Below are 119,647 nucleotides of genomic sequence, written 5' to 3' on the forward strand. Positions count from 1 at the left end.
TCAGCACTCCTGTAGACCTGTTTTCTTTTAGCCAGATCTGGGTACAGAGAGCTAGGGACTACGACTGTTCCTGGCTCAGACAGAAACCAGAAGGGTGCTGTCTCAGAATGCTTCTGGGTTTGTGTTTCCTGAAGCCTCCAGACAGGTTGCTTGGAGCAGAAGTGTTGGTCTTACCTCTGCTCTCAGGTGTGTTGGCGTTCCTGGCAACTGTCTTTCAGCTCAAGGAGCAGGCAGAAAGGAAGGATCCTGTCCCTGACTGCTCCTAGGTTCCTATATCCAGAGGGCACTATGCAGGTTCCTCTTGGGCCTGGAATGTGAACAGAAGTGGTGGTCTCCCCTGAGTTCTCAAGATTGTCCACACTTGTGAGAGTCGAGCTGTTTTCCCCACAGGATTCAGGTACAGAAATCAGTCTTATTCTTTACACTGTTGCTTCTTTCTCTCACGTTGAAACAGCACGATGAAAGCTGTGCTGTTTTGGCTTCTGGATAGCTTTAGCTATTTAGAGCTCCAGAAGAGGAACCAACAGAACGCAGATCAGATGAAGCTTTTCTGTGTTATTGACATTGGAACTCATATAATTAACAACTTCTCTAATTGTACTCTCTCTGTGTTATGAACCAGTTTTGAAGGACACAGCATTGTGCATCACAGTTGTTTCAAAGTCCTGTGCATCATTTGTGCACTGATGTCTAGTGTTTTTCAATTTGTAACAATTACATCTAAACTGAATGTGGGTTCTTTCTTGGTGTGTGTGAGTGTAGAGACTCTGATCCCTAGTTGGTGTTATTTCTCCAGGAATCCTGGGACTTATTCAGTGACTACTAATTCTACTCACTCTCAGCTGCACAGAGACACAGTATCTTCAGCCTTGATCTTGTACCTCACTCCCTGAGTGTGCTCACCATATCTTGATGACTTCAGCAATCACACACAATAAGTTGTTTGCTTGGTTTCTGCATCATAAATCCTAGACAATCAATGCCCTAAAAAGGCTTGTATTTTTAGCAGTGACCCACATTGGCAGGGACCATAGTATCAAGAATCCTAAATGTTAATGCCAGGAGTCTCTGTGGGCTCTGATGATGTGGAATCTTACCTGTTTCTCCTGAAGTCATTTTTATAGACAAGTATTAGTTGTTTTGCCAAACACTATTTTTGTTATCAATATTTAATCACCATGTGCTTGCTGCTCCTGAAGTTGTTTGGTGAAAATACAGACTAGGAGACATGCTGATAGCCATACCTTTGATTGGCCAGCAGTTATCCTGAAGGTTTGACCTACAGGTGTTTATCCAATTTTACTTTAGTAGTGTTTTCTGCACCCATTCTGTATTTGTCAAATTCAGAAGTGAACAGTAGAGAGTTTTGGCTATACTATTAAAGTGAAGAGTTACAATGCTGCCAATCTGTATAATTTCTCTACTGGAATGGTAGCTTCATGGTGGATGAAGAAAGAAACTGAAGATCTGAGAAGATGGAAAGACCTCCCATGCTCATGGATTGGCAGGGTTAATATAGTAAAAATGACCATTTTGTCAAAACAATCTACAAATTCAATGCAATCCACATCAAAACTCCATCTCAATTTTTCATAGAGTTAGAAAGAGCAATTTGCAAATTCATTTGGAATAACAAAAACCCAGGATAGTGAAAACTACACTCGACAACAAAAGAACTTCTGGGGGAATCACCATCCCGGATCTCAAGCAGTATTACAGTGCAATAGTGATAAAAAAAACTGTATGGTATTGGTACAGAGACAGGCAAGTAGATCAGTGGAATAGAATTGCAGACCCAGAAATGAACCCACACACTTATGGTCACTTGATCTTTGACAAAGAAGCTAAAACCATCCAATGGAAAAAAAAGATAGTATTTTCAACAAATGGTGCTGGTTCAACTGAAAGTGTGCATGTAGAAGATTGCAATTGATCCATTCTTATTGCTCTGTACAAAGCTTAAGTCCAAGTGGATCGAGGACCTCCACATCAAAACAGATACATTCAAAGCGATAGAAGAAAAAGTGGGGAAGAGCTTCGAACACATGGGCGCTAGGGAAAATTTCCTGAACAAAACACCAATGGTATATGCTCTAAGATCAAGAACCAACAAATGGGACCTCATAAAACTGCAAAGCTTCTGTAAGGCAAAGGACACTGTCATTAGGACAAAATGGCAACCAACAAATTGGGAAAAGATCTTTACCAATACTACATCTGATAGAGGGCTAATATCCAAAATATACAAAGAACTCAAGAAGTTAGACTCTAGAGAGCCAAATAACTGTATTAAAATGGGGTACAGAGCTAAACAAAGAATTCTCAGCTGAGGAATATTGAATGGCTGAAAAGTACCCAAAGAAATGCTCAACATCCTTAGTCATCAGAAAAATGCAAACCAAAACAAACCTGATATTCCACCTCACATCAGTCAGAATGACTAAAATCAAAAACTCAAGTGACAACACATGCTGGTGAGGATGTGGAGAAAGAGGAACACTCCTCCATTGTTAGTGGGATTGCAAACTGGTACGATCACTCTACAGATCAGTCTCGATGTTCCTCAGAAAATTGGACATTCCACTACCTGATTACCCAGCTAGATGTCTCCTGGGCATAGATCCCAAAGATGCTCCAACATACACCAAAGATACATGCTTCACTATGTTCATAGCAGCCTTATTTATAATACCCAGGAGCTGGAAAGAACCTAGACGACCTTCAACAGAGGAATGGATACAGAAAATGTGGTACATCTACACAATGGAATACTACTCAGCTATCAAAAACAATGACTTCATGAAATTTACAGGCAAATGGTTTGAGCTAGAAAATATCATCCTGAGTGAGGTAACCCAATCATAGAAAAACATACATAGTATTCACTCACTGATAAGTGGATATTAGCCCAGAAGCTCAAATTACCCAAGATACAGTACACAGACCACATGACGCTCAAGAAGAAGGATGACCAAAATTCAGATGCTTCACTCCTTCTTAAAAGGGGGAACAAAAATATTCATAGGAGGAGATATGGAGGCAAAGTTTGGAGCAGAGACTGAAGGAACAGCCATTCAGAGCCTGCCCCACATGTGGCCCATATATATACAGCCACCAAAACTAGTTAAGATTGATGAAGCTTAGAATGTATGCTGACAGGAATTTGATATAGATGTCTCCTGAGAGACACAGCCAGAGCATGTCAAATACATAGGCGAATGCAGGCAGCAAACCATGGAACTGAGAAAAGGACCCCTGCTGGAGGAATTAGAGAAAGGATTGAAAGAGCTGGAGGAGCTTGCAACCTCATAAGAACAGCAATGCCAACCATTCAGAGCTCCCAAGAACTAAACCACCACCCAAAGACTATATATGGACTGACCCATGGCTCCAGCTGTATATGTAGCAGAAAATGGCCTTGTTGGGCACCAACGGAAGGAGAATGTTGGGGGGCGAGAAGGGGGGTTGATGGGAAGGGAAAACCTTATAGAAGAAAGGGAGGGGGATGGATTAGGAGGCTTTTGTCTGGGAAACTGGGAAAGGGAATCACATTTAAAATGTAAATAAAAAATAAACAAGAAAAAAACTGAACTTTACATTTCAGATGCTTGGATTCTAAAATCCTATGCCTATGTGAACTACTAAAATCATATGAAATTTTATTCATTTTGATCAGACTAAAATGCTTATAATTACAAATGGGGTATTGTAGTATGTGTCAGTACCATTACAATGTTTACATCAAATCACAATATAAGTAGTTCTAACTTCTCAACAGTTACTCATAGCAGCTAGAGTTCTATATATTCACCTCTGTGTGTTTTCAGACTTCAAAGGCTTTTTACCCCTTTTGCAAATTATGAATTAATTTATTTTAACTAATGGCAACAAAGAATTTTTAAATTTTTTTAAATTATATTGAAAGTTCTGTATAGTAGAACATTAGAGTCACTATTGTTCTTGCCTCCAAACTGTCAAATTGGAAGCTTTGCTTTTCTCCCATTGACAATTTTAGTTCTTTCTACTTTGAGAGTATGCACTGTTGTGAGGCACTTTGCAAAACTCTTCCCTCATCTGTCTATGTCCACTAGTCCTGGAGATTGTTTCCTTGGTTATGGAAACTGTTCTTAGTGCCCTTGTATCCACTCTGTCTCTGTGACCTTCTGATTCGTCTGCCTTAGAATCCTTATATATGAAATTTGCTTTTCTGTCTTTTCTGTGGAACAACATAGGTGACAAACATGTCAATTTCAAATGTTTAGGAATGCAAAAAAATGTTTCACAATCTGTTAAGCATCTTTCCAGAGCTGGAGTACAGATAGCAGATACTTTTAGCTTGTGTTTCTATCTGAAAAAAAAATCCATCACTCATCCATTACTATAACATTGCTTTGCACAAGTCCACATAATTACACACACACACACACACACACACACACACACACACACACATAACCACACACAACCATCACCAACATGAAAATATCAGGAATTAACAATTGTTGGTCTTTAATATCTCTCAAAATCAATGGACTCGATTCCCCAATAAAAGGACACAGGCTGACATAATGGATCCCAAACAGTATCTGCCTTTGGCTGCATTCAAGAAACACTACTCAATATCAAAGATAGACATTACCTCATCGTGAAGATGAAGATTTTTTCCAAGCAAATTCACAAATAACAAGGCACAGCACAGCCAAACACATAGGATTCAATGAAAGCAGTGCGAATAGGAAAGTTCATAACACAGAGTGCTTTCATAATTAGTGAGATCTCACACTAGTAACCTAGCAGCAGCATTCCTGAAAGGTCTAGAACAAAAGAAACAAGCATACTGAAGAAGAGAAGATGGCAGGAAATAATCAAACTGAGGGTTGAAATCAATAAAATATGATCAAAGAGAACAATGTACAGAATCAGTGGTTCTTTGAGAAAATCAACAAAGATAGACATACTTTTAGCCAAACTAACTAAATGTCAGAGACAGAATATCCAGATTAACAAAATTAAAATGAAAAGGGGAGACATATTATCAGAAACTGAGGAAATACAAAGAAATATTAGGATTTCCTTCAAAACCTGTTTTCATAAAATTGAAAAAAAATCTAAAAAGAAATGGACAATTTTCTGGATAGATGCCACTTACCAAAGTTAAATAAAGATCAGATAAACAATTCAAATAGACCCATAGTCCCTAAGGAAATAGAGGTAATCATTAAATGTCTCCCAACAAGAAAAAGCCCAAGGCCAGACAGTCTTTTATTATTATTATTATTATTATTATTATTATTATTATTATTATTATTATCTTGAGTATTTTTTATTTACATTTTGAGTGTTATTCCCTTTCCCAGTTTCTGGGCAAACATCCCCCTAATCCCTACCTCCTCCCCTTCTTTATGGGTGTTCCCCGCCCCATCCTCCCCCCATTGCCGCCCTCCCCCCAACAATCTAGTTCACTGGGGACTCAGTCTTAGCAGGACCCAGGGCTTTCCCTTCCACTGTTGCTCTTTCTAGGATATTCATTGCTTCCTATGAGGTCAGAGTCCAGGGTCAGTCCATGTATAGTCCTTAGGTAGTGGTTTAGTCCCTGGAAGCTCTGGTTGCTTGGCATTGTTGTTCATAAGGGGTCTCGAGCCCCTTCAAGCTCTCCCAGTTCTTTCTCTGATTCCTTCAATGGGGTCCTATTCTCAGTTCAGTGGTTTGCTGCTGGCATTCGTCTCTGTATTTGCTGTATTCTGGCTGTGTCTCTAAGGAGAGATCTACATCCGGTTCCTGTCAGCCTGCCCTTCTTTGCTTCATCCATCTTGTCTAATTGGATGGCTGTATATGTATGGGCCACATGTGGGGCAGGCTCTGAATGGGTGTTCCTTCTGTGTCTCTTTTAATCTTTTCCTCTCTATTCCCTGCCAAGGGTATTCTTGTTCCCCTTTTAAAGAAGGAGTGAAGCATTCATATTTTGATCATCCATCTTGAGTTTCATTTGTTCTAGGCATCTAGGGTAATTCAAGCATTTGGGTAATAGCCATTATCAATGAGTGCATACCATGTCTGTTTTTCTGTGATTGGGTTACCTCACTCAGGATGATATTTTCCAGTTCCAACCATTTGCCTACGAATTTCATAAAGTCATTGTTTTTGATAGCTGAGTAATATTCCATTGTGTAGATGTACCACATTTTCTGTATCCATTCCTCTGTTGAAGGGCATCTGGGTTCTTTCCAGCTTCTGAAGGCCAGACAGTCTTAGCATGTAATTCCTCCACACATTTAAAAAAAAGAGTAATACGAGGCTGGAGACATGACTCAGGGGTTAAGAACACTGACTGCTCTTCCAGAGGTCCTGAGTTCAAATCCCAGCAACCACATGGTGACTCACAACCATCTGTAATGGGATTCGATGCCCTCTTCTGGTGTGTCTGAAGACAGCTACAGTTTACTCATATTCATAAAATAAAAATATCTTAAAAAAACAAAAACAAAAAGCCAGCCAAATAGTTTTAAAAAAAAGAGTAATACCAATACTTCTCAAATTACTCCACAGAATAGTAACAGAAGCAAAATTTCCAATTGTGAGGCCACAATCACCTTGATACTAAAACCACACAAAGATCCAACAAAGTAAGAAAGTCACAAACCAATTTCCCTCATAAACATTGATGCAAGAATACTCAATAAAATAATAGCAAACCAAATTCTAGAGCATATCAAAAAGATCATCCAGAGTTATTAAGTAAGCTTCCCCCTGAGATGCAGAGATGGTTTGAAATATAAAAATCTTTCAATGTAATCCACCATATAGACCTACAAAACAAAAACCCACATGATCATCTCATTACGTGATGAAAAACCTTCAAAAACAATCCAACATGCCCTCATGGTAAGAGTCTTGGAGAAATCTCATACAAAAGAGACATACCTAAAGAAAATAAGGGCAATTCACATCAAGTCTATAGCCAACAGCTAACTAAATGGAGAGAAACTAAAACTAAAAAATAAAAATAAACAAATCAGGAACAAGACAAGGTTATCCACTCTTTCTATTCAATCCAATATTTGAAAGTCTGGTTACAGCAATAAGACAACTAAAAGAGATTGATGGGACAGAAATTGGAGTGGAAGAAATCAAAGTATTGCTGTATGCAGATTATGTGATGGTACACAAAAGCAACCCCCAAAATTTTACCATGGAACTCATATAGCTGATCATCACCTCAGAGAAGTGGCTGGATACAAAATAAAACAATATTTCTCCTGTATACAAATGATAAACAGGCTGAAGAAGAAATCAGGAAAACAGCACCGTTCACAATAGCCACAAATATAGAAAATATCTTAGGATAATTCTGACTAAGGAAGTGAAGACCTGTATGACAAGAATGTCAGGTCTTTGAACAAAAGAACTAAAGATTGACATCCATGACAAACATGGAAAGATCTCTCAGACTTGTGGATAGGTAATATTAACATAGCAAAAATGGCCTGAGATCTTACCAAAAGAATTCTACAGATTCAGCGGGATCTTCATTAAAATTTCAACACAATTTTTTACAGAGCTTGAATGAACAATATCCATCTTCATATGGAAAAGCAAAAGACCAAGGATAGCTAAAACTGACTTGTACAGTAATAGAACTTCTGGAGCTATCATTATCCCTGATTTCAAGACATACTATAGACCTATAGCAATAAAAAAAAACAAATGATATTGGCATAAAAACATGACAGGTTTGTTGCATTAAATAATAAAAAAGGATGTACTGTCCTACCCTAACACCTGCTCCTCTCTGGCCCCAGCGGTCTCGCTGCCTCCATGGCTAGTCCAAGCAGTGACTGCCCATCTTGCGGTTAGCTGTCACAAATCCTATCAAATCAAAACTCCAGAGTCTTGTAATATATCAGTCAGATTTATATCCATAAATTCTTAACCCACAAAATGCTCAAAGAACTCAGTCAATTGATATTGATATAATCTGCCCATTTAGATTGGACACATTGTCTTGTAATAATACCTCGTATAATATTCATAGCTATCTGTGGCTATTTAAATCCACACGGATCTGGGTCATCCTTTTCTTCCTCCATCTTTCTTCCTTCCTTCTCCTTTGTCTCCTATCTCTCCTGGCTCCCCAAACCTCCCAGCCTGCCCTCCTTTTCTGCTATACAATCTCAGGCTCCAGCCTTGTCTTTCACCTACCCTCACCTGGTTACAGACAGCAATCTACACATTTCCAGATAAATAATAGTCAAGCAAATCAAAGACCCAAATGTAAACACACACATCTATGAACACCTGATTTTTGATGATGAAAACAGAAATATACAATGGAAAAAATAAAGCATCTTCAAGATATAGTGCTGGTCTAACAGGATGTTGACATATAGAAGAATACAAATAGATACATAGCTATTGCCCTGCACAAAACTCAAGTCTAGGTTGATCAACGACTACAACATAAAACCAGATACACAAAGCCTGATCTAAGAAAAACTGGGGAATAGCTTGAACGCCTTGACAAAGGACGCCGATTTCTAAACACAACCCAGAAGCACTAAGACCAACATTTAATAAATGGGACCTCGTGGAACTGAAAGTATTCTGTAAAGCCAAGAAAACTGTCAATAGGAAAAAAGAGAAGCCTACAGAATAGGAAATTACTTTTCACCAACCCCACATCTGACAGTGTGGCTAATTTCCAAAATGTATAAAGAATTCAAGAAACTGGACAACTCTTACTGGAAGTTATATCCTCATGCTTTCAGTTTCACAAATCCTAGATTACTGTCTCATCTCTAGTGATACATGTGACATGATTTTGTTTTCAGCTGTGATCCACAAGATTGGATATCAAAGTGTCAAGAATTCCTAGTTGTTAATAGCAAAACCCTGGATTGTCTAAACTGATGGGGACATTTTATAATTTTTCTTAATATCATCTTAGCTGATAAGTATTTGGTGTTTAACTAAATACTATTTTATGATCAACATTTAATCAATGAGTTCTTGATAGGCCTGAAATTATCAGGTGAACATACAGCACGTTGTCACAGAAGTACTGTTGCTTGACTATTATTTATCTGGAAATCTCTCTGGCAGGTGACTATCCACTTGTATTTTAGTAATGCTCCCATGCTTTCTTCTTTTTCTAACTGCAAAAGGGAATGGTAGTCAGATCCATCCTACTCTGTCAGAAAGAAGAGCTTTCCGTTCTTCAACTGTGCCTGAGTTTTCCCTTAACTTCTCTATTGCAGTGGTAGGCTAACAGTGGGTGCCCGCACATTGGTCCTTTCTTTACAGTAACTTCATGGCGAAGAAAGATAAGGGGAGTGAAACAACCAAGCACAAGAATGTAACGTCCTTCCTATATAAATTTTCTTTGCTTCCCACATCTTATTTCTCTTTTATACTTTCCTGAAATCAAATCTTAATGTTGGTTTGTGGCAGTGAACTAAAAACTGTGACTCCACTTGAAATGAAACCAAAAAGAGGAACCTGTCATCACAATGGGGAAACAATAGCAATGATGATAGCAATGCTTCATTTAGAAACCCTATAGTCATTAGAAAATAATCAATATTCTATGAAAATGATTATATATTTGAAGTCAATTACAGCATCAATGTGATGGCAGTCAACATTTCAGTAATGCGACTCCAACAACAACAATATTAAAACACACACAGAACAGAAAGTTGTAAATAGCAAAAACACTATGGAAAGAAATGAGCCACAGTGGAGGTGTCTTAACACCTGGTTTCTGATCACAGCTGTACTGGAGATGGATTATTGCACCTCTCTACCCTAACCAGAGAAGCTTACTTTTGCATTAGGTGGCTAGTTAAAGAGACACCAAAACGGTCACCATGCAGAAATGAACATTGGAGGAGTTATTGGTCCTAAATAGGACGTATCTATTACACAGTCCCTTCCCAAGGCTCAGAACTTAGAAGATGTAGTGGAGAGCTTGTAAGAATCAGGAGAGAATGACAACAGCAATAATCTGTTCACAGTACAATGGGACACTTGGAGACAAGAATCAATAGTGGCTGTGACTACAGACTGGAAGACCTACCTACGTCAAGACACACAATCCCTTCTTCTAGCTGAGAGGAAGTCAAGTAGTTCTCCTCCAAGATGAGTTCAAATCAGCAATTGTGGTCTCTTGTCAGAGGGAATGATTCAGCCTTGGGCATTGAGTCATTAAGAGGCTACCCATGCTCTGTTAAACGGCCCTGTACGCATGTCATAACCTTCTCTGGGAAGAACTAGCATAACCATATCCATTGCTATGTCAAGAGTCATGGGGCCAGCACAGCTGTTTGACACAGTTCCAGTGAGCTGAGCCTGATGCTGCAATGACTGCCATTGTATCTTTCAGTTTCCGTTTTTGGTCTCTGTGTGCTGTTATGGGGACTTTCACTTTATGCCTTTCCCTGAGAAAATTATAGTGAGTCTTTTTAAGTAAATCTACAGTTAATTTTATCTGGCTCTATTTGGAAGTCTTCTTTATGCCCTAGTGTTCATTAAGCATAAATAAACATATAGCTAAATGAGGCCACCACTCCAGGAATCTTTTGGGGTATCTACCTCTGAACAAACTCAAACCATACAATTGGTGCAGGATAAACAGAGACAATTGACAAACTCTGACTGACTAGGAGAATAGGTTATATGATCAAGGCTACCATGTACAGTACTCTAAAAGTTCTCTGAAATGTCGTTGCAAGATAGGTACTCATACCAGGGGTGGTAAACTCTTGGGTTAATAGAACCCAGTAAATATTAATGAGCGAATAAAATAACCTTTTCCTACTTTATAGTGTAGATGATGAAATATATAGTAAAATAAGTTAAGTATTTATCTTTGCTAATCATTAAAAGACCAATTCAGGTATTTTGTTTGTCTGGAGTGCTTCCAAACTGCACACACTGCTGGTCTAAAGGCAGATTGTCATATAATAAATGAGTTTGTTTTGGAAGTGATATTCTTCAGATCCTTTAGATTGGAGTTATAGGGATGATAATAAAAATAAAATCTGTTTGGTTGTATTTTCTAATAGGGACTAAACTTGTAACCCTGGAGATGTAATGAAAAATCAAACCCATAATCTGTATTTCTTAGATAATCATGAGTCCATTTTTGTTCTGGGAAACCTGCGTAAATAAGGAACAATATGGGTTCTAGTCAGTCAGACCTTCAGAAGTGATCTGATTACTAGTTAGTCAGAGCTAAGAAATTCCCTGGACCATCAGGCTTGACTTCCTTATTTCCTCTGAGTACTGCTCTGTCAACAATGCTCAGGAGAGAGTCCTCTACAGAGCATCCAATTGCTCTACTATTCAAGTACAGGATGAGAGGATCAGTGCAACTCATAGATCAATACAATTGAACGAGAATCAATACAAATGTTTGAGGATCAGTACAGATGACTGATTATCAGTACAGATGACTGAGGATCAGTACAGATGCCTGAGGATCAGTACAGATGACTGAGGATCAGTATAGATGACTGAGGATCAGTACAGATGACTGGGAATCAGTACAGATGACTGAGGATCAGTACAGATGACTGAGGATCAGTACAGATGACTGAGGATCAGTACAGATGCCTGAGGATCAGTACAGATGACTGAGGATCAGTACAGATGACTGAGGATCAGTACAGATGACTGGGAATCAGTACAGATGACTGAGGATCAGTACAGATGACTGAGGATCAGTACAGATGACTGGGGATCAGTAAAGATGACTGAGGATCAGTACAGATGACTGAGGATCAATACAGATGACTGGGGATCAGTACAGATGACTGAGGATCAGTACAGATGACTGGGGATCAGTACAGATGACTGAGGATCAGTACAGATGACTGAGGATCAGTAAAGATGACTGGGGATCAGTACAGATGACTGAGGATCAATACAGATGACTGGGGATCAGTACAGATGACTGGGGATCAGTACAGATGACTGGGGATCAGTACAGATGACTGAGGATCAATACAGATGACTGGGGATCAGTACAGATGACTGGGGATCAGTACAGATGACTGGGGATCAGTACAGATGACTGAGGATCAATACAGATGACTGGGGATCAGTACAGATGACTGAGGATCAGTACAGATGACTGAGAATTAGTACAGATGACTGGGGATCAGTACAGATGACTGAGGATCAATACAGATGACTGGGGATCAGTACAGATGACTGAGGATCAGTACAGATGACTGAGAATCAGTACAGATGACTGAGGATCAGTACAGATGACTGGGAATCAGTACAGATGACTAGGGATCAGTACAGAAGACTAGGAATCAGTACAGATGACTGGGGATCAGTACAGATGACTGAGAATAAGTACAGATGACTGAGAATCAGTACAGATGACTGGGGATCAGTACAGAAGACTAGGAATCAGTAGAGATGACCTGGGATCAGTACAGATGACTGGGGATCAGTACAGATGACTGAGAATAAGTACAGATGACTGGGAATCAGTACAGATGACTGAGAATAAGTACAGATGCCTGAGGATCAGTACAAATGAATGAAGATGTCTATTTCATCAGTCCCATGAGAGCCAACACTCAGAGGCTGAAAGGCAAATACATCCTGAGGTTAACATGATGTCTGTCTCACTGAAAGAAAAGGCAGTGGGATTTTCATGTCAGGGCTCTGCCCCTGAGACTGGTTCAGGTTCTGAACATTTTGATGTGGCATTTCACCTTGTCTGCACAAACCAGTTTTGTTGTGAAAACATTATACTGTAAGGAGAACTTTACTTTAAGCAGAAAAAATAGATTTTTCTTTAAACGACTCAAATCTCAAGTGGAAAAATACTTGTAGCCTACTTTCTCCAATATTTCACATGTGGAAAGCATGTTGCTGGACTATAATTGATGTGTCCTGAATGATAAAATCAAACCATCTATGATTCTCTCCCCAACTAGGTAAATGGGGACTGAAAGAATGTTCAGAAATGGAGAAGTCAATAGTGTCACTGCATTTTAAAATTCATTTGGGGAAGAGTTTTACACGTGTTTCACAGTACATCATACATAGCAATTGTGCACTCACTCACTATAAAAAATAATTTTTAAAAAGAAGGCAACACATGAAATTGGGAGGAAATACTGGAGTCTTAAAGGATACATTATATATATCAAATCCATGATTAGGTTTGCCCCAAAAGATATTTCTTGAGGCCCTTATGACCGGGATGACAACATATTTCTTCTCAGGATATATGTCATCTGTCACTGTATAGGCAGGATAGTTGATACAGTATGCTGTATTTCCATACTGTGTATATGACTTCACTGATATTTGCTCTTCTGAGAAGTTGAAAGTTGACAGAGTCAGGGAACACAGAGGCTGCTAAAGTCCGGGGAATACTTTTCAAAGTACACTACGTCACGACGAAGGAATTCTAGCCGGTCGGAGTATGGCACACAGGGCTCTGGCAGACCATCCCTTCTACTTTAATCCCTCTGCTTTGCTACAAAGCATTACATGAGAATTGTAAAGCTGCCCATCAAGGGCTATTCCCTGATTTGCCTACTTCATTCACCTAAGCATGATTACCAAGGTCCAGCTATCAAAGCACTGAAAACCAGCAAACAAAGGTCCCCTTGTGGCTTCCCAGTTAAGCTGTACAATCAGTTTTAACAATTTACCCTAACGGGGGTTTCCCCCTTTTACTTTTATAAACTGCCATTTGCCTATGGGTCACATTGTTTTTTCTCTATCCAGAGGCAGTCCTTTGTCCCCCCCCACCCCTAGGACAAGTATCTCCTCTGCTTCTCCCTAGTCCTCTATCACCTGTCTTTATCTCTTACTCTTGGTCCTTGTCTTTCTAGGTCAAATAAATCACCTTTGTGCTGAGAACTTGGTTGGGGAGTGTCTTGTACAAATACCAGTCACTTTACATAATTTGATAGGTGCAAGATATTATGCCTGAACCCTGCACAGTATGCTGTGTATTCAAAGAATATGATACACAGGAGAAAAGGAAAGACCTAGAAATTAACCATGAATGGATGAAAAGCAAGAGACAGGTATATCTAATTGCCTGAACATGATACAATGTCATATGCATCTACAATAAGTGACAGCTTGATTATGTATATAATTTCATTACAGAAAAATATCAGTGTAAACAATAAATTGTTTTAAATAAAAAAGAATGAACAAATAAAACAAGTTACATTTATCTATTATGAATAATTTATGGAAAATGTATCTATACAAAATTATGCTGCAATATATGTTACATCATATAAATAGTTAAATAAGTGAATAAATAAACACATAAAAAATAAATGGTTATATACGTACATACATACATACATACATACATACATACATACATACATACATACACACAACTGAATGGAAAGAGAACAAATACGTTTACAGAAACATTGAGACAAATTGTTTGAGTTCCTGCCAAAATCAATGACAGTTTTGAGTAGGTTGAATCTGAGCAATGAGGTACAGTGCTCTAGTCCAGCAGAGTCCTCTCCAATGTGGCTCAGGACTCATTTCTTTCTTCTCTCAGTCTTCCCAGCAAGTTGGCTGAGGAAGACAGGGCTCTCCAGACTTCTGCTCTGACCACCTCCCAGGCACAGGGGCTGTGTTTCTTCTCTCTCAGGTACACAGTGATCCTGTGGAAGTATTCCCTCACAGCCAGTAGGGAGTCTTCCTGGGTCAGGGGAGATTCCTGCACCCCTACCTGCTGCATCAGACAGGCTTGCAGACCACTCAGCTGCTGCTGGAGGTCATTACAGAATGAGTCTAGCAGGGATGCATCCCAAGCAGTAGATGACTCCTTTGATGTGAAGAGGCTGAGGATCTGCTGGGTCAGCTCATGCAGGACAGGGATAGCTTGAGCCTTCTGGATCTGCTGGCCATCCACCTTCTCCAAAGGGAACCCAAAGTCCTTTCTGTCCTTCAGGCATGAGACAGGGGAGAGTCTCCTCATTTGTGCCAGGAGTGTGAAGGCTCTCTTGTTCCTGAGGTTATGAGTGTGAGGCAGGTCACATCCTAGACAGCAGGCTGACCAGTAGCTCATCACCACCAGGGACATCAAGAAAGCACAGAGCCGAGCCATGGCAAATGTGGCCAATGCTTGTGGTCCTTGGGTCTGTTTGGTCCTAATCCTTCCACTCTAGGTGCTCTGGAGACCATCCTGTGTGGATGTGTCTTAAATAGGGTTTACAGTATTTTTGCTTTCTGAATGCCCTCCCATAACTTTCCAATTGACTTTTCACTTTCTTTAACTCACTCTCTGCTTGGGTCTTTGTATTTTTGTAAACCATTGTGGTTTTCACTATTGCTTCCTCTTTTACTGTTGCCCAACCAAAAGATGTTTTCCAAATTTTCTTTTTCTAACTTGAATTTTCATTAACTTTCAACTGTCTTTGCTTGAAATTTACATATTTATTGTAAATCAAATTTTTCTGTAAGATAAACTTTAACTAAATTGATTTTTCAATTACAGAGTATAATATAAGGCATGGTTGTAAATTTCTGTCAATTAACATACACTGAACTAAAGGTATACTTTCAAATGATTAATGTCCTAAAATTTGGTTCTTAATGTTACCTTCATTAAATGTAAGATAAATTTATATAAAACTTAATTTAGTAATTACTATATGTTAGATATTTATCTGATAATTTAGTGCTATCAGAAGAATGCAGGGTGCAAAAAGGCTTACTGTTAAACTTGATGAGCTGAGTGTAATTCCTGGAACCGACAGCTGCAGTAGAGAACCAATGCATGTGCAGGAGCCCTCATCAAAACATTCACAACATCTCAGGTGTGTGTATGCTCTGTCTGTCTGTCTGTCTGTCTATCTATCTATCTATCTATCTATCTATCTATCTATCTATCTATCTATCATCTATCATCGATCTATCATCTATCCATCTTTTTCTCTTACACACACACACACACACACACACACACACACACACACAGTCACACATTTCCAATCCCAAATTCACACAATCCCTCATTTATGACAAGTCACCTCATGTGTGCTGTGAACCTTTATCTGCATTTTTTTTGACATACTGAATTCTTCAAGTCTAAGATTTCTTCTCCATGTCCATAACAACTTTTCCGTGATTATCTCTTTCATTGCATGGAATGTTGTTCTGATTTTATTTGTTTTATTTGTACATGATTTTGTAGCTTCCTGTAACTCTGACTATCACTTTTAAATCATTTTTAAAGCAATTCAGCACTTTGCTTTTCCTCTGAGAAATCTACCAGGCTCGTGTACATTCTTGACTCCAAAGCACCTAACAAAAGAAATCCTGGTTGATTCAGATTCCCAACAAACCAATATGCACACCACAGTGTCTGCTTGAAGACCCTAATTTTCCTTCTTTTCACTTTGTGTCATTTCACAGAGTTGAAAATCTAGCATGACTAGTTCATCTCAATAAACTGAAGAATCAGAAACTCTGCTTTATTTCTTTCATTTCCTGAGGCAAACACCACAATCTCACTTTTACAAGTTAAATACCAGTGTCATCATTTGTCACCTATTTTTTTTTCTGATTGGCACTGTGGCAAGTAGTTTTTAAAACACAAATAAAAATTTTTGGAGACTTAATAATTAAAATATGCAGTGGGGAAATAGCTGAGTCAGGAACTTTCTTGCAGTAAATGAGGAAATAATTTATTGGTTTCTCAGAATCCATGTCAAGGCCTGGAGAGGAGCACATGCCTGTAATTCTGACCCTGAAGAGGAGACACAGACATGTACCTGGAATACTGTACTAGTCAGTGATTTCAAGAGAAGTTGATTTATAGAAAGAATTTATCTTTTTTACTCTCTCTCTCTCTGTCTCTCTCTCTCTCTGTCTCTCTCTCTCTCTCTCTCTCTCTCTCTTTCTCTCTCTCCATACACACACACACACACACACACACACACACACACACACACACACGTGTGTATCTGTGGAATTAAAATGGCTTACAGATTGAGGTCCAACCAATTTAGAAAATGTCTGCCTATGAGTGTAAGTTCAAAGAATCCAGCAATTGTTGACTAGTGTAGTTGTTTAGCTGGTATTTACTATGTGTCAAATTGAAATAAAATTAGGCTCTACCAGGGACTAAGCCACTACCCAAAGACTGACCCTGGGCTCCAACTGTATAGGTAGCAATAAATAGCCTACTAAGGGCACCAGTGAAAGGGGAAGCCCTTGGTCCTGCCAAGGCTGGACCCCCAGTGAACGGGATTCTTGGGGGGAGGGTGGTAATGGGGGGAGGATGGGGAGGAGAACACCCATATAGAACGGGAGGGGGAAGGGTTAGGGGAATGTTGACCTGGAAACCGGGAAAGGGAATAACATTTGAAATGTAAATAAGAAATACCCAATTTAATAAAGATGGGGGAAAAAAGGAAAAAAAAATAGGCTCTAATGTCAGTGTAGGAATGAATAGCTACCAAGGAAAAGGCATGCAAGCAAACAGTCAAAGCATCTTTCTTGTGCTGGCATAGGCTTTCAGCAAAAGGGCTGGCTCATAATAGAGGTGAGTCTTCACACCTCAAAGATCTTGACTAAAGCCTGTCTTCCCAATATAGAGACCCTGATTAGAAGTGGATTTTCTTACTCCAAGTTAAGCAAAACTAGATCACAGTGTGTGCCTACCTTTCACTTAATTCTACATTTAGTCAAGATAAACAAAAATCACCATGCCCATTAGCCAGTCAGTCTGGCAGCAATGGTATAAGCCCTGACTTAAGGGAGATAGATCCTGTCAAAGAAAATGAGGTAGGTACCTGACATTGATTGACATCTGGTCCCAGTGTATACACATAAAATGTGAATACACAGCATGTATATACACTAGGAACTGAATAATCTAAAACATGTAACAACTATATGTTGTAGTTAATTAAAATTAACTATTTATTATTCGTAAAGTGAGTAAAAGGTCTGTACCAACAAAACAACATAAAAGAACTAGTACAGGTCTCACCAGCCTTGAACGGGTGTACTACAGACCTATAATGATAAATAGAGCATGGTTTTGGGATATAAACAAATGGTTGATCTATGGAATTAATAGAAAACCCAGCCACAATTCCTTACATTAACTGAAATCTCATTTGTAAGAAAGAATACAAAAGTACACACTGGAAATAAGACACCATCTTCAACAAACAGTGCTTCTCTAATTTGATGGTTGCCTCTAAAAGAATGAAAATAGATCTATATTCAAAATCTTGTAAAAAAAACTGAACTCCCTAGTGCTACGCCCACCTCAGCCGGCAAGGAAGACGCAACACGGTTGGATTCTTCTCAACAGCCTTTACTGCAGGACACCTTCATTCTTGATACAGGGAGGCGGCGGCAGCCAGCCCTAAGTGTTACAGCTCCAAAAGTGTTACAGCTCCAAGTGTTACAGCTCCAAGTGTTACAGCTTCAAATGTTACCCCGCCGAGCGGCAAAGCCACTCGCCTTATATACACAACAGTATGCTAATATTCTTTCAGGGATTGGTGGGGCACGAGTCACCCCACTGTCATCCCTGCTACTTGTCCTCCAGAGATTGGTGCGGCATGAACTTCCATTAGCATAGTACCGCCCCAGCCAGACTGAAGTCAGGTGCAAAACCCCACGCATGCGCAGTACTGTTGTTCACCACAGGAGGGCGCCAGATTCACCTCATTATCATACAGCTGCCCGGACACGGGACAAGCCTGCGCAAGCGCAGTAAGTTATTCACATTCGGACTGGGCTGGCTGTCTGCGCCATCTTTACTTCGCCACGCCGCTCCCTACACCCTGGCATCAAGGACCTTGAGATATGACTTGATACACTTCATCTGATATAGGAGAAAGTAGTGAATAGGCTTCAACTCATTGGCAAATGCAAAGAGTTTTAGGTGTGCTGGCCTGAGAATTCACATGTGTATATGGAAGACAGAGATGGGTGTCAAGTAAGCTCATCACTCTCTTCTTCATGCTTTCCTCACAGTGCCTCACACTGACCTGGAAGCTCACTAATTTAGCTAGGATGTTGGCTAGATCATTAGGATGGACATCCTTCATTAATTAAGATGTTTCTGTGTCCTGCTCTACATCAGTGGGTACTGGTCATTGCAATTCAGGAATATCTGACAAGAGAACTGCATGTGGCCATTTTCATACTCTCAATCCTGAAGCTTAACAAACTTGGCAGTCTCTAGCTTACATTGTGTTACTCTACACAGATATGTCTTCATGGACAGCTCTGTGATGCTCCCTGACTCCAAGGTCCTTTCTAAATGAACTGTGTGTGCATTGAATCAAGTCTGCTTATGTGTACAGGAACGAGGGCTCAGAACTTTGTCACCTACTTCATTCACCTGTCTCAGTCCTTCCATTTCTGTTCCTTGATTCTCAAACCTTGTTTAATAAAAACAAGTTATTAAATCAAAGGTGTGAAAAATGATATGACATATATTTTCTGAGAAGGTTGATATCTGGAGCTATTTCATAATAATTTTATATAACCATGAAAGTAATGAAGATTACACTAAAAATAACCACCAAAGAAACAGTACAGGAAGTCATGTCTGAAATATGATTAGCAGAGACACCAATAGCAATTTATCCAATAATTACAGTCCCTGGCAAAGTCTATTTCAATTACCAGATCTGTAGCAAACCTTCATATCACTTGATTTTGTGCAAATACACAGATTATCAATATACATCCTTATCAAATATAATTCTTTACCTATTCCTCTTTTCCCTGTGAGGAATCAGACATGGCAACACTTGTGTGAGCATGTTTACTGTCCAAAGAGACAGAGACATCTTTCTCCTGATCAAGGAGTCCAGAGGCAGAACAAAACATCAAGGAGAAAGTGTTGTGATTGACAACTTACTCTTACTGAAGTTCTAGCATTTCCTTGGCAGTTCTACATACATACACACGTTGTATTCCTTTGTTCAAGTGTCCTTCAAACCTCAAAGAGGCCAAGGGGTCAGGAGTCTCTGATATGTTGCTCCAGGCCCCTGTAAAACATAGATCTTACCCAACAGACATATGAACTACATTATTCTGCATCAGTTTAGATTGACCATTGCCTGGAACATGGATTCACATTATAACTTGTGGATGGGCCATTGTGGAGTAGGTTGCCTAAACTCTTGAGGTCACATATCAAAAGACAGCCATAGATCAGTGCAGTTACCTAACTCATTATTGCTGGCATCAGCAGGCAGAGCAGTAGGTGAAGAATCTCTTCTGTGGGCTCAGATGCTATTTTACAGCATTCCTAGCTCAGGGTTGGTTGTCTCAGTTTCACAAGGCATTACCTAATGATCAAAATGATGTGAGTTTGGTTGTGAATCATTAGTGAGGGGAGTGCACACAGACCTCTCCTCCAGAGAACTTCAGTTATAGAAGGCTAGAGGGAAACGGTACAAAAGACCTTTCTATACATAGTTGTACATTGTTCAGATGGTATGTCTTATGAACATGAGATGATTTCCCTTTCAAAGATGAATTTGAAGGGAATGGAGTCTTTCTGAATTCAGTTTTTCTGGAGAAAAGTCTAGATCAGTGTGGAAGAAACTCTGACAGGAAAAGCAATTCTGTAAATAAAATAAAATTAAATTAAATTGAAAAATTAAGAACTCCCCAGAATTGGATTCTGTGTGTTCTTTGCAGGCCAAGCCAGTAAGTGGCTCTCGTCTTCTCTAAATTTTTCTCATAATTGAAGATTTGGTTTTTTCTTTCTCTTTTTCATTCCTTCCTTTCTACTTTTTTCCTTTTCTACTTCCTTGCTTCCTCTTCCTCCCTCCCTCCCTCCCTCCCTTCCTTCCTTCCCTCCTTCCTTCCTTCTTTTCTTCCTCTTTTTTCTTTTCCTTTTCCTCTTGAAACAGTCAGCTTTAGGTCATTAGTAGAATATTGCCTAAAATTTTAAATTAAGAAGAAATTCTTAAACCTGAGAATTTCATTCAAACCTTGAACTCCTTCATTCTGGTTTCAATGGTGGTTATATGTTTTCAAAAAATAAAAGACTCCAGTCAGGAATCCAGACGTAAAGGATAGACAGCATTTGTAGAGTGAGCAGACCTGGGTAATGAGTAGCACACACTGGGGCTCTCTGCATCAGGGAGGGGGAAACAAGGGCTCTGAGGATGGAAGATGGGGTCTGGAGCAGCAGGGAGGTACTGGGAGTCTATCAGAGACAAACCTGTGTGTGTGTACACATATATACACATGCATTCATATGTACACATATATTCAACAAATGTTATTATATCATATATACAGCATATCATCATATAAAATATATACATTTCCCTGTAGTTCCACTTTCAAATTCTGTCTAAGACACTGATGCCCATATATTTCTAAGTCATAAATTATTATTGAATATTGGATTCAGAGATTAGTCTTCTGTGTCCAATGTGTCTAACAGCAAAAGTATTCACTTAACTGTGACAGCAACAAGGGCTTTCAGTGCCTCAACTTTCTGTAATTTTGCATTTACTCTTTCATCTCTCCTGAGGGGATGGTTTGATGGTCAAAGTCTCCAATTCTGTTCTCTGTCTCTTCTCTACTTACCTAGAAAGAAAACTCTGAGGTCGGTTTGTGGCACTGGATCAAAAATATGATGCCATTGAAATGAAATCTGTAAAAGGAACTGATGCGTCCTCTAAATGACAAAGAAGTAGCACAAATGTTAGAAACTAAGAAAAAAAAAGGACGATATCTATGGACATTAATAAGATATGTTATGAAAGTGAATGTATTTTAAGGTGATCTTCACTGTCAATGCAATCCACATAAAACTTTGAGGAATATTTGTCTCAGAAGTATCATATTTAAAATACATGTGGAGGCAGCAGCTCTCTGCTCCCAGACCCCGTGGGAAAGAGACCTCACCGCCTGGTCAGGTGGGCACTCCTGAGGCTGCAGAGCGGAAGAGACCACCAACACTGGCCACCCCTGCCCACATCCCTGGCCCAAGAGGAAACTGTATAAGGCCTCTGGGCTCCCGTGGGGGAGGGCCCAGGAGCGGCAGGACCCCTGCCTGAGACACCGCTGGAATCTGAAGGAAACAAACAGGATAAACAGTTCTCTGCACCCAAATCCCGTGGGAGGGAGAGCTAAACCTTCAGAGAGGCAGACAAGCCTGGGAAACCAGAAGAGACTGCTCCATGCACACACATCTCGGACGCCAGAGGAAAAAGCCAAAGACCATCTGGAACCCTGGTGCACTGAAGCTCCAGGAAGGGGCGGCACAGGTCTTCCTGGTTGCTGCCGCTGCAGAGAGCCCGTGGGCAGCACCCCACGAGCGAACTTGAGCCTCGGGACCACAGGTAAGACCAAATTTTCTGCTGCAAGAAAGCTGCCTGGTGAACTCAAGACACAGGCCCACAGGAACAGCTGAAGACCTGTAGAGAGGAAAAACTACACGCCCGAAAGCAGAACACTCTGTCCCCATAACTGACTGAAAGAGAGGAAAACAGGTCTACAGCACTCCTGACACACAGGCTTATAGGACAGTCTAGGCACTGTCAGAAATAGCAGAACAAAGTAACACTAGAGATAATCTGATGGCGAGAGGCAAGCGCAGGAACCCAAGCAACAGAAACCAAGACTACATGGCATCATCGGAGCCCAATTCTCCCACCAAAACAAACATGGAATATCCAAACACACCAGAAAAGCAAGATCTAGTTTCAAAATCATATTTGATCATGATGCTGGAGGACTTCAAGAAAGACATGAACACACTTAGGGAAACACAGGAAAACATTAATAAACAAGTAGAAGCCTACAGAGAGGAATCGCAAAAATCCCTGAAAGAATTCCAGGAAAACACAATCAAACAGTTGAAGGAATTAAAAATGGAAATAGAAGCAATCAAGAAAGAACACATGGAAACAACCCTGGATATAGAAAACCAAAAGAAGAGACAAGGAGCTGTAGATACAAGCTTCACCAACAGAACACAAGAGATGGAAGAGAGAATCTCAGGAGGAGAAGATTCCATAGAAATCATTGACTCAACTGTCAAAGATAATGTAAAGCGGAAAAAGCTACTGGTCCAAAACATACAGGAAATCCAGGACTCAATGAGAAGATCAAACCTAAGGATAATAGGTATAGAGGAGAGTGAAGACTCCAAGCTCAAAGGACAGTAAATATCTTCAACAAAATCATAGAAGAAAACTTCCCTAACCTAAAAAAAGAGATACCCATAGGCATACAAGAAGCCTACAGAACTCCAAATAGATTGGACCAGAAAAGAAACACCTCCCGTCACATAATAGTCAAAACACCAAACGCACAAAATAAAGAAAGAATATTAAAAGCAGTAAGGGAAAAAGGTCAAGTAACATATAAAGGCAGACCTATCAGAATCACACCAGACTTCTCGCCAGAAATTGTTAAGGCCAGAAGATCCTGGACTGATGTCATACAGACCCTAAGAGAACACAAATGCCAGCCCAGGTTACTGTATCCTGCAAAACTCTCAATTAGCATAGATGGAGAAACCAAAATATTCCATGACAAAACCAAATTTACACAATATCTTTCTACAAATCCAGCACTACAAAGGATAATAAATGGTAAAGCCCAACATAAGGAGGCAAGCTATACCCTAGAAGAAGCAAGAAACTAATCGTCTTGGCAACAAAACAAAGAGAATGAAAGCACACAAACATAACCTCACATCCAAATATGAATATAACGGGAAGCAATAATCACTATTTCTCAATATCTCTCAACATCAATGGCCTCAACTCCCCAATAAAAAGACATAGATTAACAAACTGGATATGCAACGAGGACCCTGCATTCTGCTGCCTACAGGAAACACACCTCAGAGACAAAGACAGACATTACCTCAGAGTGAAAGGCTGGAAAACAATTTTCCAAGCAAATGGTCAGAAGAAGCAAGCTGGAGTAGCCATTCTAATATCAAATAAAATCAATTTTCAACTAAAAGTCATCAAAAAAGATAAGGAAGGACATTTCATATTCATCAAAGGAAAAATCCACCAAGATGAACTCTCAATCCTAAATATCTATGCCCCAAATACAAGGGCACCTACATATGTAAAAGAAACCTTACTAAAGCTCAAAACACACATTGCACCTCACACAATAATAGTGAGAGATTTCAACACCCCACTCTCATCAATGGACAGATCATGGAAACAGAAATTAAACAGAGACGTAGACAGACTAAGAGAAGTCATGAGCCAAATGGACTTAACAGATGTTTATAGAACATTCTATCCTAAAGCAAAAGAATATACATTCTTCTCAGCACCTCATGGTACATTCTCCAAAATTGACCATATAATCAGTCACAAAACAGGATTCAACAGATACAGAAAGATAGAAATAATCCAATATGTCCTATCAGACTACCACAGGCTAAAGCTGGTCTTCAATAACAATAAGGAAAGAATTCCCACATATACATGGAAGTTGAACAATGATCTACTCAATGATAACCTGGTCAAGGAAGAAATAAAGAAAGAAATTAAAGACTCCTTAGAATTTAATGAAAATGAAGTTACAACATACCCAAACTTATGGGACACAATGAAAGATGTGCTAAGAGGAAAACTCATAGTTCTGAGTGCCTGCAGAAAGAAACAGGAGAGAGCATATATCAGCAGCTTGACAGCACTCCTAAAAGCTCTAGAACAAAAAGAAGCAAATACACCCAGGAGGAGTAGAAGGCAGGAAATAATCAAACTCAGAGCTGAAATCAACCAAGTGGAAACAAAAAGGACTATATAAAAAAACAGCAGAACCAAAAGCTGGTTCTTTGAGAAAATCAACAAGATAGATAAACCCTTAACCAGACTAAGGAGAGGACACAGAGAGTGCGTCCAAATTAACAAAATCAGAAATGAAAAGGGAGACATAACAACAGATTCAGAGGAAATTCAAAAAATCATCAGATCTTACTATAAAAACCTATATTCAACAAAACTTGAAAATCTTCAGGAAATGGACAATTTCCTAGACAGATACCAGGTACCAAAGTTAAATCAGGAACAGATAAACCAGTTAAACAACCCCATAACTCCTAAGGAAATAGAAGAAGTCATTAAAGGTCTCCCAACCAAAAAGAGCCCAGGTCCAGACGGGTTTAGTGCAGAATTCTATCAAACCTTCATAGAAGACCTCATACCAATATTATCCAAACTATTCCACAAAATTGAAACAGATGGATCACTACCGAATACCTTCTACGAAGCCACAATTACTCTTATACCTAAACCACACAAAGACACAACAAAGAAAGAGAACTTCAGACCAATTTCCCTTATGAATATCGACGCAAAAATACTCAACAAAATTCTGGCAAACCGAATCCAAGAGCACATCAAAACAATCATCCACCATGACCAAGTAGGCTTCATCCCAGGCATGCAGGGATGGTTTAATATACGGAAAACCATCAACGTGATCCATTATATAAACAAACTGAAAGAACAAAACCACATGATCATTTCATTAGATGCTGAGAAAGCATTTGACAAAATTCAACACCCCTTCATGATAAAAGTCCTGGAAAGAATAGGAATTCAAGGCCCATACCTGAACATAGTAAAAGCCATATACAGCAAACCAGTTGCTAACATTAAACTAAATGGAGAGAAACTTGAAGCAATCCCACTAAAATCAGGGACTAGACAAGGCTGCCCACTCTCTCCCTACTTATTCAATATAGTTCTTGAAGTTCTAGCCAGAGCAATCAGACAACAAAAGGAGGTCAAGGGGATACAGATCGGAAAAGAAGAAGTCAAAATATCACTATTTGCAGATGATATGATAGTATATTTAAGTGATCCCAAAAGTTCCACCAGAGAACTACTAAAGCTGATAAACAACTTCAGCAAAGTGGCTGGGTATAAAATTAACTCAAATAAATCAGTTGCCTTCCTCTATACAAAAGAGAAACAAGCCGAGAAAGAAATTAGGGAAATGACACCCTTCATAATAGACCCAAATAATATAAAGTACCTCGGTGTGACTTTAACAAAGCAAGTAAAAGATCTGTACAATAAGAACTTCAAGACAATGAAGAAGGAAATTGAAAAAGACCTCAGAAGATGGAAAAATCTCCCATGCTCATGGATTGGCAGGATTAATATAGTAAAAATGGCCATTTTACCAAAAGCAATCTACAGATTCAATGCAATCTCCATCAAAATACCAATCCAATTCTTCAAAGAGTTAGACAGAACAATTTGCAAATTCATCTGGAATAACAAAAAACCCAGGATAGCTACAGCTATCCTCACCAATAAAAGGACTTCAGGGGGAATCACTATTCCTGAACTCAAGCAGTATTACAGAGCAATAGTGATAAAAATTGCATGGTATTGGTACAGAGACAGACAGATAGACTAATGGAATAGAATTGAAGACCCAGAAATGAACCCACACACCTATGGTCACTTGATTTTTGACAAAGGAGCCAAAACCATCAAATGGAAAAAAGATAGCATTTTCAGCAAATGGTGCTGGTTCAACTGGAGGTCAACATGTAGAAGAATGCAGATTGATCCATGCTTATCACCCTGTACAAAGCTTAAGTCCAAGTGGATCAAGGACCTGCACATCAAACCAGACACACTCAAACTAATAGAAGAAAAACTAGGGAAGCATCTGGAACACATGGGCACTGGAAAAAATTTCCTGAACAAAACACCAATGGCTTATGCTCTAAAATCAAGAATCGACAAATGGGATCTCATAAAACTGCAAAGCTTCTGTAAGGCAAAGGACATTGTGGTTAGGACAAAACGGCAACCAACAGATTGGGAAAAGATCTTTACCAATCCTACAACACATAGAGGCCTTATATCCAAAATATACAAAGAACTCAAGAAGTTAGACCGCAGGGAAACAAATAACCCTATTAAAAAATGGGGTTAAGAGCTAAACAAAGAATTCACAGCTGAGGAATGCCGAATGGCTGAGAAACACCTAAAGAAATGTTCAACATCTTTAGTCATAAGGGAAATGCAAATCAAAACAACCCTGAGATTTCACCTCACACCAGTGAGAATGGCTAAGATCAAAAACTCAGGGGACAACAGATGCTGGCGAGGATGTGGAGAAAGAGGAACACTCCTCCATTGTTGGTGGGATTGCAAACTGGTACAACCATTCTGGAAATCAGTCTGGAGGATCCTCAGAAAATTGGACATTGAACTGCCTGAGGATCCAGCTATACCTCTCTTGGGCGTATACCCAAAAGATGCCCCAACATATAAAAAAGACACGTGCTCCACTATGTTCATTGCAGCCTTATTTATAATAGCCAGAAGCTGGAAAGAACCGAGATGCCCTTCAACAGAGGAATGGATACAGCAAATGTGGTACATCTACACAATGGAGTATTACTCAGCTATCAAAAACAAGGACTTTATGAAATTTGTAGGCAAATGGTTGGAACTGGAAAACATCATCCTGAGTGAGCTAACCCAATCACAGAAAGACATACATGGTATGCACTCATTGATAAGTGGCTATTAGCCCAAATGCTTGAATAACCCTAGATGCCTAGAACAAATGAAACTCAAGACGGATGATCAAAATGTGAATGCTTCACTCCTTCTTTAAAAGGGGAACAAGAATACCCTTGGCAGGGAAGAGATAGGCAAAGATTAAAACAGAGACTGAAGGAACACCCATTCAGAGCCTGCCCCACATGTGGCCCATACATATACAGCCACCCAATTAGACAAGATGGATGAAGCAAAGAAGTGCAGACCGACAGGAACCGGATGTAGATCGCTCCTGAGAGACACAGCCAGAATACAACAAATACAGAGGCGAATGCCACCAGCAAACCACTGAACTGAGAATAGGACCCCCGTTGAAGGAATCAGAGAAAGAACTGGAAGAGCTTGAAGGGGCTCGAGACCCCATATGTACAACAATGCCAAGCAACCAGAGCTTCCAGGGACTAAGCCCCTACCCAAAGACTATACATGGACTGACCCTGGACTCTGACCTCATAGGTAGCAATGAATATCCTAGTAAGAGCACCAGTGGAAGGGGAAGCCCTGGGTCCTGCTAAGACTGAACCCCCAGTGAACTAGACTGGTGGGGGGAGGGCGGCAATGGGGGGAGGGTTGGGAGGGGAACACCCATAAGGAAGGGGAGGGGGGAGGGGGATGTTTGCCCGGATACCGGGAAAGGGAATAACACTCGAAATGTATATAAGAAATACTCAAGTTAATAAAATAAAATAAAATAAAATAAAATACATGTGGAGCCATGAAGATAACAAAGAGCAAAGCAGTGCTGTACTCATCCTGTCACAATACCTGATTTGAAATTAGAGCCTACATCTAAGATGGGGTTCCTGCACTGGCCAACACTTACCACAGAACTCTTTTACATTCCCTGCCAATGAACAGAGAGACTCGCAACTGATCACTGAGAAAAGGAAGTCCTGATTTCCTTGGCCTTGGGAACCAATGAAGAAGCAGGAATAGAAGAATTAGAAGAGCCAGAGGCAGTGGATGACTCAGCAAAGCCGTGTTCTTGAACACAACAGAATAGTTACTCATGTGAACTGTGAGTGCCTATGACTGAATTGACATGACCACGCCAGACATAATATCAGCTTGGAAAACAGAGGCAATTCCACCTCCAGCTGAGGAACGATGGAAAAATATTTGTGCTGGAGGAAAGAGATTCAGGTATCCTCAGGCTGGGGCACCTGAAAGCGGCTACCATGCTCCATGAGATGGTGCTGTACCATGCACAACTAGTGATTCAAAGAAGATGGAGCAAAAGTAGAATAATGAGGAGTAAGCAGAGGAGGAAGAAAGAGGAGGAGGAAGAAGAGTAACAAACAGAGAAGTAGAAAGTGGGAAGAGGAAAGGTCCCGGAAATAGAGAAGGAAGAGTGTTTCCAAGGGTTGATTTTAGAGTCATTTCTCTCCCCTGGTTGGATTTATTCCTAGGACTGGATTATGAGGCTATGAGGAGTGGGTGTAAATCCCACGTTCTTCTTGTTTTCCCTTTCTGTGCCATATAGGCAGACTAGTCATTGTTTATCTGTTTTGCATTGCTCTACATGACCTCACTAATATTTAGAACCTCAAACAACTAAACTATTATTGATAGAAGTAGATAAGTATATGAGATCAAGGAAATCAGGTGCTAAATTAACCCAGGACATATTTGGTCAAAGTGGACTAAGGAATGTTAGGAGCAAGACTCTCTGGTTGTCTTCTGCACAGCATGCTGTTTATCCATCCAGAAGAATACTATATGCCAGAGAGAAGTAGTTGAAAATATCTAGGGCTTGTCTAAATATTCTGCAGTGTATATGTCTTTCCGCTCTGATATTTCAAAAGTGTTCAGTTGAACAATATTTACAGTGTAGACTCTACACTGTAGAAGAAGCCCTTGGTCCTGCCAAGGCTGGACCCCCAGTGAACAGGATTCTTGGGGGGAAGGGCGGTAATCGGGAGGATTTGGAGTAGAACTCCCATATAGAATGGGAAGAGGAGGGGTTAGGGGGATGTTGGCAAGGAAACTGGGAAAGGGAAAAACATTTGAAATGTAAATAAGAAATATCCAATTTAATAAAGATGGAAAAAATAAAAATAAAAAAGGTGGAAAAAAATAATAAAAAATGTAAAAAAAATAGTTGATAATGTTAAAGAGATATCAAATTAATTAATCCAAAGTGTCTTACAAAGCAAATTTATTTGTATACAAAATAATTTAATTACAAATGATCATGTGCCATATTAAAATATAAGAATGCAAGATTTAGTATAAATATCTTAAATTATCTTAATAATACTCTAATAAATAAATAACCAATTGGATGCAGATACAAAAACAGTTTTACATATTGAAAATAATTGCTCAATATCGCTGAACCGTCTAGGCAGGTTGCTTGTATTCACACTGAAAGTAATGAGAGCTTTTTAAGGAGAGACTATAATGTGAGATGCAGTGTTCTAGTCCAGGAGAGTCCTCTCCAAATGTCTCAGAACTCATTCCTTCTCTTCACTCAGTATTGCCAAGAACATGTCTGAATAAGACAGGGCTCTCCAGACTTCTGCTCTAGCAATTTCCCAGGCACACGGGCTGTGTTTCTTCTGTTTCAGGTACATGGTGATCCTGCCGAAGTATTCCCTCACAGCCCACCAGGAGGGTTCCTGGGTCAAGGGAACTTCCTGCTCTCCAACCTGCTGATTCTGACAGTCTTTGAGGTCTCTAAGATGGTCATAGAGGTAATTGCAGAATGAGTCTAGGAGGGTTTCATCCCAAGTAGCACGTGACTCCTTTGATTCCAAGAGGGTCAGGATCTGTTTAGTCACAGTTTGCAGGAGAGAGATGGCTTGAGACTTCTGGATCTGCTGGGCATCCACCTTCTCCAAAGGTAATTCGAAGTATTTTCTGTCCTTCAGGCAGGAAACAGGGGAGTATCTACCCATGTTTTCCAGGAGTGTGAGGTTATGAGTGCGAGGCAGGTCACATCCTAGACAGCAGGTTGACCAGTGGCTCATAACTACCAGAATCGTGAGGAATGCACAAACCATAGCCATTGCGGATCTTGCAGATGCTGATGGCTCTCTGGGCAGTGTGTTTGAGTCTTCCCCTGTAGGTTCTCTGATAACCCTGCTGTGTGCATCTATCTTAAATAGTGGCAAACACAACTTTCCCCTTTCTGAATGCCCTCCCCTAGCTTCCCAATTCTCTTTTCACTTTCTTTACCTCACTCTCTGCTTGTGTCTCAAGCATTTGTGTTCCTCCATTGCTTTCTCTTTCAATGCTACCCTCAGAAAGCTACTCTACATGGTTTCTCTTAAATTACATGTAAATTATCATTAACCACTATTCTTCAGATATGTAGTCTTTATGAGAAATTTACACATCTATTGCAAACACAGAACTTTCTCTGTGATTGTATTTAAAAATTATTGTAAGTCATTTACGATTATTTCTTAATCTTCTTTATGCCATTGACATAAATATTTTCATCAAAATGTAAAGTATGGTGAAAATTCTTTCTAAATTAGAAATATTATTGTGGCCTGTGGCTGCATTCTACAGGCAAAAGGTTATCAGGGTTCAAGGCCAGCCTAGTCTACAGAGCAAGTTCCAGGAGTGTCAAGACTACACAGGGAAACCCTGTCTCTACAGAAATCACACTGATATAATGGTATACTTCAAATTTTTCCATTGTTTAAAGGCTAAAAATAAAGTTATTTTCTTTATATTAATTTTCATGAAGGTAAATATAGCCACCACTGTATATTAGCTCTTTAGCCAATGATTTTCATGGCATCCTGAGGGTTGTATTTGGAAAAAGTCTTATGAAAAAGTTTTATAAGCGGGGTTGGATTTCTGTAACATAGGGTTGCAGTAGACAGTCAAGACCTATAAGGTGGCCTATGACCTCCACATTCATAGGAAATGGGTAAACATTCTCCTTGTGTGCTACTTTGTCTCAGTATGTCTCATTCTCTTGCCTTTCTCTCTCTCTCTCTCTCTCTCTCTCTCTCTCTCTCTCTCTCTCTCTATCTATCTATCTCTATCTCTATCTCTATCTCTCTCTGCCTCTCTCACTCATATACACACACAGTGACACAAACACACATTTACACATACTCAGTCATCATGCATATACAGGCACACAGACCCACTTTTATATACAGATGCACAGAAATATACAAACACACTCACACTATACACACATACCCACAACACCCACGCATACACATACAAAGATAAGCACTCACATACACAATTACACATACTCACATACATAAGCAAATATACACAGAGACACAAAATGGACATTGTTACATGTATATGGTCACACATACAACACTGAGACATGAACACGGACAAACACACATATACATACCCACACATACAACCATACACACACAGACTTACACAGGCACACACATACATTCCCACAATACTTGTGTGTGTGTGTGTGTGTGTGTGTATATATATATATGTATATATATATATATATATGTATAAATCCTCCCAATTCATACAAACACACATATTAACTCTCTCATATAATACAGATTCAATACATGAACACAAACTAGAAAAACCAAAACCATATACCCACACATGTACATATTTCCCCAAACACATTTGCAATCATTCAAACATAAATACTCTCATAGGCACAGACACATATACACATGCACAAATTTCCACAAATTCTCACAAACATTCACAAGCCTTTGCAAACATGCACATGCACATCCATATACAAACTCACACATATACATACTCAAATATACACAAACACATACACACATACAGGCACACATTTAATTACACATAAACACAGTGAGTGACATTTAGGAGCATAGACTCATTCACACACAAAAACTCATACAGACACATACATACATACATACATACATACATACATACATACATACATGCATAAAAAGGGAGACATTCCCACACATACACAAGAGGAATAAGATATTTAAAATCTGAAAGCCTAAATTTTCATTCATTTTTTTTCTCATAACTTTAGACCATTAACACCAAGGTTTTCTGAATTCATTGCACAGTGGGAAGACCATGTGTCTCAAAAATTTACTCATTACATGGTCTCCAAGAGGCAGACAGGAAAAGAAGTAATTAGGAAGCAGTCCCCTAACCTTCCTCCAGCAAAGCCTCACTGCCTAATAGACTACTCATCTGAAATAATCAATAGATTTTCATTGATAAAGTTTGTTCCTTGAGGATGTGATGAAGGTTCCAGCATCCTGTGAAGATTGCTTCCCTGAGTACCAACCTCCAACATGTTGAACCCCAGTAACATTTTGCATCCAAACCAAAGCACATGGGTAAATATTTAAAATTTGTATTTCAAATGCTTGAAATCTTACACTCTATGACTCTAGTACCATTAAAGCCATACAAATCATCATGCAATGCTCAGGATATTGTAGTATCAGTCAATACCATATACAGTGTTCTTATCGAATCACAGTAGAAGCAGTTCTAGATTCCCTACACCTCCTCATAGCAGTAAGGGATCTGCACAGTCATTTTGTATGGCAGACATCAAAGTCTTTTTTACTCATTTTCAAAGTTAGAAATAGATTGAATTCATTTAGTGGTGACAATAAGTGTTCTATGTATGCTTTTATATATTTTAAAAAAAGCCCTTCTCTGTAGGACAATATTAGAGTCACTATTTCCCCTGTGTAAAAAAATGTATTTAACTGGAATATTTGCTTTTGTGCTGTTGATAATTTTAGTTTTTTTCTACTTTCAGAGTATACACTGTCAGACACTTGGGAACCATGTCCCCTCATCTCTCTATGTCTGCTAATGCTGGTATGATTTCCTTGGCTTTACAGACTTTCTCAGTGCCCTTCCATCTGCTGAGTCTCCATAGCCATCTAAGGCCTCTCTCTTGGAATCTTAAACCAGTTAGTCTGTTTTTCTGTCATTACTGTGGATTCACATAGCTGACCAAAGTGTCATTTTCAAATGATTAGTTGGGATCCAGTAAGCATGTGCATGGGGCTAGTATAGAGAGAACAGGAACCCTTAGCTGTGTCTCTATCTGAAAGTCCATTGCTCTTCCTTGGAGATATAGCATGCACAAAAACACACAAACATACACCACAGATATACCCATGCACATTCACATACAGAGTTACTTAATTCAGTTACTATGTGTGCATTGCTCCTTAAGAGACATTTCAGCCTTAGCTCTCTTCTTTACTTTAAGTAGAAAGGATGCCTGTGGATCCTTGTACTTATGTAATTAGACAGTGATTGGGCAGAAACTTCATAGCCCAGAGTCTCTTCATGATGGAGAACCAGACAGTGCTTTCCTCTTTATTCCCACAGGTGACTGATTACAGACAAAATGGTTTCTCTGTTATCTCTGTCTCTCTAAGAAACAAATTCTGTTGTTCTCATGGCTGCACTTCTCTGGTCCCTCAACATCAGGATCAATGAAGACGCTCCATTTCTGCAAACCACTCTAGTAGTGGGGTCTGCAGTCTTCTTCAACTGCTAACTATTACCCTGACCCTCAGGGCTGGTTTTTCCATGGTATGGATGTGTAGGGAGGTGATAGGGGCCTACCTGGACTTTTGGGGGTTGAGCTGAGATGAAACACAGAGTCAAGCAAAGGCTATAGACCAAAGGGTCCTGGTCTTATAATCTTACTTTTTTATGCTTTATTAAAGCATTTGTTTATTTGGTTTCTTTTTTCTTTAACTCTCTGTGCTTTACTGAATGCTGTATCTTTATTTTATAAATATATGTGCTTTATGAAATTCTATACCCATAGTCTTAACTCCTCATGCTTTATTAAACTCTAGGAACTTGTCTCTTCACTCTTGTTCTATACTTGAGTAAGTGCTGAAACGTCTGTATTAATGGTTACTGCTCTGTGCTTCAATAAGAACTAAAACTTACTGATTCATGGTTAGATAAGCCCTGGGGAAAATTAACAATGTCACTCTCACTATTTGTGCTTACATAAGTGCCAATATCGCATGGTGAACACATACTGTTTAGCATCAGGGAATTAAGTAAAAGTCTTTGTTACTAGAGCGCCTTTCTATGGCAAGTAAGCCAGGAGCCTTTCACAGGCCAGGCAAGGGGCTCAGAACTTGTTAAGTCCTTTTGAACCAGAGAAAGGGGAAAGGAAAGAAGTCATTCACATAACACACACACACACACTGAGTGAAAAAGAAATTGGCTGTACCAAGACTTTTTTTGTCAACTTCTTATAACTTTTTGACAAAGTACTCTATGTAAGAAAGAATTGCTTCATGGGTAAAATGTTACAAAAACAGAGGACTTACAGAAAGGTATCAGTAGCAAGTTCAAAGCAGTGTTGCATAATGTAACCTCATTATAAAGTTCAAAGATGCAATTTTTACATGGCCTTGTCTTATCAAAGTACACACTTGTGGTTTCATCCTGAGACCTGATTTTTCTTAACATAAAATTGTCCCAATCCTATTTCCCTTTTTAAGTGTAATTTTGAAACCTCATTGTATTTCTTATTATGCAGTCTCATTTGCTTATTATAAGCCAAACTTAATAAAGTATGAAAATAAGATTAAAAGACCAGGGCCATTTGGTCCTTATAAGCCTTACTTATGAGGAGTAGGCACATTCTATTCTTGATTCTAATTTTATTACATCTTTTTACCAACACAACTGAAATCATCTCATAAACATTCTTCCTAGACACCACCGGAACCTGAAGGAACAGACCGGATAAACAGTTCTCTGCACCCAAATCCCGTGGGAGGGAGAGCTAAACCTTCAGAGAGGCAGACACGCCTGGGAAACCAGAAGAGAATGCACTCTGCACACATCTCGGACGCCAGAGGAAAACACCAAACGCCATCTGGAACCCTGGTGCACTGAAGCTCCTGGAAATGCGGCTCAGATCTTCCTGGTTGCTGCCACCACAGAGAGCTCGAGGGCAGCACCCCGCGAGCGAACTTGAGCCTCGGGACCACAGGTAAGACCAACTTTTCTGCTGCAAGTGACCTGCCTGGTGAACTCAAGACACAGGCCCACAGGAACAGCTGAAGACCTGTAGAGAGGAAAAACTACACGCCCGAAAGCAGAACACTCTGTTGCTATAACTGGCTGAAAGAAAACAGGAAAACAGGTCTACAGCACTCCTGACACACAGGCTTATAGGACAGTCTAGCCACTGTCAGAAATAGCAGAACAAAGTAACACTAGAGATAATCTGATGGCGAGTGGCAAGCACAGGAACCCAAGCAACAGAAACCAAGACTACATGGTATCATCGGAGCCCAATTCTCCCATCAAAACAAACATGGAATATCCAAACACACCAGAAAAGCAAGATCTAGTTTCAAAATCATATTTGATCATGATGCTGGAGGACTTCAAGAAAGACGTTAAGAACTCCCTTAGAGAACAAGTAGAAGCTTACAGAGAGGAATCGCAAAAAGCCCTGAAAGAATTCCAGGAAATCATAAATAAACAAGTAGAAGCCCATAGAGAGGAGTCACAAAAATCCCTGAAAGAATTCCAGGAAAACACAATCAAACAGTTGAAGGAATTAAAAATGGAAATAGAAACAATCAAGAAAGAACACATGGAAACAACCCTGGATATAGAAAACCAAGAGACAAGGAGCTGTAGATACGAGTTTCACCAACAGAATACAAGAGATGGAAGAGAGAATCTCAGGAGCAGAAGATTCCATAGAAATCATTGACTCAACTGTCAAAGATAATGTAAAGAGGAAAAAGCTACTGGTACAAAACATACAGGAAATCCAGGACACAATGAGAAGATCAAACCTAAGGATAATAGGTATAGAAGAGAGTGAAGACTCCCAGCTCAAAGGACCAGTAAATATCTTCAACAAAATCACAGAAGAAAACTTCCCTAACCTAAAAAAAGAGGCTCAAAGGCAAGAGAGACTCCAGTCAGAGACAAGGAGTACAATAACACCAAAGATAACCAGATGGCAAGAGGCAAGCTTAAGAACATAAGCAACAGAAACCAATTTGACTTGGCAACAACAGAACCCACTTCTCCCACCACGGCAAGTCCTGGATACCCCAACAAACCTAAAAAGCAAGATTCATTTCTTAATTTTCATTTCATGAAGATGATAGAGGACTTTAAGAAGGACATACATAACTCCCTTAAAGAAATACAGGAAAACATAATAAAACAGGTGAAGACATTGAACAAAGCTGTCTAGGATCAAAAATGGAAATAGAAAAAATTAAAGAAAACTTAAAGGGAGACAACCCTAGAGATGGAAAACCTAGGAAAGATAACAGAAATCACAGATGTAAGCATCACGAACAGAATACATGAGACAGACAGGAGAATCTTAACAGAAGAAGGTAGTCCATATTGACACAACAGTCAAGGAAAATACAAAAATCAAAAGACTCCTATCTCAAAATATTCAGGAAATTCAGGAAACAATGAAAGGACTGAACCTAGGAAGAATAGGTATAGAAGAAAGTAAAAGTTCCCAAGTCAAAGGGCCAACAAACATCTCCAACAAAATTATAGAAGAAAACTTTCCTCACCTAAAGAGATAAATGCCCATAAACATATCAGAAGCATACAGAACACCAAACATATGGGGCTAGAAAAGATATCCCTCTCTCCCATAAAATTAAAACACAAAGTACACAGAACAAAAACAGTAAGTAACATATAAAGGCAGACCTATCAGGATTATACCAGACTTCATATTCTCAAACAGAGATCTATGAAAGGTAGAAGATCCTGATCAGATGTCATACAGACAATAAGAGAAAAATGCCATCCCATGCTACTATTCCCAGCAAAATTCACAATTACCATAGATGGAGAAACCAAGGTATTCTGAGACAAAACCAAATTTTAACAATTTCTTTCTAAAATCCAGCCCTACAGAAGATAATAGAATAGAAAGTCCAACACAAGGAGAGGAACTACATCCAAGAAAAGGACAAGAAATTAAGCTTCTCACAACAAACACAACAGAAGAGAAACACACGAACGTAACTCCACCTCTAACAACAAAAATAACAGGAAGCAAGAATCATTGGTCCATAATATATCTCAGCATCAATGAACTCAATTCCTCAATAAAAAGACATAGGCTAACAGACTGGATATGTAAACAGGATCCAGCACTTTGCTGCAAACAAGAAACACACCTCAGAATCAAAGACAGACATGACCTTAAAATAAAAAGATGAGAAAAAAATTTTCCAAGCAAATGGTCCCAAGAAAGAAGCTGGAGTAGTCATTCTAATATTGAACAAAATTGACTTTCAACCAAAAATTATCGAAAAAAAGAGGGGAAAGGACACTACATAGTCATCAAAAAAATGAGATAAGATGAACTCTCAATTCTGAACTTTTATGTCCCAAAGGCAAGGGCACCAACATTTGTAAAAGAAACGTCACTAAAATTCAAAGCACACATTGAACATTACACAATAATAGTAGGAGATTTCAACATCCCACTCTCATAGTTCTCAGACACTCATGGTTTCTTCGCAAAAATCGACCATATACTCAGACACAAAACAGACCTTAACAGATACAAGAACATTAAATTAATCCCATGTATTCTATTGGACTACCAGGGACTAGGTCTAAGGCTGGTCTTCAATAGCAACAACAAAAAAAGATCCCACATATACTTGGAAGCTGAACAACTATCTATTCAATGATAATTTGGACAAGGAATGAAGAAAGAAATTAAAGACTTTTTAGAATTCAAAGAAAATGAGGGAACAACATACACAAAGTTATGGGCCCCAATGAAGCAGTACTAAGAGGAAAACTCATAGTTATGAATGCCTTTATAAAGAAAGTGGAAAGAATATACACTAGCAGGTTAACAGCTCATCTGAAAGCTCTAGAACAAAGAGAAGCAAAAACACACAAGAGGAGGAGATGTGAGAAAAAATTTCAAAATCAGGGCTGAAATCATCCAAGTAGAAACAAAAAGAACTATACAAAGAATCAACAAAGCCAGGAGCTGATTCTTTGAGAAAATCATCAAGATAGATAAACCCTTAGCCAGACTAACTAGAGGGCACAGAAACAGTATACAAATTAACAAAATCAGAAATGAAAAGTGAGACATAACAACAGAAACTGAGGAAATTAAAAAAATTATCAGATCCTACTATTAAAGCTTATACTAAACAAAACTGGAAAATCTGAAGGAAATGGACAATTTTCTAGAGAGACACCAGGTAACAAATTTAAATCAGGATTAGATAAACCATCTAAATAGTCTCATAACTCCTAAAGAAACAGAACCTGTCATTGAAAGTCTATCAACCAAAAAAAGCCCAAGACTAGATGGGTTTTCTATCAGACCTTCCTAGAAGACCAATACCAATACTCTCCAAACTATTCCACAAAATAGAAACAAAAGGAACACTACCCAATTCCCTCTATGAAGCCACAATTATGCTTATTCTTAAACCACACAAGACCCAAAAAGAAAGAAAATTTCAGACCAATTTCCCTTATGAATATTGATGCAAAAATACTCAATAAAATTCTTGCAAACCAAATCCAAGAACACATCAAAACAATCATCCATCATGGTCAAGTAGGCTTCATACCAGGGCTGCAGGGATGGTTCAATATATGGAAATGCATCAATGTAATCCACTATATAAACAAACCCAAGGAAAAAAGACATGATCATCTCATTATATGCTGAGAAAGCATTTGATAAAATTCAATACCCCTTCATGTTAAAAGTCTTGGAAAGATCAGGAATTCAAGACCCATATCTAAACATAGTAAAAGCAATATACAGGAAACCAATGTCCAACATCAAACTAAAAGGAGAGAAACTTGAAGCAATCCCACTAAAATCAGGGACTAGACAAGGCTGCCCACTCTCTCCCTACTTTTTCAATATAGTACATGAAGTCCTAGCCAGAGCAATCAGACAATAAAAGGAAGTCAAAGTATACAAATTGGAAAGTAAGAAGTCAAAATATTACTATTTGGAGATGATATGATACTTATTATACTTAATTAAGTGACCCCAAAAATTCCACTAGAGAATTCCTACAGCTGGTAAACAACTTCAGCAAGTGGCTGGATATAAAATTAAATCAAAGAAATAAGTAGCCTTCCTCTACGCAAAGGATAAAAAGGCAGAGGAAAAATTAGGGAAACGACACACTTCACAATAAACACAAATAATATAAAATACCTTGATGTGACTCTAACCAAGCAAGGGAATTATCTATATGACAAGAACTTCGAGTCTGTGAAGAAAGGAAGTGAAGAAGATCTCAGAAGATAGAAAGATGCCCATTGATCAGCAGAATCAAACAGTAAAAATGGCTATCTTACCAGAAGCAATATGCAGATTCAATGCAATTCCCATCAAAATTCCAATCAGTCCTTCACAAAGATAGAAAGAGCAATTATCAAATTCATCTGTATTAACTAAAAACCCAGGATATTGAAAACCAATCTCAAAAATAAAAGAACTGGGGTTGGGGATTTAGCTCAGTAGTAGAGCGCTTGCCTAGCAAGCGCAAGGCCCTGGGTTCAGTCCTCAGCTCCGAAAAAAAAAAAAGAAAGAAAAGAAAAGAACTTCTGAGGAAATCACAATCTCTGACCTCAAGCTGTACAACAGAGCAATAATGATAAAAAGTACATGTTAATTGTACAGAGACACACAGGTAAATCAGTGAAATAAAATTAAAGTCCCAGATATTTGGCACAGACTCTAAACCCATCCAGTGGAAAAAAGACAGCATATTCAGCAAATGGTGTTTGTTCACCTGGAGGTCAACATGTAGAATAATGCAAATTGGTCCATTTTTTTTAAATATTTTGTTTATTTTTTATATCTGAGTACACAGTAGCTGTCTTTGGACACAGCAGAAGAGGGCATCAGATCTCATTACAGATGTGGTTGCTGGGATTTGAACTCAGGACCTCAGGAAGAGCATTCGGTGCTCTTAACCACTGAGCCATCTCTCCAGCCCAAATTGGTCCATTCTTAACTCCTTGTTCAAAGCTCAAGTCCAAGAAGATCAATGATCTCCACATAAAACCAGATACACTAAATCTAATAGAGGAGAAAGTGGGAAAGAGCCTCGAACACAAAGGCACAGTAGAAAATTTCCTGAACAGAACACCAATGATTCAGGCTCTAAGATCAACTATAGAAATATGGAATCTCATAAAATTCAAAAGCTTCTGTAAGGCAAAGGACACTCTCAATAGGACAAAATGACAACCTATAGATTAGGAAAAAACCTTTACCAAACCTATATTTAAGAGAGCTCTAATATCCAATGTATTCAAAGAACTCAATGAATTAGACTCCAGAGAATCAAATAATCCTATTAAAAATGAGTTACAGAATGCAAATCAAAGGAACCTTGAGATTCCACCTCACACCAGTTGGAATGGCTAAGATCAAAAACTCAGGTGACAGCAGATGCTGGCGAGCATGTGGAGAAAGAGGAACACTCCTCCATTGTTGGTGGGATTGCAAACTGTTACAACCACTCTAGGAATCAGTCTAGAGGTTTCTCAGAAAATTGAATATTGCATTGCGTGAGGCCCCAGCTATACCTCTCCAGGATGTATACCTAAAATATGCTTCAACATGCAACAAAGATACAGGTTCCAATATGTTCATAGCAGCCTTAATTATAATAGCCAGAAGCTGAAAAGAACCCAGATGCCCTTCAACAGAGGAATGGATACAGAAAATATGGTACATCTACACAATGGAGTACTACTCAGCTATCAAAAACAATGACTTCATGAAATTCAGAGGCAAATGCCATCCTGAGTGAGTTATCCCAATACAGAAAAACACACATAGTATGCACTCACTGATAAGTGGATATCAGCTCAAAAGCTTGAGTTACCCAAGATGACTTCTTGAAATTCGCAGGCCAATAGATGGAACTATTGGAAGATGGAAAATATCTTCATGAGTAACATAACCCAATCACAAAAGAACATACATGGTATGTACTCACTAATAAATGGATATTAGCCAAAACTCTTGGAATACCCCATGTACAACTCACACACAATATGAACCTCAAAAAGAAGGAATGGTAATGTGTGGATGCTTCAGTACTATTTAGAAGGGGGAAAAATAATCATGGGAGGTAGAGGAAGGGAAAGAGGAGGGGGGAAAGGGGGACAGAATGAGGTCTAGGAGGAGACATGGGGGGGTGAAGTACAGAGGATCAGCAATTGAAAGGAGGTATGTGGTAGTGGGGGATGGGGAACTGAGAATAGCCACTAGAAAATCCCAGATGCCAGGGAAGCAAGAGGTCTAAAGGAAATGCAGAGACAAAGAGTGGAGCAGAGACTGAAGGGAAGGCCATTCAGAGACCACACCACCCTGGGATTCATCCCGTCTGCAGACACCTAACCCAGACACTATTGTTGATGCCAAGAAGTGCTTGCTGACAGGAGGGGAAGCCCTTGGACATGTGAAGGCGTGATGCCTCAGTATAAGGTGATGCTAGGGTGGTGAGACTGGAGTGGTTGGGTGGGTGGGGAGTATGCTCATAGAAGCAGGGGGGAAAGGAGGAATGGGATGAGACTTTTGCAAAGCAGAAACCAGCAAGTGGGACAACATTTGAAATGTAAGTAAATAAAATAATTTTTAAAAAGAGGGAACACATAAAATTGGGAGAGAATACTGGAGTCCTAAAAGATACATATGAGACATGTATCAAATCCTTATTTAGGTTTATCTCAAAGGATATTTCTTGAGGTTGTTATGACTGGGTTTCACTCCAGATTTCTTCTCAGGATATATGTCATTTGTCACTGTATAGGCAAGATAGTTATTACAGTGTGCTCTATTTACATACTGTATATATGACTTCACTGATATTTGTACTTCCAATCACTTAAACACTCCTAGAAGTTGAGAATAGACAGTGTCAGGAACATAGAGGCTGCTAAAGGCTGAAAAAAATCCTTTTCAAAGTACACTAAGTCATGATGAAGGATTCTAGTCAGTCTTGAGCATGTCGAACAGGGCTCTGACAGACAGTAGCCTTTTACTTTAATTCCTCTGCTTTGCTACAAAGCATTGCATGAGAACTGTAAAGCTGCCCATCAAGGGCTATTCCCTGATTTGCCTACTTCATTCACTTAAGCATGACTACCAAAGTCCAGCTATCAAAGCACTGAAAACCAACAAAGGCCCCCTTGTGGCTGCCCCAATTAAGCTGTCCAATCAAGATTAACACTTTATCCTAGCAGAGGTTTTCCCCCTTGTAGTTTTATATGCTGCCTTTTGCCTATGGGTCATGTTTGTCTCCTCTCCCCAACCCCAGGACAAGTATCTCCTCTGCTTCTCCCTAGTCCTCTATCACCTGTCTTTGTCTCTTACTCTTGGTCCTTTGTCTTTCTGGGTCAAATAAATGACCTTTGTGCTGAGAACTTGGTTGTGGAGTGTCTTGTACAAATACCAATCCCTTTACACAGTTTGATAGGAACAAGATATTATGCCTGATCCCTACACAGCATGCTGTCAGTACATTCAGAAGAATATGATACACAGGAGAAAAGGAAAGACTTAAGAATTAACCATGAATGGATGAGAAGCAAGAGACAGGTATATCTAATTGCCTGAACACGATGAAATGTCATATGCGGGTACAATATTTGGCAGGTTGATAAAATATATAGTTTCTTTACAGAAAAAAATCAGTGTAAACAATAAAATTGTTTTAAGTAATTAAAGAATGAATGAATAAAAGAAGTTACATTTCTATATTAGGAATAATTTATGGAAAACATATCTGTACCAAACTATACTACAATATATGTTACATCATATAAATAGTTAAATAAGTGAATAAATAAGTACATAAAGAAATAAATGGGTACAGACAGACAGACATAAAACTGAGTGGAAAAAGAACAAATATTTAGAGAAACATTTAGACAAATTGTGTGCATTCCTCCCAACTGAGAGACAGTTCTGAGATGGCTGAATCTGAGCAGTGAGGTACATTGTTCTAGTCTAGAAAAGTCCTGTCGACTTTGGCTCAGGACTCATTTCTTCTCTTCTCTTAGTCTTGCCAGCAAGTTGGCTGAAGAAGACAGAGCTCTCCAGACTTCTGCTCTGACCACCTCCCAGGCACAGGGGCTGTGTTTCTTCTCTCTCAGGTACACAGTGATCCTGTGGAAGTATTCCCGCACAGCCAATAGGGAGTCTTCCTGGGCCAGGTGAGATTCCTGCACCCCCACTTGCTGCATCTGACAGGCTTGCAGACCACTCAGCTGCTGCTGGAGGTCATTGCAGAATGAGTCTAGGAGGGTTGCATCCCAAGCAGTAGATGACTCCTTTGATGTGAAGAGGCTGAGGATCTGCTGGGTCAGCTCATGCAGGACAGGGATAGCTTGAGCCTTCTGGATCTGCTGGCCATCCACCTTCTCCAAGGGGAATCCAAAGTCCTGTCTGTCCTTCAGGCAGGAGACAGGGGAGAGTCTCCTCATTTGTGCCAGGAGTGTGAATGCTCTCTTGTTCCTGAGGTTATGAGTATGAGGCAGGTCACATCCTAGACAGCAGGTTGATCTACAATAGCTCATCACGATCAGGATCATCAGGAAAGCACAAAGCCTAGCCATTATGGATCTTGCAGATGCTGCTGGTTCTCGGGGTTGTTTGGTCCTGAACTTTCCACTCTAGGTTTTCTGAAGACTATCCTGGTGTGGATGTGTCTTAAATAGGGTAAAAACTAGTTTTACTTTCTGAATGCCCTCCCATAACTTTCCAATGGACTTTTCACTTTCTTTAACTCATTCTCTGTTTGGGTCTGGGCATTTTGTAAACCACTGTGGTTTTCCTTTTTGCTTCCTCTTTCACTACTCCCCAACCAAAAGATGTTTTCCAGCATTTTTTTCTAATTTGAATTTCCATTAACTGTTACAGCACTCTTAAACTGTCTTTGTTCAAAATTTACATATTTATTGTAAATCAAAATTTGCTGTAAAATATTACATAAAAGTTAACTAAATTGATTTTACAATTAATTTTGTTTTATTTATATTACACTCAAAGTATTTAAATAAAAATATGGTTTCAGGAAAAGGAGGGGCAGGCCCTTTGGTTGCTGCCCTCATGGAGAGCTGAAACCCAGCCCCAAAGAGCTCCTTCAGGCCTGAGACCAGAGGTAAGATCAATTTTTCTGCTCCAAGGGACCTGCCTGTTGTACTCAGGACACACACCCATAGGAACGGCTGAAAGCCAGTAGACAGGAATGACTAAGCGCCTGAAAGCAGAACACTCTGTTCCCATAACTGGCTGAAAGAAAACAGGAAGACAGGTCTACAGCACTCCTGACACACAGGCATATAGGACGTTCAAGCCACTGCCAGAAATAGCAAAGCAAGATAACACCAGAGACAACCTGATGGCAAGAGGCAAGCACAGGAACCCAAGCAACAGAAACCAAGACTACATGGCATCATCGGAGCCCAATTCTCCCACCAAAGCAAACAATGAATATCCAAAAACACCAGAAAAGCAAGATCTAGATTTAAGATTTGATCATGATGATGGAGGACTTCAAGAAAGACATAAAGAACTCCCTTAGAGAAATGCAGAAAAACACAAGTAAATAAATAGAATCCCTTCGAAAGGAAACACAAAAATCCCTGAAAGAATTACAGGAAAACACAATCAAACCGGTGAAGGAATTAAAAATGGAAATAGAAACAATAAAGAAAGCACAAAGGGAGACAACCCTCGATATAGAACCAAAGGAAGAGACAAGGAGCCATAGATGCAAGCATCACCAACAGAATACAAGAGATAGAAGAGAGAATCTCAGGAGCAGAAGATTCCATAGAAATCATCAACACAACTGTCAAAGATAATATAAAACAGAAAAAGCTACTGACGCAAAACATACAGAAAATCCAGGACAAAATGAGAAGATCAAACCTAAGGATAATAGGTACAGAAGAGAGTGAAGACTCTCAACTCCAAGGACCAGTAAATATATTCAACAAAATCATAGAAGAAAACTTCCCTAACCTAAAGAAAGAGATGCCCATAAACATACAAGAAGCCTACAGAACTCCAAATACCATGGACCAGAAAAGAAACTCCTCCCGTCACATAATAAATAAAACACCAAATGCACAAAACAAAGAAAGAATATTAAAAGCAATAAGGGGAAAAGGTCAAGTAACATATAAAGGCAGACCTAGCAGAATTACACCAGACTTCACACCAGAGACTATGAAAGCCAGAAGACCCTAAAAGAACACAAATGCCAGCCCAGGTTACTGTATCCAGCAAAACTCTCAATAAACATAGATGGAGAAACCAAGATATTCCATGACAAAACCAAATTTACACAATGTCTTTCTACAAACCCAGCCCTACAAAGGATAATAAATAGTAAAGCCCAACACAAGGAGGCAAGCACCACCCTAGAAAAAGCAGAAACTAATCATTTTTCAATAAAACAAAGAGAAGACAAGCACACAAACATAATCTCACCTCCAAATACGAAGATAACAGGAAACAGCAATCGCTATTTCTTAATAACTCTCAACACCAATGGACTCAATTCCCCCAATAAAAAGATATAGATTAACAAACTGGATACACAATGAGGACTCAGGATTTTGCTGCCTACAGGAAACAAACCTCAGAGACAAAGACAGACACTACCTCAGAGTGAAAGGCTGGAAAACAACTTTCCAAGCAAATGGTCAGAAGAAGCAAGCTGGAGTAGACATTCTAATATCAAATAAAATCAATTTTCAACTAAAATTTATCAAAAAAGATAAGTAAGGACATTTCATATTCATCAAATGAAAAACCCACCAAGATGAACTCTCAATCCTAATTATCTATGCTCCAAATACAAGGGCACCTACATACGTAAAAGAAACCTTACTAAAGTTCAAAACACACATTGCACCTCACACAAAAATAGTAGGAGATTTCAACACCCCACTCTCATCAATGGACAGGTCATGGAAACAGAAATTAAACAGAGACATAGACAGACTAAGAGAAGTCATGAACCAAATGGACTTAACAGATATTTATAGAACATTCTATCCTAAAGCAAAAGGATATACATTCTTCTCAGCACCTCATGGTACATTCTCCAAAATTGACCATATAATCAGTCACAAAACAGGATTCAACAGATACAGAAAGATAGAAATAATCCAATATGTCCTATCAGACTACCACAGGCTAAAACTGGTCTTCAATAACAATAAGGAAAGAATTCCCACATATACATGGAAGTTGAACAATGATCTACTCAATGATAACCTGGTCAAGGAAGAAATAAAGAGAGAAATTAAAGACTTCTTAGAATTTAATGAAAATGAAGTTACAACATACCCAAACTTATGGGACACAATGAAAGATGTGCTAAGAGGAAAACTCATAGTTCTGAGTGCCTGCAGAAAGAAACAGGAGAGAGCATATATCAGCAGCTTGACAGCACTCCTAAAAGCTCTAGAACAAAAAGAAGCAAATACACCCAGGAGGAGTAGAAGGCAGGAAATAATCAAACTCAGAGCTGAAATCAACCAAGTGGAAACAAAAAGGACTATATAAAAAAACAGCAGAACCAAAAGCTGGTTCTTTGAGAAAATCAACAAGATAGATAAAGGAGCCAGATAGATAAGGGAGCCAGAGTAACCAGAAGACACGAAGAGTGTGTCCAAATTACAAAATCAGAAATGAAAAGGGAGACATAACTACAGAATCAGAGGAAATTCAAAAAAATCATCAGATCCTACTACAAAAGCCTATATTCAACAAAACTTGAAAATCTGGAGGAAATGGATAATTTCCTAAGCAAATACCAGGTACCAAAGTTAAATAAGGAACAGATAAACCATTTAAACAACCACATAACTCCTAAAGAAATAGAAACAGTCATTAAAAGTCTCCCAACCAAAAAGAGGCCAGGTCCAGATGGGTAGAGTGCAGAATTCTATCAGACATTCATAGAAGGCCTCATACCAATACTATCCAAACTATTCCACAAAATTGAAACAGACAGAGCGCAACCGAATTGCTTCTATGAAGCCACAATTACTCTTATACCTAAACCATAAAAAGACGCAATAAAGAAAGAGAACTTCAGATCAATTTCCCTTATGAATATCAATGCAAAAATACTCAATAAAATTCTTGCAAACTGAATCCAAGAACACATCAAAAGAATCCTCCGTCATTATCAAGTAGGCTTCATCCCAGGTATGCAGGGATGGTTTATTATACAGAAAACCATCAGCGTAATCCACTATATAAACAAACTGAAAGATAAAAACCACATGATCATTTCATTAGATGCTGAGAAAGCATTTGACAAAATTAAACACCTCTTCATAATAAAAGTCCTGGAAAGAACAGGAATCCAAGGCCCATACCTAAACATCGTAAAAGCCATATACTGCAAACCAGCATCTAACAATATACTAAATGGAGAGAAACTTGAAGCTATCCCACTAAAATCAGGGACCAGACAAGGCTGCCCACTATCTCCCTACTTATTCAATATAATTCTTGAAGTTTTAGCCAGGGCAATCAGACAATAAAAAGAAATCAAAGGGATACAGATTGGAAAGGAAGAAATCAAAATATCGCTATTTGTAGATGATACAATTGTATATTTAAGTGACCCCAAAAGTTCCATCAGAGAACTACTAAACCTGATAAACAACTTCAGCAAAGTGGCCGGGTATATAATTAAGTCAAATAAATCTGTAGCTTTCCTCTACACAAAAGAGAAACAAGCTGAGAAAGAAATTAGGGAAACGACACCCTTTATAATAGTCCCAAATAATATAAAATACCTCTGTATGACTCTAACCAAGCAAGTGAAAGATCTATATGATAAGAATTTCAAGACTCTGAAGAAAGAAATTGAAGAAGATCTCAGAAGATGGAAAGATCTCCCATGTTCATGGATTGGCAGGATTAATATAATAAAAATAGACATTTCTTCAAAAGCGATCCACAGATTCAATGAAATCCCCATCAAAATACCAATCCAATTCTTCAGAGAGTTAGAACAATTTGTAAATTTGTCTGGAATAACAAAAAACCCAGGATAGCTAAAACTATCCTCAACAATAAAAGGACTTCTGGGGGAATCACTATCCCGGAACTCTAGCAGTATTACAGAGCAATAGAGATAAAAACTGCATGGTATTGTTACATAGACAGACAGATAGACCAGTGGAATAGAATTGAAGACCCAGAAATGAACCCACACACCTATGGTCACTTGATTTTTGACAAAGGAGCCAAAATCATCCAATGGAAAAAAGAGCATTTTCAGCAAATGGTGCTGGTACAACTGGAGGTCAACATGTAGAAGAATGCAGATCGATCCATGCTTACCCTGTACAAAGCTTAAGTCCAAGTGGATCAAGGACCTCCACATCAATCCAGATACACTCTAACTAATAGAAGAAAAACTAGGGAAGCATCTCGAACACATGGGCACTGGAGAAAATTTCCTGAATAAAACACCAATGGCTTATGCTCTAAGATCAAGAATCGACAAATGGGATCTCATAAAACTGCAAAGCTTCTGTAAGGCAAAGGACACTGTTGTTAGGACAAAACGGTAACCAACAGATTGGGAAAAAATCTTTACCAATCCTACAACTGATAGAAGACTTATATGCAAAATATACAGAGAACTCATGAAGTTAGACTGCAGGAAGACAAATAACCCTATTAAAAAAAGGGGTTCACCCCAGTGAACTAGATTGTTGGGGGGAGGGCGGCAAGAGGGGGAGGATGGGGAGGGGAATACCCATAAAGAAGGGGAGGGAGGAGGAGGATGTTTGCCTGGAAACCGGGAAAGGGAATGACACTTGAAATGTATATAAGAAATACTCAAGTTGACCCGCAGATCTTGGCCCGCAGAGGTTCTCTGCTCCCAAACCCCGTGGGAGAGAGACCTCACCGCCTGGTCAGGTGGGCACTCCCGAGGCTGCAGAGCAGAGGAGACCACCAACACTGCCCACCCCTGCCCACATCCCTTGCCCAGGAGGAAACTGTATATGGCCTCTGGGTTCCCGTGGGGGAGGGCCCAGGAGTGGCAGGACCCCTGTGCCTGAGACACCGCCAGAACCTGAAGGGACAGACCGGATAAACAGTTCTCTGCACCCAAATCCCGTGGGAGGGAGAGCTAAACCTTCAGAGAGGCAGACACGCCTGGGAAACCAGAAGAGACTGCACTCTGCACACACATCTCCGATGCCAGAGGAAAACACCAAACACCATCTGGAACCCTAGTACACGGAAGCTCCCAGAAAGGGCGGTGCATATCTTCCTGGTTGCTGCCGCTGCAGAGAGCTCATGGGCAGCCTCCCGAGAGCAAACTTGAGCCTCGGGACCACAGGTAAGACCAACTTTTCTGATGCAAGTGACGTGCCTGGTGAACTCAAGACACAGGCCCACAGGAACAGCTGAAGAACTGTAGAGAGGAAAAACTACACGCCCGAAAGCAGAACACTCTGTCCCCATAACAGGCTGAAAGAAAACAGGACAACAGGTCTACAGCACTCCTGACACACAGGGATATAGGACAGTCTAGCCACTGTCAGAAATAGCAGAACAAAGTAACACTAGAGATAATCTGATGGCGAGAGGCAAGCACAGGAACCCAAGCAACAGAAACCAAGACTACATGGCATCATCGGAGCCCAATTCTCCCACCAAAATAAACATGGAATATCCAAACACACCAGAAAAGCAAGATCTAGTTTCAAAATCATATTTGGTCATGATGCTGGAGGACTTCAAGAAAGACGTGAAGAACTCCCTTAGAGAACAAGTAGAAGCCTACAGAGAGGAATCGCAAAAATGCCTGAAAGAATTCCAGGAAAACATAAATAAACAAGTAGAAACCCATAGAGAGGAGACACAAAAATCCCTGAAAGAATTCCAGGAAAACACAATCAAACAGTTGAAGGAATTAAAAATGGAAATAGAAGCAATCAAGAAAGAACACATGAAACAACCCTGGATATAGAAAATCAAAAGAAGAGACAAGGAGCTGTAGATACAAGCTTCACCAACAGAATACAAGAGATGGAAGAGAGAATCTCGGGAGGAGAAGATTCCATAGAAATCATTGACTCAACTGTCAAAGATAATGTAAAGCAGGAAAAGCTACTGGTCCAAAACATAGAGGAAATCCAGGACTCAATGAGAAGATCAAACCTAAGGATAATAGGTATAGAAGAGAGTGAAGACTCCCAGCTCAAAGGACCAGTAAATATCTTCAACAAAATCAGAGAAGAAAACTTCCCTAACCTAAAAAAAGAGATGCCCATAGGCATACAAGAAGCCTACAGAACTCCAAATAGATTGGACCAGAAAAGAAACAACTCCTGTCACATAATAGTCAAAACACCAAACGCACACAATAAAGAAAGAATATTAAAAGCAGTAAGGGAAAAAGGTCAAGTAACATATAAAGGCAGACCTATCAGAATCACACAAGACTTTTCGCCAGAAACTATGAAGGCCAGAAGATCCTGGACAGATGTCATACAGACCCTAAGAGAACACAAATGCCAGCCCAGGTTACTGTATCCTGCAAAACTCTCAATTAACATAGATGGAGAAACCAAGATATTCCATGACAAAACCAAATTTACACAATATCTTTCTACAAATCCAGCACTACAAAGGATAATAAATGGTAAAGCCCAACATAAGGAGGCAAGCTATACCCTAGAAGAAGCAAGAAACTAATCGTCTTGGGAACAAAACAAAGAGAAGAAAAGCACACAAACATAACCTCACACCCAAATATGAACATAACAGGAAGCAATAATCACTATTCCTTAATATCTCTCAACATCAATGGCCTCAAATCCCCAATAAAAAGACATAGATTAACAAACTGGATACACAACAAGGACCCTGCATTCTGCTGCCTATAGGAAACACACCTCAGAGACAAAGACAGACACTACCTCAGAGTGAAAGGCTAGAAAACAACTTTCCAAGCAAATGGTCAAAAGAAGCAAGCTGGAGTAGCCATTCTAATATCAAATAAAATCAACTTTCAATTAAAAGTCATCAAAAAAGATAAGGAAGGACAGTTCATATTCATCAAAGGAAAAATCCACCAAGATGAACTCTCAATCCTAAATATCTATGCCCCAAATACAAGGGCACCTACATAGGTAAAAGAAACCTTACTAAAGCTCAAAACACACATTGCACCTCACACAATAATAGTGGGAGATTTCAACACCCCACTCTCATCATGGAAACAGAAATTAAACAGAGACGTAGACAGACTAAGAGAAGTCATGAGCCAAATGGACTTAACGGATATTTATAGAACATTCTATCCTAAAGCAAAAGGATCTACCTTCTTCTCAGCTCCTCATGGTACTTTCTCCAAAATTGACCATATAGTTGGTCAAAAAATGGGCCTCAACAGGTACAGAAAGATAGAAATAATCTCATGAGTGCTATCAGACCACCACAGCCTAAAACTGGTCTTCAATAACAATAAGGGAAGAATGCACACATATACGTGGAAATTGAACAATGCTCTACTCAATGATAACCTGGTCAAGGAAGAAATAAAGAAAGAAATTAAAGACTTCTTAGAATTTAATAAAAATGAAGGTACAACATACCCAAACTTATGGGACACAATGAAAGCTGTGCTAAGAGGAAAACTCATAGGGCTGTGTGCCTGCAGAAAGAAACAGGAAAGAGCATATGTCAGCAGCTTGACAGCACACCTAAAAGCTCTAGAACAAAAAGAAGCAAATACACCCAGGAGGAGTAGAAGGCAGGAAATAATCAAACTCAGAGCTGAAATCAACCAAGTAGAAACAAAAAGGAACATAGAAAGAATCAACAGAACCAAAAGTTGGTTCTTTGAGAAAATCAACAAGATAGATAAACCCTTAGCCAGACTAACGAGAGGACCCAGAGAGTGTGTCCAAATTAACAAAAATAGAAAGGAAAAGGGAGACATAACTACAGATTCAGAGGAAATTAAAAAAATCATCAGATCTTACTATAAAAGCCTATATTCAACAAAACTTGAAAATCTACAGGAAATGGACAATTTCCTAGACAAATACCAGGTACCGAAATTAAATCAGGAACAGATAAGCCAGTTAAACAACCCCATAACTCCTAAGGAAATAGAAGCAGTCATTAAAGGTCTCCCAACCAAAAAGAGCCCAGGTCCAGACGGGTTTAGTGCAGAATTCTATCAAACCTTCATAGAAGACCTCATACCAATATTTTCCAAACTATTCCACAAAATTGAAACAGATGGAGCACTCCTGAATTCCTTCTATGAAGCCACAATTACTCTTATACCTAAACCACACAAAGACACAACAAAGAAAGAGAACTTCAGACCAATTTCCCTTATGAATATCGACGCAAAAATACTCAATAAAATTCTGGCAAACCGAATCCAAGAGCACATCAAAACAATCATCCACCATGATCAAGTAGGCTTCATCCCAGGGATGCAGGGATGGTTTAATATACGGAAAACCATCAACGTGATCCATTATATAAACAAACTGAAAGAACAAAACCACATGATCATTTCATTACATGCTGAGAAAGCATTTGACAAAATTCAACACCCCTTCATGATAAAAGTCCTGGAAAGAATAGGAATTCAAGGCCCATACCTAAACATAGTAAAAGCCATATACAGCAAACCAGTTGCTAACATTAAACTAAATGGAGAGAAACTTGAAGAATCCCACTAAAATCAGGGACTAGACAAGGCTGCCCACTCTCTCCCTACTTATTCAATATAGTTCTTGAAGTTCTAGCCAGAGCAATCAGACAACAAAAAGAGGTCAAGGGGATACAGATCGGAAAAAAAGTAGTCAAAATATCACTATTTGCAGATGATATGATAGTTTATTTAAGTGATCCCAAAAGTTCCACCAGAGAACTACTAAAGCTGATAAACAACTTCAGCAAAGTGGCTGGGTATAAAATTAACTCCAATAAATCAGTAGCCTTCCTCTACACAAAAGAGAAACAAGCCGAGAAAGAAATTAGGGAAACGACACCCTTCATAATAGACCCAAATAATATAAAGTACCTCGGTGTGACTTTAACCAAGCAAGTAAAAGATCTGTACAATAAGAACTTCAAGACACTGAAGAAAGAAATTGAAGAAGACCTCAGAAGATGGAAAGATCTCCCATGCTCATGGATTGGCAGGATTAACATAGTAAAAATGGCCATTTTACCAAAAGCGATCTACAGATTCAATGCAATCCCCATCAAAATACCAATCCAATTCTTCAAAGAGTTAGACAGAACAATTTGCAAATTCATCTGGAATAACAAAAAACCCAGGATAGCTAAAGCTATCCTCAACAATAAAAGGACTTCAGGGGGAATCACTATCCCTGAACTCAAGCAGAATTACAGAGCAATAGTGATAAAAACTGCATGGTATTGGTACAGAGACAGACAGATAGACCAATGGAATAGAATTGAAGACCCAGAAATGAACCCACACACCTATGGTCACTTGATTTTTGACAAAGGAGCCAAAACCATCCAATGGAAAAAAGATAGCATTTTCAGCAAATGGTGCTGGTTCAACTGGAGGGCAACATGTAGAAGAATGCAGATCGATCCATCCTTATCACCCTGTACAAAGCTTAAGTCCAAGTGGATCAAGGACCTCCACATCAAACCAGACACACTCAAACTAATAGAAGAAAAACTAGGGAAGCATCTGGAACACATGGGCACTGGAAAAAATTTCCTGAACAAAACACCAATGGCTTATGCTCTAAGATCAAGAATCGACAAATGGGATCTCATAAAACTGCAAAGCTTCTGTAAGGCAAAGGACACTGTGGTTAGGACAAAACGGCAACCAACAGATTGGGAAAAGATCTTTACCAATCCTACAACAGATAGAGGCCTTATTTCCAAAATATACAAAGAACTCAAGAAGTTAGACCGCAGGGAAACAAATAACCCTATTAAAAAACGGGGTTCAGAGCTAAACAAAGAATTCACAGCTGAGGAATGCCGAATGGCTGAGAAACACCTAAAGAAATGTTCAACATCTTTAGTCATAAGGGAAATGCAAATCAAAACAACCCTGAGATTTCACCTCACACCAGTGCGATTGGCTAAGATCAAAAACTCAGGTGACAGCAGATGCTGGCGAGGATGTGGAGAAAGAGGAACACTCCTCCATTGTTGGTGGGATTGCAGACTGGTAAAACCATTCTGGAAATCAGTCTGGAGGTTCCTCAGAAAATTGGACATTGAACTGCCTGATGATCCAGCTATACATCTCTTGGGCATATACCCAAAAGATGCCTCAACATATAAAAGAGACACGTGCTCCACTATGTTCATCGCAGCCTTATTTATAATAGCCAGAAGCTGGAAAGAACCCAGATGCCCTTCAACAGAGGAATGGATACAGAAAATGTGGTACATCTACACAATGGAATATTACTCAGCTATCAAAAACAACGAGTTTATGAAATTCGTAGGCAAATGGTTGGAACTGGAAAATATCATCCTGAGTGAGCTAACCCAATCACAGAAAGACATACATGGTATGCACTCATTGATAAGTGGCTATTAGCCCAAATGCTTGAATCACCCTAGATCCCTAGAACAAACGAAACTCAAGACGGATGATCAAAATGTGAATGCTTCACTCCTTCTTTAAATGAGGAAAAAGAATACCCTTGGCAGGGAAGGGAGAGGCAAAGATTAAAACAGAGACTGAAGGAACACCCATTCAGAGCCTGCCCCACATGTGGCCCATACATATACAGCCACCCAATTAGACAAGATGGATGAAGCAAAGAAGTGCAGACCGACAGGAGCCGGATGTAGATCGCTCCTGAGAGACACAGCCAGAATACAGCAAATATAGAGGCGAATGCCAGCAGCAAACCACTGAACTGAGAATAGGTCCCCTATTGAAGGAATCAGAGAAAGAACTGGAAGAGCTTGAAGGGGCTCGAGACCCCAAAAGTACAACAATGCCAAGCAACCAGAGCTTCCAGGGACTAAGCCACTACCTAAAGACTATACATGGACTGACCCTGGACTCTGACCCCATAGGTAGCAATGAATATCCTAGTAAGAGCACCAGTGGAAGGGGAAGCCCTGGGTCCTGCTAAGACTGAACCCACAGTGAACTAGTCTATGGGGGGAGGGCGGCAATGGGGGGAGGGTTGGGAGGGGAACACCCATAAGGAAGGGGAGGGGGGAGGGGGATGTTTGCCCGGAAACCGGGAAAGGGAATAACACTCGAAATGTATATAAGAAATACTCAAGTTAATTAAAAAAAAAAAAAAAAAAAAAAGAGGGAACAAAAATATCCATAGGTGGGGATATGGAGGCAGAGTTTAGAGCAGAGCCTGAAGGAATGGCCTTTCAGAGTCTGCCCCACATGTGGCCCATATATATACAGCCACCAAAACTACATAAGATTGATGAAGCTAAAAAGTGCATGCTGAAAGGTGTGGGATATAGATGTCTCCTGAGAGGCACAGCCACAGCACATCAAATACAGAGATGAATTCTAGCAGCAAACCACTGAACTGAGAACAGGACCCCCTTTGGGGAAATTAGAGGAAGGATTAAAAGAGTTGAAGGGGCTTGCAACCCCATAAGGACAACAATGCCAAGCAACCAGAGCTTCCAGAGACTAAACCACTACCAAAAGACTATACACGGACTGACCCAGGGCTCCAATTGCTTGTGTAGCAGAGAATAGCCTTGTTGGGGCACCAGTAGAAAGGGAAAGCCTTAGTCCTGCCAAGGTTGGATCCCCAGTGCAGGGGAATATTGGGGGGAGGGGAGGAGTAGTGATAAGGGGGGAGGATGGAAGGAACACCTGTATGGGGGAGTGGGAGGGGGTGGAGGCTTATGGACAGGAAACCGGGAAAGTGAATAACATTTGAAATGTAAATGAAGAAATAAATCTAATAAAAAATACAATTAAAAAAAAACCTGAACAGCCTAGCATCAATGACCTTGATGTATGACTTGATACACCTCATCTGATAAAGGAGAAAGTGGTGAATAGACTTCAACTCATTGGCTAGTGAAAAGAGTTTTAGATGTGTTGCCCTGGGCAAGTGCATGTGTATATGGAAGACATAGATGGGTGTCACTGTCTTCTTGATGTCTTCCTCACAGTGCCTGACACTGGCTTGCAGCTCACTGATTTAGCTAGGATGTTGGCCAGATCATTAGGGTAGACTTCCTCCATTAGTTAAGATGCTTCTGTGTCCAGCTCTACATCAGTGGGTACTGGTCATTGCAACTCAGGAATAATAGACACAGAGAACTAGATATAGCCGTTTTCACACTCTCAATCCTGAAACTTGACGAACTTGGCAGTCTCTAGCTTACATTGCGTTACTGTACACAGATATGTCTTCATGGACAGCTGTGTGATGCTCCCTGACCGCAAGGTCTTTTCTGTGTGAATTCAGTGTGCAGTGAATCAGGTCTGCTTCTGTGTACAGGAATGATGGCTCAGTACTTTGTCACCTACTGCATTCTCCTGTCTCAGTCCTTCCATTTCTTTCTCTTGATTCCCAAATTTTGTTTAATAAAAACAAGTTATTAAATCAAAGGTCTGAAACATAATATGACACTGTGTATTTTCTGAGCAGGTTGATATCTGAAGCTATTTAATAACACTTTTATTAAATAACCAAGGAAGTGATGAAGATTACATTAAAAATAGCCGCCAAAGAAACAGTGCAGGAAGTCATATCTGAAATCTGTTTAGCAGTCACACCAATAGCCATTTATCCAATAGTTACAATCCTCAGCAAAGTCTACCTTAATTGACAGATCTTCAGTTCATATCACTTGATTTTCTGCAAATACACAGTTCACTTACATATGTCCCCATGATATATATATATGTATATATATATACATATACACATATACATGCACATACACATATATACATATATGCATATATATGCATATATATGTGAGGAATAAGACATGGCAACACTTGTGTGAGCATGTTTACTGTCCAAAGAGACAGAGACATCTTTCTCCTGATCAAGGAGTCCAGAGGCAGAACAAAACATCAAGGAGAAAGTGTTGTAATTGACAACTTACTCTTAAGAAGGAACTTAAGGTCTAGCATTTCCTTGGCAGTTCTACATACAGATACACATTGTATTCCTCTGTTCAAGTGTCCTTCAAACCTCAAAGAGGTTGAGGGGTCAAGAGTCTCTGATATGTTGCTCCAGGCCCCTGTAAGACATAGATCTTACCCAATAGATGTATGAACTATGTTATTCTGCTTCAATTTAGGTTGACCATCGCCTGGAACATGGATTCACATTATACTTCATGGATGGGCCATTGTGGAGTAGGTTACCTAAATCTTGAGGTCACATATGAGTAGACGGCCATAGATCAGTGCAGTTACCAACTCACTGTTGCTCACAGCAATACAGCAGCAGCTAAAGAATCCCTTCTGTAGGCTCAGATACTATTTTACAGCATTCCTAGCTCAGGGTTGCTTGTCTCAGTTTCACAAGGCATTACCTGATGATCAAAACGATGTGAGTTTAGTTGTGAATCACCACTAAGAGGACTGCACACAGACCTCTCCTTCTCCAGAGAACTTCAGTTATAGACAGCTAGAGGGAAATGATACAAAAGACCTTTTTATATGTGGGGTTTCAGTGGAGACCTGGGAGGGGTGAAAGAATGGGGGGCAGGAAGCACAAAGAAGGAGAGCAAGTCTATGGTCTGATCAAGCTCTTAAATTTTATTTTGATACAGTGGCTTATAAAGACAAGCAGGCGGGAAGGCCATGCAGGGCCAAAGGTCCATTTCACTAGTGTCACCACCCTTGCTATAGCCCTAAACAGTAAATTGCAGGTATATTGATCAGACAGATAACTGGCTAGGTTTCATAGAGGGTGTAAGTGGACTTGACATTCCTGAAACATTCCTGAGACAGAGGGTGCGTAAGAGGGCTTGGCTCGCAGCATTTACACATACTTGCCCATTGCTCAGATGACATGACTTGTGGACCTGTGAAGACTTCCCTTCCTAAGATGAATTTGAAGGGAATTTCTGAATTCAGTTCTTCTGGAGAAAATTCTGTTTCAGTGGAGGAAACTGCCAGGAAACAGAATTCTGTAAAAATGAAAAACTCCCCCGAATTGGATTCTGTGTGTTCTTTGCAGGCCAGGCCAGTAGGTGGCACTCTTCTTCTCTAAATTTTTCTTATAATCGAACTTTTGGTTTCCCTTTTCTTTCTCTCTTTCTTTCCTTCCTTTCTTCTTTCTTTCCCTTTCATCTTCCTTCCTCTTTCTTCTTTCCTTCTTTCTCTTTTTCCTGTCTTTCTTTTTTCTTTTATTCTATTTCTTTTCCTTGTTGAAACAGTTAGCTTTAGGTCATTAGAAGAACATTGACTAAGGTTTAAAATTAAGAGGAAATTCCTGTACCTGAGAATTCCATTCAAACCTTGAGCTCTTTCATTCTGGTTTCAATGGTGGTTTAATGTTTAAAAAACCTCCAGTCAGGAATCAAGATGTAAAGAAGAGACAGCATTTGTAGAGTGAGCAGAGCTGGGTCATGAGGAGAGAATGATGAGCATACAATAGGGCTTTTCTCATCAGGGAGGGGCAAAAAGGACAGTGACATTGAAAGATGGGGTCTGGGACAGCAGGGAGGTACTGGGAGAAAGCTATGTGTATGCGTACATGAGTTACACATATATACATACATACATAAAATTAATGGTATTATATCATATATACAGCATATCATATATAATGTATACATTTACCTGTACTTCCACTTTCACTTTCAGTCTAAGACACTAATGCCCATATATTTGTCAGCCATCAATTCATATTGAATATCGAATTCAGTGATTAGTCTTCCATTTCCAATGTGTCTAATGGCAGAAGTATTCATTTAATTGTTACAGCAGCAAGGGTTTTCAGTGCCTCAACTCTCTGTATTTTTGCATTTACTTTTTCATCTCTCCTGAAGTGTTGGTTGGATGGTTGAAGTCTCCAATTCTGTTCTGTGTCTCTTCTCTGCTTTCCTAGAAAGAAAACCCTGAGGTCGGTTGTATACATACTGTCAAAATGCCTGATTTGAAATTAGAGCTTACATCTAAGAGGGGGTTCCTGCACTGTCCAATGCTTACCACAGAACTCTTCCTCAGTCCCTGCCAATGAATGGAGAGACTCACAACTGTTCACTGAGAAAAGGAAGGGCTGATTTCCTGGCCTCCGGAACCATTGAAGAAGAGGGAGACGAATTGGAAGAACCAGAGGCAGTGGATGATGCAGCAAAGCCGTGTTCTTGAACCCAACAGCGTAGTTTCTCATGTGAACTGTGAGTGGTTATGACTGAATGGACATGACCAAGCCAGACAAAATATCAGCTTGGAAAGTGGAGGCAATTCCAATATCCAGCTGAGGAACTGTGGCAAAAGATGGCTGCTGGAGGAAAAAGATTCAGGTATCTTCAGAGATGGTATCCCTGAGAGCGGCTACCCTTGCTCCACGAGATGGTACTGTACCAGCAGGATGAAGGTGATGATGATGATGACGATGACGACGATGATGATGACAAGGAGGAGGAGGAGGAAGAAGAAGAGAAAGAGAAACAAGTCACAGAAAAGAGAAGTAGAAAATGGGAAGAGGAAAGGTCCAGGAAATAGAAAAGGAATAGTGGTGTTTCAAAGGGTTAATTTTAGAGCCACTTCACTCTCCTGGTTGGATTTATTCCCGGATTGGTTTATGAGGCTATGACGAGTGGGGTTAATTCCCAGGGTCTTCTTGTCTTGCTTTTCTATGCCATATATGCAGGCTAGTAATTTTTTATCTGTTTTGTGTTGCTGTACATGACCTCACTCATATTTAGAACCGAAAACAATTAAACTCATTAATGATAAGAGTAGATGATAAGTATATGAGATCAGGGAAAACAGATGCTAAATTAATCCAGGACATATTTGGTCAAAGGGGACTAAGGAATGTGAGGAGCAAGACTCTCTGGTTGTCTTCTGCACAGCAACTGTCTATCCAGCCAGAAGAATACTATATGCTAGAGAAAAGAAAATGAAAAATATTTAGGGTTTGTCTAAATTCTGTGCAGTGTATATGTCTATCCTCTCTAATATTTAGAAAGTGTTCATGTACATTATTTACAGTGTAGACTCTAATGTGAAAAATATTTGATGTTAATAGATAACAAATTAACTAATCCAAAGTGTTTTATAAAGAAAATTTATTTGAATACAAAATAAATTAATTATAAGTGATGATTTGTTATATTAAGAAATATAGGCTGCAAGATTAAACAGAAATACCTTAAATTATATTACTAGCAGTAAAAATAAATAAATAAATAAATAAACAAACAAACAAACAAATAAACCCAAATGGGTGCAAACATAAAAATGGTTTTGCATATTGAAACAATTGTTCAATATTGCTGAAACATCTAGGTGGTTGATTGCATTCATACTGAAAGTAATGAGAGTCTTTAAGGCAGCACTTATAAAGTGTGATACAGTGTCCTAGTCCAGAAGAGTCCTCTCCACACTTTGTCTCAGGACTCACTTCTCTTCTCTCAGTCTTGACAGCAAGTTGGCTGAGGAAGACAGGGCTCTCCAGACTTCTGCTCTGACCACCTCCCAGGCACAGGAGCTGTGTTTCTTCTCTCTCAGGTACACAGTGATCCTGTGGAAGTATTCCCTCACAGCCAGCAGGGAGTCTTCCTGGGCCAGAGGAGGTTCCTGCACCCCCACTTGATGCATCTGACAGGCTTGCAGACCACTCAGCTGCTGCTGGAGGTCATTGCAGAATGAATCTAGGAGGGTTGCATCCCAAGCAGCAGATGAGTCCTTTGATGTGTAGATATTCAGGACCTGCTGGGACAGCTCATGCAGGATAGAGATGGCTTGAGCCTTCTGGATCTGCTGGGCATCCACCTTCTCCAAAGGGAATCCAAAGTCCTTTCTGTCCTTCAGGCATGAGACAGGGGAGAGTCTCCTCATTTGTGCCAGGAGTGTGAAGGCTCTCTTGTTCCTGAGATTGAGAGTGGGAGGCAGGTCACATCCTAGACAGCAGGCTGACCAGTGGCTCATCACCACCAGGACCACTAGGAAAGCAGAGAGACTAGGCATGGTGAATGTGGCCAATGCTTGTGGTCTTCTGAGCTGTTTGGTCCTGATCTTCCCCTCTAGGTTCTCTGAAGACCATCCTGTGTGAATGTGTCTTAAATAGGAGAAAAACACTAGTTTCTATTTTCTGAATGCTTCCCCTCTCTTTCGAATTCTTTTTTCGCTTTCTTTAACCCATTTTCTTTTTGTGTCTGGGCATTTTTTTGTCAATCATTTCATTTTTCATTATTGCATCAACTTTCTTTGCTCTCCTCAACAACTTCTCCACAGTATAAATTTCCATTAACTTCTCCATATATATATATATATATATATATATATATATATATACGTATATATATATATATAATGTCTGTATGAAGAACGAAAAGAATTTCACCCAAAACATATTGTTAAAAGCAGGATTTCTTTTTAGTATAGAATAGAGTTTACTCGGAGCGTGGGGATGGGAATGGGGTAGTAGAGGCAGAGAAAGGCAGAGAGAGAAGTGGAGTAGAGGAATAGAGGCTGGCCCTGATCACGTGAGGAGAGAGCAGGGAAGGGCAGGCAATAGCAAGAGAGCAAGAGTTCTTAGAAGCTGTTGAATGGCTCAGTCCTCAGTATTCTTACAGCACACACAAGTACCTGGTTTATTTCCCAGCACCCATGTAAATTTAGGTACAGCAGTACATATAATTAATCCTGAAACTTGGGAATGGAAACAGACAGGGCCCTAGAAATCAACGCCATCCCATCTAAGTAGGAGTCAGAGCCTTCCATGCGACCAAAGACAAGTGGAAGTCTTTGAAATCACAGAGCAGGCAGAAGAATGTTTTCAAAGCGTTTTTCTGTCATTTTTCTCCCTTTTGGAAGGGAAGAGCTCATTTGTGTGTTCTCTGTGGCCTCAAAGAACAAAGCTCAGATATGATTTTGAAATCAAAATTTAATTTTCCCATTAAACCTCAGATATACCAAATATAAACAGAAACTCTTATATCCAATGAAAACAGTAAGGTAGAACATCAAAGTGCATACATGTATAAAAATATATACCAAGTATCCAAATTGGCCTCATTGGCTCTTTTTGAGCAAATGTTTTCTTCGCTTCTTTGAAATTGGAAATGATGCTCTCATGGCTCTATGAGTTTCCTTTACTGTGTAGACACTGGTTAAAGCTTTCACAGCACAAAGGCTCTGCAGAACAAATACGTAAATTATGTTTTGTTATTGTTATTCCCTTTGGGGACTCATTACAGTTGACAGAGCTTTGCTGATAGTTCTCTCTCTTAGGAGCCAGTTCCAGCCGGCCATGAGGTTGTACCTCCCTGTACCCTCAAAGTCATTATGAAAATAAACATCCCCCTTTCTGTCCACCCTTTGTGCACTGATGTCTACAGTGTTCTTCAGCCTATAATGATCATCCCCTGAATGCTATTTTATTCTCTTTTGTCTATCTCCCTCCTTCCCTCCTACCCCCTCTCTGACTCTCTGACTCTCTCTCTCTCTCTCTCTCTCTCTCTCTCTCTCTCTCTGTGTGTATCTGTCTTTGTCTTTATGTCTCTGTGTCTCTGCCTCTCTGTCTCTGTCTCTCTCTGTGTCTCTGTCTCTGTGTCTCTGTCTCTGTCTCTCTCTGTGTCTCTGTCTATGTCTCTCTCTCTGTGTCTCTGTCTCTCTCTGTTTCTGTCTCTGTGTGTGTGTGTGTGTGTGTGTGTGTGTGTGTGTGGTCTGATACTAATATTATGCCAGTTTTCGAAGTACCATGTGACTCGATTGGTGGGTTCTGAGTCTACTCACTTTTTGCTTCAGCGTATCACCATATCTTTAGCCCTCCTTCCTGAAACCTACTGCCTGAGAGTGCACTTGCCACATCCTGATGATGCCATCATTCATACTGGATGTGCTATATACTTGGTTTTCAAAATCATAAACTCTAGAAGTTCTTATGTTTATTGTGTTCATGTGGAGAGCTTTTTATTTCAGTAGAAATACACAGTCCCAGGAATCAGTGTCAAGAATATCAAGACAATAATAGCAAAAGTATGTTTTGTCTATATTTTTGAAGACATTTTCTAGTTTTTTTAATTTTATTCCTAGCAATAAGTACTAATTGTTCTGCGAAATGCTCATTTTATAATCCACCCTTAATCATCAAATACTTGTTATGTTTGAAATATTTATAAGGACATACTGTCACACTGATGATCGAGCATTTGGTTGTTGTTCAACAGGAAACAAAAACTAAAATTGTTTATACATTTTGGTTGAAGTAAGGGAGGAAGGGGTCTTGAATCCCCATCTCCCTCCATTCACCTCTAAATCGCATGATACAGACATCCAGACTACTTTTCCAGAAAGGAAGAATTTTACATCCTCCAGTTGCACATATTTTTTCATTTAATTGTACTATATTTTTTGAAGTGTTAAAAGTAAATGGTGGAATTCTTCCTTGAGGTCTTTCATTATATTTATTTCATGATGATGTCAGAGAGTAAAATGAAACAAGTAGATAGCATGCATTCAAATGTTCATGACAGTTAACTATTTATTTATTTGTTTGTTTATTCTTTTCTACTTCCCTAGAGAGAAAAACACCCATTAGCTTTTGTCGTGGGAAAAAATAGGTGGTGTCAGTTGTTATAAAAGCAAAGAGGAAGTGATGTTTGCTGTTCAGATAGGGAAGCAATACCATTCATGTCAGTAACATTCAGTATAACACTTGGGGAACCCCATTTTGTAAAATTTTTTTCTTTAAAACGATAATATGAAAATAGTTACCTAAGATTTAATGAAGTTTCAATAAAGTGTAACAACATTACACTTAGAAACAAAAACACCAATTCTCGAACATACACAGAAGCAGAAAGTGCAGTGATGGGGTATTACAGCACCTGACTGAATGTAGTATAGTGTTGTAGTCATCAGACTAGCAGGACTAACCCTATGAGGATCAGTGCAATGAGACTGTTGGCCCAGAAATAAATATAGACAGCTACATGAATTTCACTGAATTAGCAACAGCACACATTGGAGTTGTGGAGTTGGAAGAATGAACCTAGATCTCTGTCTGCCAATCTGTACAACAATCAAGTCAAAATAAATACCTGGATGTCAGTGAAGAAAATTTGCAGTTGGTAAGACAGACATAGAGAAAACTCTTCACTCTAGCGAGAGGAAAGGGCTTTATGAAAAGGACCCAGACAACCCAGGAAACAGCAAGATGTGAGAAATGGGAAACTGGCACAAAAAATAGTATAAAATGTCAATGCTTCCGCATAGCAAGGGAACTAAGGGAGCGTATAAAAATCCTAAGGAGACATTATTCTCAGCGACAGGGCAACAGTCCTCCTTCCACCTTGTAAGCGCCCTCATGTTTTACATGCTCTAACAGCTGACAGTTCCCACTTAGAGACGTGAGGGAGTAATACAGCCTGAAAGTCAGAGTTGGCCCCCAGAAAATCCCGCACTCAATCTTCAGCCCTACCTTATACAAGGGGATTTATCTGTGATAGAAGCACAGCTGGCTCTAGATTAAACTTTTGTTTCCACTCATGTTCTGTCAGAGACTTTCTCTATGCTTCCCTTTCTTCTCAAGCACAACAACCCCCATTCCCCACTCCAAACACACTACATGATCATGGAATTGGCCGCATCTGACTTACACAGTATAGTTTACTGTTTTCATTACAGAATAGCTCCATAGGCACCCACAAGTTTGTAAACCACTTTGTATGCTTCCTATATGCACTTACAGTTGACCCTTCATAGCCCTTCCTTTATCTATTTATTTGAATATCCACGAGGTTTTGGGTTCTTATTGACCACAATAAGACTGTGGGTGGTAACCAGGCAAGAGGCATGACCAAACACACTCAAGCTAAGGTTCAGAACGAGTTTAAAGCTTGAAACGACAACAGAAGCAGTCCAAGAGACATGAGAAGAATCCAGCATATTGGGAGGATGGACAATGACAGAAAGGATCCTTGGCCAGCTGCCTTCTCTGCTGCCTGGCACAGCCTGTTGGAATTTGTTCATGGCTGGGTCAAATCAATGAGGAGAAGCTGGGTATTAAAGGAGTAATGTGATATCGAGAAGTTTTAGAGTAAAGAGAGTTTGACACAGTACTTTCACACATAAAAACAATAAGAAGGGGAAATGCAGGCAATTTGAACTTCCATTTCTTTTTAGCAGGATGTAAACCCTTGAAGCCCTCTCCTTCTATTCAGTGGGTCACCCCTCCACACCACATACAGAAAAATAACACCAGCCCATGTGCTCCCTGTAACTGTGTGCACTTCTTTGGGGCAATGATTTTTGGTTTCCTGTGGTTCCCAAAATTTGGAATGAATCAGAATGCTACCGTAGGAGGAAACCTGGGTGGATTTAAAAGGTGGAGAGTGTTACAGTGTCTCCAACATCACCAATATGACTGCAGGCATCTTTCCCACAGTCACTGTGTGCCAGGATAATTTGAGACTAGATCGAGGTCAGTTGGAAGGCATCTCTGTCTTATGTGCTCTTTGTAATGGAAAAGTTACCCTGTGCTACCAGGTGACTAACTGTACCTTTTCCCTGTTCCAACTGGGAGGCACACATTCAAACACCCCAGATAGTCTGTGGTCTGTGGGCAATGTGACAAAAACACATAGTTGTACCTGGTTCTTGTTGGAGCCTTACCTGGATGTTTGAATTGTTGCAAACAGAGGGAAATTGTGCCTATTATTTCATTGAATTTCCGTTTTTGCATGTCTCGACTTCTTGAATACGCAGAATTCAGATTTTGTTCAGGCGATCCCATCACAACTGCTTGCAATTTCAGAAGCCTTTATTCTGTTGTTTTACCTAGTCTGTCATCAGGGCCTGCAGATGTGTATCTACAGGGGGTTCTTTGATTGCAATGCATCTGTTTTTGTTTCCTCATCATCTCGATTTCTTCACCATTATTTGTGCTCACATCATGTATTAGTTTCCTGACGTCATTTTTGGGATGCTTGTGTGTTCTCCTATATTTTGTGCTGTCGCCTCAGAATAGTCCTTCAAAACGTTTTTCAGGAACTCGTTGTGTGGTTTCCATCTGAAGAGGTGTGCTTTATTTTCTCCAAGGCAGCTTGCAAAGGAAGCTGGTTTTTCCTTTTCAGCTTCCCACCAGACCCTACTGATACATAAGTCTCTGCTCTGAGTCTGCCAATGTCCTTTACTGCCCTTTATAGCCTTGGGGATCATTGCAATTAGATGGACTCCACCTTTCCCTGTAAATCTGGCAGATTCAAACAGCAGAATCTGTTCACTTGCTCACTCCTAATTCTTGAAGTAAATATCAGAAACTGCCACAATCTTAACTTGTGCCTGCAACAGCATACATCTTACTGCTCTTTTATTTTGGTTTACAAAACATGGGTGTTGATTTGTTTTCAGTAAGCTGAAATATAAGAAATTATTAATTAAAGAAAATAAGCAAAATGACGGAGTAAAGAAAATTAAAATCAGTTGTTGCAAAATGTAATAAAATATGAAGATAAATTTGTTGTTATGTATACTGTACAAATCTCATAAGTACATGAAAATAGATAGATGATAGATAGATGAATAAAGAAATATCAGGTCAGTCATCTCTGAGAGACTAATCTCCCTGGATAGGAATCTATTTCATATATATATATATATATGCATACATATATATATATGAACATTATTAAAGTATTTCCTAAATGCAATTAAATCAAATATGACCAAAGTATAAATAGGAGTCACTTGAAATAACAAAGGTCCAAGTCTGAGGTGTCAGAGCACCCAGAACAATGCTTTCTAGAAGACTCCGGTCTACCTTTGCTTCATCTTTTTGCAACCCTCTTCTTGCAGAGAAGGCTCTGGACTTCCGCACAGACAATCTCCCAGGCACATTCAGTGTATTTCTTCTCTTTCAGGTAGAGATGGATCCCCCTGAAGTATGTCAAGGGCACTTGTAGGGCAGACCTCCCCTCCCATCACTGCCACCTAACATACTGCAGGTCCTCCAGTTGCTGAAGGAGCTCAGCATGGAGTTTGTCAGGAGGGCTGCATTCCAGCATCAGGGGAGCTGTCTGTGAGCAAGAGTTGGAGGGTGGGATCTACTGGAGCCTCAACTGGAGGAAAGACATAACCTGGATTCTGAGGAACAGGATACCGTCCACCATGTTCCTTTGGAATTAAAAGCTCCTTTGTCACTCCTGCAAGAGGAAGAGGAGACTCTTCTCATTTGGCCCAGGAGCACAAATGTCTTCTTGCTAAGCATGAGGTACATAGCTGCACATCACCAGGATGGCCAGTAGAGGGAGGAAGAGGGCCATGTTGAAATGAGGGTGTCACTGTCTGAGCTGGGGCTGGCTGAGTCTTGGCTCCAGGTTCTGTAAAGACAGCCTGTGCATGCCTGGCTTCTATGCAGTAAACACCATTGTCATGTCTGAACACTTCCCTACAGTTTACCTGTGTTTTTTTGTTTGAGTGTTCTCAGTGTGACCTGAGAGCACAAGCCTAAAATAATACTTTTGCAAGGAAGGTGAGTATCCTCAGTAAACCAGAGACTCCACTCCAAATGGAAATCATCATTCCAAAGAACTTGGTCTATACTCTGAAGTGTGTATATGTATATAGTCACTCACAAACACATCCACAACTATAGACTTTCTGCATATTCAAATATTCGTCTGCTATAGGGACAAATGTTTAGGCACAGTCTGTACCTCTATTTTCCACCCTTCTTTTACATGCAGAGAGATGCCCCTGAAGCTCTGTGGGTCTCTGAAACTGTGCTGTGTTTTTCTGAACCATTCATGGCCAGGAAGCAGCAGGAGCAGAGGGAGGTTGTTTGAAAGTGACTCATTACTTCTGAAACAACTCCCCTGAGGTTTTTCTCCTCAGGGAACACATTCTTGCAGGCCATGCAGTTGTGAATCACTGGTCTCTCCAGGTCACTATTAATGCCCTCTGCCCTCTTGGCCTACATTTTTCATACTGAGGTCTGATGTTCTCCCTGCTGTAACCATCCTGAGTATGGGTTCTTCCCCATTGTGTCTGAGTGTGATAATTCTAATCCTAAGGCAACACTGCTTCCCCCTCACCATGTGACTCACGCAGAGTCATTCATCACATCATATTAACTCCTTGTGCACAGTGACAACATTTCTTAGCACCCCACTTCACACCTCACACTGAGAGAGCACAAACACTTTCCTGTCACTTCAAAACCCGGGTTCTAGAATTATTGTTCCCTCTTCTTTCCTGTATATAAAATCCTTGAGTTTGTGTTTGTGTGAAAGGCTTCCATGGTGACTTGTGTCCCTCATATACAAGTGCCAGTAAACCTCAGGACCGAAAACCAAAGTGGTTTTTTGTTTCACAGCTGAAAAAAAAAAGTCCAATTTGTCCTAATTCCATTTTTATTAAAGAAATCGCAAAGCCTAACCAACTCTGTTTTGTGCAAGACCTGGGACTAAACTCCAATTCCAGGAAGAAAATCAGAGTGCTCTTGAGCAAGCATTCTACAGCAACCCCACCTGCTTAGCAACAGCCAGTCAGGCTACAATACCAGGGTCAAGGTACATAGAGATAACTTGAGACATCCTGCAAAGAATAGATAACCTAATCACTCTGTTTGTCAGGTGTTTTTGTCCCCATGTTTGGTTTCTGTAGATTAAGCCAGAAATGCAGTTTTTAAAATACTAACTTGCTGACCCATAGGGAAATTCCTCAAGCTTGCTCTCACTACAATAAATACCCTTTACCTCTAGACTTGGGGCTCTCACTCTGACCAGCTGCAATGGCGACAGTGAGAGACCTTGCTTGCAATCCCATAATAAAGTCCCTTAAGTGTTTGCATTGGAATTGGCTCCTAGATGGTGTTTAAGGATCCCTTCAACTTGAGCAAAGTAAAATATTTTGTATCTTGTAAATGCTGTATTTATCATCAATCTTCTTAAATCCTGGCGAATTACATATTTGACAATTTGACAGTGGTGGACTGATGAGTTAACCTTCACTGACAGCTAACTACTCACAGACTAGTGCCCTACATGTGTTTATGTATGCAGTCTGATACACTACCCATATTCCATACCCTGCAAGAAACGCAGCATCACCATCACTGTCTCTGATCCTAGTGCTGTGTATCCTAAACATCCTGGCCAGCTTTGTGTGTGAACTTAACACAAGCTGAAGTCTTCACAGAGAAAAGAGCCTCAGTTGAGAAAATACTGCCATGAGACCCAGTCCTAAGGCATTTTCTCAACTGGTGATCAAGCCATTAGAACCCAGCCCATTGTGATGGTGCCATCTCTGGCCTGGTAGTCTTGGGTTCTATAAGAGAGCAAGCTAAGCAAGCCGGGGGGGAGGGGGGACAAGCAAGCCAGTGGGTAACATCTCTCCATGGTCTCTGCATCAGCTCCTGCTTCCTGCCCTGTGTGAGTTCCAGTCCTGACTTCCTTTGGTGAAAGACAGCAATGTGAATGTGTAAGCTGAATAAACCATTCCCCTAACTTGCTTCTTGGTCATGGTGTTTATGCAGGAATGTAAACCCTCACTAAGACAATCTCCTTCACTTTTTATTTATTATTTCTACTTTTTTAAAAAATAAAACTCCTTAGGGGTTTTGTGGCCTAAAAAAACGTGTTGAAACTTCCATTGTCATAAAGTGAAAGAAAGTGAACTTCACTTAGGATAGAGGAAAGTGTCAATTGGGGAAACATGGTGTAGCAAAGCTGGGTGACTCAGGACAAGAGCAAGGTGAAAGCTGGACGCTGACCTAGGAGTCTACAAAGACAGGTGTACCGGGATGCATCTGGCAGAGACTAAACAGAGAGCCACTGCCGTGCAGAACCACTGCCTCTGTGAGGCCAGATAATTGTATTTCCTCTCATTTACTGGAGACTCAAATAGCTTTGAGGACAGAAAGGAGGAACCAGATCAACTAATTCATAAAAGACTAGCAACCAGCCTCTCCACTCACAGCAACACTAACTCCAGCTGGGTGGATTGTATGTTAATAATCCCTCAAGGCCATGAAAATACTCTGTCCAGAAATCTGAATGAAAATAGAAAGGGAATTAGATGAATTTTAATTTTTTTGCCATTAATTTTGATAATAATTAAGATGACATTACTATCTAAGAAATGCTACTAATGGGACTTATATTGCTGTGAGGTCTTTGAGAATATTCACCCATATATTACCTGTCAGGGGAGATGCCAAGAGCAGGAGTATTCACTCAGCCTTCTCGGTAAAATAACTTGAATGATATTCATTTAAAGGACATCTTAGGGGCAAAATTAATCTTCAAAGCTAAAACAATGAGTTGGGATGTGGTTTGTCTGCATAGTCCTTAAAAAGAAACAAAGAATGGGGTCACGAGAAGAGCCCAGGAAGACTCGTGGCATGAAATCTGGAGGCAGAGGAAGGTAACTGCAGATTGAATAGGTCTATTTTCTGTTTGTAGGAAATAATGCCCTTTGTGTTTACTGTATGTGTATGCGTGTGTACATGTACCATGGGTAGATGAATGTCTTTTTCTTTGTTTATAATTGGCTTCAAAGCAGATTTTTTCCCCCACATTTTTGTCCCTGTATCATGAGTTTCTCTAGTTTTAGAGGCAGACATTCTGGTTTTACAGACATTTAACAACTCTTTAACAAAACTGTCATGTCTGAAGTGCTGTCCTCTCTGTGACAATTGCAGATGGTACACTAGACTGTGTCACATGGCCCCAGATGAACCTCTCAAAGCTTACTTGTAGCAAGGGGTATCCTGTTTGGGCCACAGTGCTGTTACTGGAAGTTGATAGATGCAAGGGGAGGTGGGATGGTATCCTGGGGCTGTCAGTGATGAATCTGTTTGCTTCAAAGGAAATCAGAGTGAGTGGAGCTCATGAGGACTCTTCAATGGGTTCCACTGGAGTGAAGTTTCCTTCTGCTAAAAGAGAACATAGGCTTGACCTAATAATACCAGAGTCACAAATGTGAGACAGAAGAATTTCAAATTCAAGACCTGTTTGGGCAACTTTGCAAACATTTGGAGCAACTGTACCCTAAAACACTAAAGAATGACTAATGAGATGGGGATCTAGCTCCAAGGGCGAGCATTTGGCTAGTATGCATGAAATTCTCCTTTTGAGTGCCTAGTATTGGAATGAATGAAGAATGAAAGAAGAGTAGAGGTTTGAACTGGAGGTGTGGCTCAGTGGAAGGGCAATTCACCACTCTACATGAGGTGTCCTGGGCTCCAACCCTAGCATTAGTGAGGAAAGGGGAAAAGAGTAGAGGGCTGCTGTGTAACTTACTTAGGAGTGGGTTCAGTCACCAATGCCACATCAAACTGGGGGTGCAAAAGCCGTAAATTAACCTTCACAAAAGGCTTTGCTACGAAGAGCAGCTGTGATTTCTCAATACAGTGTGTTGTTGTTGTGGTTGTTGTTGTTGTTGCTGCTGCTGCTGCTGCTGCAGCTACTGCTGCTTTCTTCTTCTGAGCAGAACTTTGAACCACTTCTCTCAAAATGTACTCAAAGGCTCTGACCCTCAGTACATGCATATACTATCTGCACCACATTTGTATTTTAAAGAAACTGAATGAAGGATAGTTTCTCAGTTTCCCTGGGATGCCTGCGTTCCATAAATAAGCTTCTCTACACTGTGGTAATGTGCTGCTTTTTAGGGAAAACACTCACGCGCGTGCACACATGCACACACACATGCACATGTATATGCACATGCAAACAAGCACATACACATTTGCAAAGAATGCTAAAATAACCTATACAGTCTCTTTCAAATACTCCATAGGCTTCTGTGGCCTGAGTCACCCATGCTGGTGGTAGTGGCTGTTGGTGCCTTCTCCCTGGAACAGCACTGGACTCTCAGAAGCCTCTTCAGTCATTTGCCTTTTTTAACATTAAAAAACTTTTAAATGGTTAACTCCACATAGCCCAACGGCACTGTTCCATCCCTCAGAATGCTCTAGAAATGTTTTATGCCACTCTGCTTTCCTTCCATGTTCTCTAGCAGGACACATTTGTGTTCTAAGCAGATAGACTTCCTGTGTTTTGTTTTCTGATGGAGTAAGGATGTAGAACAAGGGAAAGATGGGTTCCTACATCCTTAACCAGTTATTCGATGGAGGTCGACCTATGTGGTTAAGGCTCTTTATTTAAATGTGTTCTGTATATTATTGGACATTAGTAGGTCTTGACCACTGCAACTCAGGAATCAGGAAGGTTCAAAATTCAAGGCATGGCCACAGTCACACTTTTGGTTCTAAGGCTCGAAATGGTACATAACTCATCTGACACTACACATTGATCTTTCCCCAAAAACTCTGTGTTCACCAAGTCATTGTGGCCACCAACCTGTGTTCCTTGTTATGTAGACTAGACACTGCACAGCAAAGCTTCAGCAAAAGGATTCACGCCTGGTTCTTCTATCAATCAGATGTTGGTGATGGAGCAGGTCAATAAATACTCTTCCAACTCATCCCACCCATATCCAGACCATCTTCTCAGTTTTCAAAATACATAAAAAGCTGCTTTATGAAACAAAATATAGCTATAGAGAAGTCCAGGGCAGTGTGTCAGTACAGAGACAATAGTAAAACTTTCAGGTATAATTATTTATATTTTAAAAAGTTGATGACACAAACAACGACAAATATAGAAGTAGTGAGAGTGGAAAGAGGTTACGCAATAACAACATCAGCCAGGCTTACACCAACAACAACGCCCCCAAAAAATGGATTCTGGGGGCTAAGATCCTCTCAGGAAGGAGAGGATCATGGGTGTTGCTACCTGTTGTTTACAAAGAGATGTCCATGATGCCATGGCCAATTTTAAATTGTAAGAAAGGTTTTTCAGTATTTTCTCTGCAAAAAGAAAATGGTCTTTAAGGAGATCCATGTTTAAAGTATATAAAACTTGACTCCATGTGCATATGTATGAATTATCACACAGTACTACATAAATATAGACTATTTTCATAATTTAAGGCATCTTCTAAGATGAAATTCAATTAGAAATATATCTATGTCACCCTGAGCCCTGACTAGCCCATTTACAAGGATGGAGAGCATAGAAGGCCAGAGACAATGTCCTTCCACATGTAAACCCTAACCCTGATCCAATAACGGGACTAGAGCAATGCACAAGTTGTTCTCTGACCACAGGCAGAGGCCAGGCTGGTCCCAGTGAAGTGAAAGCCCCCACCCTCATCAGCAGTCACACTTTTTCCTTAGTTACAATGTGCTGCCCGTCTCCTTGGTGCCTGTGGGTGCCCCCCAGTCCATAGTTGTCATGGGCTATCCTAATAATCTCTCGTGTTGCTTTACCTGCGTCTGTGTTCTCTTTAAGGGCCCAGCGAGATTGGCACTGATGCACTGTCATTCCTTCTACAACGGGTTAGGATGCTCAAGAGAAGAGACTTCTAGAAAGTAGGAACTTGTAAAGCAACCTCTAATTAGAGCCGTGTAATGCACATCAGACAGGACAATACCACATCCTTCCTCCCCTCCTGAGACCTGCAGAGCCCAGCAGGATTAACATGGGAGGAGCTATTGTCCTCTAAATGCGATAGTGACAAAGAACACATTCTAAATGCGTTGTTCCCACAACGCTATCCATTGCCAAGGAAAAACATGTTTTACAGAATCAGGGAGTGTTTCTACATGATATAAAAGCCAAGCAAAAAGGTTCCTTCTGCTAGAGTAACAAATTCATTGCAGAAAAAAAAATTGCTCATTAGCTCTAAGACAAGTAGATTTCTGCAGAGACAGAAAACAAGCAAATCTCCAGACTCGACCGCCTTCCTCTATCCAGGCAGTTATTGGGTCACTTCTCTGGTGTTACTTTCTCAGGAAAAGCATACAATGGTCCAGGTTCTGATTTCCTTCTAGCTACAGCTATACCATCGTAATAGATATCATTGTCTACTTTTAAAAAGCATCCTACACTAAGGCTGGGGAAATGGCTTAACGGTTACAAGCATTGGCTGCTCTTCCACAGGACCAACATTCGATTCCCAGTACCACATGGAGGCTCACATCTGTCCATAATCTCAGTCCTAGGGGATATGGTGTCCTCTTTTGGCATCCTCAGGCACTGCACACAGGTGATAGATATACGTGCTTGCAAAACACCCATACACATAAAATACAAATAAAACTTTTTAAAATTATTCATCCAAAGAAGGTGGGAAAATAATTCTTTGTTTGGGAATTTCTACAAAATGAGAACTCCCACTCATCTTTTGTTTTTTTATTTGTGATTTCGTTCTCTTTGGGGGAGACTAATGTCAGACACCATAAAGAAAAAGAAAAAGGCTTTTGGAGTAGGTTAGAATTAAAGAGTGTGAATGAACAGAGCAATCAGGTACTTCTTGGGGGAGAAAAAAGTGCTTACAGTGATTTCTCAATGAAAAGTTTAAAAGAAAGAAAGGAAGGAAGAAAGAAAGAAAGAAAAAAGAAAGGAAGGAAGGAAGAAAGAAAGAAAGAAAAAGAAAAAAGAAAGAAAGAAAGAAAGAGAGAAAGGAAACAAAACGGTGGGAATTGTGCCTGGTGCCTGTATCAGCAAGGGAATACTGCATATTTCACTTTGGTGCAGGATGCCAACTGTCTTCCAGTATTCCTACCTACAGACTTGTCCTAGCTGAACATAAAAAGCTATTCCCATGTGAGGAGTAACTGCTTCTTCAGAACTCTTCCTTGAGTTCCTTCAGAACTCTTAGAAATAAAATGCTCTGAAGATGTCTACTAAGATAGGTAAAATATTTCAATATTGTGATGCACTTTTTACATCACATATTCCGTTACAATATGTAGCTGTTAAGATTACCACAAAAATGGTCCTCGGCAGCATGAAGAAAATCCCCAGTCAGTGATGAGCTTTCAGCATGACCAGAATCTGCCCTCACTCAGTCCAGTTGCTGTCCTTGGTAGACTTACTTTCCAGGCACACGCTTCCCTGGGTTTTCCTTAACCCAGAAGCACTATATTCTGCATACTTCCTTTGGGTATGACATTAAATTATACGGAACAGATATTAGGGGTGCTCTCTAGCAGACGGATCACAGCACACAGACATTTTATTTTACTTCTGCTTTCTATTTGTGGCTTCTGCTCTTTAGGGAAACTGTTGAGCTGAAACCAGACAGAAGAGAAAGCAGCTACGTGTGAACAGGCAGAAAGGTGAAGAAAGAGATGACAGAGTCATATGGCAAAGGTAACAGCTGCCATCACAGACTTCTGTACTTCCCTCTAAAAGTTTTCCCACGGAGCCTCTATCTCCTAACTGAATGTAGGAAAGAGAATCCCTTCAAGTGATGAGTGTTCCTCACCTGTGGTGTGTCTCTGCCTCCCCAGACTTCATAACCTAATGCTGTCCTATTAAACTCCACCCTCTGAAGTCAGCTACTGAGTAGTGGATATATGGCCTAAGAATTTTAGAGAGAAAAGTAATACATTGAAAAGTATTTTTTCAACATTTTTATAATATTTCATATACAATAAAATATTGGGAAATACTTGATCTGGAACAGCAGTTGGTTTTTTGTTTGTTTGTTTGTTTGCTTTTAGTGATAGGGTCCTGAGAGGGAGAGAGGGAGGGAGGGAGGGAGGGAGGGAGGGAGGGAGAGAGAGAGAGAGAGAGAGAGAGAGAGAGAGAGAGAGAGAGAGAACACCAGGAGTCAGAAGATAAAGAGGATAGGAGATAAGAGTTTGAAAAATTTGCACAAGTTGTATCTTATGCCAAGCAAACTTATTAAAAAAGTATAGCACTGTATATACTAGTTCCAGGGGAGAAATGGTAATCAGCAGAAACCACCATACAAATAGAACTGTCAGCAAAAAGCTAATAAAACAACATTGTACAGAGAGAACACAGGGTATCTCGAGAGCATTATAGGCTGATCACCACAGCCCCTCAAGGTAGGAAGAATTGGGTTCTCAGGATCCTAAGCCACAGCTCCTCCCAGGCCCTGGCCCCAGCATATATATTGACCCTGCAACGCTGTGTTCCTTCTCCATAAATCAGTAGCTTGGGGAAAAACCTCACTCAATCAGTCCAGCTCTTAACAGATACCTAGCATATTTAAAATACTCTATGTGGAAGAGAGTAGCTAAGTGCTTTTACAATGCACACTTTTGTTTGCTGTTCAGGACAACCATGTAAGCACTTTGACCTCATTTTAATCTAGAGAAAACTGAGGCTTAGAGAAATTGAAGTGAACAAACACACACACACACACACACACACACACACACACACACACACCCCTAACAGAAAAGAATTTCAACATAAAGTTATGCTCTTTGTACAGCTGTGTTGCAGGTTTTGTATTGTCAGTTCCTTTAATAGTTTCCAGTCCCCTTTGCCCTAGAATTATGTACATTTCTCCTGTTCGCTGGATACCAGTGGTTAGTTTTGCAATGTCAGCTAGTCAAGAATGCTGAGGATTCGAGGATTCTGTCAATGTGTTTTGGACTCTCATGATCCTGTAATATTTTTCAAGGTGAGGGAATTAAAGGAGATGGTGGAAAGGAACTCCTCATTGTATATCCCTATTCCAGGAAGTGGTTGCTTTGAAGCCCCGGTAGGAAGCATGTGGCAATGATGCCTACTAGCTCATTGTACAATGACAGGACAATAGTTTGGGTGTGGCACTTCTTTAAAATCACGAGGGCCAACTCTCCAGCCTTTCTGCAACTCAGAATTCTGTCATTTAGGACACTTCCTTTGGGGCTACTTCCTATGAATATATCTTTGTGTTCATAAAGAATAATTAGTTCCCCTAGAGTTGAACACAATGTAGCCTTATACTCTTAAAAATACCTAGCAATTGAATTTATCTCAAGATTAAGATGCAAATGAATCTTTGAAATGTCTGGCAGTGAGAATCATTTCTGTTAGAATAAGACTCAATTTTGCCGGCAAGTTGGCTGAGGAAGACAGGGCTCTCCAGACTTGTGCTCTGACCACCTCCCAGGCACAGGGGCTGTGTTTCTTCTCTCTCAGGTACACAGTGATCCTGTGGAAGTATTCCCTCACAGCCAGTAGGGAGTCTTCCTGGGTCAGGGGAGGTTCCTGCACCCCTACCTGCTGCATCAGACAGGCTTGCAGACCACTCAGCTGCTGCTGGAGGTCATTGCAGAATGAGTCTAGCAGGGATGCATCCCAAGCAGCAGATGACTCCTTTGATGTGAAGATGTTCAGGATCTGCTGCATCAACTCATACAGGACAGAGATGGCTTGAGCCTTCTGGATCTGCTGGGCACCCACCTTCTCCTGGGGGAATCCAAAGTCCTGTCTGACCTTCAGGCAGGAGACGGGAGAGTCTCCTCATTTGTACCAGGAGTGTGAAGGCTCTCTTGTTCCTGAGGTTACGAGTATGAGGCAGGTCACATCCTAGACAGCAGGTGGATGAGTAGCTCACCACCAGGAGAGCCATCAAGGAAGTACAGGCCCTGGCCATTGTGGATCTTGAAGATGCTATTGGTCCTCTGAGCCACGTGGTCCTGAACCTCTAAGTTCTCTACAACCCTTGTTTTGCTGCTATGGCTTAAATAAGGAATGTTTGAGGTGTAATTTTCTTACTGTCACTCAAGCTATTTTCTACCCCTGTTTTTGTTTTCTTCCATGTATTTCCTACTTGGTTCAGAACAGTGTTGCTCAGTGCTCTGTTTCCCTCCTCCCGCCTCCTTTTATCTTTCCTAAATGCACTCATAATCTGTAGTATTATCCTTAAGCATCTTTCAAAATTGCAGAAAATTACTAAAATATGTTATGTTTTAAAGTTTACTCTTTGTACATATGAATTAACTTTGTTTCAACTTTTCTCTCCCTCCTTATCTTCCTCTCTTTCTCTTTCTCACCCTCCCTCCTTCTCTCTCCTCTCCTCTCCCCTCCCCTCCCCTTCCCCCTCCCTTCCTCCCTCCCTCCCTCCCTCCTTCCCTCTCTCTGTTGTTATAGGTATGTTGGAGGGTGCTCTCACCCACATATGCATATGTGGAGGCCAGAACTTGACAGTATTTTTTTTCTCTATGAATCTTGCGTTATCTCTTAGAGTCTCTTACTGAGTCAGACCTCCTCCATCTCAACTGGCAAGCCCTCATAATTCTCCTGTAGCTGTTTGAATGAGAATTCCTCCATAGGCTCTGCAATTTGAATACTTGTTCCCCAGTTGCTGGTGCTGTTTGGGGAGGCTTAGGAGGTATGTGGTCTTGTTAGAGGCATTATGCCACTGAAGGCAAACTTTGAGAGTTTAAAAATTCAGACAATTTCCAGTTTGCTATCCCTGTTTCATGCTTGCATTTCAAAATGTGCACTCTGAGCTTGCTGTTCTAACCACCAAATTTCCTTGCAGCCATGCTTCCTCACTATAAGAAACTCTTATCTCTCTGGAACCATTAGCCAAATAAACCCTTTCTTCCATTAGTTGCCTTGGTCATGGTGTTTCATCGCAGGAATTGAAAAGTAGCTAATGCACAAGTTGATACCAGAAGTATTGGTTCCAACACTTCTAGGGATGTAATAAAACACCCTAACCAAGAAAACTTATAGAAGAAAAAGTTTATTTGAGCTTATGGCTCCAGAGGGTTAGTGTCCATGATGGTAGAGCAAAGACATGGCAGCAGGAGCAGGAAGCTGAGGGCTTATATCTTGAACCATAAGCCCATAACAGAGAAAAGCAAACTCCAAATGTTTTGAACTCTCAAATCTTGGCTCCAATGACATATATTCTTCAACAAGGACACATTTCCTAAATAGTACAAGCCACCAATTGGAGACCAATTATCCAAATGGCAGAACCTATGAAGGACTTCTCACTCAGACCACCATGCCACCTATTACTGTCCTCCTCCCCTATAAGCTCCAGGATATCAACATGCACCAGTGTTCCTGGCTCTTGCGGAGGTGCTGAAGATCTGAACTGAGGTCCTCACACTTGTTCAACAAATGGTTCTCCCCATGTAGCTAACTCCCCAACCCTGTCAGTAGTTTTTAACTTTACTTGCTCCTAGACTTTAATATAGACAGTTAATTTTTTTCTTTTGAGAACTTGACACAATTATTCATGTGTTGAATTATCTTAGAAAAATAAAGTGTAAACTATGTTTAGTTCATAGAATCAGAGTACACTCAGTATTCACGTTAAGCATAAGGAAAGCATACAAAAGAGCCAATGGTAGGCAAATGTATATGAGGCCCAAGATAAAGTCCAAAATAGGAAAATCTCAGACTTCTACTGTCTGTCATTTTAGTATTAATCTTGTATACATTTTATTTATGTTCCATGAATTCAGTGTCAATGATTACCATAGGATATACAAGAAGATGTAAAACAAGTTTAAAAAATAGTAATATTGTGCTAGAGTTGAGCATTAAGGGGTCTATTAATCATTATAATAGCCCAGATAATTTTCAGTCCCACACAACCAATCTTCTAGCACATGGAAGCAATATTATTCCCAGTAGGAATATTCAATAGAGAGATTTTATTGAATTTTTAAAGTTGCATTAGAATTCATATTCCTCAAGAATTTTTGCAATCAATTCCTTGTTATTTTTTATAAATAATAGAAAAATCATATTAATGCTAAATGTCAATAGTGGGATCCAGAGATAACAGAATAGCTCACTGGACAGTAGCCCTATGCACATGTAGGTGGTAAACATTCTTCTTTCTCATTGCCCCTTTTATAGAAAGCAAAACATTTTTGCACCCCAATGATTGAGGACAAGAAGGAAACAAATGTCTAAATGTAATGAAAAAATGAAAGTGACATCCCATTGGTAAACAGTAAATAAAGTGTAGGTAGTTAGTCTCTAGCAAAATGGAGAGTAGAAACAGTAAGGTGAACAGAAGCAAGATGGCTGAAGGGACAGAGCTCAAGCACAGAGGGCTGCAAGGCAATCACTCCCCAGCTCTTTCAACCTCGCTGAACCCAGCCTTCACAGAGCTTCAAGGAAGTCACGCTGCCCAACACCAAAAGACTCTACACAGCAAAAAACCAAACACACTCTCTGCTGACAAGTATTAATTGCATCAAGTTCTCTCCTAATAAACTTAGAAATAAGTATTATTTCTCTCTTCACTGACAGGAAACAGTAAGTTCAAAGAATAGCTCACCAACATAATATTTTCAGACAGTAAAGATAGTACTAATAAAGAAATGGCATTGTTGTATAATATGTTAATCATGTCTGACATAATTGTCAGCACTTAAAAAACAATCCTTGAGGCTGGAGAGATGGTTAAGAATAGCACTGGCTGTTCTTCCAGAGTACCTGAGTTTGATTCCCAGTACCCACATAGTGGCTCACAACCATCTGTAACTCCAATGCCAGGGGATCTGATGTCCTTTTCTGGCTTCTATGGGCACCAGGGACATACATATTGTACATATACTGATATAGGCAAAATATCTGTACACACATAAAATGTAGCAAAATTTTAAATCAATCCTTATTTTATTCCTAAAGAATGCCCTCATTTTCTCGATCTCTCAGGTCCCAACATATCCCCAGCCTAATTAAGTCCCTGGAGATATGCGTGTATAAAGCAATGTAAAATTCTATGATCTCATTCAGAAACAAAAACAGTGAAAAGTACAGGAGCCTTTGTCCTATAGAAACACAGCCTGCTTTGAGCATTTAGACCCTCCCTCTCTCCCAGGATGCTTTTATGGGGACACCATAAAAACTAGAGTTGATTCTAAGCTGATCCATGAACTCCAATAGTGTTCGGTGTAAATTTTGACAGAGACTCCCTTCAACTCCTTTTCTTTCCTTTCTTTCTTCCTTCCTTCCTTCCTTTCTTTCTTTCTTTCTTTCTTTCTTTCTTTCTTTCTTTTTTCTTTCTCTTTCTGTTTTCCTTTCTTTCTTCCTTCCTCCTCCTCCTCCTCCTTCTGCTCCTCCTCCTCAGAAAAAAGTCCTACTGCTTGTGGAATATAGTACTAAATTGCCTTCATATTACATCCTAAGTTTTTGTCTTTCATTTTACAGGCTTACATGTTTGTAAAATACTTGTGTACTTTGGGTGCATATTAGAAAAAAAATCTAAAGCTCGAATATTCCTGTTGACTTACTCACTTATCTGAAGACTTCCAATACCTATTTACAAGCCTAAGACTGTGGGGTCATGATAGGGCTAGAGACAGGCATAAAACCAGAACTAAATTGGTAAGCTAAGGCTGAACACTCACACCTCCCAGGGGCACCTGAAAGGACGCATGGTATATGAATGACTTCTCCACCAACATAATAAATTCAAGTGAGTTGAATTTATAGCACAAAGGCAGGTTTATTAAGTCAGCTCGGGAATGGGGTGTCATTGACCTCACAGGAGGTAGATACTGAAGTCACAAGGCTGGGGGAGGGGTTAGGGGCTTCTTAAAGGGGAGTAGGAGGGTTGTGAAGGCCTAGGGTTATAGCCTTATTTGGTGAGTTTACTAGCCTTATATAGGTCTAGTGGTCTCTTTGAAATCCTGATCTAGGAGCTGGCTTTATCCAGTGTTTTGTGTGGGCTTCTGGAAGTCTGGGCTGGCTCCTGGTCAGAAGAGAAGGGCAGAAGACTTCTTGGTCAAGGCCATCTTTCCTTTGTCCCCAGACCTCCCACCTAATAGTAGGGAAGAGAAAACTGTCAGAAGACAAGAGGGAAAAGCCCAGCACAAAAGAGCAGGAGAAACAAGATAGCAATAGACTGCATTACCCAACTTGACAACTGTTTGGTGTTTGTTGTCTGGTCAATAACCTGGACAATTTTGCTCCTTGTCAATTCTACAGATTCCTGATGGTGAACTGGGCCTAACTAATGGCTGATGTTGGTGGGGGGCAGAAGGCATGCTTTTGCAGGGGTGGGAAGTATTTATAAAAAGATTCATGGAAACGGAGCAAGTTCCTCTTTTGCTTTTCCATTTTCAAATGGAACCCGACTAGTATAAAAACTGTCTTGGTTTCATTCCAGAAATACAAAGAGGGTTCAGTATTCTAACAGATAAGTGTAGTTTATACACAGGGTGGGAGATAAAAATCATGATCACCCCAGAAGATACAGGAAAAAAAAGTTCGATCAAATTCATGATAAAAGCTCTGAACAAGAGCTATGGAATTGGCTCAAGTACACAAAGTGCTTGCTGCACCAGCATGGTAGCCTGAGCTCAGACCCCAACACTATGTACGGGCCAGGCACTGTGAGACATATTTGTATGTCCTGTGCTGACCCAGGAGGGCAACAGAAAGATCCTGGGGTCTTGTAGGCTAGTTAGCCTATCTGAGAGGTTTAGTGAACATTCTGCCTTAAAAAATAAGATGGCAAGAACAATGGAAGACAGATGATGCCAACCTTTACCCCTTCATTCACACACACACACACACACACACACACACACACACACACACACATACACAGAGAGAGAGAGAGAGAGAGGAGAGAGAGAGAGGAGAGAGAGGAGTAAATGAACCCATACACCCTCACATACACATACATTTAAACTCTGCAATACACACACACACACACACACACACACACACACACACACACACACACACACACAAGTCTTTCTATAACATGCAGAAAGCCAACAGTCAGCTAAAAAGGGAAGGAGAATCAGGAACCTGACAATGGTGAATCTCACAGCTCTTCCTCAATATAGTACTAACAATTTTAGTCAAAAGTGATTTGCCAATAGAAAGTAATAAAGGTCATCCCAAGTGAGGTCAAATTATAGCTGCTGACAACAAAATGCTCTTACATATAGAAAACCCACCTCCTCTCTTTATTAACAGTTAAGTACCAAACTGCACTGAGCACTCTAGTGTTTCGTTAATCAGTCATGCCCTCCTGCTCCCTGAGGGCAGTCACCATCCAGATGTCTCTTACTCATAAGTGCTCCTTGCCAAGCATTCTGTCAGTCATTTAAATGCAGTCAGTGCCTTTTTAGGTAGAGTGATTTATGATTTGGTTTCCCTCCTATGGCACTGTTTTCTGTAGAGTATGAGAAACCATGAACACTGTTTCTTGTTTACAAGACTCTCTCTTTAAAAGAGTCGACAACTCAAAGCCAGAGTAGTACCTCTAAGTGAAATATAGAGAGATAAGGCGTTTTACTTTTATACAACTTTAAAAGTACAGAAACATCTGGGATCCAATATCTAAGTATTAGAATTTAAGGGACAGAATACTACACAGATAGGTTTTTATTTCAGCAGTGGGCCTTGGAGGAACAGATCCTGTTAGAATGGATTTGGACATTTGCCATTTTCTGAGTATACTGATTTTTCACTCCACTAAGAGAAGTGCTGAGATCATTCATGATCTGAGTTCTGTAAGTATAGAGTGGAATCACAACTTGGATAAATACAAAGTCTGAAAGTCTTGGAAGCGTTGTATGAAAATCCCACAAACTAGCGGCATCCTTCAGGCCAATGGAGTCAGTCCTATACTGAAGGTGTAGTTCTCGTTACTTCTAAGCTCTTAGTCATGGCTTGGCTCTGAGACATGGCTGGCAGCCATGAGACATGCACAATTCCATGCCAAATCAAGAACCTGCCCTTATTTTCTGTTCAAAGACAAGATTATATTTGTAGGTTCCCTCAAGACAAGAAGAGAGGTAATAAACCCCAAGAAGCTCAGGTTACCTCTGTTCTTCTGACACAATCCTGAAGATATTAAGACCTAAACAGTAGTTGAAATTTTTGGTTATCTGTTTACCTGTGGCTTCTGAGCTGCCAGCCCTGGGGGTGGACAAGTGAGCACTCACTGAGAGCAGTAAGGACTGTGACAGGGAAAGTGCAGGATCGTGCCATGGAGACTGTGTGGGTCAGAGGAAGTTTCCAGGAGTTATGGTTAAGCTGACATCTCAAGAGCCTTTAAAACTTAACCAGGAGTTTCTTTTCTGCCACCGCCATGCAATCCAGACTGAGGAAGACCTGGAAACTCTGGGACCACGTGAGCCACGGCCATAGTCGCATTGGTAAGCACCACAAGCACCCAGGAGGCCACGGGAATTCTGGAGGCGTGCATCACCATAGGATCAACTTTGACAAATACCATCCAGGTCCCTTCAGGAAGTTGGTATGAGGCATTACCACCTGAAGAGGAACTAGAGCTTCTGCCCAACTGTCAACCTGGATAAATCATGGACACTGGTCAGTGATCAGACATGGGTCAATGCAGCAAAAAACAAGACTGGAACTGCTCCCATCATTGATGTTTTTCGATCAGGCTACTACAGAGTTCTGGGGAAGGAGAAGCTCCCTAAGCAACCTGTCATCGTGAAGGCCGAAGGCTTTAGCAGAAGAGCTGAAGAGAAGATTGAGGGTGTTGGAGGTCCCTGTGTTCTGGTGGTTTAAAGCCACTCCGAAGGTAAATTAAATGCTAACATTTTCCAATTAAAAAAACAAAAAAACAGGGCTGGAGAGATGGCTCAGCGGTTAAGAGCACCCGACTGCTCTTCCAGAGGTCATGAGTTCAATTCCCAGCAACCACATGGTGGCTCACAACCATCTGTAAAGAGATCCGATGCCCTCTTCTGGTGTATCTGAAGACAGCTACAGTGTACTTATATATATAATAAATAAATAAATCTTTAAAAAAAAAAAAAACAAAAAAACAAACAAAAAAACCTGGCAATAGGGATTGGGGATGTGATGTGTGTTTGCCAGTGGGGTCTCACAGAAAGAGAGGAAAGTAAAAGTTTAAAATACATAGACATGGGAGCAGAAGGGAGAATAGAAGTTAGAGTGGGAGGTAGAAATTACATTATTGAAGGCTTTGTAAGGAATTAGGGTGTTAGAGTCGACAAACATGGTTCCTGGAGCTGTAGACATGTCTCAAACACCATACTGCTATAACAAGTAAAGTTAATTTTTCTTGTTTATCTCCAAATACTGCCTTCAAGCTAGGTTCCACATATTGTGTAGAAAGAAGGGTGGGAACCCACTAGAAAATAGATACTGTATCACAGGAGATAACTGAAGTTATCTATGAGGTTCAAATTGCTAAGGGTACAACTAAATGTTAAGACTGACAGTTAAACAGAGGTGTTCTAAAACTGTCTTTTTTAAGACAGTGCTTGTTAGGCCAACAAGATGCTGCACACCTTTGATCCCAACACTCAGGAGGCAGACAGATCTACAGATCTCTGTGAGTTCAAGACCAGCCAGAGCTGGTAAGAACTGTATCTCAAAAAAAAAAAAAAAAAAAAGATAGTAAATATTTAATTGTGAAGATGCCTTAGAATCTAGTATGAACCATGAACTGCCACACTCCACTACCCTTTCTCTCCGACTATAGCAGGTAGGTCTGAAAGCTTAAGATAATGTGCTCTGTTCCTAGACATAATGAAAGCCATTAGCTATAGACAAACAGGAACAGATTCCCAATGAGTATTGAGTTCTGATCAAACTAAGTCAGGTTTCACCACCATTCAATCATTTAAATACAAAGAGATAATCAAAGACACAGATACTAAGTGTCAAAATCAGGGTGAGAAGAGTTCCAACAACATCCAGTTTTAGAAAATGTGGAGCATCCTATGGGGTCACACTAAAAGTAATTAATAGTAGGATGCTGAAGTGACCATTTAGGGGTTCATGCTTTCATTTGTTGAAAAATCGCATTGTTTTTTTACAAAGTATGAAACCTTGAAGATGATTTCACTATTCTGTCAAACTAAATTGTTCATACCAACTGTTAATATATTCAGCTATGAGAGTGCTTTCTGTCCAAAAATTGAGATTTTAAAAATTCTTCACTACCTGGCATCTGAAAAATTAGAGTGACATGTTAATATTAAAGTCTGTTAATCACATTTCTACCAAAGTGATAAACACAGGGGACAACTTAATGTGAGGAGGTTTCTTGTCACTCTGGTTTCAAAGCCCAGCCAAAACCATTTGCACACATTCCTTTGGACATGTGGGTATCTTATCAGGAATGCACTACCGAAGAATCCACTCATGTTTTGGCAGCCTCATCTCCATAGTGATTTCCAGCCTGCCATGGACAGTGAGACCTTGTCTCAAAAAAAAAAAAATTAATGAAATATGAAATGTTTCTCCATAACTAATAGTTGTTAGTGACAACTAATTTAGATCCAGAGTGGGACAACCACAACTGTGGACATTTCCTTTGAACGCTCACTGTGCTTTTTGTCAATTTGACATGAGCTGGAGTCATCTGGGAAAGAAGGGACCTCAATGAGTAAACACCTCCACCAATTGGCCTGTGGGTGACAGATGTGGGAAGTCCAGCTCTCTGTGGGTAATGCTACCTCTGGCTTGATCCAAGTTCTGGGTATTATATGAAGGCAGGCTAAGAAAGCCACGAAGAGCAAGTCAGTAAGCAGCACTCCTCTACTGCTTAACCCGGTCTCTAGATTCCTGCCCTAGTTCCCCTCAGTGATAGACTGTGAAGTGGAACTGTAAGATGATGACCAAGTCACTTTTGGTCAGTATTCATTACAGCAACAGAAGCCCCAAGACACTCTCTGAGCACATTTCTGTTATAAATGCAGTTGGCACTATTGCAAATACTTTTCAGGAATCTAGGAAAACTTATGCTATTTAGATTTATACTGAATGTGTCACCTGGTAATACATGGGATAGTTTTGTATAACTACTAAAAGTTGATTCAGGTTTACTTACAGTGATGAAATTTTGGGGTCCATCAAATATCAATATATAGAAAAGTAATGGCATTTTCATGAAGTTATATACTACATGGATACAACATTTTCAAACAGCCTGCTTGAATTACTGATTAAACTAAATTAGAAATCTCAACTAAACTGTGCTGGGTAGGGCTGGGGAGATGGCTCAGTCAGTAACTACTTGCCACATAAGCACATAACCCAGCACTGCAGAGATGGAGACAGGAGGATACCCAGTGCTTACGGGCCAGCCAGTCTAGCTGAAGTGGAAAGTTGAAGATTCAGTAAGAGATACTGTTTCAAAATAAAATAAGGTGGAAAAGCAATTGTGGAGGACACCCTGTTTCAGCCTCTAGCCTCCACACACATATATACATATAAACCTACAAACACATGAAGCCATATACACACATGCACAGACACCAGAACTTACATATACATGTGTACATACATACACATGAACGTACCCCCTCCACACACACAAATTATAAAATGCCATTGGTCACAGCTACTGCTTACCTAATGAATACTTTTCTGTGTAAAGCAGTTTTAAAACACCTCCCCACAACCCAAGGCACACAATTCTTTAAGATCTGAGTGTTTTGCTTTTATGTTTGTATGTATGTATGTATGTATGTATGTATGTGTGTATGTATGTGTATGTATGTGCACTGTCTGATGCCCACAGAAATCAGAAGGCAAAAGATCAAACTAGAGTTACTCATGAAGTTAGGAACCATCATATGGGTGCTGGGAATTGAACCTAGGTCCTCTTAAGTATCTTAAGTACTGAGTCAACTCTCAAGTCCTAAGATGCAAACTCAACAAGTTCCAAGGTGAGAGGAAACACGAATCTCACAGATGTAAAAACACCCCCAAAGTCTGTCTTTAGTCGAGCAAAGGATACTTTGTCATGTGTAGAAATGTTCTTTGTAAGAACAATTACTTTCAATTATAAGCCAGAAAAACTTTAATATGACCAATGTATAAACTACACTAAAAAGAAAAATTCATGTCTGGATTTATCAGAATGAAAATGTAATTTACCTTTTTGTTTTCTAACAGGATCTTCACTATACATTCTAGACTGGCTTTAAATGCATAATCCCCCTGCTTCCATTTCCCAAGTCTGGGATTACAAACAAGCTCCAACACTTCCACAAGAATATGATGTTCATAGTGAGATGCATTTGGTAATTAAGAGATAAACTCCATGCATATTATTTATTATCTACAGGTCAGTGATCGTAGCATATCTTTGAAACTTGAATTGGCAGCTTTAAAAAGTATTTGCCAATGTCTTTATATGTATATATGATGAACTCAATATTCACAGGGGTTATGACTGACATGTAAAATCAAAGATAATCTTTATACTATGCTTTATTTTCCTGTTCATTTTGTAGGGCAAACCTTACTTTTATACCAGAAAAGCTTGTAAATATTGCTGAAAACTTACTGGGAAAAACTAAATGTTAAAAATGCTTTGTAATAATTGTTATGTCACTTAAAATTTCCATCTTAACTGAAGTTCTGGTTTTTATTAGTCATAGTAATACAGTATCAACCAGCTACTTGTATGATTACCAAAAGAGCCATCCACTATACAACACTGGAAAGTAACAGAAGTGTATGTATAAGACTTAGGTGATGCAGATGGAGCAATCTGCATACCTGGTTAAGGAGTACTTAATTACAGAACAAGCATATCAAATGTACTAAGAACAAAGAAAACCTTTTCAGAACACTGGAGAGTAAAAGGAGAAGTTTAAGACTTAGGATCATGCAGCTGGAACAGTGTACTTACCTGGACTAGGAGTACTTGTTAATTACAGAACAAGAATGTAAAATGTACTTAGAACATTTAGCAAAAAGGAGGAAAAGTATGTATAGAAAACAGGCTTGCAATATCAGCTTAGCATGTGAGAACCAGCATGAAAAAACAATTATCAGTTCCATGTGGCATCAATGGGAGGGGAGACCCTAGGTCCTGTAAAGGTTGGATGCCCCAGTGTAGGGGAAGGCTAGGGTCAGTAGGTGGGAGTGTGTGGGTGGGGAGCACCCTCATAGAATGGGGAGGATAGGGGTTTACGGAGGAAAGGGGTAACATTTTAAATGTAAATAAATAAAATATCCAATAAAAAATAAAATAAACCATAGGAAAGTTATCCAAAGGTCAAAATACAGAAGGGACAAATTTGGTTTCAAAAACTACTGAACAGCCTCCATTTGTAAAACTAAGAGTTTGAGGGGAGGAAAAAGACAATACAAGAAAATATTGGTTAAGTAGTTTTATTATATAAAGAGATCCTGTAACTTGATATGAAAAACAAAGCAACTCCAAAAGATATCACAAGGACATTAACATTTGACCAAAGAGAAAATGTAGCTTTTCAAAATACACAAGTATTCAACCTTACTATTAATAAAAAAGAAAAAAAAATCAGGATGCAATTTCTTGCTTGCTTATTCAATACACAAAGTTAGTAGCAATTTTTACCTTAACTTCTAAAAGCACTCAAATATGTCTGAAGTTAACAACAACAACAAAAAAAAAAATGGAGTCATTTTAAAAAAACAAAGTATGAAAATTCTGTTAATGAAGAAATCATGAAAAGCATTAAAATGAATCAACACATGTATGTATGGGCAGTAAGTAAAGTTCAGATGCCAGAAGCCAAATCCTTTTGAATTACATTAAAGGACTGTTAATGGCATTGCTCCTGATTTACACTCTGGCACTGTCAGGGCTAGACATGCGTGTGTGTGTGTGTGTGTGTGTGTGTGTGTGTGTGTGTGTGTGTCTATTTTTTCCTTCAGTTGAACAATTTTCCCAGGAAAGTACATATTCAGTATCACTCATTACCAAGGGACATTGTAATTCCATTTATCTGATAAGTTCCCTGTAAGATTTTCCCCAGTAATTCTCAGTCAGAAAGTATTCCCACAGTAATGAAGACTGAAGGTCTACCTACTAAAGCACGGCCTTAAAGAAACCAGCTGACTTCTTAGAGGACCTGAAGTTGGTTCTATCCTTGAGTCAAGGCTAAAAAGGCCTATTTCTGATTAGATGCAGAACAGGGTGTGTCTCTGTTTGCTCAGATCACAGCCTTGAGGCAGCTCACACATTACTGGATGCTTACCAGCTACAGCAGCACCAGAAATCACTCAAAATCACATAATAAACAGGTCAGAGAGACTAAGGCAGGACTAAACTTAAAATCCCGGAGCTTTGTTGAAAATGCTTCTTTGCCTTCCTTAACTCCTGAATTTCACAGGTTAAAAAGTTAATGATAAAAAAAATCTAAACTTGCCTTCTGCTAAATAATCTATAGGCATGTAACTACAGAATATACAGAAAAACTAATTAAATTTTATTTAAAGAAACGATTCCATTAAATGACAAATTTGGCTGTCAATTTAGTTTGTTGTAGCCCTTAGCATCTAAATTCTGTATAAGACTTTAGACATGGACTCTCTGGTATTGAATTTTCATTGAAATAAAATTAGCTGCTTTCTGGAAGAAAATATAAGGTCATTTTCACTACAATTGAAGTTTTTACCAAGTCTAAAAGTTTATATATATGTACACACAAAGTTTTGTGTGAGTGTATCTGACTAGTGTACACATCTATTATTTTTCCTCCAGTGATAACAAATCCTGACCTGTTTCTTCTCGCTAATTTTGTCACTATTTCTGACTACCTAAGAAACTTCAAATATTCTAAGACTAATCACACAGCCTAGTTTAACAGATTGTCCAAAACTATCCAAGAGGGAGGTAGCGGTACCTGGCAATCTTTATTCTAGATTAGAACAGGGGCCTCCACTTAATGTTTCAGTCAAATCAAATGTTTCAATTTTTTAGTATAATAGACATCATTACACATTTACTATGATCTACAATTTGACATATGTAACACTACAAAAAACATCTAATTTTCTATGTATCTTTTTCACTTGTTAAACAGCTGAATATATTTAATACTTTTCAAAATGCACTTGTTAGCCATCTAATAAACAATTTGAAGCCAAACAAACAACAACAAAAAAAAAAACCTAAGTTACCTTTTTGTCTATTAACTGTAGCAATAAGGAGAGACAATTGAAGGGGAAGTACAACACCATCCCTGATACACTGAAAAGGTATTACACCTTGAATCTAAGAATGATCTGAAGGTGCTGAAAGAGGTGATTCTCTAGAAGGTGACCCAGGGTTTTCTTCAGGTGGAAAAACTGTGAGAGTGCAAGCCCGAATGCCACCAAGTGACTCTGGAAGATCAAAAACTTTATGCCACTCATCTTTTTCTGGGTCATATTTCTGGACAATTTCTACCATGCAGCGGTTATTCCAAGAATATCCACCAACAACGTAGATTTTGTTTTCGAAGACCGCAACTCCAACATCACTCTGACCTCTTAGCATAGCAGCAATTGGTGTCCACTGGTCAAGAGTTGGCGAATAGTATTCGCAGCTTAGGACATCATCATAATCACTTGTTCCTCTGAAATGGTTGCCACCAATGACATACAGCTTGTCTCCAACTGTACACATGCAATGCAGACCTCGGACTGTAGTCATAGGAGCCTTCTGTGTCCATTTGTCTGTATCTGGGTCAAAACACATGAGCTCATTTTGGAAAGTGTCATGGGTAATTCCTCCGGATATATACATTAAACCCCCATATACTGTTCCAGCATGGCCATAGTGGGGTTCACTCATTTTTGCAACATAGCTCCATTCATTCATTCTTGGGTTGTAACATTCTACTGTGGCCAGTTCACCAGCTGCACTGCGTCCACCAACTGCATATAAATGTCCTTTGAGTGCACTCAGGTGAAAAAATGTGCGCTTTTCGTTTAATGATGCCACCTGCATCCACTTATTATAACGAGGATCAAATCTGAAGACTGTATCAACAGCAGTTTTTCCTTTTGTGTCATAATTACTCTGACCACCAACTACATAAAGGAAGTTTCCAATAACAGCAATGCCGTGCTGGTATCGAGGAGCATCCATAGGGGCTAACGATTTCCACTCCTGCGCCCTTTCGTCGTACATCCGTAACTCTTTACTTACAACCAGCTGTTGCCTCAAAACTCCTCCTAACGTAACCAAATGAGTAGAATCTGATCGAATGGCAGTTCTGTCTGACTGCATCACTGGCTGCATATATGGCATCATTTGGTAATTGCTTGCTTCCAAAAGTAAATTCACACAGGTATTGTCAGTTCTCATGAAATCTACTGTCTGCACATAGTTGATGAGATCCTGTGGCGTCATCAGTGGGAAGCGAATATTCTTCATTAATTTTGCAGCATAGTCCATCCGAGGGTCTTCCAGCCTCAACCAGCGGCAGGCTGCCTTGAAGAGTTCAAGTTCAGAACAGTGCTTGAGACTATTGCTGGAAAGCACAAAGGCAAGCCGTTCAAAGGGGAGTTTTAGAAACTCCCCGGTACTCAACAAGGCAGGAAAGTTCTTCAGGATGAAATTATTTACGTATTTATCCACTTCTATAAGATTGTAGGTGTTAGCAATCCGTCCAACCTCAACACAGTTATCTAAGGAGACACCAGATATAAGAAATACTTTACAAAAATCCAAAACCGGCAAGATCTGTAGAAAGCTGGCAGCCTCAAGAGTATCCTGAAGATTGTCCATATTGAGAGAGAGTTTTGCAGTATAAATAAAATCAATGATTTTCTTCAGACCAACTTTGTTCACCCCATGAAGCTTAATGCACATTAGATCTTTCTCCTTCATTCCTCCTGTGAACATGGCCTTGAAATAATCACTGGCAGACGCCATCATGGCTCTATGAACTGGGAAGATTTCCTCTCCATCGCCTGGTACCAGAGTCACGTCACAAAGCAGTCCCTCTATTCTGAGCTGATCAAAGCCTTGCAATACAACAGAACTGTGCGTATTGCTGGTAAAAAACCGCGTAGTTCCAGCCTTGCAAGGCTGCAGGTGGGCAGAGACGCCCATCTCGCCGTTACCGAGCGACACCTTCATGGGAGAACCCGGAGCTCGCAGCAAGCTGCAGGCCGCAGACGTTACAAAGAGAACGCTCTGGGGAAACGCAGGGCCGCCGAACAGGCAAGCGGTCGCCGCAGCACCGCACTGGGCACACCGACGTCCGCCCTGCAGCAGCACCACGCACGTCAAATCTGACAGTAGAGTCGGTGAGTCATCACCTGAGGCAGTTACGTGACCGCTTCACCTCGTCCGGCCCGGGTTGTCGTCCTTCGCCGCTGCGCTCAGGGTGGGGGAGGGGCCGTCACGGCCTGCGCACCCGGGCTGCCGCCCTCCAAGGTTCAGCACCTCAGCGAGCTGCGGCTGCGACTTCTGCGGTCTTCGATGTGTCTCTGCGGCCACCGGCTTGGCTTGGAGCAGGGCCTGGAATTCCGACTTGGGCCTAGAACGGCGGCCTAGCACCGACGCCCAGCTCGACCTTCCGGAAAGGCCGAATCCCAGGATCCCCCGGGCTAGGAGCAGCTGCACAGCTAATGCGCCTGCGCGGCTGACCTGGCTAGGGGGCGGTGGATGGGGGAAGGGCGCGGGCGGGACTGGGGGCGGGGTTCCGCCCGGCCAGCCAGGCCTGCGGAGAAGCCATTATGTAAGCATTCAGGAATGCTCGTGCGTGTGCTTAAGCTTGCAGTGGTAGGTTTTCTTAGCACTTTTTTTAGAGCGCATTCTTTTCAAGATTTACGCCAATGGTCCTTGCCAGAACAGCAACGAAACGCAGCCTTTGTTCAAACAGAAGAAACCTGGCAAGGGAAATCAGTGTATCATTTTAATGTTCTTTTCTTCAAGAACAGTTTTACAGTTTGCATCACACTCGATTTAATAAACATCTCAATTAAAATTTTGTTTGTAAGATTTTAAAAAAAACTTTTAAAACACATGACATTTAACTTGTCACTAAATTTTGGTCCTAATGATACATTTTGAATATTTGGCAGGAGAGTAATGCCTTCAAAAAAAAATACCTGTTTTCAGGGGTTTGCTTTCCAAACACTATTATGATCTGTAATAACGGTCTGAAATAACCTTAGAGGATTTGAACACAAAACTTTACCCTCTTTTGGATAATAATATTTGGTAGAATATTCAAGTCAATGTTTCCAAAATATTGTACCACCAATGCCTGGGTCTGTGTTTCCCTTGTGTTGAACTTTGCTTTTATAAGTATTTTTTTATTAACATGCAGTTGTTTAGCTACTGGCAGATTTTAATTTTGATTTAAGAAAAAAGTAAATAATTTGCCATAATTCTCAATTCTCGAAGTTTGAAGTTGTTGCTGTCTTTTAAATCCTTCTAGGGTTTACCTGTATGCAAACTAAGAATATACTTATATTTTTCTGTTCCACTTCCTGACTCTTTTCTAAATGGCATGTATCCTACTTGATTTTTCTTTCCAGTTCAAGATTTTCCAAAATTGGTATATAGAGAGCTTACTTACAACTTGTTGGTGACCAAAAAATGTATGCAACTGATTTACTTAACTATAAGTGGTTAATCTTCCTTTAATTTCTCCTTCCTTCTTCTCCCTGTGGTTTCTGGACAATTGCAGCAATCCAAGGAAACCAGTAGGACAACATTCTTTTCCCCAAACTAGGAGAACAACACCGTGGTCGTCATTACCCCCACCACTCCCATCCCCCCAGGTGCTCTAGCAGATCGCCAGCCTGTTTGACACCAGAGTTTTGTGAAAATGAGACTGGTGAGTGGTTTAATCCCAGAACTCCTAGGGACTAATCCATCGACTAGTCTCATTTCCACAAAACTCTAGTATCAAACAGACTGGAGCACACATAGAGGGACCCATGGCTCCAGCGGCAGATGTAGCAGAGGATGCCTTATCCGGTATCAATGGGAGGGGAGGGCCTTGATCTGTGGAGGTTTAATGCCTCAGTGTAGGGAAATGCCAGGACAGTGAGGCAGGAGTGAATGGGTGGGTGGGTGGTTGGGGGAGCACCCTCATAGAAGCAAGGGGAGGAGAGATGCGATAGGGGGTTTTCGGAGGTGAAATCAGGAAGAGGGATAACATTTGAAATATAAATAAATAAAATAACCAATAATAAAAATAAGTAAATATAAAAACAAGGTTTTTTGTATAGTGATCTTTATGGCCTGCTAGTCCTGGCTGCAGGGCTTAGCCCTGGGTCTGTGGCCTTTTGGGGTTTATTCTTTTAATTTTGTATCTGTGGCCTTTTGGGGTTTATTCTTTTAATTTTGTATCTCTAAACCTAGAATTCGTATAATTCTCCTTTCAATATATGTAAAATCTTTATATGTTGTGTGTAATGTATATTACATAATTATTGAAAACGTTGCCATTTTAATATAGGTAACGCTTATTATTATAAATAAATAATATATTTGAAAAAATACGAAGCACACACAAAAAAAGAAATGAGACTGGTGCTGAGACACTCTTCCCAGCTAAGGGAAGTTCTGGGAGGCTACCTGGGGCAGGAGTTGGGGTAAGTAAGCCTTCCCTGAGTGGCTCTGACAGTGGCCTGGCTGAGGAGAGGCACTTCCAAGGGAATACTTTTTACCTGGAAAAGAAAGAACAAGATCACTTCCTGAGAAGGACCTTCCCTATTAAGCTAAGGTAAATACATGAGAAACCAGACATGAACATTTATGGTTATTAGGGGCGCATGCCCCTCATAGTCCAATGTTTTTTTTTTTAATTTTTTATGTTCATTGGTGTTTTGTCTGCATGTATGGCTATGTGACAGTATCAGGACTGGAGTTACAGGCAGGTGTGAGCTGTCCTGTGGGTGCTTGGAATTGAACCCTGGCTCCTCTGGAAGAGCACCCAGTGCTCTCAACCTCTAAGCCATCTCTCCAGATACAAACATTTAATTATTTTAAGATTATTTTTTCTGCTTTCGCCATGAAATGAATCCAGTTCATCCCAATATTTGGTGGTCACGTTAAACAGCTGTGTGTTAAAAACATCTACTTGGGTCATTGGCCCACCAGTCATAACATTCACTTGTGTGCTTTATTATATCAATTCCAATACATTTTTATGAATGTCATTTATTATATCTTAGTATTTAGCACATATGAGATCACGTTTACCTTCACATTTTACTAGTAACAAGAAGTATTTACTTTCATATTTTTAATTCATATTTTTATGGAAGTTTCACTTTTAGACATTGCCTGTGTTTATTCTTTTTTTTTTTTTTTTTTTTTTGTTCTTTTTTTTTTTCGGAGCTGGGGACCGAACCCAGGGCCTTGCGCTTACCTAGGTAAGCGCTCTACCACTGAGCTAAATCCCCAGCCCCTGCCTGTGTTTATTCTTAAGTCAATGTCAAGGCTGGGTTTGTAGTCTCAAATGAAGAATGGAGGTTTAGTTTATTCAAGCTACAAGTAACACCTGAGGCCCAAGGGGTGGTGGCACATGCCTTTAATCTCAGCACTCAGGAAGCAAAGGCAGGCAGGCTTCTGTGAGTTTAGGGCCAGCTTGGTCTGTAGAGTGAGTTCCATGACACCCAGGTTAACACAGAGAAACCCTGTGAAAAAACAAAAGTAAACAAAAAGGAATACCTGCTCGTGCTAGTTTTCAAAATAAAATGGAACACGGTCTAAACAGTTGGGACTTAGTTTTGCTCATGGAAATTTTCCTTTTTTAGTTAGGAAGCATAAAAATATAATTTTGATTGAAAGAGTCTCACTGTATGATGCAGGCTACCATCCTTAGTACTGGTATTAGAGATATACATGGTCCCTGCAGGATCGGATAACCAATTTTAACTACATTACATACGAAGAAACATTGTTGCAAAAGAAAAGTGTCTTCACACAAGAAACTGGAAGATTCAGAGGTTTAATCTTGACAGCTGGATGCATGGTCCTGGGATTTACAGAAAGCGGTGATTAGAGGTTCTAAGTTAGGAACTAGACAATAACTAGTTAGCAAAGGCCGGAGGATGAACGAAGTCTTATCGTAATCCAGTAGACATGAACTATCCAAAGCTAAATCATGGGAACCTCGAATTGCAGGGTAAGGAAGTAAAATAAAGAACAATGGCCCCTGGGCCCAGTAATTTTTAACTTTTTTTTAAAGACTTATTTACTTTATTTATATGAGTACACTGTAGCTGTCTTCAGACACACCAGAGAAGGGTATCAGATTCCATTATAGATGGTTGTGAGCCACCATGTGGTTGCTGGGATTTGAACTCAGGACCTCCAGAAGAGCAGTCAGTGCTCTTAACCACTGAGCCATCTCTCCAGCCCAATTTTTAACTCCTTTATCACACTTTTTAAGGATCAATTGCAAAGTATGGTTCTAGGTGTGCAAACTATATAAAAGCACCATTTTATTTGTTTTCTGTACTAGGCTAAAATATCCAAATAACTTTTTAATCATCAAACATTATTAATTCTTAAAATACTAGTGAATGAAAGGTTTTATTTTTAGATTGTTCCCCTTTTTGATTCCCTTTGGTTTTCATTTTACACTAACTGTACTTTCATATGTTTAGAATTATACCTTTCTTTTTTAAAGATTTATTTCATGTATGTAGTTACACTGTAACTGACTTCAGACACACCAGAACAGGGCATCGGATGCCCATTACAGATGGTTGTGAGCCACCATGTGGTTGCTGGGATTTGAACTCAGGACCTCTGGAAGAGCTACCGCTGAGCCATCTCTCTAGCCCTAAATTATACCTTTTTACCTCTTGGATAGTTTGAATATGTTTGGCCCATAAGGAGTGGTACTATTAGGAGGTATAACCTTGTTAGAGGAAGTGTGTCACTGTGGGGGTGGTCTTTGGAGGTCTCCTCCCAATCTCAGGATCTGCCCATTTCAGAGAAGAGCTTCCTCCTAACTGTATGAAGATGCCAGTCTCTCCTGATGGCTTTTGAATCAACATGTAGAACCCTCAGCTCCTTCTCCAGCACCATGTCTGCCCGCATGCTGCCATGCTTCCTGCTATGATGATCATGGACTAAACCTCTGAGACTGTAAACCAGCCCCAATTAAACATTTGCCTTTATAAAAGTTGCCTTGGTCATGACGTCTCTTCATAGCAATGGAACCTCTAATTAAGACAAGCTCCTGGGTGTACAAAAGCCGTTTATGCAGGTGATAACCATGTTCCTGTGAAATGCTCAGTATTAATTTTACACTTACAAATCTCTGTTCAATTTTCAAATTGTCCCTTTGTGCCAGGATATTGACCAGGTAGAAACAATCTCTTCCATCTCATATTTGCTGACTTTAAGGATTATCAGGACTTTCTTGTGTTGTTTTTTTTTTTTAATTTTCTCTTCCTTATTATCTATGACATTTTTAATTCCAAACTTAATTACTGCTGATAATACATAATTTTATGAATATTTTCTTCATTACTCTCTTAGTTACTTTTCCATTGTTGTGGTAAAATGCCATGAGTAAGGCAGCTTATAATAGAAAGTGTTTAACAGTTTCAGAGAATTGTGGCTAGATTTTGGCAGAACAGAGGCAAAGAGGCATCAACAGCTCAGAACTCACCTCTTGTTCCTCAAGTTGGAGACAGAGTCAATTTTAAACAGCCTGGGTCTTTTGAAACCTCAGAGACTACTCTACCCTGACTCACTTCCTCCATAACTTCTTAAAGTTCTGTGGACTGGAGACAAAGCATTCAAATGTAGAAGCCTGTATGGACCATTCTCATTCATAACACAATTACTTTGGCTATTTAATCTTTCCACTGTTTTTTCTTTTAAAGATTTATTTATTTTATTTCTATGAGTACACTGTAGCTGTGTTCAGACACACCAGAAGAGAGCATCCGGTCCCACTACAGATGGCTGTGAGCCACCATGTGGTTGTTGGGAATTGAACTCAGGACCTCTGGAAGAGCAGTCAGTGCTCTTAACCGCTGAGCCATCTCGTCAGCCCCTTTCCACTGTTAGGTTAGGTTCATTTGTCAGCTTGACGAGGCCTAAAGTCATCTGACTGAGAGCTTCAGCTGAGGAATTGCTTCAGTCAGATTGGCCTGATTGTTTTATTACTTAATATTAAGGTTCTAGCCCACTATTGGCAGTTCCAACCTAAGGCTAGGCCCTCCTGGGTTATATAAGCATGAGCAAGTGTCATTCCCTTACAGTTCCTGCCTCCATGTTTCTGCTTTAAGTTCCTATCCTGATTTTCCTCAATGATAGATTGTAGCCTGGATGTAAAAGCCAAATAACCTCTTTTCGATAGTGTTTTATTATTTTTTGTTTTTGGGGGTATAAGAAGCTTTTTAGTTTATTTTATCCTCTCAGAAATCTGCATATCACAGCAGAGCATCAAATCACCACAGAGCTACTCCTTTGGCTTTTTGCCAGCACCAACATTAGTCTTCGAAGTTCCCCTGACCTTCTTCATTCTGTTCTTGCACTCCTTTCGCTGTTTGCGGGAGGTCTTTTTCGTCTCATAAAGGCCATGTCTTGCAAATCTGTGTTGAGGCTCATTGTTCTTTGCATCATCTAAAGAATCATAGATCATGCCAAAGCCAGTTGTCTTGCCACCACTGAAGTGGGCTCTGAATCCAATTACAAAGATGACAACTGGTGTGGTTTTTACATCTTGAACAGCTTTCCCTGAATTACTGTCTTTGGTACTGTTGCCTTCCCAGGATGAAGGATATCAATGACCATCTGTTTCCTCTGAAACAGACGGTTTGTCATGAACTTCCTGGTCCAGATGATTATCATATCATTCATGATGGCTACAGTGCTGGAGCTGTAGAGGAGGAAAAGAGCTCGATAGTGTTTTAATCATAGTAATAGAGACAAAACTAGAATTTATAGGCATATTATTGGTGGAATTTTGGTGTGTGAGTGTGTGTGTGTGTGTGTGTGTGTGTGTGTGTGTGTGTGTGTGTGTGGTGGTTCAAATGAAAATGGCCCCCATAGGCTCACAAGGAGTGGCACTTGAGGAGGTGTGGTCTTCTTGGAGAAAGCATGTCACTGGGGATGGGCTTTGGGGTTTCAAATGCTCAAGTCAGGCCCATTGTCACTCTCTCTTCCTGCTGCCTGAGGACCCAGATGTAGAGCTCTCAGCTACTGCTCCAGCACAAGGCCTGTGTGTTCCCATGCTTCCCATCATGATGATAATGGACTAAACTTCTGAACCAATTAAATGCTTTCCTTTATAAGAGTTTCCATGGCTATGTTGCCTCTTCACAGCAGTAGAAACACTAACCGAGACTGGGTGAATGTGTCTTTGGAAATCAGAAGCCAGTGTCAGAGGTCTTTTTCAGTTGTTCTCCACATATTTTGTGAGACAGAGTCTCTTAGTATATCTGGAACTCACCAGTAGATGGAATGGCTGGCCAGTAAGCCCAAGGATTCTCCCATCCCTGCCTTCCCTATGCAAGACCACACCATCTTTTGGTTTACATGAATAACAGGATCTGAACTCAGGTCCTCCTGCTTGTATTCAAAGCCTTTTAATGAATGAAGCCATCTCTTCAGCCCCTTCTGGCTATTTTATATAGTAGCAGTTCATTTTCTTATAGGTATACATAGTCTAAGACTTTCCTTTTTATCCCTGATACAATTTTTGACCATTCTTGATTACCTTGGAATTGTTTTGGCTTTGAACAGTAGTCAGTGTTGCTTCTATAAAAATTGTTAAAATTTGTGGTTTCAACAAGAAATATATATGTATGTATATGTATGAATGTATATATCCAGATAATTCTTTTATTTGACATGGAAGTGGATCTGCATCCAAAAATCTCTCTTCCATAAAATCAAGGTAAGAGCACAAATTAGATTAAAGCCATCAGTCAGTGCAAACATGATTGTGAAAAACACCAACTCACAGGGAAAGAAATATGAAAATATATGTAAAATAACAGATATCCAGTACAGTGTTTAAGGATTGGCCCATAATTCGCCATGCAGGATTCAATGCAGAACTCCTACTTCAAGGCAATTCAACTTTCTGGGAAATGGGCAAAGTATTTGTAGAACTGACATCTTCCCATTTTGAAAGCGCTCAGTTTCTCAGGGCAACAAATGGCAGTTATCTTATTTTTCTCAAGGTAGAGCTGTATGTTATGCTCTGTTTTCCTTTTTTCAATTAAACAATTTGGAGGTGCATTACTTTATCCTTCACTGAGGAGGAGAAGGAGGAGAAGAAGGAAGAAGAAGAAGAAGAAGAAGAAGAAGAAGAAGAAGAAGAAGAAGAAGAAGAAGAAGAAGAAGAAAGAAGAAGGAGGAGGAGGAGAAGAAGAGGAAGAAGAGGAAGAAGAGGAAGAGGAGGAAGAGGAGGAAGAGGAAGAAGAAGAAGAAGAAGAAGAAGAAGAAGAAAGAAGAAGGAGGAGGAGGAGAAGAAGAGGAAGAAGAGGAAGAAGAGGAAGAGGAGGAAGAGGAAGAGGAAGAAGAAGAAGAAGAAGAAGAAGAAGAAGAAGAAAGAAGAAGAAGAAGAAGAAGAAGAAGAAGAAGAAGAAGAAGAAGAAGAAGAAGAAAGAAGAAGGAGGAGGAGGAGAAGAAGAGGAAGAAGAGGAAGAAGAGGAAGAGGAGGAAGAGGAGGAAGAGGAAGAAGAAGAAGAAGAAGAAGAAGAAGAAGAAGAAGAAGAAGAAGAAGAAGAAGAAGAAGAAGAAGAAGAAGAAGAAAGAAGAAGGAGGAGGAGGAGAAGAAGAGGAAGAAGAGGAAGAAGAGGAAGAAGAGGAAGAGGAGGAAGAGGAAGAAGAAGAAGAAGAAGAAGAAGAAGAAGAAGAAGAAGAAGAAGAAGAAGAAGAAGAAGAAGAAGAAGAAGAAGAAGAAGAAGAAGAAGAAGAAGCAGCAGCAGCGGCGGCGGCTGATTTCTGGAAAAGTAGTTTGAATGAGAAATATCCCCCATAGGTTTCTCATATTTGAATGATTGGTTCCCAGTCGGCTTCTCTGTTTGGAAAGGTGTAAGAGCTACAGCCTTGCTGGAAAAAAACTCATAACACAAAGCAAGCATTGAGAAAAAAAATCCTCACGTCTTTCCAGTTTGCTTTCTCTGCTTAATCTGATGAATAGAGAGATTCTAGCCGTGTGCTTCCTGCTTTGGCCACTGTGCCTGCCTCTTCCTGCCTTGTATCCCCTTTCATGATAAACTCATCCCTATGGAACTGTGAGCTTAAATAAACCTATAAGTTGCCATGGCCATGATATTTTATTACCACAATAGTCGTTAATACTAGAGAGGAACTGAAAGGCTACACATTAGGCATACAACACACTGAAGGTGTTCGGTGAACACAGGGGCTTACACCAGTTGCTGAAACTGGGAGGGGCTGCTCAGGCTGGCAAGGGAAAGCATTTTGTATTTTCTTACTGATTCTGAAACTTGACACATTTCTGCCACGCCTCCTCTTTGGATCTGATCCCCTCCATATCTCTGTGTTTTCCTTCTCCTCTGTAGAAACCCTCATAGTTTTCTCTTTGATCAGTGCGTTGTTTATCTATCTGCTTTCCCTCATTCATAGAGGTGCTTCTTGTTCTGCTGCAGCTTCTGGCTTAAAGGTTTCACAGAGAGACAAAAACAGAAAGTAGAAACTGAATAAGATAATTCAAAGTTTTGCAGAAGCATATGTAAGTCTTCCCTTTTTTTAAATTTATGGTGAATATTTTTGGAGTCTGAGGGCAACCCACATAGATCAAAGGAAACAGCTGAGCCCAGCAACTGTGGGTTAATGAAGCCTGCACAGAAGAGCTCCCTGCTGGCCGTGTGCAGTAGGTTCAGAGGCTGAGTCTGAGAGGGCAACCTAGACTATGACAAGACTGCATGTATTCCTTTGGGGGTATTTCATGCAGAGTGAAGATTCTCTTTCCTGCCAGAAAGTAACCTCAATACTTTGATTCCTGTCGTAGTCTTTCTTACAAAGAAAAGCAAAACTAGTTTAAGGCAGAGCACACACCTTTGCACCCGAAGCAGATATGAGGATCCAAAATGTGTGCCTTTCCTGCAGTCTGCTCTGCTGAACCAAGATCCCAGATGAATGGCTATTTACACTACACTGGGACAGAAGTAGAATTTGAAATTCTGATAGCAAAATTGTAAGGAGTTTTCAATAAGCCTCAAGTTTGATGGTGCATCAAATATCTTTTAACAGTAAATTTTCAGCATCAAAAATTCATTCGGGTAAGAGATCTCTTGACATTATAACTAGAAAAAGTGTTTTCAGCATATCTTTGGGTTAGGATTGTAGCATCATTCTCTAGTTATGACATTGTAGCAAAATACAAGTTTTCTTCAACATTTGTCTAGACTCTAGAAGTTTCCCAATCATCCCTTAAGGAAATCAAGATAATTACTGCATCTTTCATCAACCCTAATTGCTTGACAAGGCAGAATATCTGAAGCCTGCTCCTCACCTGTCTTTAGAACATGGATTGCCTAATGTTGAAATTAGTGGCATCATCTTGTTTCATCATGTCCCTAGAAGATGGGAGTCCCTTGAAAGAGATGACTTGTGACTCATCTCAGAACAGGAACTGTTGCCAGTTGTCCTTACATCAAACATCCTTACATCAAACATCCCTTTTGTCAAGTTCCAAACAGAACATATTAGTGGGGACAAGCACATTTGGGGGCAAATTGAAGACTCTCCTAATTAGAAGATGAACATTTGTAACCCGTGTGTATTGGTGGCTGAAGAATATACTATAGAAAACAAGATCAACTTCAGGCAGCGCATGCCAAAATATGTGGAAAATGGGCCTCAAATCTTGTTTTCTGCAGCTGGGCAGTGAAGTTGTCTTTGCCAGTGTGGACTTGAGTGAGCCCCGATGAGATGGCATGATATTCTCCATGGCTGACAACTGGGATCTTCGCTGGTTGCACAAATCAGTTCCATGTGCTTTGTCAAACTTCTGCTCCTGTTCATGGATGCCCATGTTACCCAAGTCAAATAACAAGACTGTATACTTTGTCACTTCATTTAAAAAGTTAAACTTCTCTGCCTTTCCTTTCTTTACACAGGTATAATCATATTTTCAAGTCGGTCCCTACATTGCAAAAATAACATAAACAGAATTGTGATGGACAAACTATACTCCAGGAATCATAGCCCCATAACATTAATGTTCCCTGGAGTTTGAAAACCCCAATATAATCCTCAGAAGAGGTTCACATTGGAATATCAGATTTTCTTTACATTTAACTCAAAATCTAGAATTTCATTTATCTAAAATATTTACCCTTTTGTAGGCATGTAATTAAAGTCCCAGGAGGAGATCACTTACAGAAAATATTCTTTATTAAGTAAATTGTTGTGAGTTAGTCTTGTGCTGAAGACACGCTGGCTACCCTCACAGAATCTTTGTGGGCTTCTGACCTCCCAAAGCTGAGCACAGAAGATTCTGTGGACAGCTAAAGCATCAGTAAGTGTTTTCCATGGGCTGTGAGTCTTATGGCACCCAAATCTCCTAATTTTCCAAACGTGTTCTTCCCTCAAAAGAAGTTACCAAATCATCTTGTCATCGCAGTCTTGGTTTCTTGGTATTCATAGCATTATTCCCTCATCAGATGTAATGGTGGCAGCTTTGATTCTCACCATTCACATGATACGAGCATCGTACACATTTCAGGGGAAAGTTACTTTGGGTCCTTCATACAGTGCTGTTATTGTGGAGACAGAGGGCACTTGTGGTTTTATATGCCTTTAAAAAGTCTCTGTTTGCAGCATGATTTAATATTGAAGTAGAAATGACCTCCAATTTGCACTGTTCGTTAAAAGGCAGAGATTGAAAAAAACAGCATCCTTCACATCACTATGAAATTCTACTCCTGCAGCTGTAGTAAAATACACTGACATGAGAAACTTAAGGACAAAAGGGGCTATTTTTTGGTTCATAGTTTAAGGGTACAAATCCCTCATGACAGAGAACTTAAGGCAGCAGGAGCTTGAAGCATTCAGTCACGTTGAGGCCAAAGTCAAGAAGAAGAGAATCACTCACTTCTTTTTACATGGTCTGGGATCCAAGCCCAGGAAACAGTTACGATCAAAGGGAGCAGATAAGCCCTAGAGGCATGCCCGGAGGCCTGTTTCACAGGTGCTTCTGCTCTTATCAAGTTGGAGTGATTAATATCATATCACCTGAGGGATCAAGGGGTCCTATGAGATCAGCAGCCTCAAGGAGACTGTATCTCCATTAAGCCCCACCAGTTATACAAGTTGATTTCAAAGAACCATTTCAGAATTTGTCAGTAATGCTGGCTCTAGATGCCTTTAATAAATGTGTTGAGTCAGAAGAAAGTGGGTTCAAGCAATACAGTCCGTGCTTACCTAACTCTGTGGGTGGCTCTGGTATATAATTGCAGACAAGAGACATTGGTAGGAGCTAGGGACTTCATTTATAGTAAGCAAAAAGTCTTTCAGGACACAAATGCCCCAGTGATTCATGTCTTATTTTTGAATTTCAAAATGAAAACAACTCCTGTGTTCTGGTGCTAGATGTACAAGGAAAAGTACATTTTCCATCTATATACAAAGAATAATTAATCCAAATTTTGAATTAAAAAATATTGAAAGAAAACTGAAATACTTTTTCATCATCATACCAGTGAAACATTAGTGCTGATATTTTCTTTTATAACATTTAAGTATGCGTTTTTAGGTTTATTTATTTATGCATATGACTGCTTTGCTACATGCCTGTGCATGACATGGGTGCAGTACCCACAGAGGTCAGAAGAGGGCAGCAGAACCCCTAGAGCTGGAGTTAATAGAAGGTTGAGCGCAGCCTCGTGGATTCTGGGAGTCTAAGCTAGATTCTCTGGAAAAGTAACCACTGGTTTGAACTGCTGAGCTATCCAGCCCAGCATCGGTATATTTTTATTGACAAATTTGTAATTTTTGTAATTACAAAATGTTTTAGAACAGATTTACGTATTTGTTTAGAAGTTTCTAATGCAGATGTTTATTTCTAGCATCATGATTTAAGCGCTGTATGCTACAAATAAAAGCAAATACATTGGAGGTTTATGCACAACGTCGTTCCCCACACACCCCACTAGGAGATGCCTAAGAATGTCACTGTGAGCACCTGCATCTCTGCACCCCAGAGATCAGTGATCTGATTTCTAGGTGTGAGGACATGGTTCTCCAGGAATTACCTGTATGACCATGTCATTTTGATTTGTTCAAAAAGGATAGTATTTGGTCAATAGAAAGAAATATTTACATGCAGATAAGGACTTTTACATGTTTAGTAGATCCAGAATAGCTGTGTCCCTGAATGAGTGTTGACAGCATCTGAGTGCATGTCACGATTTCCTTTAAGTGTCATGGTTGCTCTTCACTGTCAACTTGAGTGGCTTTAGAATCACCTGGATTGGTGAGACACACCTCCATGTTTGTCTGTAAGGCATTTTGAGGAAGATTAAATAGAAATGCTAAGACCCCCCTGAGTGTAGGGGGCACCATCCCATATGCTGGTAGCTGAGATGGGATTAGGCATTGAGAAAAAGCCCTCTTAGTACCAGAATTCCCCTCTTTACTTTCTGCCCACCATGAGGTAATACAGTCCTGCACCACACGCTTCAGCTACTCCCATCTTCTGCCCAAGCTCATGGGACAGCCCAAGTGACCATGCACTGAGTCCTTTGAAACCATGAGTCTAAATATATCCTGCTCTTTTAAGTTGTTTGCATCAGGTGTTTGCTCACAGGGATGCACACAGGACCAAATTCACAAGTTTCCTTGCTGGTACATGAATTTACAGAGAACCTCTGTGCTAACTCTGAGCCTCATCCCTAATCTCCTCTCATTTTCCTACATCTGCCCAGGTCACTACTAAATCAGCTTCCACTGACACTGTCAGTCAGGATCCTGGGTTTCCTCAAGGGGTTGGAAGGTAGCATCTAAATCATCAGTATAGAGACAAGGCCAATCTAGGATACTGAAAGTTTACTATCAACTGCTAGAAGAGTAGCTCTCCACTTGTGGGTCATGACCCCTTTGTGGGGGGGGTCACATATTAGATATACTACTGAATATCAGACATTTACATTATGATTCATAACAGTAGCAAAGCTAGTTATGAAGTAGCAATGAAATAGTTTCATGGTTGGGGTCACCACAACATGAGGACCTGATGAAAGGGTCATAGCACTAGGAATTGAGAACCTCTGTACTAAAGGGAAGGGGGTCACGTAATTCACCAGACCCAACTGGCCACAGCATTCAATCTCAGAGATCCATCTTCATCATTTGTAAGATGGAGAAAATAGTGACCCTCGGTCTGTTTTGTGCCCAAATCTCCCTGGGGTCTCCCACCCCCTAGCAAGTCTCTTCACTTTTTTGAGCTTTTTCTGCAGATTTCTAAACAGTAAGAACACAGATAAAAATAAAAATAAAAATAAAAATGTGTGAAACCATTTGCAAAATGCCATATGACATCAGCATTACCTCCAACTCCTCGGATTTCATTGAGCTGCATTATAACATTCCCCAGGGGATCTATAGCCCTCAGCCAGGTCGCCCCAGGTGGCCATGGGTACCAGGCCTCTCAGGTTGCCCTGTGAGCTGTTGGAGCTTGACCTTCTCACTGAGCCAGGAAATCTGGCGAGGAAAACTCTCAGGACCATTTTTTTTCTTCCACAGTTAGAGGCACTGATATTCCTTGATATTCCATCCCCAGAGAAAAAGAACTCTAATTTTCATAGCAGTATTATTTGCTATCCCATCATGCTTATATTCTTATTTCCTAAAGGAGGGTGGTACTTAGTCACCTTCAGGGAAAGAGGAACTATCCTCTGACCTTGAATTATCAGAGAATTTAGCTCCTTGAGAACTGACTTTAGTTTGTAGAATGAGATACAGTTAGAAGGGCAGGGAGAGGTGTCTGTGACATTTCTGACGCAACACAATCCTGGTTTTTGTGACCCACGTTTGGGAAGATACTCCATCTTCAAAGTGCATTAATTCTAACTATGCTACCTCCAGAGTGTAATTAAATTTCGATTAGGCAAACATTTGGTGTCTATCTTAGGCATTTAGTACTGTGAACAGATAGATACCATGACCAAGGCAACTCTTATAAGGAAAACATTTAATTGGGGCTGGCTCACAGATTCAGAGGTTCAGTGCATTAACCTCAAGGCGGAAGCATAACAGCATCCAGGCATGAATGGTGCAGGAGGAGCTGAGAGTTCTACACCTTCATCTGAAGGCTGCTAGCAGAATATTGGCTTCCAAGCAACTAGGATGAGGGTCATAAAGCCCACACCCACAGTGACACACCTACTCCAACAGACCCACTCCCTGGGCCAGGCATATACAAACCATCACAGTGTCTTTTTTTTTTTAAAGATTTATTTATTTTATTTATATGAGTACACTGCAGCTGCTTTCAGACGCACCAGAATAGGGCATCGGAGGTGGTTGTGAGCCACGATGTGATTGCTGGGAATTGAACTTAGGATCTCTGGAAGAGCAGTCAGTGCTCATAACTGCTGAGCCATCTCACCAGCCCCCAGTGTCTTTAGAAAAAAATTCTAACCAAGACCTCAGCCAGGTCTCTGGACCATTCAGTCTTTTCCTCAGCACTCTAATTACTCTGAGTGGTTCTTAGTCCTGCCATGGGATAGGCCAGGTTATATGGGTCCTAGAGCCAATGCTTCAGTACTGAACATCTAGGATAGTAAAAGAAAATAAACCACCATCCCCTAAAATGGAACTTAAAGGGTAGATTCTAATGGTTAGAGTATTAAGGCCCTGCATTCAAAGGGTGTGGGAAAGTCTGCTTATGCATCTCTAGTAAGGCACATTCTATCCCCATAAAAGCTGGGAAGGTGGGAGATGTTATTCAATTCTCTGCTGCAGGGGCTGGAGGGGGCGGGGGAGACTAAAACAGATTGCCTCATCTCCTTTCCTATGTCCATGTGGCTTGCTTCAGACCATAAGGGACACTGAACTCCTGGCCACAGAACCTCAGCTTTTGATAGTGGTAGAGGTGGGCTAAGGACATTATTTCCTTCACCACTGCCTGGATGGAAGTCTGGCTCTGCTTTCCTATCACATCTGAGAGAATGCAGAGAGCCCCGAGTGGTACCCAGTGTCCCTGTGTATGGAACCTCCACCTTTTTTTTTCTTTCTTATTTTTTCCGGAGCTGGGGACCGAACCCAGGGCCCTTGTGCTGAGCCTCCACCTTTTGACTCCAGTTGAAGACTGCTAGGCACAGGATGTGAGGAGTGGGTAAAAGAAGGTGACCTCTCTGCTTGCTCTCCTCCCACAAAAGAGGAAGAATGATGTGGATGAGCTTTTAGAAGTTAGAGGAAGCAATCAGGGGAGAGTTGAGTATACAATTTATGGATGTGAGAAGAAAATCAAATATCTCCAAGGAACACCCAGGCTAGCCACAGGAAAAGATATGGATTCAAGTATGATGACACGGGGATCCATCTAAGTCACCTGGGTCTATCTTCTGGGTAAGGAACCTCAAAGTCAGCTCCAGACACCTCCAAATCAAGTTCTCAACACATGGGATATTTATTTGTCTCAGATGGACAGAGGGCGGGGATAAGAGACAAAGAGAGAAGACAGAGGAAGAGGGAGGAGGGGAAAGGAACAAAGGAGGTGGGGAGAAAAGGAGCAAGGGAGAGGGAGGAGGAGCATTTGTCCCAGAGGGGACAGGGACAAAGGCCTGCCTCAGGATAGAGATAGACATGGAACCTAGGGAAATGGAGGGTTAGAAAAGAGGAAGGGTAGAAAAAGGTAGAAACCCTGTATTAGGATGAGGTGTTTAATTTTAATTGGACATGTTAGTTAGGTGAGTCAAAGGAGGCTTTAGATTCTCGATTTAAATATTTTGATAGCTGGGCCTTGGTAATCAGTCTAAGGGGAGGAATTGGCCAAATAAGGGAATACATCTTGACAGCTTAGGAATGTAGTTGGAACAGTTTTTTGGCAAGGTGAAGGGAATGGAGGAGAAGGGCAGGGCCTGCCAGAGGTACATGCTCGAGTCGGCTCGTGTCCTTGCATTCTGTCCCTCATGGAGCTCATCTCTGAAGAAGTTCTGAGACAGTATATTTTCCATTTAGACATTCTTTTACATGTAAGAAAATTAGCTGTTAAACAATGGACATAGAACTGGGTGATAGATTTTGCTGGCCCAAATGACAAGATGATTGTGCCAAGGTCACCTTAAAGATCTGCTGCATTTGTAATGTACTTTGAAAGAAAAAGGATAAAATGGTGCTTTGCATAAAAATCTGGAAGACACATTAACCTTTTGAATTGGCCTTCCATCACTATAAGAAAATATATGACACAGACTAACTACTTCAATAAGAACAGGTTTATTCGAACTCTGGGCTCCAATCCAAGGTTTGCTGAATTAACTTGGGCCTTAGGACAGTACATGCTGACAGAAATGTGTGTCAGAGTTGGATCTCATATCTCTATCAAGGAACAGTGAGAGAGAGAGGACAGGAAAAAGTGGGGAGATGGGGGAGAAGAAGGGTTCTAAAGAGCAGGGGGAAGAAGGAGAGGACAAAGAGAAAGGGGGTGGAGATACAAATCCCACAATCCTCATGGAATGAACAGCATCTTCTCCACCCATGACCTAAGAGTCTGCCACTTTTGAAGGCCCATGACACTACTCAGTACCAGCACCCAGGGGACCAGGGCCTTTGGAAAAACATTTTGCATGAAGCTATAGCATCTAATAGACAGAAGCTTTCTGACGTGTCCTTGAGTACCATTCCTCTGCTCTCATCGCAATAGCCACCTCTGCCCCTGTGCAGAAATCCCCAGGGTTCCCTCCTCACCCTCTCCACACTAACCTGCCCTACTCGTTAGAGCAGCTGCTTCCTTTCCCATATTGGTTTCCGGCTGTCCTTTTTCCTTTCGATATGCACAACCACCAACTGAAAGCAAAAGTTGAGTGAAAGTTGCTTTTTTTTTTCTCCAGAAATTTCCATTTATAAAAGACTGCCCCCTTCCTAGTCAACATTCAATAATTTTGGAAACAAGGGATTGCCCTTGTTACGAAGTGATGCAATGGTCACTGTGGCAAGAGGAATGGAAATCTCCTGGTCACTTCACAGTAGCATCTAATGAGATCCTTTTAAGGAATGAGAGCCACCTGGTGGGCAAGAGGTGCAACACCCCACTCCCACCCCACCCCCAGTTCTTTTCTAGTCTGTAGAACTCCCTTCTCTTGGCAGACTTCTCTCCGCAGTTGAGTGGGCTCTTCCTTGAGGGGCGGGGAGAGTGACCCTATTATTGGACAGAGTTGTGTCTTTAGCTTTCCCATTTTGGAGAAAGAACGTTTGCTTGGATTCAAGTACAGCACACTTTCAGTGGTGGACAGCCTTGTGAAGAAAGTGGCGACCTGTGCTCCTGGACTCAAGCTTGCTCTGCCCAACTGCATATGCATTGAGCATACGCTAGGAGCAGGACAGCCTGGTTATCTGAGTATGGGCCTGCAGGAGAGGTTAGGAAAAACAATTGATGGCACATTCATCCCTTTTTTTAAAAAAAAATATATATATATTTAATATATATATATGTGTGTGTGTGTGTGTGTGTGTACACTGCAGCTGTCTTCAGACACACGTCAGAAGAAGGCATCAGATCCCATTACAGATGGTTGTGAGCCACCATGTGGTTGCTGGGATTTGAACTCAGGACCTCTGGAAGAGCAGTAAGTGCTCTTAACCACTGAGCAATCCCTCCAGGCCCAGAGGACACTTTTAAATCGCTTCTCTCCACATGCAGGAGTTAGGAAACTAATGTCTGCATCAAATGAGTTTTGGCCCTTGCATTTCTTCCTTCCCAGGGACTAATTTTAAGAAAATGGAAACAAGCATCTTGTCTCTCAACTGCTTCTCTCTGTGATAACCTGAAACCCTCCAGGGGTATGGTTGTTATTTCCTTTTCAGTGTAACTTGCTTTTATCATCATCATCATCATCATCATCATCATCATCATCATCATCATCATCATCACTGGCATAAAAGTTCTGGGATTTGGCTCTGTTCTGTTATCTTTTCTTGAAATTTTCTATGGCCATATTCTCACTCATATTCCAGAGGTTACTAACTTGCTAGACAGATAAAGTATCAGAGAACCAAATGTGAGGGTCCAACATACCAGGATGCAGCTGAGGAAGCCATCCTCTGTTGCCAGCCAGTCCCCACAAGTCCTACAATATAGCAGATCCACTTCATCCATAGAGGTATCAAAGGTCCACTAATGAAGGTAGTATAGAAGGGCAGGCTATTCACCCAGAGGCCTGTGGGTGGCACTGTAAGGTCATAATGCTACACCATCTGGGAGCGACTGAGGCTTACTAAGGTCAGTGACGATGACATTTTGATTGTGACCAAGCTTCTGCCATTACTGGCTGCCAGAGCTTCAAGCCCATCTTGTGAGTATTCAGGATGTCCCAAGGAGCATAGAATACAGTAAATGTACAGAGCCCCACCCAAATGACTAAACCCGAGGACCTGGGAAGGAATCCTGGAGCTGATATGCATCTCTGTTTACATACTTCTGCTCTGAGTTCAGAGGAGACTGAATAAGAAAGAGGAAGCAGACTTGCCAGAAATTGAAGTAATTAAAGCATCAGCTGGAATTGCTTTCCAGGGACAGAACAATACCAACAAAGAGCACTGAGTCATTTATTTTGGTCATCCCAATCAGAATATCAGAGTGTTTGTTAACTGCACAATTCTCCATAGAGACAAGGCAGGGCCAGCATCAGTGTCTCCACTATGGATGACACTGAGAGTCCACAGAACCATCAGAGAATTGGGGAAAAAAGGCTAAAGCACCTTGTCCTGTAAACTTCTATTTCCTTCCTAAGAGCCTGCCCTGCCTGGGGCCAGCCTACAGCTTGTTTTCTTCCTTGTTGGTTCTTGAGGCACTGGAGGGGGAAGAGCAGCAGTGAGGGTAGGACTTGGTCTTGTGAGATATTTAGGGTTGCTGTATAATAATAAAAAAAAACATTTGCCTGTCTTCAGTCTAAGTCACTGTGCTTCGCTAGCTGACCTGCCTGTCTGAGTTCCTCTGAGGGGAGAACCTGTTTAGCCCCTCATCATAAAACAGCAGGGGAAAAGTGAAAAGATTTATAGCTGGTGCTCCTTTCTCTGGTGAATCAGCCTGAAGCCTTTCTGGATTAACAGGTTAATTCTGTGAACTAGAAAGGGAGGAAAGGAAAAGAATTAAGATTCTGTATACAGGCAAATACGCACAGACACATACACATCCGAGCATTCATACACCCACACTCAGTCTGGGCCTGATTGTCTGTCACAATGAACCCCTCAAGTATCCCTGCATGTTTATACATAAACACACACACCTATACAAAAACATAGACAAATAGACGTATACATCTGGATGGATGGGTGGTTGGATGGGGCAAAGCACCCCAAGCCAAACTGACCAAGCCAGCTCAGTCAGTCAACAGGTTCTCCAGGGCAGGAGTGAGGATTTAAAAAAAAAAAAGACAGTTAGACAACATTTAACATGGCTCCAGCCAGTTCTGAGGCTGAAGCTGATTTTTTATTTTCCAATCTGCTTTTATACCAATTTAATTATATGCAGAATAATAAGATCAGTTCTGGGTCAAGGAACAAGCAAGGTTCCAGTTAACACCTTTCTAGGGGCTGGTCCTGATGACCAAGACAAAAGGACTGCCACATGCTCTTCTGCTGAGCCTGCTCTGGGCATTAACTCAAATGTAAATGTCCTTAATCAGGGCCTATTTCTTGAGCCTAGGCCCAAAGCCCTGAGCTTATTTCTTTGTACTGATAATGTCAAATTCCTGCCAAGTATCTAGAAGCAAGTGGCCCCAAAAGGATCTCTACACCAAACCGTTCAACGAACAACTTTATTTCTTTTCTACGGTCTTTTTATATCTTCTTAGACAAGAAAGAAAGTTCGTTAGAAAATTACCTCAGAGAGAAAATGTTACATAAAATGGGAGTTACAGAAGGATGCTGATAATAAGTTCAAAGCAGTGTTGCATAATAATATACTCATTACAAGTTCAAAGCAACAGTTTTTACATGACCTTGCCTTATCACACTGCACACCTGCGACTTTATCCTTGCAACTGAATGTTTTCCCTTGAACACAGAATTGTCCCAAGTCTATTTCTCTTTTTAGTGTGATTTTGAAAACTTATTGTATTTCCTATTATGCAGCCTTTACTCACTATTCTGAGGAGTAGGGACATTCTTTTTTTTTTTTTTATTAACTTGTGTATTTCTTATATACATTTCGAGTGTTATTCCCTTTCCCGGTTTCCAGGCAAACATCCCCCTAATCCCTCCCCCTCCCCTTCTTTACGGGAGTTCCCCTCCCCATCCTCCCCCCATTACCGCCCTCCCCCCAACAATCCAGTTCACTGGGGGTTCAGTCTTAGCAGGACCCAGGGCTTCCCCTTCCACTGGTGCTCTTACTAGGATATTCATTGCGACCTATGAGGTCAGAGTCCACGGTCAGTCCATGTATAGACTTTAGGTAGTGGCTTAGTCCCTGGAAGCTCTGGTTGCTTGGCAATGTTGTACATATGGGGTCTCGAGCCCCTTCAAGCTCTTCCAGTTCTTTCTCTGATTCCATCAAAGGGATCCTATTCTCAGTTCAGTGGTTTGCTGCTGGCATTCGCATCTGTATTTGCTGTATTCTGGCTGTGTCTCTCAGGAGCGATCTACATCCGGCTCCTGTCAGCCTGCACTTCTTTGCTTCATCCATCTTGTCTAATTGGATGGCTGTATATGTATGGGCCACATGTGAGGCAGGCTCTGAATGGGTGTTCCTTCTGTGTCTGTTTTAATCTTTGCTTCTCTATTCCTTGCCAAGGGTATTCTTGTTCCCCTTTTAAAGAAGGAGTGAAGCATTCACATTTTGATCATCCGTCTTGAGTTTCATTTGTTCTAGGCATCTAGGGTAATTCAAGCATTTGGGCTAATAGCCATTATCAATGAGTGCATACCATGTGTGTTTTTCTGTGATTGGGTTACCTCACTCAGGATGATATTTTCCAGTTCCAACCATTTGCCTACGAATTTCATAAAGTCATTGTTTTTGATAGCTGAGTAATATTCCATTGTGTAGATGTACCACATTTTCTGTATCCATTCCTCTGTTGAAGGGCATCTGGGTTCTTTCCACCTTCTGGCTATTATAAATAAGGCTGCAATGAACATAGTGGAGCATGTGTCTTTTTTATATGTTGGGGCATCTTGTGGGTATATGTCCAAGAGAGGTATAGCTGGATCCTCAGGCAGTTCAATGTCCAATTTTCTGAGGAACCTCCAGACTGATTTCCAGAATGGTTGTACCAGTCTGCAATCCCACCAACAATGGAGGACTGTTCCTCTTTCTCCACATCCTCGCCAGCATCTGCTGTCACCTGAGTTTTTGATCTTAGCCAGTCTCACTGGTGTGAGGTGAAATCTCAGGGTTGTTTTGATTTGCATTTCCCTTATGACTAAAGATGTTGAACATTTCTTTAGGTGTTTCTCAGCCACTCGGCATTCCTCAGCTGTGAATTCTTTGTTTAGCTCTGAACCCCATTTTTAATAGGGTTATTTGTCTCCCTGGGGTCTAACTTCTTGAGTTCTTTGTATATTTTGGATATAAGCCCACTATCTGTTGTAGGATTGGTAAAGATCTTTTCCCAATCTGTTGGTTGCCATTTTGTCCTAACCACAGTGTCTTTTGCCTTACAGAAGCTTTGCAGTTTTATGAGATCCCATTTGTCAATTTTTGATCTTAGAGCATAAGCCATTGGTGTTTTGTTCAGGAAATTTTTTCCAGTGCCCATGGGTTCCAGATGCTTCCCTAGTTTTTCTTCTATTAGTTTGAGTGTATCTGGTTTGATGTGGAGGTCCTTGATCCACTTGGACTTAAGCTTTGTACAGGGTGATAAGCATGGATCGATCTGCATTCTTCTATATGTTGACCTCCAGTTGGACCAGCACCATTTGCGGAAAATGCTATCTTTTTTTCCATTGGATGGTTTTGGGTCCTTTGTCAAAAATCAAGTGCCCATAGGTGTGTGGGTTCATTCTGGGTCTTCAATTCTGTTCCATTGGTCTATCTGTCTGTCTCTGTAGCAATACCACGCAGTTTTATCACTATTGCTCTGTAATACTGCTTGAGTTCAGGGATAGTGATTCCCCCTGAAGTCCTTTTATTGTTGAGGATAGTTTTAGCTATTCTGCTTTTTTTGTTATTCCAGATGAATTTGCAAATTGTTCTGTCTAACTCTTTGAAGAATTGGATTGGTATTTTGATGGGGATTGCATTGAATCTGTAGATCGCTTTTGGTAAAATGGCCATTTTTACTATATTAATCCTGCCAATCCATGAGCATGGGAGATCTTTCCATCTTCTGAGGTCTTCTTCAACTTCTTTCTTCAGTGTCTTGAAGTTCTTATTGTACAGATCATTTACTTGCTTGGTTAAAGTCACACCGAGGTACTTTATATTATTTGGGTCTATTATGAAGGGTGTCGTTTTCCTAATTTCTTTCTTGGCTTGTTTCTCTTTTGTGTAGAGGAAGGCTACTGATTTATTTGAGTTAATTTTATACCCAGCCACTTTGCTGAAGTTGTTTATCAGCTTTAATAGTTCTCTGGTGGAACTTTTGGGATCACTTAAATATACTATCATATCATCTGAAAATAGTGGTATTTTGACTTCTTTTCCAATCTGTATCCCCTTGACCTCCTTTTGTTGTCTGATTGCTCTGGCTAGAACTTCAAGAACTATATTGAATAAGTAGGGAGAGAGTGGGCAGCCTTGTCTAGTCCCTGATTTTAGTGGGATTGCTTCAAGTTTCTCTCCATTTAGTTTAATGTTAGCAACTGGTTTGCTGTATATGGCTTTTACTATGTTTAGGTATGGGCCTTGAATTCCTATTCTTTCTAGGCCTTTTATCATGAAGGGGTGTTGAATTTTGTCAAATGCTGTCTCAGCATCTAATGAAATGATCATGTGGTTTTGTTCTTTCAGTTTGTTTATATAATGGATCACGTTGATGGTTTTCCATATATTAAACCATCCCTGCATGCCTGGGATGAAGCCTAGTTGATCATGGTGGATGATTGTTTTGATGTGCTCCTGGATTCGGTTTGCCAGAATTTTATTGAGTATTTTTGCATCGATATTCATAAGGGAAATTGGTCTGAAGTTCTCTTTCTTTGTTGGGTCTTTGTGTGGTTTAGGTATAAGAGTAATTGTGGCTTCGTAGAAGGAATTCGGTAGTGCTCCATCTGTTTCAATTTTGTGGAATAGTTTGGATAATATTGGTATGAGGTCTTCTATGAAGGTCTGATAGAATTCTGCACTAAACTGGTCTGGACCTGGGATCTTTTTGGTTGGGAGACCTTTAATGACTGCTTCTATTTACTTAGGAGTTATGGGGTTGTTTACCTGGTTTATCTGTGCCTGATTTAACTTCGGTACCTGGTATCTGTCTAGGAAATTGTCCATTTCTTGCAGATTTTCAAGTTTTGTTGAATATAGGTTTTTATAGTAAGATCTGATGATTTTTTTGAATTTCCTCTGAATCTGTACTTATGTCTCCCTTTTCATTTCTGATTTTGTTAATTTGGACACACTCTCTGTGTCCTCTCGTTAGTCCGGCTAAGGGTTTTTCTATCTTGTTGATTTTCTCAAAGAACCAACTTTTGGTTCTGTTGATTCTTTCTATGGTCCTTTTTGTTTCTACTTGGTTGATTTCAGCTCTGAGTTTGATTATTTCCTGCCTTCTACTCCTCCTGAGTGTATTTGCTTCTTTTTGTTCTAGAGCTTTTAGGTGTGCTGTCAAGCTGCTGACATATGCTCTTTCCTGTTTCTTTCTGCAGGCACTCAGCGCTATGAGTTTTCCTCTTAGCACAGCTTTCATTGTGTCCCATAAGTTTGAGTATGTTGTATCTTCATTTTCATTAAATTCTAAAAAGTTTTTAATTTCTTTCTTTATTTCTTCCTTGACCAGGTTATCATTGAGTAGAGCATTGTTCAATTTCCACGTATATGTGGGCCTTCTTCCCTTATTGTTATTGAAGACCAGTTTTAGGCCGTGGTGGTCTGATAGCACGCATGGGATATTTCTATCTTTCTGTACCTGTTGAGGCCCGTTTTTTGACCAATTATATGGTCAATTTTGGAGAAAGTACCATGAGGATCTGAGAAGAAGGTATATCCTTCTGCTTTAGGATAGAATGTTCTATAAATATCTGTTAAGTCCATTTGGCTCATGACTTCTCTTAGTCTGTCGACATCACTGTTTAATTTCTGTTTCCATGATCTGTCCATTGATGAGAGTGGGGTGTTGAAATCTCCCACTATTATTGTGTGAGGTGCAATGTGTGTTTTGAGCTTTAGTAGGGTTTCTTTTACGTATGTAGGTGCCCTTGTATTTGGGGCATTGATATTTAGGATTGAGAGTTCATCTTGGTGGATTTTTCCTTTGATGAATATGAAGTGTCCTTCCTTATCTTTTTTGATGACTTTTAGTTGGAAATTGATTTTATTTGATATTAGAATGGCTACTCCAGCTTGCTTCTTCTGACCATTTGCTTGGAAAGTTGTTTTCCAGCCTTTCACTCTGAGGTAGTGTCTGTCTTTGTCTCTGAGGTGTGTTTCCTATAGGCTGCAGAATGCAGGGTCCTCGCGTATCCAGTTTGTTAATCTATGTCTTTTTATTGGGGATTTGAGGCCATTGATGTTGAGAGATATTAAGGAATAGTGATTATTGCTTCCTGTTATATTCATATTTGGATATGAGGTTATGTTTGTGTGCTTTTCTTCTCTTTGTTTTGTTGCCAAGAAGATTAGTTTCTTGTTTCTTCTAGGGTATAGCTTGCCTCCTTATGTTGGGCTTTACCATTTATTATCCTTTGTAGTGCTGGATTTGTAGAAAGATATTGTGTAAATTTGGTTTTGTCATGGAATATCTTGGTTTCTCCATCTATGTTAATTGAGAGTTTTGCAGGATACAGTAACCTGGGCTGGCATTTGTGTTCTCTTAGGGTCTGTATGACATCTGTCCAGGATCTTCTGGCTTTCACAGTTTCTGGTGAAAAGTCTGGTGTGATTCTGATAGGTCTGCCTTTATATGTTTCTTGACCTTTTTTTCTTACTGCTTTTAATATTCTTTCTTTATTTTGTGCGTTTGGTGTTTTGACTATTATGTGACAGGAGGTGTTTCTTTTCTGGTCCAATCTATTTGGAGTTCTGTAGGCTTCTTGTATGCCTATGTGTATCTCTTTTTTTAGGTTAGGGAGGTTTTCTTCTATGATTTT

General features: G+C 40.3%; 5 protein-coding genes and 3 pseudogenes across 5 annotated transcripts; 1 reads left to right on the forward strand and 7 right to left on the reverse strand.

Annotated features, from left to right (window-relative positions):
* Positions 1–14,539: 14,539 nt before the first annotated feature.
* Positions 14,540–15,118, reverse strand: Ifna2 (interferon alpha 2). Its single transcript, NM_001271218.1, has one exon. It carries the CDS (start codon positions 15,116–15,118, stop codon positions 14,540–14,542), a length of 579 nt encoding a protein of 192 aa, NP_001258147.1.
* A 7,711-nt stretch (positions 15,119–22,829) lies between these two features.
* Positions 22,830–32,012, reverse strand: LOC100909643 (interferon alpha-1-like). The gene has a single exon (XM_063288578.1). The coding sequence runs from the start codon at positions 30,593–30,595 to the stop codon at positions 30,041–30,043; it is 555 nt and encodes a 184-aa protein (XP_063144648.1). The 5' UTR covers positions 30,596–32,012; the 3' UTR covers positions 22,830–30,040.
* On the reverse strand, positions 32,010–51,194 carry LOC100912314 (interferon alpha-1-like). The gene has a single exon (XM_063288577.1). The coding sequence runs from the start codon at positions 44,181–44,183 to the stop codon at positions 43,608–43,610; it is 576 nt and encodes a 191-aa protein (XP_063144647.1). The 5' UTR covers positions 44,184–51,194; the 3' UTR covers positions 32,010–43,607.
* Positions 51,195–61,143: 9,949 nt separating this feature from the next.
* Ifna4l2 (interferon, alpha 4 like 2) lies at positions 61,144–61,785 on the reverse strand. The gene has a single exon (NM_001409065.1). It carries the CDS (start codon positions 61,757–61,759, stop codon positions 61,190–61,192), a length of 570 nt encoding a protein of 189 aa, NP_001395994.1. The 5' UTR covers positions 61,760–61,785; the 3' UTR covers positions 61,144–61,189.
* Positions 61,786–67,467: 5,682 nt separating this feature from the next.
* LOC134479005 (interferon alpha-1-like) lies at positions 67,468–78,689 on the reverse strand (annotated as a pseudogene).
* Positions 78,690–84,643: 5,954 nt separating this feature from the next.
* Positions 84,644–93,856, forward strand: Rpl27a-ps12 (ribosomal protein L27a, pseudogene 12; annotated as a pseudogene).
* On the reverse strand, positions 89,669–93,853 carry Klhl9 (kelch-like family member 9). Its single transcript, NM_001107944.1, has one exon. It carries the CDS (start codon positions 93,404–93,406, stop codon positions 91,553–91,555), a length of 1,854 nt encoding a protein of 617 aa, NP_001101414.1. The 5' UTR covers positions 93,407–93,853; the 3' UTR covers positions 89,669–91,552.
* A 5,860-nt stretch (positions 93,857–99,716) lies between the features above and the next one.
* Positions 99,717–100,117, reverse strand: Rps24-ps10 (ribosomal protein S24, pseudogene 10; annotated as a pseudogene).
* Between the last annotated feature and the right edge of the window lie 19,530 nt (positions 100,118–119,647).

The sequence above is a fragment of the Rattus norvegicus genome, chromosome 5 (assembly GCF_036323735.1).
Source record: "Rattus norvegicus strain BN/NHsdMcwi chromosome 5, GRCr8, whole genome shotgun sequence".
Classification (NCBI taxonomy): Eukaryota; Metazoa; Chordata; class Mammalia; order Rodentia; family Muridae; genus Rattus; species Rattus norvegicus.

Coding starts and splice junctions, on each gene's coding strand:
- Ifna2 (NM_001271218.1), bottom strand. CDS start 15,118: ATGGCTCGGCTCTGTGCTTTCTTGATGTCCCTGGTGGTGATGAGCTAC.
- LOC100909643 (XM_063288578.1), bottom strand. CDS start 30,595: ATGGCTATGGTTTGTGCATTCCTCACGATTCTGGTAGTTATGAGCCAC.
- LOC100912314 (XM_063288577.1), bottom strand. CDS start 44,183: ATGGCTAGGCTTTGTGCTTTCCTGATGATCCTGATCGTGATGAGCTAT.
- Ifna4l2 (NM_001409065.1), bottom strand. CDS start 61,759: ATGCCTAGTCTCTCTGCTTTCCTAGTGGTCCTGGTGGTGATGAGCCAC.
- Klhl9 (NM_001107944.1), bottom strand. CDS start 93,406: ATGAAGGTGTCGCTCGGTAACGGCGAGATGGGCGTCTCTGCCCACCTG.